Source organism: Glycine soja, chromosome 10, assembly GCF_004193775.1.
Source record: "Glycine soja cultivar W05 chromosome 10, ASM419377v2, whole genome shotgun sequence".
Classification (NCBI taxonomy): domain Eukaryota; kingdom Viridiplantae; phylum Streptophyta; class Magnoliopsida; order Fabales; family Fabaceae; genus Glycine; species Glycine soja.
In genome coordinates this window covers 5102233-5205447 of record NC_041011.1, presented here as the reverse complement: position 1 = coordinate 5205447, position 103215 = coordinate 5102233, and the positions used below count along the sequence as shown (strand labels likewise).

General features: G+C 32.3%; 6 protein-coding genes across 9 annotated transcripts; 3 read left to right on the top strand and 3 right to left on the bottom strand.

Annotated features, from left to right (window-relative positions):
* Positions 1 to 17499: 17499 nt before the first annotated feature.
* On the top strand, positions 17500 to 17883 carry LOC114370303. The gene has a single exon (XM_028327611.1). The coding sequence runs from the start codon at positions 17500 to 17502 to the stop codon at positions 17881 to 17883; it is 384 nt and encodes a 127-aa protein (XP_028183412.1).
* Positions 17884 to 33673: 15790 nt separating this feature from the next.
* Positions 33674 to 35593, bottom strand: LOC114371202 (heavy metal-associated isoprenylated plant protein 3-like). Its single transcript, XM_028328645.1, has 5 exons — positions 35435 to 35593; positions 35152 to 35308; positions 34814 to 35037; positions 34627 to 34705; positions 33674 to 34524 (listed from the first exon to the last, which is right to left on the bottom strand). Exons 1-5 carry the CDS (start codon positions 35441 to 35443, stop codon positions 34025 to 34027), a joined length of 969 nt encoding a protein of 322 aa, XP_028184446.1. The 5' UTR covers positions 35444 to 35593; the 3' UTR covers positions 33674 to 34024.
* An 8165-nt stretch (positions 35594 to 43758) lies between these two features.
* LOC114370028 (zinc finger protein 593-like) lies at positions 43759 to 45844 on the top strand. Its single transcript, XM_028327318.1, has 3 exons — positions 43759 to 44069; positions 44690 to 44752; positions 45569 to 45844. Exons 1-3 carry the CDS (start codon positions 43876 to 43878, stop codon positions 45669 to 45671), a joined length of 360 nt encoding a protein of 119 aa, XP_028183119.1. The 5' UTR covers positions 43759 to 43875; the 3' UTR covers positions 45672 to 45844.
* A 1246-nt stretch (positions 45845 to 47090) lies between these two features.
* On the bottom strand, positions 47091 to 64742 carry LOC114370424 (nuclear pore complex protein NUP160-like). Of its 3 annotated transcripts, none has more exons than XM_028327773.1 (28): positions 64449 to 64742; positions 64240 to 64372; positions 63707 to 63977; positions 63345 to 63405; positions 63053 to 63213; positions 60922 to 61007; positions 59852 to 59956; positions 59671 to 59765; positions 58856 to 58976; positions 58030 to 58212; positions 57739 to 57928; positions 56986 to 57560; positions 56227 to 56389; positions 55028 to 55302; positions 54726 to 54913; positions 54016 to 54092; positions 53577 to 53923; positions 52790 to 52858; positions 52390 to 52708; positions 51837 to 51965; positions 51602 to 51710; positions 51432 to 51503; positions 51090 to 51213; positions 49609 to 49716; positions 49175 to 49315; positions 48055 to 48228; positions 47847 to 47966; positions 47091 to 47743 (listed from the first exon to the last, which is right to left on the bottom strand). In XM_028327773.1, the coding sequence occupies exons 1-27, from the start codon at positions 64634 to 64636 to the stop codon at positions 47925 to 47927; spliced, it is 4506 nt and encodes a 1501-aa protein (XP_028183574.1). In that variant the 5' UTR covers positions 64637 to 64742; the 3' UTR covers positions 47091 to 47743; positions 47847 to 47924. The 3 variants fall into 3 exon arrangements, with proteins under 3 accessions (XP_028183574.1, XP_028183573.1, XP_028183572.1); XM_028327772.1 differs by having other exon boundaries at positions 51837 to 51968; positions 56986 to 57557; XM_028327771.1 differs by having other exon boundaries at positions 51837 to 51968; positions 64449 to 64741.
* A 2433-nt stretch (positions 64743 to 67175) lies between these two features.
* Positions 67176 to 74337, bottom strand: LOC114371952 (ABC transporter B family member 1-like). The gene is made up of 10 exons (XM_028329292.1): positions 73332 to 74337; positions 73176 to 73230; positions 72885 to 73060; positions 72498 to 72698; positions 72149 to 72408; positions 71665 to 71981; positions 71288 to 71511; positions 69561 to 69934; positions 68761 to 69475; positions 67176 to 68675 (listed from the first exon to the last, which is right to left on the bottom strand). Exons 1-10 carry the CDS (start codon positions 73755 to 73757, stop codon positions 67392 to 67394), a joined length of 4032 nt encoding a protein of 1343 aa, XP_028185093.1. The 5' UTR covers positions 73758 to 74337; the 3' UTR covers positions 67176 to 67391.
* Positions 74338 to 97936: 23599 nt separating this feature from the next.
* On the top strand, positions 97937 to 101183 carry LOC114370072. Of its 2 annotated transcripts, none has more exons than XM_028327358.1 (5): positions 97937 to 98286; positions 99125 to 99225; positions 99913 to 100026; positions 100104 to 100205; positions 100823 to 101183. In XM_028327358.1, the coding sequence occupies exons 1-5, from the start codon at positions 98067 to 98069 to the stop codon at positions 100991 to 100993; spliced, it is 708 nt and encodes a 235-aa protein (XP_028183159.1). In that variant the 5' UTR covers positions 97937 to 98066; the 3' UTR covers positions 100994 to 101183. The 2 variants fall into 2 exon arrangements, with proteins under 2 accessions (XP_028183159.1, XP_028183158.1); XM_028327357.1 differs by having other exon boundaries at positions 97938 to 98286; positions 99910 to 100026.
* Positions 101184 to 103215: the final 2032 nt, after the last annotated feature.

The window sequence follows — 103215 nt, the reverse complement described above, 5'->3', positions numbered from 1 at the left end:
ATCAGTAATCCGTATGAAGCATACGGATTAGCAATTTGTATGGTTCATACAGATTACTGATCTGTATGAACCATACGGATTGTCAATCCGTATGCTTCATACGGATTGTCAATCCGTAGGTTCATAAAAAATTTCCGCGTAACTCTTCTTCTCCGGCAATGCAAATCGACCAAACTTCACTGTATACTCCTTAACAACGCACTTACACCATCGGAGACCAAATACGTTTTGAAACCGACCTTAACGGAAGCAACTTACACTAAGTGATCGAGATTTTGCGAAAAAAATATGGCACTGCAGAAATGAAAAACTACTCCTGCTATTTATAACCGAAAATACCCATAAGGGTATTTCCGGTATTTATGAAAATTGTTGGGTGTCGCAGCAAAAATGTTGGGTGCCCCAAGCAATTCCATAAACCATATTATGTTATGTTGGTTAGTTTTACTATTTTACTATTTTTATGTTTATTCTATAAATGGCTTAACATCATTTCTCAATTGATGTCTCCTTTTTTATTTAAATTAAAATATTTCATGTTATTATAAAATAGTACGTACTACTTATAAAGGTATAAACAAAGTATATTATTGATTACTTTCTTGTTAATTAGTGTTTTTATATGATGTATTACATTTATAAATTCATATTAAATAAATTTCTAACTTAATGTGACTTATCAACATATAATAAAACTATGATAATGCGCAGACTTAAAGATGTCTTTATTTATGAAAAGATGCAAGTATGAAAGGTTGTATTCTCTAATGAAAGTGTATATTCTTTCATTAAAAGATGTGGCTCTTCACAAAAAGTCATAAAATCTCACTCTTCACCAAGAGTTATGATATTTGTCTCTTTAAAATGTTATATATTTTCACCAATAGATCTATGTAAGAGGATTTATAAATTGAACTAATTTATATGCAAAAAAAATAATAATTCTTGATGGATTGTCAAGTGCACTAATTCGTCTCAAGTAGTAAAGTTAAAACGGAAGTTAAGTGTCGAATCCATAGGAACTTTGTTTATACTTAGGTAGATGAATATTTTATTAATAAAAGAGGTTAAAGAAAATTAAATTTAAAAGGTTATGAGAAAACAGTAGTTTAAATTGGCAGAAAATTAAATCAAACAAAAGGAGAAATTAAACAAGAATTTAAATTAATTAATTAAACACATAAAGGAAAGGAAAAGTCAATTATTATAGAAATTAAATTTAGAAGATGAGAATGTTGGAAACTTAACCTATCAAAGTTACTTCTTGATGTAATGTTAATAATTTTTCTATTTATAATTATTCCAAATTTACACTTGCATATATTAATATACTCTAACTTTGGTCCCTCGCATTAAAGAGCATAATTTATCTATTTTCTCTCACAAATCGCTTTGCAGAACTAAAAATAGTAAATTGCATTAAGAATAAAGATGTATAACAGGTTAAACAAAAATTAATCTATCCCTAATGATGACTTTATTTAGATACTATTTCCCAAGTCTATTAGAAAATAATGTTTCTTAACACTACCTCTAAAACTTACCATGCAAATTGATGATCATGCCACAAGCAATAATATTAAGCACAAGTAAAGATAATGCAAATGTAATATTCATACACAGATAGGGAGAAAAATTACAACAAGGGTAGTTGGCTATCAAGTTTCCAACAAAGGGGGTTTAGTCTCTCATTGTCATAGAGGTTTTACAATTACAAGAGAAAAATATTTAGTAAAGAGAAAGAAGATAAGAAAGGGAATAGAGGGAAAGAATGACTTTCAATGTTTGTTTATCCTTTTTTTTACGTTTGTCTTCTATAAGGAATTGTATTCTCTTGAAATTTTTATGTATTTTTTCTTCTTCTCTCTTCTTTTCTTTTATAGGTGCAGCTTAGCTTAGCTAAGCGGGCTTCTCGCGCTAAGCCTACCTTTACTTTTCTGAATTCATCTGTTTTCCTTAATTAGTCCTGTTTTCCTTAATTATCCCTACTTTACTTAATTATCATGTTTTTTGGGCTTTGTTTTATTCACTAAGCATCATAAATTCATCACTTTTAATATTTTCTGTACAAAAATTTAAATGATGTTAATTTAACAATTATTCTCTTATTTGAAAGAACAGGAACATTGGAGATGCAAAAGTAACAAGTAATTAGAAGATAAGTAGTATCCCTTCCTTCATCTTTGATTCCCAACTCTATGCTTTTGGAGCATCTAGAATCTTCTGTAACTCTTGAGGGAGACAAGGGAGTGCAAGAGTTCCTTGTTGTTTGGAACCATACTCTTCTTGAGCTTGGTCCATAGTCCTAAGAATGCAGGATCATTCAAGTAGTCTAACCCAACAATGAACCTTTTGGTTTCCTCACCCTTGATTGCAAGAACAGCAAAATATCCTTCCATAACATCATCTGGCGCCGCGGTTGCGACATGATCTTCACTGAAGTAGTTGAATGAAAGCCTTCTTGGTACAAACACTGAGAGACCCTTTTGTATCCTCCCAAATAAAGATCTAAGCATCTCAAACTTTTTGTTGTAAGTTTAAAAGAAGAACAAAATCACAATTAAACATAAGATTATCTCATATTACTTTGTACAGCTGTAGAGCCTGTTGTCTTTTTCTCTATTTTGTTTCTATTCATAAATGCATTCTGTTACTAGGTTTCAGAATCTGTTGAGGTGTATATTTTTTGTTATTCCCTTTTTTATCTTTTCTTTTCACAGGCTGTATATATGTACGTTTCCCTCTTCAATATGAGATAAGGAAAACCAATTTCATTCTTCTGTCTCTTAGCATTTCCATCATAGCCTTGCATTTTCTTTTATGGTATTAGAGCTTCTCCTTGGAGCTCTGCTAATAATCCTTCCTCTATCAAAATGTCATACACTTCCCACACAAGCAATCCTGATGTTGTCACGCCACCCTATAATCCTTGTCTTGACCCATCTAGCCCTTATTATATTCATCCTAGTGACAACCCATCCTCTGTTTCCATCACCCCAGCTTTGATTGGCAGAAACTACCACTCTTGGTCTCGCTCTATCAAAATGGCCCTAACATCTAAAAACAAGATGGGTTTTTTAAATGGCACAATACATGTCCCAGCTACCACTGATCCCATTTATCTGTCGTGGGAACGCTGTAACACCCTTATCATATCTTGGTTGTTAAACTCTTTGTCACCATCAATTGCGTAGAGTATTATTTTTCTTGACCGTGCCATAGACATATACACGAACCTTCAAGAACGATTTTCCCAAAGTGATCTACTCCGCATAGCAGAACTCTAAGAGGAGATTTACGGTATCCGACAAGGCTCCCGATCGGTCTCTGATTACTATACAACGCTAAAGTCATTGTGGGAAGAGCTCAACAATTTTCGTCCCTTCCCTGTTTGCACATCCTCTGCAAAACTTTATCATCAACAAGACTTCATAATACGTTTTTTGAAAGGCTTAGATGATTATTTCTCTGTTGTTTGCTCTCAAATACCTCTGATGGACCCATTACCGTCTATTAACCGTGTTTTCTCCATGGTAGCTCAATAGGAGCATCAATATTCTTCATCATCCACCATTGATGAACCAAATGCCTTCATCAATGCTGGACAATCAACGTATGGAAAGGGACACGGCAGAGGAAGACCTAGCGGACCAGCAGGAGTCAATGCCTAAACCAATGGTTCTAACAAAAAGTGTATCTACTGCGGCCGTACCGGACACACAGTGGACGTCTGTTACTCTAAGCATGGGTATACTCTTGGTGACTCGCGTTACCCCAGACGACCAAGGTTTCACAACCGGGACAACTCTCCCTCCTTTGCTGTCGTCAATAGTGTTACACAAGAAGTAGATTCACGCATTCCTTCCTTGGTTAGTAAAGACAATGATTCCAACGGATTGGGCTTTAGCCTAACTAGAGCCCAATATCAAGGACTTCTAGGTCTCCTTCAGCAACAAAAACCAAATGCAAATGCTAGTCCATCCACGGCTTCTCCTCAGCCTAAACATGTCAATATTTCTCAAGTGTCCAAATCCAATTCTAGTGACTCTCCTTAAATGTTTTTTGGTACCCATTTTTCTTTTTGCACCACTACTAACCCAAGCTCTTTGTCTAATGCACACACTGCACGTTCTTTGTCTAATTGCACCCCTTAGATTATTGACTATGGGGCCACAAACCACATTACATGTTCTTTTGATAATTTTTTAAGCTTTTCAAAAATACAACCTGTGCGTACCCACTTACCCAATGGTTTCATTGTTTTTGCTCATATTTAAGGAATTTTGCAGTTATCGCCACATTCATTATACATGATGTTCTTTATGTTCAAAACTTCAAATTCAATCTTATTTCAATCTCCAAGCTTTTGTCTTCACTAAAATACACTCTCACATTTTCCAATTCTCATTGTCAAATACAGGAAATGAAGTCCTTGAAAATGATTGGTTTGGCTAAATTGAAGCATGGATTATACCACTTGCAGATCAACAAGGATATGAACCAAGCCATTCCTAAAGTTTCCTTCATCAATAACTTCTCCACCCCACCCATTACCAACACTAACCTTTGGCACTTTAGACTAGGTCACCTTTCCGGTAAACGTCTCAATGTTCTTCATTCCACTTTTCCTTTTATTTCTAAACATATTGAAGAAAATTGTGATGTTTGTCACTTAGCTAAACAAAAGAAATTGTCATATTCTCCTAGTATTAATAGAGCTTCCAAGCCTTTTGATTTAGTTCATATGGATATTTGGGGTCCTTTCTCTCAACCTTCCATTCATGGTCACAAATATTTTTTAACTATCGTGGATGATTTTAGTCGTTATACATGGATAGTGCTTCTAAGATCAAAAGGAGAAGTTAGAACACAAATTCAAAACTTCATCGTTTTAATTGAAAATCAATTTCAAATCACAATTAAATGTGTTAGATCCGATAACAGTCCTGAATTTTTTCAACAAGATTTTTTTTTCATCCAAAGGAATAATTCATCAAACAAGTTATGTCCATACACCTCAACAAAATGGTTGTGTTGAAAGAAAACAGCAACATATTCTTAATGTTGCCAGAGCTCTTATGGTTCAATCTCAAATTCCAAAATATTTTTGGTCATATGCTATTAAACATGTTGTTTATATTATTAATTGAATCCCATCACCCATAATTAAAAACCAAACCCCTTATAAATTATTACATAAAAAGAACCCAGATTTTTCCATGTTAAAAGTTTTCGGTTGTTTATGTTATGCATCCACACATCCTCCTCGTCAAAAATTTGATGCTCGAGCTAGACGAGGTATTTTTTTGGGTTTTCAAATTGGAACCAAGGGGTATGTCATCTCATATTTAAATTCCAGAGAAATTTTCATGTCACGTAATGTTTTGTTTAATGAGATGGTTCTTCCATTTACTAAAATTCCTTCCAATGAACTATTTCATAAACAAAGCCCATTACCAGCCACAAATTTTTCTGACTACACCACCCCACCTCAGCCCAACTCCACATCATCCCCACCTTCAGACAATGACCCATATATCCCACAACCCTTCATCCAATCACCTCTTACCTCTCCTATACCTCCCTCTCCATGTAGCAGTTCCAAATCCACACCAACATCACCTCCACTGTCGAAATTCCCACCAGAACCCCAGCACACCCGCCACTCTATTCGACCTCACCATTGTCCCCATTACCTTGTTGACTACGAGTGCAACGCGTGTCCTCGTGTTCCCATCCATGGCTCAACGCAATCAAACCAATCTTCTCCAAAGACATCATATCTTGTCTAATTTGTTGTTAATTACCCATGTATATCTCCTTCTCACAATCATTTTTTATAGTCTCTCTTCTGAGCAAGAATCCACAACTTTTCGCGAAGCCACAAAGCACCGTTGTTGGCAGGAGGCCATGAAATTTGAGATTCAAGCTCTGGTTTGTAATCAGACATGGGACATTGTTCAGACGCCGCTGCATGTGAGACCTATTGGTTGTAAGTGGGTGTATAAAATCAAGCGTGGTTCGGATGGGTCAGTTGAATACTATAAGGCGTGTTTGGTAGCTAAAGGCTATTCCCAGATTGATGGCATTGACTACCTCGATATCTTCTCTCCCGTAGTCAAGATGAGAACAATTCGGGTTTTTCTAGCCATAGCTTCCATTTCTCATTGGCACTTGCACAACTTGATGTTAGTAACGCTTTTCTATATGGGGATCTCAACGAGGAGGTGTATATGACTATCCCTCAGGGTTTCTCTGGATATCAACCATCTCAATGTTGCAAACTGAAGCGGTCTCTTTATGGCTTAAAGTAGGCCAGCCACCAATGGTTTGCCAAGCTATCCAGTCTACTACAACATTATGGTTTCACGAAGGCTCACGCTGATCACAACCTTTTCACAAAGGTAACATGTCATACCATCACTGTCTTGCTCATTTATGTTGATGATATTGTTCTAGTTGGTAACTCAATTGCTGAAATTGATAAAGCCAAACACCTCTTGAGCTCTAATTTTCATATACCGGATCTGGGCAAACTAAAATATTTCTTAGGGATTGAGGTTGCTCATTCCTCCTCTGGTATCTCTTTGTGCCAAAGAAGGTATTGCTTGGACTTGATTTCAGATGCAGGCCTTTTAAACTCCAAACCATGTTCCACACCAATGGAAACCTCTCTTCGCCTCCACCATGATTCCAGTGAAGCTCTTGTTGATCCATTATCCTACAGGAGGTTGGTTGGACGTTTGATATACCTAACTAGTACCCGTCCGAACATTGTTTTTGCAACCCAACAGCTCAGTCAATTCATGATTGCTCCTACTCATTTTCAAGCTGCCTTGAGAGTTGTTCGTTATTTAAAGGCTACTCCTGGGAAGGGATTATTCTTCCGAAGAAATAATTCTTTCCAATTATCTGATTTTAGTGATGCAGATTGGGCCACCTGTGTTGACACTCATCGATCAGTCACTGGATATTGTTTCTTCATTGATAATAATTTGGTTTCATGGAAAACAAAGAAACAATCTACAGTCTCTAGATCATCTGTAGAGGCTGAATATAGAGCCCTCGCCTCAGTCACTTGTGAACTGCAATGACTATTTTACTTACTTAGAGACTTACGGGTTCCCCATTCCAAACGTCCTGTGCTATATTGTGATAGCCAAAACGCCCTCTACATTGCTGCAAATCCAATGCTTCATGAACGGACTAGACATATGAAAATTGACTGCCATCTAGTTCGAGGAAAACTTCTTTCTGGACTCATGAACCTCCTTCCGATTTCCTCTTCCCACCAACTCGCAGATATGTTCACTAAAGCGCTTTTCCCAAAACTGTTTCAGTCAAATCTTTCCAAGCTTGAACTTCACCATATCTTTGGACCTCCAGCTTGTGGGGGCTAAAAGAAGAAGAAAATCACAATTAAACAAAAGATTATCTCAGATTACTTTGTACAGCTGTAGAGCCTATTGTTTTTTTCTCTATTTTGTTTCTATTCATAACTGCATTCTGTTACTAGGTTCCAGAATCTGCTGAGGTATATGTTTTGTTATTCCCTTTTTTATCTTTTCTTTTCACAGGCTGTATATATGTATGTTCCCCTCTTCAATATGAGATAAGGAAAACCAATTTCATTCTTCTGTCTCATAGCATTTCCATCATAGCCTTGCGTTTTCTTTTAAAGTTTTCTTCTGATAGAATAGAGAATTACAAGTGATAAGAATTTTTAGAGCTTGGAGTCCTCGTGTGCAGAGTTAGGCTATTTGTACTAAGAACACACGCGGAATTTCTTGACTCTGGGTGCATATTAATTGCCAAACAGTGTATAACACTATAACGTGTTACAGTTCATTGCATTTATCGCCAATTTGCCATTATCTGACGGGTCCTCTTATCTTTGAGGGAGGGCCTAGAATTTGTTGTCCCAGCCAAGGCAAATTTACTGTAGGGGTCCCCTTTACAAACTATTTACGTAAAGGGGTCCCTTCTTTAACATTTTACGAAGGGGGTCTCTTCTTGGGGTGGTGCCGCCAGCGGAATTAGCAGCATAGGCGTGCCGCCACTAACAGAAGCGGGAACCGTAGGGGGTGCCGCTATTGGCAGCAGCGGGACAGGGGTGAGCGAGGGTACCGCCATTGGTACTGGCGGGACATGCCTACATGGGCAGTCCCGCCATTGGAGCTGGCGGGATAAGCTTTGGGAAAGAGAAAGAGGGAGTGTGGAGAATTGAAAGCGCAAAACAAAGAATAATAAAAAACAGAGGAGAGGAGACCAGTTTATTGCAACCGGAAGGAGCTTGAAGTTCAACCGACAAAACCTCGTAGTTTTGCTGCATCATCTCCTCCGCATTCTCCATTTCTCTCTCACTCTTGCCTTTCAGGAGTTGAGTTTCAATTTGTTTGGAATAAGAAAAGATAAGATTAACAAACAGTCAATCTCTCTCTCTCTTCTCTTATCAACGGCATATGATAAACTCACCCGGAGCACCTCACTCCTCATGCCATTTCAAATTGAAACCCACGTGATTATTTTATTTGTCCCTTCACACACCAAACAAAACAAACAACACTTTTCTTCCTTTTTTTAAATTAATTCATTTTCATCCTATAATTTAAATTGAACTAAAGATATAAAAAAAACTTCACTTTACACCAATTTAAAATTATATAATTTTAAACCAAAGCCTATCCCGCCAGCTCAAATGGCGAGACTGCCCACGTAGGCATGTCCCGCCAGTACCAATGGCGGTACCCTCGCTCACCCTTGTCCCGCTGCTGTCAATAGCGGCACCCCCTGCGGTTCCCGCTTCTGTTAGTGGCGGCACGCCTATGCCGCTAATTCCGCTGGCGGCACCACCCCAAGAAGAGACCCACTTCGTAAAATGTTAAAGAAGGGACCCCTTTACGTAAATAGTTTGTAAAGGGGACCCCCTACAATAAATTTGCCTCCCAGCCAATCCCTCTTATATAGTACTGTATGCGTTCAACTACTATTCTACAATCCAAGGATTTTTTGGTTTTTCATTTTGGCTAAGTTTCGAACAACCAGCAGATATTTTGGCATAAGCTAATATTAATTTTTACTAATGCATATGGGTCATGATGAAGGTTTTTAATTAGTTGCTACTGTGGGTTTCGAGACCTTAAAAACTTCGGTATTATGAGAAATTGAGGAACGACTAAGGTTAGTGCAATTGTTATCGCACTGTGCAATGGCCGGTCTAGAAACTTTGATATTGTAATTTGTAACTATAATTATGATCGCAGACTGTATTTTAAAACCATGATAAGTCCTCTTTCAATGCAATGTTTGATTAATTTGTTCTTGAAATAAATCAAAAAAAAAAAACCCACCAATCCTGTACATTAATTGCCCCAAGGTTATTCAAGCTTAAGCAATGGTCCCAGTTCCAAACCTAAATATGCAGCTTCAGAAGAAAAACTTTGTCACCCTAGTAATATCCAACTTGAACAGGAGGGTACCTGTAATCACTACCAATAAATATCAAAACCAATTATAAAGACTTTTATTACAATCACTATGGTAAATTCACAAAGCTCTAGCTAGTACACTTGAGTTATTATCTTTTTCTTAAGCTTCTTAATTTCCTCTTCCCCTTTCTGGTAGTGGCTGGGTTTGAGTAGGCTTATGGCGGACAGCTGAGATTGGGAAGTTAATTATATGGTTTCGGGTTGGAGATAAGTGATTTCATTGATATGCTAATGATAAAGTTTTTTCTGGGATGCAACTTTAAGTTACGAAGTTATTTCTAGAGTCTAGACTAAGGATATATAACTTTCACAAGACTTGAACCATGCCGACAAGATGAAAATGGCTATGGGAGGCAAATTTGCTGATAGAATTTTAAGTGTCTTGATTTGTTGGCCTTTGCTATCTGCTTGGAGCCACCTATGTAATTGGATTTTTGTATGCTATTATTCATTAATTAGTTACTGTGGTCTGAAACGTCAATGGGGTCAACAAAAGCACTTTTTTCTGTTTAGAGTTGGGGCGTGCTGACAAGCATGTCAGTATGACTATTAGTAATTGACTCAACTGATTTTTCTTTCTCACTCACGCAACTCTCTCTCTCCAACTTCAGTCTAAATCTCCTCATAATTTATGGTGTACTTGATTTCAATATCAATTTTGATTTATATTTCAATTTTGGTAACTTGTTGTGCTTGATTTGGCTATAATTCTATGCACTGCCATGGTGTGCTTGATTTTGTCAATTTTCTTTGTAGGAACCAATGTCGATTTCATCAGGGTCTAATTGGATGCACAGTTCAATGTGACTTGGTTTTGTACTAAAATTTGTCGATGATTTTACCATTGGTATGAACTTAATATCTTAATCCATTCTGATTTGATATAATTCATTATATTTTGATTCTTAAACTTACACCTTGTAACTTTCTAATTATTAAACTCGAGAATTTACATATACGAGAATTCTATAAACTCAACTCGTAAAAATCTACTTTATATGAAAATAATAATAAAATATTTATAAATAATATACCAATTAAAAATTTCAACAATATAAAAAAATAAAATATTATAAACTTTACAATACTTAAATAATCAAGTCTAGTAATACATCACTACTAAATAATAACTTACAGATATGTTATAGTAGTGGTAGATTATTCTCATCGAGGGTTTTATGTTATTAGAGAACAAGGATTTGATGTTATTAAAGGTAGGTGAGAATTTTTTATTCGGAAACAACACACTAAATAAATGTATGTTGAACATTAAACATGTAAAAAATAACCCAAAATGACTTATATTTTAGTCTAATTTTTTTTAACTTGGTGGTAAACTCAAAAGTCTACCAATTTAGAATTTATAAAGTCTACTCAAAGTCTATTAAAAAGAGAGTTTACATACGAGTAAACTCACAGAATGTAAATAGACTCGTAAACTCGTAAGAGTTAACGAATTAACTTAAGAATTTGATAATCATGCTTTTAATCTCTTAGATATAATTCGAAGATTTGGAACATTCTTTTACATTCTTGTTCAGCCTTTTCTCATCACTATTCTAATTTCTATCTTACGTCGTAGAGTATAGGATATGCTAATTTAGCAAAGCTTGATCCTCAATATGGCTTATGCAGGTATCTGACTTCAATTTATATTTATTATATTCTATATTGATGCATCACATTTACTGAATTTGAGTCTTGACTTGAGAAGTTCTAATGACTGAATGAAGTATTAATCACTGCCTTATGTTATATTCTTGTCATATTATATTCTTTTAGTTATTAGAACTTTTCTATGAGTAATTCTGTGATGATATTAGATAAAAGACGTCCTGTACAATTCTGTGATCGTGCTAGAAGTATTATTTTTCATTTTTTTATAATGCAATGATCAATTGAAAGAATTTTTTTATTTGTATAAATTTTTGTTGTATTTTATTTTTGAAGAGGATATGGTGGTATGCTTTGAAGATCAAGAAACAGGGAGATGCTTGAAAGAGATTCCAACTAAAGTTAGTAATTTTCTACCAAAATGTATAGTGAAGTCTCGTAGTTGTATTTTAGTCCCCTGCTTTTGTTTTTAAATTGTTATTTAGAATAAAAAATTGATTGGAATCACTTTAACCTTTTGTATTATATATTTGAATCATAGATATGGTTAGTTACTTCGATTTATAATGTGATTAGTCCAATTGGGGTTTAATCCATATTTTGCTTAAGCAGTCTATATTTACTTCTAATACAATCTGATAGTGTATAGATTGGTCAAAATCTCATGCCCATACCTAAAAGGCTTTTGCCTAAAGAACTTCCCTTCTTAAATTTTGACATCCCCACACCATTAAAAAAAAAAAACAGAAATAATAACCCTTTGGCCTTCCCAGCGCATGATTTGCACATAGTTGAACAGAGGTGGTAAATAACACTTGAACAGATTTTGAGAACTTTCAATTCTACATATCTACTTAGATATTTAAAAAGCTACCTGAAGATATTTAAAAAACCAGGAGTCTACCGTCAGAGCAATGGATATTTTTTTTCTTTTGCCTATTTTAGCTTCTGGTGATAGATGTTGTGCATTGTAAGGCAGTGAATCCAGTGATAACATTATCTGTGTGTGATCATTGCATGTTGTTAATTAATACTTATTCATCTGGATTTGTTTATCGGTATGTATCATTAATTATAGCTTACATGTACTTACTTTTTCTTCTCAATAGGGATGATAAAAATGGTTTCTTACTGTAGCTTCGCGAATCAACTGGCAAACATATGAGAGTGTTCTTCTTTAATTGATCTGAATCCTTTAGTTTTTTATTTGATAGATATTTCAAGATACAATTGTTGTTGAGGTTGATGATCAACTCTACTAATGTATTTTGGCTCTCCTCAATTCAGCTATGACTAGATATGCTTTCTCTTTGAATATTCTTACATGTATGCATATTCACTAATGTTTCCATGTGGTTTAGTTTTATGCAAATATTTATTTTCTAATTATTAGACCTTTTATTTTACAAGTTTTAGAAAAATATAATATAATTTTTTTCTCATTATACAATTTAGTTTATGGTGTTAAATTTTTTTACCTAATATCTGATAATAAAAAAAATATATGGACCATGTATTTAAAATTATAAAATTTTAAAATAATACAAAAATGACATTTTATTGTATTTTAAAATACACAAATTAGTAAGTAATGTTACAAAACATTTATATTAGCAACATTTTTATAATGTTGCCTATGTAATAAAAAAAATGTTGAAATAATGTTATTAAAAGTCTTTAATAACATGATATATATATATATATATATATATATATATATATATATATATATATATAATATTTGATAAAATGTTACAAAAATATATTAATAGTATTTATTTATGTTTTCGTACCATTTTTTGAATGTTACAAAAGACATATTGTGTCTAAATAATTTGAGGATATAGGAGGAAACAGAGAAAAAGCAAAACTCTAAAAAATTGGAGCCCTATGGCATCAGCCAAAAGGGCTGTAAAAACAGCATGTGTGGGGATCATCCGGAGGGGAAAATTATGTATCAATGACACATAGATACAAATTTATAACTTGTGAATATAACGATAAAACTTAAAATCAAAGACAAATCTGAATTTTCACTCATCTATATGAGCGTCCATGTGACCCAATAAGAGGTCTATTCATCACCCATCTTGGCTAAAATATCATCACATCCATTACCTTAACTTCTCGCAGTGTATGACTCAGCTTAACCTCCATGTTAACCAATATGATTCCTTGAAACTGAAAATGCTGGCACCTTTTGTTGATCAAAGAAATGCATGGCATAAGCGGAATCTGAATAAAGGCACTCTCTAAATGATAGTGTTGTTCTTCTTTCTTTGATAGTGATAATGGTAGAGGACGTAGATACTTGTTACAAAATAAGTACTGTGGTACCCCAGTCAAGGGAAATCCGGTAAAGTAACAGTAGTAACATTGTGCATATCTGATTAAGTGGAGTCCTTATTTTATACGGTTAGGGAGGCGTGTTAAGTCCACACGTCTCCCCCAACATTTTCACATCAAAGAACCAAAGTAACTAAAAGCAACAAATAAATACTTCCTAGAATATCTACTCTTTTTCCTTTAAAGTAAGACCTGTATCATGTATGGTTATTAGTATTAGAGTAAATTATTCTAACCATCTATGAACTTGTGAAATTATACAATTTTTCTTATTTTTTATATCTATACAAATTTTCTTAATTGTTTGAAAACTATTACATGACTGCTGCAAATCTAGGCTGGTTTGGAACAGTACTATCTGCTGCAACTTGTGCCCGATACTCATTTTATATATTTGAAGTTTTGAACCGACCTTTTAGATCGACGTACAGTTGAACATACAATCAGTGCGTTTCTCAGCATGTAACTAAAAATGAACTATATAAAGTCTACATAGGCTAAGGTTAGTTAATTTTGGATAGTTTTTAATTTAAGTTTTTTCAAACGATTGCCTTTTTCATATATATTATACTAAACTCCAGGAAGTATGTAGGAGTTAAGGGCCTCACAGGCAAACTTTCAAATCCTCCATGATTAAAATGCTTGCCATTGCGACAAAGAATAGAATAAATTACATGGGTTTTTCAGGGATTGAAACTTTAAATAAGACGCAATAAAATTTCTTTTATGCAGATTGTCACAAGCTTACAGCTTCAGATTTTAATGGATTACGTTATCTAGATTAATAACGACTGAGCCATATTGCGATGCATTAAATTATCCGCTTAGTGTCTCTTTATTATAGAATTTAAAAAAAAAAAGTAGAACTAAACTTTGATAAATTGATTAATAAGTTTAATTTGTTTACTTTTATGATAACTTCTTTAAAAATTATATCAAGTATTATATATAATTGGATAATAATATAAAACTTTTTTTACAATCAGTACATTACCATTAAAATCTTAAACAATTATATTGATTGAAATGTGTACTTAAATTAATTAATATAAACCACCTGTTCGCATGAAAACATCCATTTCTAAGTGAAATATATATTTTTTCTTCCTAAAAAAAAGTGAAATATTTCCTAACCATAAAACACAACGCCATAGATGCCACAAAAAAATAGATATTATAGCATCCTTCACCAATACTTTTATAATTATTAAAGAAAGGTGTGAATGAGATTTGATTTTTGTTCCTACTGAAGCGGAAATTAGTTTTGCTAAAATAAAAAGTACCAGCTCATTTTCTCCTATCAGTCCCATGTAAATTTCAAAAAAAAAAATTCTTATCATTCTTTCCCTACATATGTGACCCCTAGTTAATCACCATCATATCATAATTTATTGTCCTACTTCTTTATCATTTTTTATATAAACATTATATTTAAAGTCTCAAAGTTATCATATGTATGTTATTATTGTTGATGTTGTGAAATCTTAACATAAAAATATTTGTTTTTTTGGCTTCACCTTTTGATTCATTAAGAAAAAAATGATATTGACTAATTCAAAATTCGATCAAGAAATAAATAAAATTTAATCTAAAATTATTTTCGTTAAAGATTGAATTCAAATACTATCTCAAGAATTTAATCTTAATTTTATTATATTAACTACTTAGGTCCAATCAATTTTTTTTTCTTTACACTTAAAGTGAATTAATTCAACATGCAAACTTATTTCAGCATATGTAAGGTTAAGTCTTGTACTTGTTAAAATATGATATAATGGGTTCAAATCTGAACACCTTTTACTGATAAAAATAAATAAACTAATAAATCATAGGTAGTAGTTGATCAAATGGAGTAGGATCTCCAATGTGTCAAATTAATAAATTTTATAAGGCATATGTAAGGTTAAGTCTAGTGATGAAAGAAGACAAAACATAGGTTTAAATACTTTTGCTAATAAAAATTAATAATATTAATAACTAGTATTTACCGATAAAAAATGAAAATAAAAACATGTATTTTTTATACTTAATACGTTTATATGACTTCTTTTAATTACGATTTTATAAAATGTAGACATTTATTTAAAATTAAATTAATTTTCTTATTTCTCAACAAGTATAAACTATTAATGACTCAATATTGTTTTCTCACTAACATGTTACTCCGGTTGTTAATTACCTGAAATAAACAATAGAGTTCAAATTTCTTTCACATATTCATGTCGAAACAATTTCCTCCTTTCCCCATTCCCATCACTTTAAAGCCAAGCCAGCTACATGTGAGATATAGGGAGGATAGGAAACAAATAACACGTTTGGGTCATTATTTTCCATACTTCAAATTCAAATTTTGAGTGTATGTGAAGTGATTTTCTTTCACAAACAACATGATTAATTAGGTTATATATATACTTTAATATATATTACAATATATATAATAAAATATTATATAAAGTATATATTATTATATGTGTATATAATACAATAATAATACGAATCACATTAAGATAATTAAAAATAAAAGGACATTTTGATTACTTGTACATTTTTTTCTTGTTTTGTCCATTGTTCACCAAACAATGCAAGATAAAAAATTCTCCAATAACTAAAATTTGTATTGTGTTGTTCTCCATGTGTGGTATCTCCTGTGCATCAAACAAATCCTAAAAGAGTATATATTCAAATTTGTGGCTTTGAGGAAAAAAAAATGTGGTACTAACCGTCTAACACCCAAGTCCCTAACCCTTTTACACTTTGTCATTTTTAAATGGTCAACATGAATAGTTTAATTTGGATGAAAAAAAAACATTTTTCTCTCTAATACTTTAAATGTGTTATTTCATACATAAGTTAAAATAATATGACTCGTTTCTCATGAAGCGATTAACATTTTAAATAAAGTTACTTTACTTCACCAATCACCGGTTCACCATTGTTTAACTTATGTATGAAATAACACAGATTATTTATAAGTTCTATGTTACCCCCAATCTACATATAAGAAATCCGGTTATGAACTCGATATATGCCTGTATAAGATAAAAATAAATGTAACAATAACATCACAGTTTTACTTCCAATCCAATAACAAGCTTAAAATAATGATGAAGCTGGAGTTTTGTAGCTTCCGCTTGACTTCATGCAGAACTGACAGGTAAAAACCAGACAAACTATAGCAGCTAAAAAACTAGAGCCATTACTAAGCATGATCAATAACAAACGATGATAAGAAGGTATATTGCTACATGCTTGCTTAATAGTTTAATTATAATTACTAGGCTATTTTGAATATTGCATTGAAAATCAAGCCCTCAGAGATATTGTACGTGCACATTATAAATCCATTTAGTGTTAAAATTTTGTTCCCATTCTGGTCTTTCTATTTGGAAGCTATTCATCATTTCACAAATCAATCCCAGCATTGCTATAAGACCACAATTTTATGTAATTCTTGGGTTTCTTTTCAATTAACTTGCCTTATCTGTGTGAAAAAAATTATCAATAATACAGAACTAAGAATCAAATTCGAAGTTAGTTTTGGAGAATGAGATAACGGTGAGTTTGTTCTAGCTGCTGTTGTACAGCTATAAATTTCACAGAAAATTAGAAGTGAAAAAAAAAAGGGAGCCCAAACCCAATGCACAACAGTCCCACCACACCACTATAGTATCTAGAGAGGTTCAAATAAATATAAGTTTGATTTCAAACCTCAGGTGGATCGAGAAAAGTATGATATCTTAATATGCATTTTAAATTTTTAATAATTCTCCTTACATAATCAATATACTACTACTACTACTACAAGAGTATAAAAAAAAGATGCGTACACAGAACTTTACTACTTACAAGTTACAAATGAAAAGATGAAGCAGCTGAATAACAATTATGTTATTCATAACCAACCGAGTGAAGCAAAGGCAAGATTCCATTGCAAATGCCATGCTCGTCTGATACTATAAAAATGGATTTCCGTTCTTTTTTGTAATTTGTATTGGGCCTGGGCCTGGGCCCAGAAAGCCCCAAGTTATATTGGTTGAACCCATGGGTTGGAATGGGGATGATGATGAGGAGGTATGTTTTGAGGGTGTTTGTGTCGGGGAAGCACATGACGGCGAACGTGGTGGAGGGGAACCGCGAGAGGGTGGTGGCGGGTGCGTCGACTGTGGAACACGCGCTGAGGGGCGCGTTCGAGTGGGGGAAGGGGTGTGACGCGAGGGCGGCGGCGTGCGTCGGGGAGGTGTTGGCGATGCGGCTGAAGACGGAGGCGCCGGAGCTCGGAGTGGGAGGTGGAGGTGGGGTCCACTTTGACGCGGAGAGGGAGATCGAGAAGAAGAGTGTCGACAACGGAGATGCGGTCTGGGCCGTGGTTCGCGCTTTGAGGAACAGAGGCGTCAAGGTGTTCGTCGCCGGTGATCGCAATTCAGGTTCGCCTTGACCCCAAAAATAAAATAAACTAGTAAACTTCTCTTGCATTTTTCTGTATTATGATATTTTCTATTGCATTTATGATATCCCAAATTTCAGAACTTGGAATTTCTATGTTTGGCTTCACAGTTGACACTGTTTTATTTACTTGTCTTAGCACCAGTACTTAAAAATAAAACTGCAATATACTTTTAATCATTTATATGTTCAATAATATTCAATTTAATCTTATCAGATTCCTAATTGTGAATGTTTTTCAAGTTTTTTAAAATTTAGTTATACTCACTGTAAATCCAAAGGTGAAGCCAAAATAGATAATATCATGAGTAAATAACTAAATATTCTTTCGGTAACTGTGAATAAGTGAGACGATAAAAAAATTACTACTTAAAATATGGGAACTTTAAATTTATTTTTTTAATATACAAAAAGTGCGATGGTGCGATAGTTTATAATTTAATGTTAAATTAATTTTTAAATTTTGTAATTTAATGTTAAATTGATTTTTAAAAAATATAATTTATTGTTAAATTAATTTTTGAATATTACAATTTAATAATAAAATAATTTCAGAAATTTAATGATAAGATTAATTTATTATTTTTTTAGGTTTAGAGACTAAAATTAAATTTTTAAAAGAACAAATTCCTCATTGTCTTACATTTTTAGGTATGAAAATCTCTATTTAGCCTAATATCAACGTGATAAGCAAACAAGTTGTATTTTTTAAAAAAATTAAACCAACTTTTTTTTTGGTGAATTATTTAAACTAATTAAAAATACTTTATATCATTATATATAAGACCAAATGTTGGGCCTACAAGTCGGCCTAACCCATTACCCACTAGCAAAATTTCGGGATGGGCTCAGTTTGTTTCCCATAGTGAGTACCTGTTGAGGTCTCCCACCCTAGAAGTTGTCTTGTTTTAATAGTCTTACTTTAACAACATTTTCGGTATGTTATGGTGTAACTAAAAACAACATTTTTAATCCAATGGCTGTAGTTTTATTGGATCAACATACTAAGTTTTGTAGGAGGAAATCTGGATTTGATTTTTACAAAATATACTTTTGGGAAAGAATAAAAAGTTTTAAGTGTGATTAAATTTCAGACTGAATCTCATAGTTAGTTCAATGAATCAAAATTTGTAAAAATATTTTGAAATTTCTCTGAAGAACCAAAGGTCCTAACTACGATGATTTAAAAAAATAACATTTTATCACATATTAAATAGCTCTAATGTTATGATAGATAGCAAATAAGAAACAATCTACTATTACTTAGGAATGTCTGACAAATAGTCTTCTACTATACAACTCTCACATACTTGTTTAAATATTTAGAGCAAGGTCAATGCTATTCTTTCTCAACAACTTCAATAATGCTTATTTAAACCAATTCTTCATCTTATAATGCTTCTTAGCAACTTTAGTAACTCCTCCCAAGTGTCTTGGGTTTACATTTTACTACCTCTAACCGTGCTTTAACTTTTGGGGGGCTATAGACGTTCTTGGTCTAGCTCCATTGACCATATGTTTTCATCATTTATATGGCTGACTACTTGGTTATAGTATCTCTCTTATACTTTCTTATATCACATATATATGTTGAATCTTGTAACAGCTCCTTGCATCCATCAAAACTGTATGTACATTTCTTCAAAAGATATTGTAAACTTCTATGAGGTCTTTCCATTTGAAAGTTATAACAATAGCTCTCCTAATCCCCATAGTATACCTATGGAAGGCTTTAGAAGACTAATGAACTTTTCTTTCCAATCCCCGTGTTATCATTAACATTATGTTTAGGAGGGTTTGGAAGGGAATAATGAAGTATGAATAGGACAGGAGTGAAAGAAAATGAAAATAGATTTTTTTGTTGGTTTGATTGGGATGGAAATGGAAAGAAGATGGAACAAATTATATAGGACCAGGAAAGAAAAATGCTTCCCCCACAAGACCCGTGAAATGGAAAGAAATTGTTTATTGATGATAAACAAGTGCAACACCCGTGTAATACTTTTTTTACAATATAAAAAATTAAAACTATTAAATAATTTTATATTAAAAATGAGTTTTTAAATTGTATTAAAACATTTTTCATAACATATTCACTTCTTTTCATTCTATTTTGCACTCATTTCCTTCTTTTATTCATCTAAATAATACATCTTTTTCACCTCATTTTTTGCTTATTTCTATCATTCCTCTTTCTTTCCTTAGGAAACTAACCCAAACACATTTTTGAATCCTATTTCCTTTCCAATGCAAGCTAACAAAGAAAAGAAAAAAAAAAGGTTCAAATTCATGTTCAATCGACAAATAAGGGTGCTATTTTTTTCTTGGAAATTGTTTAATGAAATAAAACGCTTCCATTTTAAAGTATATTATAAATCAATTTATGACATCATTCTTGAATAATAATAATAATAATAATAATAATAATATGTTTTAGTCACTGTTTTTAACAGGTTTCTAATTTAATAAAACATATCCAGAAATAAAACTATATATTGAAACAAATAAAAAATGTTGTTAGTAGTATTTATCTTCTTCGAATAGTACCTACTACAAGTCTACAACTACTAGAATAGGTATACAACGGTGACGATCGTCAAACCATTGAACTTGAACTTTTACCCTGGGAAAAGAAAAATTGAGTATCTGATATCCTTATTCCAATCCTTATCCAAACTACATATAAGATATAACAAGTCAAAAATGAAACAACACATCGTCGTGATTTTTTAAATCGAACAAAATTTTGACTACCGATGAACTTTAGCTCATAAAAATAGACAAAACTTTAGCATGTGTATCAAATGATGGAAATTCAAAGATTGAATTGTGGTCGAACGAAGAATTTTGAGTGGAGTGCACGTGGGTTTTGAACCGACACAGTATTAGGCTATATATTTTAATAGTATTCCACGCCTTGACTATGGGCTTCAGCAGGAATTTTAACAGAAAAGGAAGAACATGGTGTCCTAAAGATGTTTTTTTTTTTGCTTAAAAAGGTGAAAGGGGAACCCTTAAATCAAGTCGTGAAATGTAAGAGACGTGTTCAAGAGAAGGCAAAACACAAACACACATACACACTCTTGGCGTACAAATTCAAACTCCAACACAACGCCATGTGTTGTTGACGTGGAATGGACCCACTCTTGAATGATGGCTAACCACATTGTTATGACTTATGAGTCAAAGAAGAACCAAGAATTGAGCCCGAACCTAAACCTTTTTCAAACCCAAACATGACCAACATTAATGCTCCAAAACCGGTGGTGTTAGCAGTAATCAGTGTTATTAATTGCACACTAAAAGTTTTAAAATAGGTTAAAGAATATAACCCAGTTGATTTAATGAGATATGTAGATTATTGTAAATTGATACTATCTTTAATTTTCATGAATAATTTTTTTAAAAAAAAATAGTACATTTTAATGTGTGTAAAGAATTTAATTAAAACAATATATGGTAATGTAATTTTTTTATAAAATAATTTAATTATACATTGTTATGTATAGCAAGAATAAGTAAAATCGTTATTTTGTAATAGTTAATTTAAAAGAATATTTAATAAATTCCTAGTTAATTAATAGTATAAAAAATTTTAAATCGACAATACATATAAATTAATTAAACAGCGTTAACACAAAATTATAATTACAAGTTGTCAATATCAAACTACAATTAAACTATTATAGTTTATGATACAAATTGCAAATACTAGTTTGCAATACATAATTTAACGAGACAAATTTTGTCAAATTCACTGTTTAACATCAAATAATTCTGAAACTTGTTATTTTATTTTGTCAATAGATTTTTTTACCTGCCACTGTCTTTTTAAGACTTTTTATTTTTTTTTTCTTTTATTATAGGTATAATAGCACCATTTAAAAATTGTTAATTACATGACCGAATAGCTTTTAGATGAAGCAACCTACAACTACAGAATCGAATTTTACGATATCAAATTACAGATACACGTTTACAATTCATAATTTAATTATTGGAATTGTGTCAAACTTACTCCCTTTTTCATCAAATAACTTTAAAGCTTATCATTTTTTTATCATTTAATTGTTTTTTTGCTTTTATCTACGTATTATAGACTTTTATTTTCTTATCTTTTAAATATAGGTAAAACAGTTTCACTATCTAAATATTAAAAATCGATATTATTTGAAATATAGAATAAAATTTTTATTCCTTCTTTATATTTTATACATACATTTTAAATAAATAAAAAGCTCTAAAATTAATTAAATTTTTTTATCATCTAGATTTTCACAGAATATTTTCTAGATCAAAATAACGTCATTTCAAGTTTTCATTTCTGAAGTGCATGGCAGACTAGTTTTTTTTTGCTGTTTTTAATAAACTTCGGTTGAGTGACATCATATCTATCGATTCTTGAACATAATCAGTTCACATGTTACTAAACAGTTAAACCGGTTACACCGGCCTAACTGACAAGTTTAATTAATTTAATATAAGTTTTGTTTATGATTATTATTAATTAATATGAGTTTATTAACTATGGTTATGACCGAAGTGTATCCACATGATCTATGATGGATGATGCATTTTCATGTTATGCATGTCATTGGAGTATCATGTCATACCAGTGGATGGCCCATGATCCTCAAGTAGCCGCCACAGTTTAGTGCGAATCATAGTCACGGCTGAGTCAGAAATGGGAAGTGGGGCCCACATTAGTGACTCGCCTTCCTCTCTGGATTTTTATAACTCAACAACAGCCAGCAAGGTCCTCAAATTTCTATTTTGGAATTTTGACAAGCAATGGTGTTTGGCAAAATTTCCTTTTCAACAAATATCGTTTTTTTCTTCATTATATTGCTAACTAGTTAACTACCAAAATCAGACATTTTATAATATAATAGTATGCATTTCAACCAAAACAAAGAAAACTATTTTACAAAGGACGACAAAACTTGTAAGTATATTTTTTTTTATGTGTTTCTATATATTATTAAAGGACAAAAGCTTATAAGTAATTTTTTTATGTGTTTTTAGTATTATTTTCTAGTTAAAATTAAAATTTCCTTCAATAACTTGTGTTTTTATTTAACGCAAATGTAGAGAACTTCTAAATCTAATTTGAGAACGTACATATAATACAATAAATCTAAAAAGTACATCTAAATCTTTTTCTATTTACAAAATTGTGCCTATGGTTTTGTGGGGAGTATAGCACCAAAAATGATTCTTGTACTTTACTGTACAGTGAATTTGAATGTAGTACAACTTGAAGTAAAACTGATATGCAGTACAAGGTTATGCTACAAGAAAATGATAGTAATATTTCTTGACGCGAAAATGATAGTAATATTCTTTGATGCATTTGTAATCTCTGCCAAACTTTTTTTCTATTTTATTTAAATTTAATTTTTGAAATAAAAATCATAAGTTAAAGGATGCATTTGGTGCATTTCACGAGCCAGGACTTCATAACATATAGCAGCTCTGTAAAACAAAAGTATTAACATGGAAAATCAAGAGTACGTCCTGATTTTTGAAAACGGGTTTGGATATCTGTTCCACTCATGGAGTATTATATTCATATGATGTACCATTTTCTCGATGATTAATTAGCACGATGGCAAACTCTGCAACATGAATTGATCAGTTCAACCATGGAAAAGTTTATTACTACAATTATATAATAGAATTGTATTAACGATTTTGAATTTGTAATATTCAAATGTCAAACGTCAAAACCATGGTAACTGGCCGCGCGTGGGTTTTGAAATGTATGCTTACAATTATATTAAACGATAAGATAAGGAAAAGTATTCACAGAAGATCGTACAAATATGGAAATAAACTATATATACCTAAAAGAAATAAATTATATCTCTTGAGAGTACTAGCCATTAAAAACACCAATATGTTGAAAAACTCCTACGGGATGATAACATAGATATATGTACAGTGGTTATTTAAAATTACTCTCTTATTCTGTCGCTTTTAAATTTGTTATTCTTCAAACCAGATATAAATGTCTTCATTATAATCCAGATCTTACGTACTTTTCAAATGATCATTCTCTCTACGTACGGGTAGATACATAGAATTACAAACGCAATAATAAAATTATGTAACATGCAATAATGCTCTACTTCTTCTGCCTTCGACAATTGTGATAACTGATAACCCTCTCTGCTTCGTTCATTGCACGCATATTTTTATAATTAATTTGAGCATTAATAATACGTAGTTGGTGCATAATATGCATGCAATTTGCGTATAACTTTACACGTTTTATAATTTTGAGGTGATCTACAAGTAAGTGGTGAGCGCAATTTGAAAAGGGGAGTAGTACAACGTGAATGTGATGAAGCCAGAAATATGGTAGCTGCGATGTTAACAAAACTACAATTCTTTGTTTTGTAGCTGCGATGTTAACAAAACTTATTAAATACCAATTTATAACTTTATCCATCTCAAATCTTTATGTTCAATTATTCACCTAATTAAATTATTAGGCCAACGACGAAAAGGGTCCAGCTTTGTGACACCCCGCAAAAAGCCTCAGTCGTTGTGATCATGGACGATAATTAAGAAGATAATCTTGGACGAAGCTTCCAATTAAAAAATAATAATACTAATAATAATGAATCGATCCTTAATTTAAAAATTAGAGAAAGTGGGTTGGGTTGGGTGAGCTTGGACCGTAGCATTGACCATATCATAAAATCCAAATACCCAAATACGAATCATGCCTATGGCTTCTAGAGCATTCTGATTCATCCCCATTTACTCCTTGAGCTCTTCTTAAAAAATGACATTTGAGCTGACGTGGTAGGCAACGGCATCAATAGTTAGCATGACTCAACCAAGCCAACAAAGCCAGATGACAAAGAAAACACCAAAACGTTGTCACTAACACAATTAAAATGGTATTTGTGGTATTTTAATTTATGCGACTGAACTGTGTTTGCGCGTATGAGATTTTCAGTTATTTCACAATGTTTGAATTTAGGGTAGTAAACCATCTTTTTTTTTTCTAAATGTGTAAATTAGAGATAATTTACTTTTTGAAAGGATAAAAATTTTGATTTATCTTTGAAAATGTTTAAAATTTTGATTTTATCATACCATTAAGTTTATAGGATCATTTGGTCATTAAGTTATATTATTGAATGATTAATTTGACATTAGGCTGTATTTCTTTAGGACTAATTCAATGTTAAATTAAAAAATGTAAAGACCACTCATCTTCATTAAGTTGTATGCATGATGAATAGTGTGTTTGGATTAGATTTATGATGAGAAATAATCAATTATTTTTTTATGATGAAGGAAAAACGATAAATATTTGCTTTTTTCATGGTACCACCATGATTTTGAGGAATTGAGTTAATTCTTAAATTTTATCTAAACATACTAGAAATTGTTGGGCATTTACATATTCATCAATTAAATCATAATTTATGTTCTTTCAGAAACTTAATTATTGTCAATTTACTCATTTAAAAACAATTAATTATTTATCCTAAAATTTAATAGAAAGATGTTATAATCACATGTATACTAATGGTTACCATGGTAGTATTAAAGTTATAATATTGATGCATCTCACTTATTTAAAACTCACTTTTAGTCATTTTATCTCTATGTTTTTCATGACATATCATATTCATTATTTTTCTCTTTTTTTTCCTTTGCGTCTCTCTTCCGACGTTACCTTCTGTTTGGAATGAGGAAAATTGAAAAAGAGAGGAAAGAAGAAAAAATAAAATAAAAATTAAATGGAAAAGAAAAAAAACTTTGAATTTTTATTTTTCATTTTTTTCTCCAATCAAATAAAAAATACATTGTTATTTATATTTTACTTTTTCTCTATTTTTCTTCTTCTCTAGCACGTATACCATTAACATTTTCTTTTCTCCCTACTTTCTTTCTTCTACCACATACCATTAACATTTTCCGTAATGTTATGGTAATTCTTATGGGGTTGAAGGGCCTGTATCTTGAACTGTAGTATACCATTAACATTTTCCGTGATGTTATGGTAATTCTTTTGGGGTTGATGAGTCTGTGGCTTGAACTGTGTTTGTGGGACCGACGAGGGAATAAGATGAGAGTACAACATTGTATTGTATCGTATGGGTTTGGAAGTGAGGCCCTAGCAGTCAGTGAAATGTGCTTCGTGGAACTTAAACGGTGACGGCTTTATGTGAAAGAAAGCGTTTTGCACGTAAAGACTAGGTAATCATGAGATGCAGGGAAATACTCCTTTGCCTTTTTTAGAGGTGTCAAATTTTGTCATAAAAATGGTTACAAAGTTGTCATGGGCTTCTTTTCAATGTGGATCATTAATTAATGTTATGCTTTTACACGAAGGTTAAGTTCAAATATGTCACGTAAGTGCATCGATTATGGATGAATAATTGATCTTTCTAGATCAATCACCGATTAAAACTTGTACTGCAAGAGACTAAGTGACGAAAAATCAGAGGATTTTAAAGGCTTAATATTAATGCGATTGAAACTAGACACTTTTTAACCAATTTTAATTAATTAGCGTTGATGTTTTGCCATTTTGCCTCCATTGATGTTGCGATATCAACTTATTGTTGTTGAAATATAAAGGAGAAAGATTATATTACTTCTGTCCTTATATATAAAATATTTTTTTTTAACTAATTTACAGAAGAAAAACAACAGTTAGTAAAGTGTCAAAATATGATTAATAAAAATCTCCTTCAAAAAAATCAGAATTGTCCTAGATGTTTTTTTTTTTCATTTTCTTCGGCCATAATTAAGTGGTTTCAGTCATTTAGTTGCATGATTTTCCTTTCCAAGACAGACATTTTGAGAATGGTTTAGGGGTTCAGATTCAAGGATTTAGGTTGGGACCAAGATTTGAGTTAAGTGAGTGGTTTGAGTGGTGGTACATATAAAGTTGGCCATGACCAATTATCAGACGCAATTAGTGTTGATTATTGTCGATGTTATTTGTGTCGACTAAAAAGATGTCAATCAAACACTATACATAATGTTGGTTATGATTTTAAAAATTTAATTTCAAAGGTAATGTCGGTTTTTGGCCAATGCAATTTAATATTGACCAAGATGCGAACGCAATTTTTTTACTTGTAACTTTGAAATTTGAAGTGTATTCGCCTCAAAACCAATGCAAAGTCGATGCTAAATGGTCAATTCCTTGTGGTGATTACACCATTACAGTATTGTCCATGACTACCTAAGCTTTCCAAAACCTTGAAATTACATTGGTGAATATTGAAATCCGATTATAAGATCCCTTCTTGCACTTGAGCTGACTCCTTTTCTATTAAAAAACACGCACATGTCACAATGATGAAACACACAATAAAATAAAATAAAATAAAAATAGCACCATAAGAAAATAGGAAAAGATCACATAAATTTAGTTAACAGATTCACTTCTCATGCCTATATTCATAACACAAATTTATTTAAAGTATTTTGGCCTTTCACGCCTACCTTCACAGTATCAATTTATTTAACATTGTTCAATCCTTTATTTAACATATAATAAGGTTTTTGGAAAAATTTGATAAACTCTTATAAACTTAACATTCTAAAGAGAAAATAGTTTTATAATTTATAGATGATATCTTTAAATTTAAATAATATTTTTAGAGATAACATAATATTATTTTAAATCTAAATAATATGCTTGATATTTGAAATTGAAAATTTGAATGGATTAGGGTGTGTTTGGTTTGCATTTTCGTTTTTATTTTTTATTTTCATTTTTTATTTTTATTTTCTGAAAACTGTTTTTATTTTTAAAATATTAGAATTCTAAACATATGTTTGATTTGACTTCTTGTTTTTTGTTTTCAGGAAATAAAAATACTGAAAATTTATGATATATTGACTTTTTTGTATTTTTAGATTTGTTTAAAATTGCATTATTTGTCATCGCATTTTTATTTTACCGAAAATGAAATTCTTATTTTCAACTGAAAACGAGATTTTATTGTTTTCATTCTCTGATTGTTTTCTATTTTCATTTTCACTGAAAATGTTTTAAAAAATTCAATCAAACACATTTTCATCACCATTTTCTACTTTTAGTAAAAATGAAAACAGAAAACCAAACACTCCCTTGACTTCTTCTGATTTGGCCTTTTCATCTTCCTCGTGAGCAACACTCTTGTTTGCATCTAATATTGTTGGGTAATTTTGAGAGAAGAATAGAGGATCACATCCGCTGGTGGGTTCAGTGACCATTGACTAGCTCATATTGGGACTAAAAAGGATACAATAGGCACTGGCTAAATCTCTCATTCTAAAAACTTAGGCTGAAAGTTTTGGAGTTTAGTTTCACGTAGCAATCATAAAGAAAATTCAAATCTAATATTAATATATATCACAAACTACCATCCTATATTTTTAAAGTCAACTCTATTAACTCAGGAACACAAACCTCAAAATAAAAAAATCAAAAACATATTTAACATATTTGTATCAAATACGAATAGTTGAGCTGTTTGAGCACCATTCTCCACACACACTCAAGGCTCAAAACAAAATCCTTCAATAATATCGTTACATCATTTCAATATATAGACTCTTGCCGTGATTTGAAATTGGCCCCAAGCATATTTGAAAAGTTACATAGCATTAATTAGAGTGATGAATTTATTCTTTTATTGGTTATTTGATTCACTAATTCAAAATATAAAGTAGTTTTTATTGAAAGAGACTCGTAATTAAATTAATTACGGGCATCAGGCTCAAATTTTGTTTGGTACATATTTACGTTTCAATATATATATATATATATATATATATATATATATATATATATATATATATGTTTTTATATTAAATTTTAAAAATAAGAAAGAAATTGAAATGAAAAATAAAAATAGAAAATATATTTTTTTCAAACTAAACGTCTCTTAACCTTTCCATTTTCAAATGATTTTATATTTTTTTCTAGTGACTTTTATCCTAACCCACCTACAAGAAAAATGCCATAATTTACAATTAAGTTTATTGAAAAATATAGAATTCTACCAACTATAATGAAGCTAGAACAAAAAATTAAATGAAAAGTTAGGTACAAATTTGTAACTTAAACGCAATATGTCTGTTCAATATCCTCATAAGCTTATGAGTGTCTATAATAGACAGCTAAGTTGGTTTTCAAAATGATTTTTAAAATATTAGTTTGTTCTTTAAAATATTAACAACATTAAATTAACCTCTTTAATTTTTTATGAGAAATCTATTTTAAAAAATAGCCATGTCATTGCTTATATGGCATCAACTTAATCTTAAAATGAATATTTATTTTTAGTATTTTAGTATTAGAAAATATTAAAATAATGATTTAATTAAAAACCTTAATATTTCAAAAATTAATTGTTTTCGATCGAGAAACAAAACATGAAAATAAATTTAATAATTATGCAGTCAGTAATAATATAAATAAATATAAGATTCCTTTGGGTCTTTATCATCGATCGTTATCTTTTTTCTTTCTTTCTAATCACTAATTCACCATAAATGGAGCAGAAAAGCACTATATCTTGATCATGCGTATAATGACACAAGTTATTTCTATTTCCCTATTATTAAAATGAATATTTGGTACCATAAAAAAAATGATTTGCTGGTGCATTTTTGTCAAAAATTAAGACGATTTTTTATTTAATATTTTTTAAATTAAAATATTGATTAGAAATTTATATTTAATGTTATTGATACATATTTATCGTTTTTAATAATTTTTTAATTTATTTATCTTTCAACTATTATCTCTAAATTAACAGTTAACAAGAAGATGGAGACTAAAATAATTAGCATACTCTTTTGTCTTCCCCTATAAAAGCATAATTAAGTCTATGTCATCACGTGTCTTTATTCGTTGTCTATATTATTAGAATGTATATGAATGTTTAGACGTTTTGCTAAATGGAATCTTTTTTAAATTCCAACGTCTTCCTGTTGCCAATAGACCCAAGAAACCTAATTTGGATTTTTCAATAATTATCCTTATCTTCTTATCACTACCGAAAAAAATCCTTATGTTCTTATTTTAGGTAATCCTTATCATATATAAAATCGTCCTTTAAAAAATAATTAAGTAACAATAAAATATATAATACCCGAAAGAATAACATAAAAAAGAAAAGAAAAAGGCCTTGGTACGTAATGATAACTATAAAAACTTATGTCATTTTGCTATTGTTTTGTGTCACATCTGATGCTCTTAATTTTCAAGTAAACACCTCGCTCCAAGTAAGATGAATAAATAATAGAAAAATATTAATGATACAATTTTAAAATTTAATCATTATCAATTACATATTGGTTGAAATTTATTAAAAATCACAAAATTTTTAAGTGAATTTCTCTTCTCATTTAATAATGATTAATATTTTATAATTTTGAATAAATTTCAATAGATAATGAAATATGTGTTATAAACAATGTATTACTATTAAAGATTATGTTGCTAGCTAGCCAACCCTGTTCTATATATAAGCTGTGTGCCTATGTCCAACTGCAATGCACAAGATCCAGCACAACATGAAAAATGTGATACACTTGCAATGTCTTGGATACAATTCAAGAAAATATCTCTCAAAAACTATATTTGAGGATCTCAAGCTAGGACTGATGCAGGTTTATGGTCCATGTACACACGAGAAAGAGACATCACCTATAAAAGTGATTAAAGACCATGCAATGATATGATTGACCACTGGTATAAAAGACACAAGATACACATATACTCCAATTTCTACGTACTCTTCTTTCTCCTCTCTTCTTTAATTACGGTTTTGATTTAAGTGTCAGAAATAAATTCCTTGCATGAAAAAATTCTTGAAGACCTCTTTCAAAATTACATATATCCTCCGTCAAATTAATATTGCTCCCATTTAGACTGATGCAAAACAGCTCCATGTAGTTCAACTATCATAAACATATATACGTTCACGCTTATCTATATGTTTTTTATTTTTGTATCCGCCTAGGGTCATTATACAAACCTAACTGCACGTACACTCCAATAGTCAACGCTTAACCAAGAACACAAACTTGCTTTCCCTGTCAATCCTCGATTAATTAATAATCTATAATTGAAAATAATTAAGAAAAGAGTCGTTTAGGCGTGCATATTGTATGCTAATGAGTCTTTGCACGCTTGATCAATTGCATGCGCCGTATATGACGAATAGCTATACAAGTTACAAACTCAATGCAGTGACATGATAATAATATATCATTTCAGAAAAAGAAAATAAAAACAAGATAATATATGCCCCGGAGCCCTTCATTTTCTATTCGGGTATGTTAGGGATGGAATTCTTAAACTATATGAGACTATAATATTATGGATATAGTGGGTTGTGTGTATACTAATATTTTATTGATTTTCTATGAAAATAATAATAATTTTACCACCATCCAACCAATTTTTTTTTTATAAGATGACAATAGGCAAAGTCTCATTAATTAATTTGACACCCTTGTGTTGCCTTCTGTCGTTTTCATTTTCTGGCTCACTTTATTTACCTGTTTTGCATGTCTTTCTGCTGACACAAGGAAGTAATTCACCGAATTTAATATTTTGCCAAGAATAATTTTCTTCCATATTCTTGTTTTTTCCTTGGGGAGGGTGGTGACTAAAGTATCGTATCATATCCAAAATTTGAAAAGAATAATATGCATTCATATAAGTTATGTTTAACAATTAAAGAAAAAGTATATATTCCTAGTTTAAAAAATTTATTATACTTGCGTAATCATGTAGTATTGTTAAATCATTAAATCAGATTAACTTTCATTATAATTACCCGAAAGTCTAATTTTAACAAAAGAAATCAATGATTTGTAAACGCATCAAAAGTAGAGATATATAAACTTTTTAACATACTTTTTATTATTGCTTTATTCTTTAATTTAAAATGGCAATATTTATTTTAAAAAGTGATCTTTTTTACAGACAACTAAACTACTTTTTTTAAAGAACAAAAACAAACCATTAATAAAGAATGCATGTGTTGCAAACTGAATTACTCTCTTAGAATATGGACAAAGGAAAAAAAAACTAAACAAAATTTATAGCAAATCATTTATTAAGTTACACTTCATTTTATTTTATTTTACAGAAACAAGTGATACTTCATTAGTAATTGAAAATAAATATAAAATGCTAAATAATTTTTACTCAACACTCTTTTCTGCGCTTGATAGAAAAACTCAAAACATCATACTCTCGTGACGAAACAATACTGCATATTTATTTTAGACTTTTAGTAATAGACGGTTCCTGTCAAACGTTAATGAATTGAAAGATTATAAATTAAAACGATAACAATTTGTATACATCATCCACTTGTTAAATGTGTGTGGCTGCACGCGATTTAGCAACTTAATTAATGCTTTAACAAGTCCTTCTTCAAGGCATTGTATCGCTGAAAGAAAAAAAGTGATGGACCTAGCGATGGACCTCTCACAAGCCTTGAAGCAATAGGAGTAGTTAATGAACATGTTCAATTATTCACAAGGACCACAAATGATCGATTTATGAATGTTTTTAGCTTTTTTGGCACATATCATTATTCATAAAGTTGAATTGTATACCAAATAAATTTTCAACTGTACGTTGTACCCACCAATTTAAGTTACATTTTAAAGTTAATTTAAGTCTTTATTTGATAAAGATATAGTTATCCTGATCATTTTCTTTGAAACCAATAAAATTCTCTCTCATAATATTTAATGCATACTCATACTTGTACACAAATTCACTCTGTCAAAAATGAAATAATCTCGTACCATTTTGTTGATCACACACTTGATAATACAATCTTTTTATAATGAAGAATATAAATATTAATATGTCTACATTTCACAAGGGCTCTAATGACCTCTCACCAACTAATGTCAGCCATTTGGTTGCTCGTGTATAAAGAAAACAAAATCGGATATTCAATATTCTCTCTTTTATTGTTCTTTAGTTTGTTCTTAATATAAATAGGTTAAAAAAACTGTGGTTAAAAACCAACTGCATTTGTATTGACTAAAAGAAAAAAATAAACTAAAAGGACGGCTTCAGAAAAAGAAACTAGTACAAATTTTGAAGGAAAGATAAGGGGAGGCTTTATCTTGGCATTATCTAGTGTGGGACTTAGTGCAAGTACTAGATCATTCAAAATCTCATCATAATACTTTCAACAGAAAATATTGATTTATATGTTTGGACTATGGATGCATTATTAGCCCTAGCGAAAAATTCTTACTTCCATTTCTAATAAGATTAGGAAATGGCCCCCCTACCCTCCCATCAAAGTCTCTTCAATGGCGCCATTGGTTGCTTGGAGTCGTTGAAATGTGTACTGCAATTTATGTAAAGGTCATAATGTCTCTGTACTTCGGAAGTAAATTTCTTCTAGTTAATTAATTCACTTTACTTTGAACTGCAGCAACCATATATATATATATATATCAGCGATTTCAATTTAATTTAATTTTCAACTATTAAAAAGTCGAAATTTTTTTGTTGGCAAGATGTTGTCAACGCTCCCCACCAAATCCAAATGCATGTGATTTTCAACGCGTAATGAATTATATTTGAAAAAAGAAAAAGAAAAACAATAACAGAATTGTTAGGTTAACAATCCACATATGAAAATTGCCAAAAGCAAAAACAGAAACGAGAAAGGAAAAAAAAATCTCAAATGAGACAAAAAAGTAACCAAACCAATCACTTTTCACACATAATGCCTCGGCAATTCAGAACCAGTTCCGAAACATTCATTGAAACAATAGTAACCATTTATTCTGATATTAAAAAAATAAACAAAACAAATAACAACTCATGTGATGTGAGTTCTGGACAGGATTCTCCAGCCAGCCGGCCATCCTCTATCTCTATTCTCTAAAACATTATATTATATCAAAATTCTACCATATCATAAAATTTCTCTATATTAATTTTCAATTACACGGAATATTGATATATTATCCACCCCTCAATTTTTACACGCAGGTCGATTTTTTTTCCAGTTTTTTTATTTACAAATTACAACGTGCGTGCATATTCCGTATCCCGTATTCCGTCCGTGTGTAAGAGTACACTGAAAACGAAAATTAATCACTGATTATCACATGATGGAACAAGCATTGGGGTTCTCATCGCTGAACATCTGTGGCGGAGGTGCGTGCGGGTGCATGTAGTACGGTAGAGGTGGCTGCAGAGGATAACCCTGGTTCACGTACCCTGGCTCCACGTAATGATTATTAGCACTAGCACCATATCCTGGGTGAACCTCCATAGCGTAATTTGTTTGACCTGGAAAGTGTCCTCCGTCGTACCAGAACGACGGAGGTGCCATCTGGTGCATATATTCCATTTTGTTAATAACCTCCGCCGCTGCAGCAACGTCTTTCTCTTTCTTCTCACCGCCACCGTCTTTCTCTTTCTCTTTCTTTTCGCCACCGTCACCTTCTTTCTCTTTCTTATCGTCGTCTTTCTTCGGAGGAGGCACCACTTCCACGTTTCGCTTCAGCTTCTCGTTCAGGTACGATACCATCTCCTTCACGTCCATTGTTCCCTTCACTGTCACCAAGTCCTTGCTTCCGTCAAGGCTCACCGATTGTACACCTGCATCAGATATTTAATTAATTACTTAAATTAGAATAATCAAATGTTTCATTAAAAAAAATGAATTAGGTGTGAATTAATGATTTAGGTCAACTCTCTCACCTTTGAATCTCATAATGATTCTTCGAATTTTCGCAATGCAACCGTCACAGTGCAGTTTGATCTTCAAAACCACCATACTCTGTAGAGAAGAAAAAATAAATAAATTAAAATAAAATCCGTTAGTGAAATTATGCCTAATAAATTCGTTCTATTAGGGGAAAATGAAGATTAATTACTAATTAATTACCTCTTTAGGTTTTTCTTCTGGTTTTTTCTCTTCAGGTTTCTTCTCTTCAACCTTCTTCTCCGGTGGATTTTCCGTGGCGGCGGCTTCTTTTTTGGGCGGAGCTGAGATGATGTCAACCTTCTTCTTGGTTCTCTCGGCGATCTTATCTCGCAGCTTCTCGGCATCCAATTTGCCAGTAACAGTCACTTTGTTCGACGATAGATCTGCCTTAACGGTTTCCACACCTACATCATGTTTTCGCCATTTTCTCAATTTAGAATCTTATGAACAAAAATGACTGCAATTTGAATATTAACGGGTAGAATGAGAGATTAATTATTATGATTTTATTAATTTACCTTGGAAGTGGCGACATGTGCGTTTGATCTTCTTGACGCATCCCTCGCAATGCAAGTCGAGTTTGTAAACGACAGGGATGGGTCCGTCGTCTTTCTTGGGGGCTGCGGCGGCCTCCTCGGGCTTCTTCTCGGTTTCATTCTTAGGCTGCTCTTTTTCCTGCCATAAACGTACCACACGAGTTTTAATTAATTAGAAACTGAGAGAGCAAAAAAAGGAATTTCAGGAATCTGAATATACTATGGTGAACAACATACATGATGAAACTAAAAACAAAAAACTAACCTCTCCCATTTGGTGTTTTTGCCTAATAGAGTATTGTTGTGATAGGGGTAGCTATTGCTAAGATAAGATTTTGCTGGTTTAATTTGAAGAGTGGAAAGAGAGCAAAGGAAGAGGGTTATATATAAAGAAAGAACGAAGGGAGAGAGTATAAGTCACTAACGGTGGGTGAGGCAATGCCGTAATGGGTTTGTTGGGTCAGACTATAGCAGCTGGATGGGTTGGAACATATGTTATGTATGTATGACATGATGAATAGTGGCATGTGTATGTATGTGAAGGTGGAGAAAATTATATTTATATTCATATGTAAATAAATATTTATGATTAATGGGAATTACCGATTTATTGAATGGAGATGACGTTAAAAAAGTTTTTAATGTTGCCGCCGAGTAGGACTCGATGTCATTGACAAAGGACTGCTTTTTTGTGACTATTGACTCATCAAATTTTGACTGGACTCTCACTAACCAAACAAAGTGACGCATTTAATTGAGAATTGCGGGAACTTGCGTAAATTCTAACTCATTATTGTCACCAATAGAATTCTAGCTCAATGTAAATTTCATACGTATTTGTTTTTATACGGCAAAGGAGTTAGATTATTTTAATTGGAATAACAAATAAAAATATTATTGAAAAGTAACTAAATTAAAAATATTGTTGAAAAAAATTAGTTTATATTGCTAACTTAAGTTTTAATTTTATTTATAGAGATTAAAAATATATTTAATCTATAAAATAATATAATAATAATATTGTATTAATTTTTTACTATAATATTTTGTAATTATATAATTTTCAATTTACTCAAAGGTTTAAACTTGCTGACCAACGTATAAATTTAGGCCCTTTAAAGAAGTTTAATTTGTTCTATAAAAAAGAAGATAGTTTTGTAACCTTTAAAGATAAGGATAACACTCGGTATACATATATATATATATATATATATATATATATATATATATATTCTCATATTTGTATTAGTATCCATCCCTACACCCTTTTAATACCTAAACACTCATACCTGGAACAGAATCTCACCTTTATTAATAAAAACTTTTATTTCACATTTATTTTTTTGTTAATTCAAAATGGTAGAATGGGTAAACACTTTCAATACTATCATACAAAATTGATCAAATGATAGAATAACTAAAGTCTATTTTTAGGCTCATCAACAAAAAATATTTGTTATTAATTTTTATAAAGTAATAAAATGGTAATATATGTTAATAAAAAGTCACAAATTGACAAAAAGGGCCTAATATACAACTATCTCTTTTAAAGTAAAAAAAAATATCATTAAAATTACTTTAGGTCTCTCTCATCATTGAATCATCCTACTATCAAATAAAACACCAATAACATGTTGGGGCTTGCAGTAAAGACCCATCCAATTGCAGTTATTCAACTAGCTCCTAGATGCATGCTAGGGGATCTTCTTGAGTAGGGAGATTGAAACCCACACTCATGAAGAAGGTAAAAATTTGTTTTGATTCCTTAACCACTACAACCTGTTTTCACAATTTCACATTCTAATTATAAATATGAAGTTGTTAAATAACTGACAACAATACAAAAATAGTCATTTACTAATTACTAATAATTTAACATAGGATTAACCTTTCTTAATATAACATTTCTCTAATGCAAAACTAAACTGTTAGTATAGACATTCAAAATTTAATTGATATAATAATGTGATTTATTCTACTAACATGCAATTCTATTATTATATAATAGTTATATATTATCAGTATATCAAATTTTAGCATAATTAGATTATACTGTTTGTATAGACCTTTAAACAAATCTTGACTTTTGGAAGAACTTTAGAAGTTTTAAATAATATTTTTAAGTTATCGTCTTAAACAATAATTATATTTATAAAAAAAACTCATTGAGATGATTAATTGTACCACATGCGCTTAGATTGCTTTAATCCATAGAGATATTTATTTATGGTGTTTGAGTAAGTTTTTCAAGATCTTGAATTGTATGCTTCAAATTAATAAATTTTAATAGATTAGAGAGAATATTTGAAATATTTTAGAAAGTATATTCTGAGTACTCCTCTTTCATATAACCGATTAGGTTTCAACTACTTTCATAAGATAAAAATTAAATCAAGTTCTTAACGTACTCATAAACCAATTAGGTATCAAAAAGTACTTAGTTTCCATTCAACTCTGAATATTTCTTCAAAATCAATGACGCCGGGTCATTGCAAAATCTTCAAAAACAAGTCATTATGCTTATTATTAATTTTTTAATAATTGGGTTTGATCCTGTTTAATTACTGTGTAAACACACGGTGCTAGAATAAACACCCTAGTTAGCTCACACACACACACATACATATATATATAAATGTGTGTGTGTGACCTTGTGAACAGAATGCAGCATTAATTACTTGATAATGGTTTAGTTGGACTAGATATTTTAGTTTGTCCTCGTCATTAACCCATGTTGTAAACTGACTTTATTACATTACATTAGATTCTTAAGCCAGCGTTGGAAATAAAAATGTAGCCTGCTTGTACCTTTAGGAGAAAAGAAACAAAAAAGTTGTGGAGATAGAGCACTGGCTTATCTTGAAGTCATCAATAGTGCACCTCAATTATGTGCACATACTTCTCTATTTCCTTTAGATATTCAATCAACAGTGATAACGAAAACCATTGACATTTTCAGAAATATTAGCCAGCTGCCTTCTTGGTCCCCCAATACGGTATTGAGCAAAGATAGCATTAATCCTTATTTTTGTCTGGATACTATGCGTGGTGTTGAAAAGTTTGAAGAGCATTTATTTATGTTTAATTTTGGTCTGCAATTTTTTTTCGAGGAGTGTGAGCTACGTAAACATTAAGGCAAGAGGACCACTTTGCCCAATTCCATAATTTGAAATCACCAACTTGCTTTGTACTCCTTATATAGGATCGTGTCCAAATTTGGATGTCATCTTCATAACGCATTTCGTTTTGGTTTATATGCATGGCTTTTGAAATTATTGATTGGCTCTATGTATAGGGAAGAAATTCCACCAATTTCTGATCAAAGAAGCAATTCCGGAGAAAACAACGTTTGGAAGGCGTTAGCGGAATGATAATGATAATTACGGTCCATGGCTTTCGTGCCGAAATTATACTCTGGAATTAATGTTCATATTCACGGACATGGAGAAGATTCACACCTAATGCCTATATAACTTCATTAACTAGTTTTGTGATAGGTTTTTTCAATGCAACCGCTAATGTAATACTCTACCCAGAATAACCAAATATTTTCTTACTATGAAGTGGTATTATCTACGTCACTAACCAATAGCGGTTAATAGTGATTTGTATCTTTTAACTAAGTGATTTAAGTTTAAATTATGATTAACTTGGAATATGAAATAAATGGTATTGAAAGGAAAATATCAACCTTCTGCGCATTCACAATCCTTTATAAAGATTAGTTATTATTTTTGATGGAATAAATTCATATCAATATGGTACTCAATAAAAAAAAACATCTACATAACTTTTTTTTTAAGCTCATCCGTTAACACATCATTAATTGGCATTACCTCCATCATCTTCATTGTCACTCAATTGGTTCAATCACCACCACTATCTATATCATTGTTATCACGATCTAGAATCACAACTGTTATTGTCATTATCATGATTTTGTTTCTATCACCACCTTATGATCATCATCACTACTATTGTTTATCATCATTATGTCACCTCCACCACCATCATAATACTACTATTGTCACAACTAATAATTATTGTTACGATCGTCATTACTATTACTATCATTAGTACTTTGACAATAATAATGATGGAAGTAACAACAATAATAATAATTTATGAGTTCTTTTTTTAAAAAAAATGAGGATAATTGAGAGATAATTAATGAAGGAATTTTTTAAATTATAAAAATCAAATTAGATTTCAAAGATTAAGACAAAAATAATAAAATTCTTAGACTAATGTATATAATAAACCCAAGCATCTTTTAGATAAACCCGATTTCTATTTTATGGAAACTCAAATTCATTTTTAAAAAAGTTTTAACAATACGTAAGTTAGTTGAATAGGCTTTAACATCGTGGTGGTAGAGTAGAAGAGGCTGCGAGACAACGTTCACATGCAAAAACGAGGTTTAGATTTAACCTTATCAATTCAATAGGCTTACGACATTGGTGACGTTGCCATCTCAGTCCCAATTTTATTTAGCCACTAATGATTATGAGTCCAACTCTACTTTTAAGACCTTTTGCCTACTACAATAAAATAAATTCTTTTTTCAATAATTCAAGCACACAATTATAAGTTGAACTATGTTTCTAGTGAGTTAAGAGAAGAAACTGTTTATAAATTATTTATAATTTCGACTCCTAAGGTGAGATTCTATATTTATCAGAACAATAATAATTTTAAAACATAATAAAATATTAATAAACTAAACATCATGTTATTGTTTAAATGGCCCAATTTATCGTTGGAGACTGAATATTTAAAAAAATGAAAGTTTAAGAAACTAAATCAATTAACATTTTGTTTAGACACTTTTAAACATATATTTATTGTATATTTTGTTAGAAAATTAAAATAAAATAAAAGAAATAAATAAGAAGAAAATGTAAAATCTTGAATTAAATAACAAAATAACAGTAGTAAAATAATTTTAATTGACAGAACATGAATCAATAATGTATTATATCATATTATAAGTACAAAGAAAAAATAAATTAAAGAAATACAATGGATTAGTAATCTGACGCTTCAATCCACTCGGCCATCTCTCCCCAATTGAGAAATATAATTATTTTGTTTATGTTATATCACATAAACAAGAAGAGCAAAAAATGGAGCTTGAAAAAAAAGACTTCTTTTTATCTTATCTTTTTTTTTTCTATTTGATTTCGATTTATTATTATATTCTATATCCGTTGGTTCCAATCTGTGCAGTAAAAAGGATCCTCAAACCTTCTAAACACTAATACTTTTGCTCTCAAAGATAAGTTTTATAAGAGAAAGAAGAAAAAATTATAGGAAGAAAGAAATCAAATTATTGTTCTATGTTTATATGTTTTCTAGAAGAAAGAAATATATATAGTATAGATTCCTTATGAAACAACAAAAAAATTTGACCCTTTAAAATCAAATTCTTTACAAACTCTTAGTAAAATCTAATTTTACGTAATAAATTTTAAAATAAATATTCTATTTTATAAAATAAAATTAATATAAATAATATATATTTATAAATTTTAAATTATAAAATAAATATTTACTAACATATTTGAATTTGAATTGCAGTTTGAAGCTTGCCAAACAAAATAATCACACTTTCTATTGTAAAAAACCGAGAAACAAGTCTTTTGTATGATTAAGATAAACGAAACACCCTTGGTAGTTTATAGTATAACACTTAAAATGACACGAAACTGTGGCGTAGTGATATAGTGACTGGCGAGTAGCGAGGGAAGTTCGTGCGATAAAAACAGAGGGGACAATCCGAGAAGATTACGAGAACTTGGACACATGAGTTTTGAACACAGACAATGATGTGGTCACGAACCAAACGATACTTCGAGGAACCCGTCTTGCCGCCAACATTTATCATATGATTGTGATGTGATGCATACATTCATGCATATAAACGAAGTCTCGAACCCTTTTCCTTTTCTTATCAGCATGCAACAAAAATGTGGACACATGAGTAAATTTCTTTGGTGTTTAATAATTTGCACTGCACATTTATTTTACTCCAGACAACTTGTACTTACAGTTTTTATAGTTTCTGGCAACACGTTCATAATTAATACCCTTATAGAGGGGGGGATTAATTAAAATCATAAAAACATATAGAAGCACCTTTAATTTTAATAGCTTGTGACACAGTATCAAATAGTTTGAGTCCTTTAAACCAATACATGTGAAAAATAAGTTTTCTCTTAACTGATGTTCTTCTTTTTCAAGGAAATAGCATAACTTCCCGATATAGTAATATCTTGTATGTAAAAAAGAAACCCTTTAATTTTTAATTGCAAGATTTGGTTTTCAAACTTCTTATAAGTAGACTAAAGTGTAACTTACATTACTTGTTTATCATGCATTGGAATTAAACTAACGAGAAATCTCTCACTTGGAAGCAGACAGCATATAGCTGCCGCACATGCTAATGTGTGAAATTCATGCTTAATTTAACTTACCTTTATAGTTATATTAGTTTATAAACACGTTACATAGTACTGTTTATACCAATTTTTGTCTCATGCATGTGACAGTCAATGCTGATTGTGTGGTGTGAGCAGAGTAGGAAGGTTCCTCCTTGGCAAATTATACAAATGGGTTTTTATCGTTATATGCAATCTTTTTCTGCACAGACATACTTCTTGTTAACTGTGACATTTAGTATAGAGCAAAACAACCATATGGAACATATATGACAAATTAGCTAAGAAAAAAATTTAAGCAGGACAAAAGACGAATGCTTTTAGTAACAGATGATCCTGATGAGATGAAAAATATTCTTCTATGTATATAAGTTATGTTGATTAAAGGTAATAAAGAAAGGATTTTTTTTAATTAATAAAGTTAAGAGCAATATGTTAGTTGCATATAACTCGCACAGGAAATTGCGCACCCTTTACGTTAGTGGATATCCGATTGCAACGGGCGTGAAATGAGTTGTGTAAAAAAAATTATGTGCAAGAAACATATGATTGACAAAAAATATTATTTTAAATAAATTGCTAGGTATAGAAATTTATGCGTTCATTATATTTTTTGTAAAGTTAACATAAATAGGAAAATATGATTAATATTTACTCATATTTCCTTTGAGTCTTATAACTATAGTAATCTACAAAATCATTTAGTTAATAATTATTAGTATGAAGTAATGCATGTATCATTTTAAAAGCATAAAAAACTTCTCCCTAAAGTAAAAAGGATAAAACTTAGATTCAGTTCTTTAAATATTTTTTTGAGTTTTTTTTAATTAAAATTAGAATTTCATCTCGTAATTTATTTGAACATTTAATGCAAGTAAGTTATGAAGTGAAATTTTAATTCTAATTAGATAAAAATATAAAAAATACCTAAATAAATATATGTAAATTTTTTCAAAATAAAAATATTTTAGAAAAATGAAGAAAGGCAAGAAGGGAAAATATATTATTGTTGATAAAAAAATTACATTAAAAAAAGGTTGAGTAGAGTAATCTCCATCACCTTCTAACCCATTTTAAATGGATAGAGCCAGAAATAGTCCAAGGCTTATCAATACAAGATAGAAATGATAATCACCAAAAAAAAAAAAAAAGAAATGATAATGATGTATCGAGAATCTTGATGAATGACAAGAGGCAACTGACACGACACAAGTAAATATCAAACACACCAGTAAAAAGCTGTGCAAAAAAAAAAAAACACTAGTAAAAATCTATTGCCAATACATGTGCATTGCAATTTTTTTTTGTTACTATTTGATGTTGAGACTAATTGATATGAGTAATGAGAATGACATTTATTTTTTAGAAAAAAATATATTCATTTATAAATTTTATTTCTGTTTAAGCTACTATGGTCATTTGGGCTTTGATACACCCATCGATAGATAGGCGGATTGTGACAAAGTTATTCGGCCCAGTTCTCTTGCATCCATTGCATCAGTAAACCCATCCAATCCATAGCAAATTAGCAATTGATTCATCCGTGTTCTAGCTAAACACTACCTACACTATGTGGAATTCCAATGTCATCCGGAGCCTACTACTGGTACCTACATTACTATTAAACCCCCACAACCTCTCTCTCTCTCTCTCTAATGAAAACTTGTTTTTTATCCTATTTATAAGAGGTGTTAAATGTCAATTTATTTTTTGTAATAAAAATGAATTTTTAAAATAGAAAATTACATAAATCTATCTTGAGGTTTAAAGAAGTTACACATGTCTTCTCTCCTTTTTTAAAACCTATATAAATCTCTGCTAATGTTTAAGAAAATTGCATACGTCTCTCCTTAATTTTAGCACTCTCAAATAGTATTTTCCCGAAATTTGATAAAATTTCAAAACATTCCAAAAATAATTTTCTAAAATATTAAAATTTTAACATTCTAGACATTTATTTCTGAAAAATAATATTTTTGGAAAATAGATATCACATACGGTGCATTACTAAAACAAATAGGTGTAAATAATAATTGCCATCCATATATCAGACTAATCACTAATGAGGCCTATCCAATAAGCAGGCCCATTACTTTAGAGCAACAGCCCAGTGCCATAGGAATAGACGCGGCTGCTGCCTGTTGTTTCAGCAAAAGACATTTGAAGCGCCGTCGTTTCAATCTCCATCGTCGCCTTGAAAAGAAAAACCCTAATTACAAGAAGTTGCAAAAGTAAGTGGAATAAGAGCTGAAAAACCCTAATAACAATGGGAGGAAAATGTCCGCACAGGAACGTGAAGAAGAGAAGATATTCTCACAAGACCGCGCGGCGAACCAAATTTGAGCTGAAAGGGGACGACATGGTTTATGCGCAGCTCAACAAACCCGATCAAGAGAGACCCCCTTTACCCGTCGACGAAGATTTGCCTGGGATGGGCCAGTACTATTGCCTTCACTGCGAGTAATTTTCTTTTCTTCCTCATTTTTTTGTGCCCTTTTTGTCAATATATGAAAAGTTTGTAAATTTGATTATTCTATAACATGGGGTTGAAAATTTTGGGGTATTAGGGTGTTACTCGAACACTGCCATGTCAAGTGTAGGTTATAGGAGCAGAAGAGAAACACGGTAGAAGGGGAAGAACATAGAAAACGAGAGAATAGTGGAAGAGAGGAGACAGGTTATAAAATAGAGATTTTAGGGTGTGTTTGATTCAATTTCCAGTTTTTGGTTTTAAAAACTGATTTCATGAACAGTTTTTATTATGCAATAGCCTGATAAGATGAGTTCCTTGATGAGAAGAGTGGAGCCACACTTTAACACGAGTTTCCTGATATGCTGCACTTTAGGAACCATTACCTTATTTTGAGTTTGCATCACTACCTTTTCTACTTGCTGTTTCAATTGGAGTTGTTTTTCGTATGACTCTCGTAGGCCTTTTGAATCTCGTCCCACTTCTCCGTTTGGAGCAACATGGGAGAAAAATAATTTATTTATTGTTACTAAATTCTCATTTTGCTAGTTTCATTTTGTTGTCATTGTTGAGAAGGCAGAAGTATGAGTAATTGTTTTGATTTGTGCAGTCGGTACTTTGCCAATATAACTGTGAGGGATGAGCACTTTAAGACCAAACGACACAAGAAGCGGTATGCTGCTTTTGATTTTGTTTGTTTTTTAACCCCCTTTGTTTTGAATCCTATCCTACATTCTCCCCATGTTTATATTTGAAGATTGATTAGATTTATAGAAATTCTTTTTGAGTTTTGAGGCTACTCATGTTTTTATTTATGGGCTTTCAGATGTTTAAACACATAAAGCAGTTGGCCACTGTGAAAGGAACATATCTTGCTTTTAATTGGGATATGATAATTGAGTGAAATTGAACAGAATACTAGTAAACTCGAGCTTGTTTAGATAAATTATATTATATTGAGCTTGAGATTTAATCATTATGAAATTTATCCTTCATCTAGGCTCTGTAACAAAAAGGGAAATAACCACGATGGAAGATCGGTATAGATCAAGGATGGGAAGTGGTTAATGAAGTCATGCATTTGATTAGCTCGTATTCAGTTCAATGACTTGTGTATAGTCAGAATTGCTTATATCAAGTTAAAAAAGACAACTTCTGAAGTAATTGTAGCTCAATAATAATGTCTTCATTGAAAATAGGGTGTTTGTGGGATTTCTCTTTTTGCTAGAATCTTTAGATGAAAAATGCATACAGTTACGAATAGTTTAGCAACTTTTCACCCCCTATATATTGGTGTTGGGTTGTTTAGAAATTGAGTTACAATAAGATTGGAGACCAAGGTAACGTGTTAAAAGATCAATCCTATAATGCCACCATCACACACTATATTAAACGGACTTGAATCCATTCCAATTGAACTACTTCAACTTGGCATCTTTCTCACATTATATATTGGAGTGGAATGATTTTGGTTAGTTTCTTTGTGCAGTATAAAACAAATGATGGGTCCTGCACCACATACTCAACTTGATGCCGATTTAGCTTCTGGGATGGGTATGCCAGACAATGGACCAAAGCTAATGTCTATGTAACTTCTTTTTTGGTAGTGGGTGGGACGATTGTCTTGGGAGCTGGTGTTATAAAGATATATAGTATTTGTTATTTTTCTTCTTTTTTGTTACTAGTGCTTGTTATTCTATTCTAATATAAGCAATATTATATTTTGAATGCTATATTTTTTGTTTAATTCCTCTATTTTGTTTAAGATGAATCTTGGCATGTTAGTGTGTTTGAATTAGATCTATAGATAATTCTAATAATCAGTTTTGTACTTAAATCGATGTTACACATAAAATATGGAATAAAATATTAACTAAAAAGCAATCAGTTAACTTTTAATCAATAATCTTCAAAATTGTGTTTTACCTCCTATCATAAAAGAGTTATTCTTTTATTCAGGTTATAATCTTTTTTTTTTATTACATTTCAAGATATTAAACATATTTAAGCAACACTAACATTTTTTGTCAATTGAATTCTAATGTCCAACTGTTGTGAAAATGCTACCCAAAACTTGCTAGCGAATAGTGGATTTGTAAATGGTGCACCGTGCAACTTGTAGATATCAGGAAAACCTGAGCCAATTGTGCAGGACTTTATAATCCGATGCTATAAAATGAGCATATTTTCTCAATCAATCTACCACAATCCTGATTGTGTCCTTACAATTACACTGGTAATTTTTTGAACGATTGTAAACAAAATTTAGTTATTCAATTACAACTTTTTATTTATATAGTAAATTGACATTTATGATAATTATTTTTAAAGTCAAACCATGATTTATACTTAATTTGACTGTAAATTTGATTTCATCAACAATGCTTAGAAGTTAACTGAAAATATGAGATTATAATTTTAATTATGTAGTATTTATATTATCAACCAATAAAATTTATTGGTATAATTATTACAAAAGTCAAAACCATAAATGGCAATTTGTAATTGAATTGGTATTTTTTTTAGAGGTAATTGAATTAATATAAAAATACCTTGTATTGTTCGTACATACACAATCTACTTATCTTATTCTTTTAAGAATAGCTCCAACAACTTTTATATTAATTTCTAATTATCATTTAAACATTAAAAAAATGACTAATATTAATATAGCATCTTTTAGTTGGATTTAATAACGATGCTTTAATAGCAGTAAAAAAATTAACTATGCTTTAATACATGATTTATCATTTCATTTCAATTAAAATTTTGAATATTACTTTTTCAATACTCGTAACTTCTCTTTTTATTGCTATTTATTCATTGCCAAATAGAACAGTACATATCTGGTCTACATTTTGTTGCCTCTGACATTAATTATTACCTTTCATATTTCTCTCTCATAGAGTACTTAATTGTATAAGTTGTATAACTACCCTTTATCTTTCTTGATATTTGGTATTGAGATATTCAAAATTTATACTCAATAAAAAAAAAAAAAACAAAATCTATTTTTGGAAGTTCATGAAATCGCTGTGCTTGTAATTACGGCTCAGTAAAATGTCAATCACTATCAATACAACACATACACGTAGGATTTAAGGGATATCATTACAACCTAGACACGTCAAAATCCAGGACTACAAAACCAAAGGGATCTTTTGAACTGGCAGTTTAGTAAGCAAGTAGGGTTTTGTATCCCTGGTTAAGTTGCACATTAAACAATTTTCAAACTATAGATTACAAACTATGGGCATCAAATGAGATCATGTTCTCTAACTGGATTTATGCCAGAATACTGTTCGTCAACCTTCAGTAGAGAAAAAACGAGTGTAACATATTCATCCCCTAGTCATTCTATATCTCCCTGCAATCAATTGAACTGCTATTGTGTGCCAATCTAGCCATAGCACCCATATCAAACAGAGTCAGTCAACCGTTGCCCGAAATTTCCTGTGGATAAATCATATACAAATTTTATATGGTTATTCATGGACATGGATTATAAGGACTGCATCTCCAATTCTTGACAGATCTATCATTAGGTTATTTTGTCCAGTTCCTGTTGTAAGAGAAGGGGAAATATCCTCCTATGCCATGGCTTTTGTTCTAAAATTTCAACATTCCGTACCAACTTGTCAAGGCCTTTTTACCGGATAGTATGCTGTTCAACAAAGAAACGATCACTCAAAGGAACAAGCCATGAACCACAATTGAGGAACTAAAAGTAAAAGGAAATAAAGGAAGACATAATAAAAAAGACAAACCAGTTAACACAGTGAGTAATTAAGAGCACTGTGAACATGCTACTATCTACAACCTCCAGTGGTCAGTTTAAGTAGCAATCAAGAAGATACAGAAACAGCATCATCTGAGTCCACCTTCAACTGAAAGGCAGAAACAAATAGACTGGTATGAACACCCGTGCCAAGCAACAGAAAAAAATAAAACAAATGAGGAAGACATTATGCCTACCATCTTCAGATGATTCTGTAAAGAATCATGTAACATTTTTTTGAGCTTGTCACAGTGATCTACCATGCGACCCATTCTGATTAATTCATCGAGTTGGTATAGTAACCGCTCAATAGTTGTGTACGGGAACCAAACAGCTAATGGTCTTTTCCTTCTAATTATATCTGCTGGTCTCTGCAAAACAATATTAGCAACACTATTAAATACATAATGGACAAGTATCACTGCTGCTGCATAACGCACAGTTGCCAGCATACTGTCATAAATATCAACATAACAGGAGAAGAAATTGCAACCCATTTTAATAGGAAGCTATCACCATAAGAGAAACTCAGCACTCCATAGAGAAGAACAGAGTCTGTACCAACTAATGACAAAGAAGAAAAACTGGGACAACTGCTCCCAAACCTGTGACATCCTTGGTTGCACCTAAGTCTGGCAATGGCCAGAAAGACTGTCCAAGGCACTCTCACTCTTAGCCTCACAGGATATTATATCCTGCAACACACCTGTTGCAAGCTGATGGCACCCTTGGTCGTTCATAGGATAACAAAGGGAAGAATAGCTGGAATTTCAACATTGATAGACACAAACTTGACAATGGTCAGGAAATGCATGGGGGAAGAACAACCACAGACTCACCCTTCCTGAAACACAACCTTTCCTTGTGTCCCATTAACACAAAATAGAACCCAAAAACTTTCCTCATACATCTTGAACCCCTTAACAAACCAAAAACTTTAACAAGCTAAGCCACATCAAATTTTCAGCACTACAGTTTACTCAGAGAACTGTTACTAATTATCCATTAAGTAACATTTAAACTGTAAAACATTCTTCAGCCTATACCATTAAGTCTATTAACAAGAACAATTTTCCAGAATAAAGGTAACAAATATCAGACATGGGTGTTACAAAACTCTTCAAAATAAATTACAATTTACATGGCAAAACAAAAAACAAAAACATTGTGAGTAAAATATATTACGAAGTGGCAGACAGACAACTCATGTTATGTTGAAAAGTCTGGTGATAAAAGTAAATAATTGTCTAGATATCATATATCAGCTTAACATACAAAACATCAAATTGATTATTCGTAAGAGTAAAAATAATTTACCATCGAAGCAAATGAGTCTATGCAGTCAAGCAAAAGATAAGTAGCTTCTGCATATCGATCATAACTAACATAAAGCTGAAATAAAGATGCAGGATTTGATTCCCTGCCAGCCATCCCCCACAACCTTTCTTTTTGACCCTCCTGTCACAAGCCACACAAACAATATTAGTAACTGTACAAGATCCAACATTATAGAAGCCAAGGCTGGCTGAATGATAACGGAAAAAATACCCCATCTATTTTGTATAGCAGATGCAACTAGTCTAGCATTTATATAGTTTCATGGGAAATTGGAAATTTTAGATAGATTTGGAAATAGGAATCATATAATGTTTTATAGAAATGCTACAAAGACCAAATTTTAAAATAAGCAGGCACTCTCTTGCATCAATGAACCCCAACCAGCGACTACAGTTTTCAGTGGAGAAAATTACCTTGAACAATTGTACAAGCCAAAGAGGCAATTCAATCTTAGGATCTGTGCGTAGAAGAGTTTCAGCAACAATGATAGGTAATCTACCATGAAATTCCTTATACTTTTCCTGCAATTTAGGATCAATTTTAAATAAAGGCCAGGGACTCAAAAATGCAAATAACTACATGTTGACTTAAACAACCACACACAATAAAATAACAGGATTTTACCCCAATTAGGAAAAGCTGTAAAGAGACTTGTACAAGACTAAAAATGTCTTGCTAAATTTTAACAAGGGAAAATTTTCATCTGTAACCATCTGCACAGCTGAATGAAATATGAATGTCTTCTTGCTGACATGGAGCATGGAACACTAATTCCAATACCACAAGTTTTTAGGGGTTCAAATTCCTCCAACACCCTTTAAATGTAGGCAGGGACGGATCCACGTTCTCGATTATGGGGGCAATTGTCCCCGCTAAGTAATTTTTTTTACTCAGAATATTTTTAATAATTATTGTTTTTGTCCCCATAAAAAAATAGGTATTGTTTCCATAAGATAATTTTTTAAATAAAAGAATGTAAAAAATAAAAGAAAAAATAAATTGATACTAATTTTATCAACTTTATCCTTTTAAACTTGTAGAAACTTGGATATTTTGATTTTTTATCATGAATTTGTGTATTTTGTAAAAGCCTATAATATTTTGTCAGAAAAATATTATGGACTACCTATTTGCCCCCACTTTTTTTATTTTTTGGATACGTCACTGAATGTAGGGGTAAAACGTAGTAAAATCTCAAGACCTGACTCCAACTAAAGAGACAAGACATTCATTATATTATAGGTACCAGATACAAATCAAACGAAGGTCAAAGAAAATGACACTATCCTAGCTCCTACCAAAATACTAATGATTATGAAAATAAAAAATAAAAATCTTCTTCCTTGATAAGTTTCTTTCTCAATAATAATAACAATAATGCTTACTGAAAAAAATTAACATTCTTCTCAACTTGATACATCAAATCACATAATCTACACTTGCATGAAAGTTTCCCCTCTTCTTTCCCAACTCATCACACAACATATACAATAAATGCCCAAATGTTTAGGTGGTCTTAGAATGAGGGTTTTTGGGCCTAACTCAATCCCAAAAGCTAGCTCATAGGGTGAGGGTTGTCCCCCCACTTATATACTCTATCTTGGCACCACCACTAGCCAATGTAGAACTTAGGTTTTTCCCAATACACCTCCTCATGCCCAATCCTTTTGGGCTTGGTGCGTGGATAACATGGTGGGTGATCCTTTGAATGGATCTAGAATAGGCTGATAGCATCTTAGAATGTGGGTTTTTGAGTCTAACTCAATCCCAAAAGCTAACTCATAGGATGAGGGGGAATGCCCTTTATTATTCATTGAATGACATTAAAAAACCAGTTATGAATAGATGAAGCATAAAAATGTAAAATCATCTAATGGTAGCAGAAGATACGAACAAGGTAAAGCTTGAGTGTTGCCCAACAACTGTTTCTGTCAGTTTGTGGAGTTGTGGAAACTGTAGCAGGTGAACCATGGGCAACCATCTCATGCTTTGATGAGGTCAATAAATGACTGTGTTCCCTGAAATCACAAAAGCATACATTATACAATTCAAACTGACAGGAACAGTGTAGAGAAAAAAATTCAAAATATGGTAGGTGCCAAATTACTAAAACAAAATGAAAGCAAAAATTTTAAAGCCATCCGAATGACTGGTAAAGTCAGGTATCTTTTTTCAATAATTTACAAATAAAAAAAAAAGTTCTTTGAAAAGAATGGTAAGGAATAGGTCAACATACTCAACCCAAGAGGATTCCACTTTGTCAAGACAGCATTTCAATGAGATAGCAGACAACACTCTTTCCAGTTCCCTAAAGAGAAAGACCGAGTAATATCTATAAGCAAAACAATACACATACATATGTGTCGGTGTGTGTGGGTGCACACAACTTAAGTTCAGGATGTACACCTCTTCAGTCCTGAACCCTTGAAAAATCTGAGAAGGATTGTAAAAGCCATATCATATAAATTGTTTTGGACAAGAAGATCAGCCAAGTCTGATAGAGCTCCATGTTTTCCTTTTTTCAAAACAAAGTCAAAATTCTATCAAATGAAAAATACTAAGTACATTGAAACTTAATATCATCAGTCACCCAGGAAGCAGCCATATGCTTTACAGACAATTGAAAAGAAAAGGCACTTACCAGAAAATGTCCACTTGAAATTTACCAGTGACAGCATATACTCTGCTGAAGTTAGCACAAACTCATTCTCAAGTTTTTCAATATCAATAGAGGACTGCCAACCTTGAGGCTCAGCATCATTATCAGCTGCTGCTGTAAAGTTGAAGATAATGTGTCACCGCCACTCCAAAAAACAAATTAGTAAAATATTTTTAATGATAAAACAAGAAATTCATCAAGACAAAGATGACTATAAAGAGTAAGCACGGTAAGATCCTCCTTAAAAAAAAAGAGAACAAAGAAAACATTAATGAAACAAAGCTACACAATCCCTCAACATATCTGAGGGACTTGCTTTTAAGAAAACTATATTAGCACAATTATGAAGAACGCATATTATGAAGAACAGAATATCCAATATACAGAAATATTATAAATAAATCTTTCTTTTTTGCCCCTGCATATTTCATTCTGTTTTAAAATTGGAGAAGTAAAAATGTTGATATAACATCAGAAATCCATAATGAAATGATAACTCAACTACTAGCATGACTTTCATTGTTGAATTACTTACAATGTTCATCTGGGGTTCTTTTAGCTTTCTTACTTGGATAATATTCATTCACAAGATAACTTCCCTCAGCCAATGAATCAATCCAGGCATATGCAGGATGAACAAGATGCAGTGCATTGACTGCAGAAGAGAGTGCATTCAGCCTCTCTTGCAACATCAAGGAACTGCCTACACTATCTTTCAAAGCTGCTTCAGTTCTCAAACGAGCTGAATACAAGTACATGTAACTTGCTGCTCGTCGCCAATTATGCCGGTGCAATTGAAATGCATAAAGCAACTTATACAAGTTCGGCTTCGCAGAAATATCTGATCGTTCAGCCTACATATTACACAGAGAAATTATGCACATCATAGAAAACTTCAAAATTAACAGCATTCAATTTGTTCAGCAAGGATATACCTTCCACGCAAGCTCTTGCTCCACTTTCTCCACTAAACCAATAAGGGGAAGTTTATTACTGCAAAGAATCTGTAAAGAATAAAAAAAAATAAAGATGAGGAGGGAAGGGTACTAATTAAAATAAGTGAATGGAAATTTTACCAAAAGAATGTGAAAGAAAAGTATAAAATATCTGGAAGAAATCATGTTAAGTGAGGAATAACATCACATTATTTTTAACTAGAAAAGTATAGGAATCATAGCAAATACAATACAATAATTGGAAATATATACATATATTATATTTGCTGATCAAAAAAAAAATTGGAAATACATAAAAAAATGTCATTAGCATAAAATGGCAACCCATATGCAGAGACTTACATTTACAAATTACACCTCTGCAAAATGATGTACGAGGGTTAAACTTGTGTACGTTAATTTAAATACCCACTTTAATCATCACTAATTATTGTCATTACTTTAATCTAATTCTAGTCATCACTAATTAATATTCTTGTAATCAGCCTTTGAAGACAGTAGCATGAAGGTATTATTGCAAAATGGATAGGATAGTTTGATATCTATTTCATCCACACACCAAGCCCAAAAGTGTTGGGCATAAGGGGGTGTATTGGGAATAACACAAGTCCCACATCGGCTAGAGATAGTGCCAAGACAGAGTATATAAGTGGGGGGCAATCCACATTCTAATACATTCTATTTTAAACATCAAGCAACAGAAATCATTTAAGTAGAGATCAATCAACCAAGAAAAGTCAGAAGGGTTTATCATAGTTTGCCCAACCTTTATAGCTCCTTGTTCATAAAGAACAATTATGAAACGTCTCAAGCAGATGTATTTGCTCTCCTCATCTGGATTTGAAATTATTGCACAATACGCATCATAATAACGACCAAGGTCTAACACAAATATAAAAACATTTGCCCATAGTCGTCCTTTGATAGTTGTCACTGATTCATTAACTGAGTTGTTTGTGCACTTGTCATCTTTCATATATAGAGCCTCATCAACTTGCTCAAGTGCAGCAAGAGCAAACTGGCAAGCACCTTCACTAATGCTATAACGTTCAAATAACTGCATTGCCCATTGATAGTATTGAAGCTTCCATGCAGCAATTGATGTACAACCATCTGCATAAAAACCATAAAAAGTAATAAGCAATTAAAACTTAAGATTATCCATTTGCTTAAAATAATTAGAATTCAGCTACAGCAATACTCACTAAAACCAAGATATGGAATTCCTAAGTCATCAGATAAACTCTGCAGAGCCTCAGATGCACCATTTCCAGATGAAGACCTGAATTAAACACCACCAGTGATGGGTCATACTTTTAGGCAACTACAAGCAAATATGCATAGAGCTTAAAACACATGTAATACAAAATTTGAAAGTGGACTATTCTGTTTTGCAACAATGTAAATGTCTTCAAGTGGAGCTTGTGCTAATGTAGGTACAGCTGTTGCAGTTGGCAAGTCTGGCACCAGTACACTTGTGACATGTGAGTTGTGTGCAAGTGCACGTCCTCCTTATGCATTTTCAATTAAATTTTAGCTGTGATTCTAAGGTTATTTTTCTTAAATATGCTATTTTATATGCATATATGTGCATGTGTTTAAATATAATTTTGTACTTTAGGTAAGATTATATGATCTGTGGAATGATCACACAATTTACAGACACAGCCTTCTCCAATCTAGGTAGGACCTTGATTTTGAGTACCTTGATTAAAATGGCTTCCATTTAGACCTTTTTATTCTCAATTACACTCAAGTTAAAAACCTCAGTAAAATGGAAATTAAACAATACAACTTAACTCAGTAATCAACTTACAGGATAAAAATGTAAAATAAAAGTTGCATCCTTGAATTTTGTATGACCACATGATGCAAATAATAAAAAGAGAAATATTTCAAAGGTGAGTTGTCATACCTAAAAAAGCAGCGAATGGCCTCAGAAACTTTTTTATCCTTCTGGGTTGCATGTAATCCACATTGCACCTGGGCAAGTAGGCAACATCCTAGAAGATGATGACGTATGCACCATCCACCATCATCATCTTGAATACTTTGGGATGTCTTCTCCTTTAGTAAATGTGCTTCCGCAATCATAAGCAATTGCTTTTGAAACATTTGGAAATTGAAATAAACAATATTTTCAGTAAAGTTAACTACAGAATAAGAGAAGGGATCAATATCCCATTCAGGATAAAAAAAAAAGGACAAGTAAACAACCTCAGCAGCACCATACTGGTCATGCTTGAAAAGTATAAATGCAAGATCAATAGAACGGGTCAAGAAAGTAGAAGATCCTCCAGTCTGGCCCCAAATAATCCAACTGATGAAGTCTCTTGTCTTATTAATAAAGCTCTGCACATTTGAAAAATGTTCTGAAGAATAGTGGCTATGATCTAAGGATGAACTTCCAACGTTGAGCAAGAATGTATAAGCCAATGTAAAGTCATATCTGCCAAGCTTCTCATTCCATAATCGTTTCCCCATGTTGTTATCTGTACCATGCCCAAAAAGGTTAACACAACATCAGAAGTATATGCATTCAATTCAGTAAGCCATAACTGTAAATGTTACAAACTCAATGAAAATGTTGAAAAGAAAAAAATGATTTTATTGCTTGAATGAAAATGAACAGAACAGGGAAAAAGATCTCCCCTCCAAAGGTCTTCCTTTACAACCAAGCCACTACACCCTTTTCTAACAAAGCTGAATCCCACTCCCTACTCAACCTCCTATTTAAGCTATACCCGTCTTTCCATACTCTCTAACTAGTAACTAACTGCTAATATTTGGGAATCTCTAGGAGCCAACAAATGTAATATTTTGCCATTGAGCATAAGCTGTACTGTGCTGAATAATTTTACAGTTTACAATATATAATTGCGACACAAATCTCACTCATTTTAACCATATTTCCAACTAAGATATCAAGAAATAAAAATATGGGTACAATGAAAGCATTTTATTGGAGAGCTTATTAAAACAAATCCCAATCTCTATCCACCCCTTCATTATAAAATATAAATCTACGTAGTCATTCTTGGGTGAGATGAATTCTAGGACCTACTGTCTTTCTCAATAAGCCCCAAGTGGCTTCTCCTACATTATGTATTTCACATTTTATTTCTTTCATATATTATTGCTTAAATTTAGTCAAATCGAAATTTGACTCAGTTTAGATTTTGGCATCAAATTAGAAGACGTTGAGACGGTATTTCTTGATTCAAACAATTTACTTCCAAATTTTCGTCTTTAATTTTAAAAATGTTATGTCTTTAATTTGTTAGTTGTTTCTTTCAAATTTGAGAAAGGGAATAATCTTGTGAGCCTCTATCCCCTTATAATGATAATTCGATGTCAACTTAGGTAAATTATCATCTGCGGTGATGCAATATATATAAAAACATCATAAAACCTACCTATTTGTAATGATGAAAGTTTAGAATTGAAGTCTTCAGTTACAGCTGGTGCAGACGGTGTGATGGTAAAGAAGATGATGATTAGCCATTCAAAAATAATTTCTTGAAGCATTGGAACTAAATCAAGCTGTATTTTGTTTATATCATCATGTAACAAGTGGACCTGCATGAAAAAAATTCCACAGCATCTGTGTCATACATACAAGATATTAATCTACATCTACAAAAAGGTAATAACATTTTGCTAACAAATACAACTGCCTATATGCTTTGAGAACTTGATCTACAGGAAAGGTCAACATGGTATCAAATCATGGCTGACCAAGTACTTATAGAATACAATCCTTGAACTCAATCTTGACACTTCATAAAATAGATAATGTGAATGATCATAGCCATGCACAAACAAAAAAACTTGCTATCAACATGGGCTAAAAAACACAGTGCAAAGGCAGCAAAGTTAAAATAATAAATAAATAAACCAAAGCGACCATGATTGTATTCAATTACTTTAGCAAATCAGTTTGCTGGCAGCTCAAGAATTGACAAAGCACTAATCCAACTTCAAGTACACCAAGCATTTACTATTGTCTATTGAATAAACTTTTGCATTTTCAGAACAAATGCAAACATACAAGAGACAATTTGTAATTTCTATCTGATTTAATTAGACAATAATTTCAATTAAATGATGCTTACAATAAGAAAACCATTACACTTATGTCTGTAAACATGCATACAATATTATTACAAACTCACCTGACCACTGATGTCCACCAAATAGCTTAAAAATAGAAGAAAGTCCCAGGCAGATTCAAACATCACCTTTGCAATCTGAAAAGTAGTATGTACTATAACAGAAGAATTTATGTTTGATGACACTTCAGTATTAAAATTTTGTATTACTTTCTGTGGAACCAAAAATTTCAGGAAACCCTCAATTACTTTTAAAATCCTGCCCCATGCAGAAGCCTTTTTGTGCAAGCCTTGAAGCGATAAAAACATATCAATGGAAAGTTTCCTCAAACTTTTATGATCTGCTAGCTCCTTCTCCAGAACAACTATATGATCCCCAGAAGTAGAAGTTTGAAGCACTGGGCCTGACATACAATATCCAGTTTCCAGAATCTTAACAATATAGCGAACAATATCTTCAGAAGAGATCACTGATGTAGTTAAAAGAGATTCATAAAATATAGAAGAAGCAGTTTTGCCCAACTGTTGGCTGAAACTTATAACACATCTGAGCAATTCAATTAGAATATCACAATCCAGATCATCGTTAAATATATCCACAAGGCCTGTGAGCTCACTAACTTCTTCTGAAGAGCCTACTGCATATGAAGAGAAGTCCACATTAAGGAAAGTATAAGAAAAAAAAAAAAGAGCACTGATTATAATGAGCATGTTAATTAAAACCATTTAAGAAAAAGCCAGAATATTTTAAAAATAATAATAATATAAGAATTCATTGAGAGAAAAGAGATAGAGGTATCCATAATTATTAATTACCCTCCACAATCCGTTCAATATCTTCCAAAGACCGAAAAAGTGAAATGGAATTTTTTCTGATTAAACCAATGGCGTCAGAAGAGGAATCAACAAGCAAGCCATATAATGCATTGTTCTTGCACCAATTATGGAAATAGCGGGTGAAAAAACATTTCCAGCAGTGCAATAAAGACACTTTTTCAGATCCAACCTACCACATTATCAATCTCATCAGTTTACCACAATTTACCCTTCCCAAAATTGAAGTGGGAAAAATTAAGGAGATATGAGATAGATTATGACAATGATAACCTCATGTTCTATGAGTGAAAGTATCTCCTTTTTTAGCCCATCAGCAGTTAATGTTTGCAACTCAGATTCACCCAAATGCCTGCTATACTCAAGTAGAGTTGCATACAAAGTAGCATTATGATGAACACCAGGAAGAAGAAGCCTTCTTAAGAAAATAGAAGATACAAAAGGAAAAATATCATCCTGCAGAAAAGAAATAACTGAGTCATACTCTTCTTGATGAATTTCTTCTTTCATTAAAAAAATAATAATAAGTCATTTATTTAAACATATGAGAACTCCCAGCTCAGTAACAATTTACATGCTACTTGATACAAAAGCTTTTTAGTCCAGCAGTGGTAATTCAAAACTTCAAATATTTTAACTTCCATTATTTTTCAAACCTTTAGAAGCAATGAAGGGTAAGTTGCTTCTGGCAACCATTAAGAAACCCATTTGACCTTTTCAGTGTAAATGTTGCACAAGCTATGGAACTAATTGATACATAGATATCCCAAACCATGAAAACTAGGAATATGCAATTATTCCTTCAAAAAAATAAAAGAGTATGGAATTATAATTTCTTTTAAAACATATTAACATACTCCTGGAGAGTTTGTATGCAAACCACCACCTTGTTTTTGGAGCGGGAGAAATCATCTTTATGTAAAATCATCGTTAGCAATAAGCAAACCCAGTACAATGTATTTGAGTGTATACACAAATGCAGTGGAACCAATGTGTATAGATGCATTCAATGAACTGTGAAGTACACCTCTTTTCCACTAATAGAAAAGGAATAAGCCTCCAAGACCTTTCAAGATGAAAATTATACATGGCCTAATACCTTCGAAGATTTAAATATTGAATGTGTGATCCGCAAAATTTCATCTGCAAGATGCTCTGAACTTTGAAATAGTTGATCAGCAACAAATTCTTCCTGTAAAGCATAAGAAAATGCTTCTACCCTGACAACACAAGATAACAATTAAGCAAGAACAATCACTGGATGTCTGAATTTGCATATAGTAGGGTTAGGACCTTTAATCTTCTTTTGTCTGGTAAAATTTCTTTTTCATATCTCAATGTATAGAGTTAGGAACCTTACCAGTATAAAATGAAATTAATACTTAGACCATTGAATAACTTTTCATGCAACGGTTTTTTTCCTATAGTCACAATTGACTGGATTAAAAGCTCCCATCATTGTATACTTGCAAGTGAGTTTCATATTAGCCCAAAATTGTTTTGTACTGCATTGAATGTAATATAATTTATGCATAACATTTATTCCAAATATAAGAAGTTAGCAACTATTTGATTATAATGTGTAAATTTTCAGAAATTTAACTTAAAATAGTAACATGATGGCTACTGGTAAATCAATCGGAGATGAAAACCATTTTCGAAAGCAAATTATATGGTGAGTATAAAATTTTATAACAGCATCAACACGGACCCTCACCCTGCCCATGGAATTATGGATGACTATTGTATTGGCAAAGGTCTAGCTATATAAGAGTTCTAAACAACTGGCCTCTTTCCAATTGAGTGGTAGAATGCTAAAACCATTGGAGATATAATTTCAGGTTTTTTATACTACAACTTTGAAAGATAATCTAATGAACAGCCTGGTATTAAAGAACTGAAATTGTTGCATACTCATCAATATTTGTAGAGAACGTGTGTGAGACTAATTCATCATCCTTCAGTATCCATATCTTATCCAATGTTAATTTAACATCAAGGCATCGTCCCTGGACAAAATAAAAGCAGTCTCACATCTGGAGCAAGGGGGAAAATCACATCCAATTCAAGCTCAATGAAAAAACCAACAGATTACCTCCTCCAGGGGAATGCTTTGCACTGAAGGGTCCATAGAGAAAACAATTCTGTCCCCAAAATTATATAGGATACTATATAAAGAGATCATCTCCAAGTTTTCATCCTTCACAATTAAGCCTAAAAACTCAGATACAAAAAGAAAGCAATACAAACAAAACAAGCCAAAGGGTAATATCAATGTTTACATCAACTAAACAGCCAATCATTAGCTGGCATTTAGCATATAAAAGGCTAAAGGAATAAACAGGTATGCATACACATTGAATGTCGAATTTGAATATCATTAAAGGAGAGGACTAGGGACATCTATCACCCTCTATCAAATACATTAACATTTTATTGCAAAAAAACAAGGGGGAAAACTGTTAGCTAATTAAATATTTCATATTAATTCATCATCAAATTTTATTCCTTTTTCACAAGTTAGAGGCTTAAACATAACATCTTAATCTTAATTGGTTACAAAATGCAGTCCTTTCCAAGTAAAATATAAATAATAATTATCAGTATGAAGTTATTATTACCAGACCTATCTTCAAACTACTATTTTACAGATTCATCTGACTTCGTTAATTTCCAACTTATGGTATAGATCACAAGAAACCAAATTGGATTCTTTCATAGTTAAATGTTAGAATAGGACTGTAAAGTTATTAGTTCAAACTGTTATGAGAAGTATAATCAAAACAGGAAATCTTTAATCCATGTATGCCTTTTTTTAATTTTATAACCCCTAAAGTAAGATATATGTCCTCTTTTAACAATTCAAATGAAACACAGTCTACATGAAATTCCTGCTATCATCAAACTTCAGAAACTATTGAAGTTTACTTCAAGTGTACATGCAACGTAAAAAGAATATAACTAAACATAATCAACATTGTTGGAAAAAACCCAAGCCCCACATCAGCTAGAGATAAGACCAAGATAGAGTATATAAATGGGAGACAACCCTCACCTTATGAGCTAGTTTTTGGGGTTGAGTTAGGCCCAAACCCACATTCTAAGAAACATTGTATACTTGTATTAAAAAATGAGTAAGAAATCAGAATGTCTTTATTTGCATACCGATGTGTCTCTGTACAAAACTGCCAAAGGAATTATATTAGAATCTGGGTAAGGTTGACCCACCCATAACTTTACAAAGGTAGCACCTGAAGAACAAACAGTGAAGTGTGAGAGCAGATCTGTGTTTGTGAGTACAAGTAAACTAAAGAACTGAGAGGACATAATCTATATCAATAGGCAAAGAAAAGGAGAGATAATACGCAATTCACTTTCAATTGTATTTGATCAGGCAGCAGAAAACAGACAATGTTTAACATCCTGAATTCCTGATAGACTCGACAAAATTACAGACAAACTAGGTAGTTTTATTTAGGCTTAAATATGTTTGGTCCTTCCATATATAGAGGTTTTTCTTTTTAATTCCAGCAAACGTTGTCACCTGTTTTGGTACCTGGCATGCTAGGAAGCCCAAATACATAGTACGATACACGTACGAAGAAAAAATTTAAAAACCATGATACAACACAACCAAGATACTCTAACAAATATGTGTGTAAAATATTATAAATGCACAACATTTTTAAAGAGACATTCACATTACTAATTGCTCATTATTACATAAACATATCAATAGTCAATTAAAGATAATCACAATTTAATTGAGATCCTTATTACAAGTAAGCATAGTTGCATATATTCTCCCTCACTCATTATAATGTTTTTTTTTACTATGAACAAATCACAAAATATACAATTTCCTGTCCAAGTTCGAATATCACAAAAACATACTTTTTAACAATAAATATAACAAATAAAAACTACAGTAAGTATGAAATCATATCACAAGTTTCTTAGCAGTGCCTTGGTCGTATTGGAGGTCATATCGGACAATTTACTTTATAAAAGTCAATGGATACATTTTGGATATGCAACGGAATGTATCACTGTCAGATGTATCAGACATAGATACTTTTGCATTTTTGGAGTATTTAGAAAAAACATGTTTTATGACCCTATAAATACAGCTATTCCGTGTTGTTAGTCCTCATAAAATATGACAATTTTTGTTTTTAGTCCCTATAAATATTATGACTTTTGCTTTTAGATGGTGTGACCTAACTACTGCATAAGCTAGTTTCGACCTGCCATTATAATGAGGAGCAAAACAGGTGATGACAAACAATGTTGGGATTAAAAAAGTAAAAAGAAAAAATACAAGGAAAACAATAAAAAAAAACCTCTTTATTTACAGGAACTTAAAACATATTTAAGCCTTTTATTTTCTGGATTAGACCAGAAAACGGATACAACAGAGATCAAATGGCAAAGGAAGAACACAGGACAAAGTCCCTCACAGAGAGCAACTCTCTCAAACTCAATAATCTTCTAATTAACACATCCCATTCCCCTAAACTTCTGACACATCATACATATAACCTACTCACTTAACTCCCTATCTAAATGCATAACTAACTCCCAGAATCTCTTCTTTCTTCTGATATAAACTTTGCAAGGCTTTGGGTATTCAACCCACACAGGCCCAGTCCCATCCTGTTGGACAAACCTAGTAGCACATTCCCAATCCCCATAAATAAGACAAAAAAGGAGTGGGCTTTGCTTCCTTTATTAGTTCATTTCACCATTTCTTTCAGATACACACAACAGAAACCTTTTACACTCATCAAAGATGCAAACATGATTACAAGAAACCCAATTCAACTTCTAGACACTAAAATAAAAGGTCTCCCAGAACACTGGAATAACATCAAAGCCAGCCAGTGCTTGGCCCTGAACACTCCAAAATGCCAATAACCTAATACATTGCAGTGCATACAGTTTCCATAAATTTCATAAACCTTTGAGTCAAATCATGGAATCCTGAAACCTCCATGCAATATCCACAGTTAAGTTTCTTTATTTATCCCATTCATATAAACAAGAACACTGCAGAAATCAAAACAAACAGTCCTTTTCAATGTTTATGGTGGCCTGCATAGTAATGGAGCAAGCATAACATAATATAAAAGAATATAAAAATCCACTGGCAAGTTTCCTTATTTATCACCATTCACATAAACATGAACATTGCAAAAATAAAGATTCACAGTCCACTTTAATGTTTGTGAAGGCCAGCGTGGTAAATGATGAATATAAAAAAATATAGGAATTAAATCTGAGAGGTAGACAATACCTGCTGCCATTGTCACAGTCCCCATGTTATTACTAAAAACCCTGCTACGAGATGCAAGATCCCAAATCCGTAACGTCCCGTCCAAATGAAGCACAAACACAAACTTTTTCTCGTGCAACTCCAAAATTACCAACTCTTGTACAGTACCCACCATTTTCCCCCTATAATTCAATGGAATGTCTTATAACTCATATCAGAGGGAGGTTCAATCCGAGAAAGAGACAATAAATTTGAAAATTGGAGAAGATGTCAACAAATGCTTATCAGGAATGAGAATTTAAAAAGAAAATACCGTGATATTAAACCCCACAAGCGACTGATTCCGGCTTCATCTCTCAGCTCATGCATGAAAACTTAGATAAAAAACCAAATTCATAACAAACCATTGAAAAATGATGAAATATACATAATGAAACAAGAGGAGAAATTCAACACAGTCATAGGCAAACTTGTGTTGCTTTACACCTGAACTCATCCCTATTTTCTAGTCCACCATCAAAACAACCCAAAAACCCAGCCTACATCAACCTATAGGTGCAGTTTGAATACAATCTTAAGTACCCGTTGAACATACAAATAATACAACTAAAATTTACTCAACAATAGGAAACATGGGCAAGACGAAACACGTGACAAGACAGAAAATGGCCATACCGGGAGCACTAGGGTCAACTACACCCAGCTGGAAACAGAAAACAGAACCATCACTCGTGCCAACAACAAGACCTCCAACGGTTGCCATCACGGTGGTTATCGCCGTGGCGTGATTGGGAATGTAATCACGCACATTAACCTCCAAAAGTTCATCCACGGGGAAAACAGAAACGGACGTATACGCAGAAACATTTCGAATTTTCAATAGGTAAGCCACGCCAGACACAGTCAACACGTAAAGCAAGTAAGGGAATCTAGAAGCACCAGAAATCTGCATCAACCAAAAAAAAAAAAAAAAAACCAAATGAATTGCGAATGCGAAAAAAAAATCCGTAATCAACACTAGTGAAGAAGAAAGAAACCTCATTTACAACTAACAACTAACATTGCGAAGGAGTTACAAGGTTGGTTTGGTGGTAAGAGGAGAAAGGAGTGAGGGAGGGAAGGGTCGTGGGTTCGATTCCCCCGCTAACAATTAACAGCTATCATTTACATTTGCCGATATAAAAAACAGTGGTGAAGAAGAAAGTAACCTCATTTTTGCCGATGAAAGCGAAGGGGCAGAGCGCGTCGGGGAACGTGAATCTGAGTCCCACGCGTGGAAACTCTTTCGAAGCGGCGAGTTCGAGCAACTCGAGAGACTGAGGTTGAGCTTTGTGAATTCTCCTGCAGTTAGCAAAACGGTGAGTTTTTGGAACGCGAAAATTGAAATTGGAGAAAGGAAGAGAGAGAGGAAGTGAACCAGATTAGATAAGTAGGAGGATCTCCGATGACGAAGCAGGAGGCGCGGTCGTCGGTGGTGGGAAGGGCGGCGACGCCGTCGACGGCGGCAATGTTGGACGAAGATGGAACGGAGAGATCGATCCAGCGAACGGCGTCGCTTCCGACGATTGGAACTTCTTTCCCGGCCAAGGTCGAACCGGTTCCCATTTTCTTCCGACGGAATCACAGCAGCGAAGAAGCAAAACCCTAGTGTGAGTGAAGCAGAGTTCGGGGTTTTGAGACTTGGCGCTAAAAAAAAAGTGAAAATAAAGAATAATGTTGAAGGGTTTTATTTTTTAGGATTTGAGTCCTGTATATTTATTTTTACGTTGATTTTTTTTATCGTTTTTTACATTTAAAATTATATTATTCAATTCCTCTCTCTTTTTTTTTGTTTTAATTCACCCGAACATTAGTAATGACTGGAGATTTTTGAAGCTGGGAACTCCTTCAATCGTGAAGTATTACTGTATGAGAGAAAAAAAACTATTATTTTACCCAAAAAATTTAATGAAATAATCAGTTTTTATGATTGTGATGTTAAAATTATTATATTTTACCCAAAAAATTTAATGAAATAATCATAGTCTTTTTTTTATTATGCATAATGTTATTCAATAATTATGGTGGTTGATGTTGGTATTTAATTTTGTTTATTTAATTTTTTATCAAACAAAACAAGGCAATTGCTTATTCTTAATTTCTTATCGTCACAAAGGCCCAAACATACCGTTGTGTATGAATTCATAATACAAAATAAAAATAAATCTTTGTATATTGATCATAACATAAATGTGTTTCTAACAATTATATTTGTTAATTATAAAAATAGTTGGGATGTGAGAATAGCGAAAACTAGTGTGAGAATAACATAGACGGTTGGTGATGCGTTTGAAGAATGAACGTCTTGTTTAACCTTGGGCTATTGCTTCCTGCACTTCTCAGTTGCTTCTTGCAGTCCATTTTTGCCTTCCGGGATGATCAATCCAAAATGTAAAATTGCATTCCAAAATGCACTCACTTTTTTTACTTCTGAAACGAACAATCCAAAAGATTAAAAAAAATTCGGAAAAAAGGACAGGAAGCAACAACCTTAACCTTGAAAGGCCTATACATCACACACTAAGACATACATAAGCCTACAAAAAACTCTAGGCATGTAAACTCCACGTCTTCACCTAATGGCATGGAACAAAAAACCATAAATCACCTTAATGGATTATAAAGAAGTTTGTGCTCCACTTATGCTAGATAGCGTTGAGGTTTGTATCTAACATCAGGATCAGTTCCTAAATAACATTCAAATTAATGCAATCTCAATTAACATTTATGCTCCCTTTGTTTCTTCACACAACAGCAAGGGCAACACAAGTATTTTCTTTGCTCCCATCCATCAAGGCATTGTGGGTAAGGAAAGAGACTTTTGTGAACCTTGTTTGCCACTCTATTCAATTGTTGAATCATTCTTTTTCTTCTGTTTGGTCCCCATAACGGATAGCACCTACTTAAGCATCAAAGAACAGTCCTTTTTTCTTGTGTCATTTTCTCATCATCCTCTCCTTCTTTTATGTCCCATGCTTGTCCACAAACTCGTCACACATTAGATCCTTTGTCCGATTTCCAGTTGTTATATACCTTCAAGTCATGCACACAATCATATGATTTTGAACTCAATAATGCTCGTTTCCCTATAAGCCACAAGCTGCATATGCACAAGCACTCGGTTGAGATCTTAGGACCAGAAGAGTTATAACTGCCTTATATGATAGGATAAGTATTTGATTGCAACATGTTATGAAAGAGTCTCTAGGGGCAAAAATGCCAGCTCCATATATGGTTTTAATTCACGGCCACCACCATCATTAGTGTAGGAAAGTGACAAATTAATAGGATTTTTCACTTCCTCACCCAACATCCAGTTGCAGTCATTGTTGGTTTAATGTGAAAAATTCTAAATTCGCGTAGAGAAATGTATATTTATATTGTACTTGACATTAATGTTTATTGCCCTAACAAACTTATTAATTAGTCACCCACTTTGTAACATCCACGTTCATATTTTCCATGATAGTAAACGGAAAAGGAAAAACTTGTGTCATTGATGTTGAACGGAAAAGGAACTATTAATGACAGATTTATTTTGTAACTATAAAGTCTTTTAAGAATACAGGATTTTGATATATTGAGCTTATATATAACATTTATTTTTAGAATAACCCCTGTATATTTTTTTTTTATTCAATTCATTTTCAAATTTGTCTGATTGTAGCATTTCAAATGGATTCCGAAACACAGCCTTAGAAGCCTCTTACCAAGAGATAGTTTATATTTGCCACACTAGCGTAATTCAATATTTTTCTGCTCCAGTACTAACATATTCTCTCTAGTTGAAATACCTTCAACAATAACTATTATTTAAAAAGCTAACACTTAGTGACATAATTTTTAATTATATGAGGTTTTTCAATATATATATATATATATATATATATATATATACATACATACATATTGAAATTAAATCATATAAAAGCCTCTTTTGTAAAGAGCTTCAATTTCATTGATAGCGTTCTTCAATAATTCGAACCCTTTTGATGAGAGCCTAGCTACAGACAATGATCTATGCGTAACGGGCCTAATGACAGTGTTTATTGCAGTTGCATATGCTTTAAAACAAAGGGAACAAAGATGCAAAACGGAGGCCATGTAAATTCATAAATATGGACTTCTATTTATCTGTTTCAATCTCATTGATGTATTCTTCCTTAGTAAGATTCATGAAGACAAGAAGATACATTCTTAAATGGGAGGAGTTGAAGGAAGATACACAAACCATACTATGGTCAAAACAAAAATGCCAACAATTATAATTGGTATATGGCATATTACTCCTTTTTTTTTTTTCATTTTGAGTAGCTAGCTGTTAGCCTTCTCTTTCATCATCTTTTGGCCTTGCAGAAGAACTTGAACCTGAGGCCATCCCAATGACTTGGTTATTTGTGAACCTTTGTAATTGAATCATGCGTGCATAGATCCCATCAGGGTAATTTTTTAACAACAGTGAATGGGAGCCTTGCTCTGCCACCTTCCCATCATCAATCACTGCAATGAGATTAGCATTCCTAATAGTTGATAGCCTGTGTGCAACAATGATAGTAGTTTTTCCCGAGCAGGCACGGTCTAACGCCTCCTGAACAGACCTCTCAGATTCAGCATCAAGTGCACTTGTTGCCTCATCAAGAAGCATAAGTTCTGCCTTCCTCACAAAAGCTCTAGCAATTGCTATTCTTTGCTTTTGTCCTCCAGATAGTTGAACTCCCCTCTCACCAACAAATGTCTTGTATCCATCAGGCAGAGAAGATATGAACTTGTGAGCATTGGCAAGAGTTGCAGCCTCTATGATCTCAGCTTCAGAAGCTGAGTCATGTCCATAAGCAATGTTCTCATAAATAGAAGTAGCAAATAGGCATGGCTCCTGAGGTACCACAGCAATGTGCCTTCTAAGAGACTTGAGATTGTATTTCCTTATGTCCTTTCCATCAATCATGACCCGGCCGGATGTTGGATCATAGAACCTTTGTATAAGTGCAATGACTGAGCTCTTACCACAGCCACTAGGCCCTACAAGGGCAAGAGTTTTGCCTGCCCTAGCACGAAGACTAAGGTCGCGAAAAACTGACATATCTGGTCTAGTTGGATAAGAGAAATCAACATGCTTAAGTTCTACTTCACCGCGAAGGCGATCAGGGACAGGGGTAGCATCTGGATCATCTGGCTCAATCTCAGTTATTCGGTCAAGAAGATCAAAGACTGATCTCATGGCGCGACCACCCTTGATGAAGTCAGGAGCCAGGGTTAAAGTTTCAGCAGCACCATTAGCTGAGACCATGAGTACCATAAAAACTCGGATTGTGTTAGAGAAATCAGATATACCATGCTTCACAAGCCAAGAAGCATACCAAAGACCAAGTGCATAGGAAGCATAGAGTGCAAACTGAGCTATCCCATATCCACTTCCAGAAATTTGTCCCTTCCAAAAGCAGCGCCGCAGTGGAGTTTCAAGGTTGGAAGTGAAAAGGCCAACAATTTTCTTTTCTGAATTGAAAGCAGCAACTGTCCTTACATTGGCTATAGCCTCTCCTGCTAGTTGTGTGGCCTTGGCATGAGCAGCTTCCAAGTCACCAGAGAAACCAGTCATGAACATTTTCTGTAAAAAGTTTAGTGGAAATAATAAGTTGCTAATACATAATTGGATCACTAAGCATGCTAGAAACAAATGTGAGAAAGAAAACCTGCAAAACTGTGGCTGCAACAACAACAGGGAAGACGGCTACTAGTACAAGGGCAAGGCGCCATTGTAGTACAAACCCTGCAGTACAGGCAACTAGCATAAGTGCAGTGTTCTGCACAATTACTGAAATCCTATCTCCAATGGCTGATCTGACATTGTTGGCATCAAGAGATAGCCTTGCTGCAATCCTAGCACTCTCATTTTCCTCCTGATCAAACCATGCCATTTCATTTTTAAGCACTGCAGCCAACATTTTCTCCCTCACTCGTTTTGTAAGATTTTCACCGACAATATCCCAGAAGGAGTGCTGCAATGTGTTGAAGAGGAGTGCAGCTGAAGATAGTCCAATCAACAAGTAGCAGTACTTTTCAATTTCTCGGATCATGTGTCTGTGGTTTGGATTGTAATAGACACTGAGGACAGCACTAAGAACATAAGCAAAGAATGCACTAAGGGATCCACAAACAACAGATCCTATAGAACCAATTAAGGCATAAAGCCATTCAGGAGAGTTCATTTTTGCGAGTCGCCAGAAGGAACTAGCTTGGTCTTTGAAGGCAAGCTTTTCAAGCCTGTAATTTGGATGTGATGCATCAAGGGACAGGCTAAAATCAGATGTAGAGAAGTCAGATAGTCTCCTCGAGTACGGTGATCGGCCATAAGAAGAATTCCGTGTAATTATGGGTGAGCTTACAGAGTTTCTGGCACTTGAAGGCCTGTAAATGAACACATCCTCATCTTAAAACATATAATATATGAGTATTTAAAAGAATGCCAATGTTCAATATTGGTGAAAGCTACCTTGCACTACTCTTTCTTGCATTATTCATAGAAGTTTCATGTGCCATCTCCTGCATCCGGATAAGCTTAGCATAGACTCCATTTTCTCCTTTAGCAAAGAGCTCATCATGAGTTCCAATTTCAGTAACACTTCCTTGCTGAAGCACAGCCACAAGGTCAGCTTTGCGAATCGTGGAGAGTCGATGAGCAATTACAAGAGTTGTTCTACCAATCATGAACCGATCAAGGGCCTCCTGAACCAGCTTTTCTGACTCGGAGTCCAATGCACTTGTTGCCTCATCTAGGAGAAGAATTGCTGGGTTTTTCAGCATTGCCCTTGCAATTGCTATTCTCTGCTTTTGTCCTCCTGAAAGTTGCAGCCCTCTCTCCCCTACCTATAATTTCAAATAATTTGCATTGTTTTACCACATACTAGTTCAACAGCAGTTATTTTCTAAGAGTCTTATAGACATTCCGGTACTAGATTTTGTTTTAAATCTATCAGCAGTTTCTGTCAGTAATATATGAATTATCATATTATAATATGGTTCCTTCTGTAAGTTTTAGCACCCATGTAACGTACTGGGATGTAAAGAATCTATTGGTGAGTAAGAATTGTATTAATAATATATTCCTGTTTTTTTATATGTAAGAATCAAAGTGTGGGAGTTTACAATAACTCACACGTGTTCAAGTAATATATTTCTGTTTACAATAATAAGAGAGTAAATTGAAATTCTCATTAAAAATAATTCGTTGACAAATTGGAGAGCTTCTCATTGTGTATGCAGTAGATAATGCAAACGTCAACACAAAGTATTTATTTGTTTAATTTATACAATGAGTTTAGTGTCAGTCTTCATATTTTGTTTCCATGTTCTGGGCATCTCCAGTTTTGGTAGTTATTCTCTTTAATTAATAAGTAATAATAGATATCCAATTCCTCTGTATTCCCGCGCATGCATTGTTGACCAAACCATGTTACCTTCTGGATCTTTTTAAAATGCATTGTATGACCAATCACTTCATAGGCTTTGACTTTTAGAAACTCCATTTAAAAATAATTGGGTTTGCTTGTTGACCAAATAAATCTGTCCTAACTAAAATAATAGAGGTTGCAATTATAGACTCCCAAATTGTCCAACCAAACAAGAAACCTGGTCAAGATCCGTATACTTGTGGGTTTCACATTTTACTATGATAAGCTACTTTACTCTTGTACCTTAAACAACTGCAATAAAGTCTAGAGACATTATCCTCTTTCTAAATAAATGTTTAGTTACCTACTACAATAATTACGTGATACATCGTGTCTATTTCAGCATTTCAACTTACCATTTTTTTTTTATTTAGCATATATTTTAATTTAAACGTTGATTTATGCTAAAGTCAAGATCCGTATACTATGATAAGGCTTTGCTCCTCTCTTGTACGTAGCTTAACTGTCATAAATTCATTATTATCTTCTTTCTATGAAAAGTTAGTTACCTGCTGTAATAATTATAATAATTACGTGACACATCTTTATATTTCCGCTTTCCTATTTTACCATCTAACCTATATAATATTATATTATTTTATACAAAGTGGCTTGCAAATTGCAATGATGGAAACAAGACATGCTTGATGTGAATGATGTGATTGATTTTACAGGACCATTAGGGTGGTTGATGATCAACCACCATCACAAAATATGCATTTTTCACTGGACCAATTTCACAAAGCAATATTAGCTTAAGTTGACTAACCTGAGTTTCATAGCCTTCGGGAAGTTTGATGATGAAAGAGTGAGCATTAGCCACTCTTGCAGCTTCTTCAATCTCAACCTGGTTTGCATCAGGCCTACCCAAGAGTATGTTTTCTCGGATTGTGGTAGCAAACAAAGCGGGCTCTTGACTCACTAGTCCTATTTGCTGTCTCAACCATCTAAGCTTAAATGACTTAACATCATTCCCATCTAGCAACACTTGTCCTGCAAAACAGTTAAGTTAGTAACACTAATCACATGATCAGATCACTAACTAGTAACTAGCACATTTTCAATTTCAAACTCTCAATAAACAAGTTGAATGTCTAATTAATCTAGTTGGTTTTCAAAGACAGCTGAATGAGTTCACAGTTTTACCAGAAGAAGGATCATAGAATCTCTCAATGAGGGAAACAACTGTGCTTTTGCCTGAGCCACTGCTTCCAACCAAAGCAATGGTCTTGCCAGCAGGCACATTCAAGGAGAAATTGTTGAGGATCAGAACCTCTGGCCTTGAGGGGTATGAAAAGTCCACATTTCTCAGCTCTACTAGTCCTGTAACACTCTCTAACTCCAAACCTGATTCACTCCTTCTGTCTATAACCGGCTTGTGATCAATCACGCGAAAAATCTTTGCAGCAGCAACTCTTGCCTTTGTAAATGCTGCCATGCTGGGTGCAGACTGGCCTAAAGCCCTACAATAACAAGCAAAAACAAAGTCTTACCCACTAGTTGAGGTGGGCTTCTGGCCTGAAGCCACGTGTGGATGAAAGTCTCAATCACAATTCACAAAGGCTAAGCACTTTAACCACTAAGGTTTCCTAAAACATGAAAATGAAGATGCAGCAGAAACAGTACTTACAATCCACCAATCATAACAGAAAACATGGTGGCAATGGCAAGTCCTCCATTGGTGTAGTGGTGCCGAACCAAATAACCTCCATACCAAAGCAAAAGAGCATAGCAACAGAAAACAACAAAGTAAGTGGCCCCTAATCCCATTCCCTTTGCAAATCCAGTCCTGTACCCAATCTTCTGTGCAATCCTCAATGCAGATGAATAGCCCTGTAGTGCTCTTGTCTCCCCAACAAACGCCAACACCACTCGAATTTGAACAACAGTCTGCAAATTTAGCCCAAAATCAGAACCACCCAGAAGCAAAAAACACAGAAACCAACATAATGGTCACAAAGGGGTCCCTTTAGTCTCACCTGTTCCACAATGTTACCAGCTTGAGAAAGAGCTTCTTGGCTTTTACTAGATAGCTTGGCCAAGGTGGTGGTGTGAATGCCTCCAATTACTGCTATTATAGGAACCACGGCAAGGGTAACCAGTGCCAATTGCCAAACCGCAGTGAAACCCACAACAAAGCCAGAAACAAATGTAGCCATGTAGTGAATGAAATTACCCAACTGCAAACAGAGAAACCAGAATCAGTAATCATATTAAACACTAACAATACCAAGTACCAACATAGCACAGTATGGCTGACTGATAAGCATGTCTCTTGGGAGAGCTCAGTCTCTTGAATGAAACTACATAAATTCGAGAAATTATTCTAATGCAAAAAACAACAAAGGCTCGTGTTTTGAGATCACCTTCTCGCTAATGGCATCTTGTACCATAACAGCATCAGTGTTGATGGCAAAAACAACATCGGATGTTCGAACCTCGGTGTCAAAGAATTGAATGTCCTGGTCCAACGCTGCTTCCAGATACCTGATCCTCATCCTCGTTGATTGCCGTTCACCTGTCCACATCCAACACGAAATCTCTGCAACAACAACAAAAATCAGATTAACATCTTTCCACATTCACACCCTCCAAAAATTTCCAAAAACAAAATTCCAAATTTAGAATGAAGTTTTGAAATTTAGAGTGAAATTTACCTGCCCATGAGGATGCCCATATGGCAGCCCCCACCACCAAGAAGTAAAACGCATACTGCAAACACAGAAACCACAAGCAATTCAAATTCTCAAGACCAATATCAAACTCTGAACTGTGGTGTGAGTATGTTATTGTAATGATAATAACATCATTACCTTCACCACTTCCTGAGTCATCTTGTCCAAGTCATTCGCATTGGAACCAAAGGAATTCACAAGATCAGCAAAGAAACGAAGAAAGAGTGGCAGGGAACAGCCATGTACAAATGCTCCAACCGTTCCAATTGCCATTAGAATGTAATCCAACCCATCAGAAAATCTGAAAAGCTCACCAAACCCAACAGAAGCAACACTCCCATCCTTCTTCTTCTCCCCACCAACACCATTAGGAACACCCTCCTCTTTCTTTGCCACTGAAGAAACCTCCTCCATTATTACCCTTTCTTCTCTTTTCTTTTCCAATGCTGGGTTGGATTCATGTGAGTTAGAAACAGTAGCAGAAGAAGACACAAGCTCAATGCCCTGCATTTCAGACCATCTCCACTGCTCAAGTGTCTTTATCTCCTCAGAATTCTGTGACATTGCAAAAACTCAAAAACTAAAATTCCTTAGCTTTATTATGAGTTACAAAACCTTCCCACCACCCTTCCTTTATTATAATCTCTACCTGGCTTTTATTGAGCTCACGCTTATGCTGTCAACCTTTTTTCTATTCTTTCTCTCAAATTATTTAATCTGAATTGTAACTCTCTCTCTCTCTCTCTCTCTCTCTCTCTCTCTCTCTCTCTGTTGTTATTCTTCATTCATTGTCCTTGTTGTTTGTGATGGGTGAGGGAATAGGAAATGGTATGTGAGCAAGTGGCGGTGTGCATGTTGTTGAATGAATACTATTAACGTTGTTGGTGTTGGTATTTAGTTGTAGCAGTGTTGTGTTAGTCTTATCTTGTAAGAGTGAGAACAGGTGGTGTTTCAGTGGGTTAATGTTCAGTTTGCTTCTTCTGTAAAGAAAAGAAAACTCGGAAAGTGACATGTGGTGAGAACTAGACGGGCAAATTTTGGAGACATGGAGAGAGAAACAGGAGAAGAGAGAGAGAGTTTGGTTTTCTGCCCGACAGAAAACACTGTGTGAAAACTTGAAGATGGGTTTTTGACTGGGAACATATTCAAACCAGGGGAAGAAAAACTACTATTTTTTAACTGTTTGGTTTTTAAATAAGTGATGATTGTAGATTTCCATTTCTTAAGGTCTTCCACTCAATTTGCTTGTCCTAATCCAGAAATTCTAGTCTCTTTGGGAATGTATTCTTTTTGAATAAAATTTATGAACAGTCTTTCTTCGGTCTAGAATATATGTATCACGAGTAACTTGTTTGAGTTTTATAAGATTTAGTATATGTTTAAATGTAGTTGAAATTATTATGACACGTGTTTTAATGTAATTAAATGAATAAAAATAAAATGAACAGAAAAGTCAGGATTCTAATCTTTTTGCAAAAATATTTTTGTCTCAAAGGATACTTTTTTATCTTATTTCTAAATATGCACTTATTATGAAGGTTTAAATTCTTCTTCAAGGTGCTTAATGTAATGTAACCTGGACTCGAAGTTAAGAGCCCTGATTAAACTAAAACAGCACTTATCAATGCTTAAAGATTTTATACTAATGATTTATTTTTAAAAAAAAATACATTCCTCAAAGAGCTTTTATTTTATTTTAAAGCAAGAAAAGTAATTTTCATGTAATGCAGGTCAAGATTTTATACGCCTAGAGAAATCATTTTAAGTAAAATTTTCCAAGTAATTAATATTTAAGAAGCTAAGTATAACTTGTAAAAAAAATCCTTCTGTATACTGAGAAGTAATTGATGAAAGAAGTATTAAAAATTTGAGTTCACCTGCTAAAATGTGATCCAAAATCTGAAATGTCATTCGCTGCAATTATCATTAATACAAGGTTTTAACCTTGTAAAACAGTCCTTTTTTTAATCTCTTTATTAAATAAAGTGTACGATTTAACAAAATTGTCATGCAATCGTCGACATATCTGGGGATTCCTCCGAAATTTGATTCTTTATTGAAAATAACGGCAAATTTAATGATTTGTTTAGGGGATAACTGACTATGTAAAGTCAGTCTAATTAAAAATGTTCAAAACATTAATCATAATTAAGCTTCACAAATTAAATTAACTTCTGTTTCAGAGACTGTCTTACATTACATCACGCTTTGGCTTTAATTAGGTTAAAAAATAATATGAGCTCTGAGACTTCTGACACTGTTAAATACTTAAATCCTTAAAGTTGAATTAAAGAAGAATTATACAGTCAGTAGCATCATATCAATAATTAGATCAATGTACTAGGATAACTAAATAAAGCAGCTTTTGAGAAAATATTTAGGAAAAGATACGAATTAGTGAAAAAATTAATGGAAATTACAACAAAAAAAATAGTAATACCACTGAGAAAAAAGGTAAGAGTTGGATTTCTTTCTCCCATTTCACGTTTGCCGTACAGACTTGGGTTTAAGGATCTGTTCTGCTCGGTGCCCTCCACCCTAGGGCATATGTCCAACTCAATAAAGTGCTGGACTCCAAAATAATTGTATTTATCCTTAGAATCTGAAAGTGGAAATGCATTTTATTTTATTTAGCTATAAGTACATTCCACTCTTAATTTATTATAACTCAAAAGTAGATATATTAACATTTATGTACTTTAAAATAAATTTATTTCAGATTATTTTTTTCTTTGTCGGATAATAAGCAATAAACTTTTTATTTTTATTTTTTCTCTAAATAAAACAATATTAGAGATGCCTGAAATCATATTGAAGTTAGGAATGGGAAGTTAGATGGCCTAATTGCCCTGCTGAGTGATTTAACAGCAGGTGGGTAGAATAGAAAATATTTTGTGTTAGGAGAAGAAAACGTCTGAGACTCATACGATCACAAAGTCACGTGGACGTGATATTGATATGACACAGTGAATGTAGAGAGTTGAAAAACTGAATCAATGTGATGAATTGGACTTGAATCCAATGAAAGGGGCTGACAAACACAACTACTACAGACTATACTGTTTTAATATGGGAATTATGTACATGTGAATATGATAGGTAAGCCACAGATATTATGGGAATTGAATATGGTAAACTCAAATGGAGAAAGTCACTCCTGGTTATTTATTAATCTGTGTTTGTTTCAGTAGAAAGTTAAGAGATGAAAATAAGAGAAGTGAATGCCGATGAAAGTAGATTTTTAATGTTGCTTGTTTGAGCTGAATTATAGATGAAAATTTTAATAATTAAGTGATGTCAGTGACTATACCTTCATCACAAAAATGAGGAAAAAACTTATGTAATGCACAGTAAAGATCAGTGAATATAGTTTCTTCTTTTAATGATCCCTCCTATATATTGGTTGGGGCATATAATTGATTATGCATGTCAAACAAAATCAAGTGTATATTGGGTAGGTATTTTGGATAGGTATTCAGACAGGATAATGAAATACCTCCTACCCGCTTCTATATAAGACAAAAATAACCTTAATCAAAGGTAACAAGGAATTAGGTCCCTTAATCATGTTTAGAAACAAATCACTTAAACGGTAATACGTTCATGAAGGTCAAAGGTCCAATGCCTAAAAAAAAAATTTATGTAGAGAGTTAAGATCTTCTAATAAGGATCATGATTCATTTGTATTTGTTATCTTATTTATTGTTTAAAATTAAGATTTTATTTAAGTGTGAAAGTATTTTTTATAGGTATTTTTCCCTTCAAACAAACATCATACGGAGCATTAAAATTGAGTGAAGAGAGGTAAGAAGCATAACTAAAGGAGAAAAGTATCTCACCATCATTTAACAAAAATAAATTATTTTAAAAAGGCACATAAATGCATAATCGATTATGTGTCTTCTATTAAAAATAAATCTTCCACATGCATACAGTTGGTCTTCAATTATATGGCTATTCATTTTAAAAAAAATTCTTACAAAAAAAAATAGTTGGGGTTAAAATGGGAATCCATCAGTGCTTAATTTTTGTTTTTTACTTTTCTTATCCATCTAACAACTTTAATTTAAACAGTTCATTTTTTACGCTCTCTGTCACCCAGATTGTTTATTAAGCCATCTGTTAAATTAACTAATTAAGTTTTTCCCCTAAAAGTGATTGAATCTTTTATATTATTATTATGTTTATTTTTTATTTTAAATATATGTTTTATTTATATTTTTACATTTTATTTAAATTATTTGTGAATATTTTGAACAAAGTTATGAAATTCGGTCCAGTCATTGATCCAATTGAAATAATGGATCAGTGGTCCAATCAATAGATCATTGATTCAATTTAACCGATATTTATTAAAAAATTTAAAATTATATATGTATTTATTATATATAAATATATAATCGACATTATTTAATTAAGAAAAATTCATTTATACTCAAAAATTTAAAATAATAATTAAAGTATTAAAATCGATAACACAAGTTCATAAATAATAATTTAATAACACAATTACACAAGTTTTATTTTTTTATTTTAACGATTTTTACGCAAAATAGATTTTAAAGATCAGACCGAGTGTCAAATTTATCCTAAATCGACCGAGTTTGATCGGGTCTTTTGAGTATATATTTTAAATTTTTTATTTTTATTTTTATTTCCTTAAAACACACTCACAAACAAAGCGTGTATGTCCTGATTTCTTGTGATTGTATATATTTAATCTGTTCAATAGCTAGGGAGAATAGACTGATTTTGCGGGTTGACTTTGTGGCCCCTTCGGTTTTATTTGAATTTTTTTATTCGAGTCTCTTTAATGCATTTTATCGTCATTTAACATTTCTTTATATAAATTATAATTATCTTTTATGGGAGAAAATTCGATTTAAGTTGAATATATTTACAATATGATAAGATTAATTCTTCTAATATTTTTTATATGTAAAATTTGATTTTTTTTTATCTATGAGAATCAAAGACTATTTACAACAACTCATATATCATATTCAACTGATTAAACTAAATTTCTTAGTTATAAGACTCGATTTAAGACTTGTTGGATTAATGTTTGAAGTCCTAAATTGTTTAGTTTAGCGTGATATTGACCATAAATGAGAATAGACTTCCTGTAACATTTGCTTGCCAACAACTCTTAAAACTTAATTGATGATTATTGCATGATTTGGCCCACTAATAGATAGAATGAAAATCCCCGACATTAATTGGATTTTAGAACACTTGAAAACAGGGTAAAATATATAAGTTGCAGTAAAAGATTTGATATAGCTTAGCGTGACATAACGAAAGTAAGATATTTTTTTGTGTGGAGAGAAAGTAAAATATGGCTTTGATGATATAATTTAATTGAAATATATTCGCAGTGTAAAGATTTATTATTATATCGTCATTTAGTTATAGATTGATAAATAATTAAAAGTTATTATTTTCATAATAATTGCTTTAAAAAGCTTATTTAATTAGAGTATTTTTTTATAGTGATAAATTAGACTTAATTCTAATTGATTAGAGTAATTTCTAACTGATTGGAAGTACGTATTAATAAGTAGGAGTATAATTTATACTAATATATCGTATTGAAATCAATTGCTTGATATTGTGAATCAAAGTAAAGAGGAAGAATTTTGTTGTCTTTAATAATTTTATTCGACATAAACATAATTATTTTAGGTGAAGAATTTTTTGGTCTAAACAAAAACACGCAGGAGTAATTGAGACTGCTAGGATGTCAAACATTCAATGAAAGAGAATAAATTAATGGGTGAAATATTCAAATAAATGTTCATATTTAATAAGTAAAAAATTGAGTGCAAAGTAAAAGCGGTCGGTGATCAAACTTCCATGAAAATACACAATTAAATTTGGCATCACAATGATATCATATTCGCTTTATATATATATATATATATATATATATATATATATATATATATATATATATATATATATATATATATAAAAGAAGCAATAGTAATACTATCATATTTGCTTATAATCAGCGAATTTTGGGGATAAAGAAGTAATGACATTGAGAAGTCAAAAAGAGGGAGGACAAATTATCGTGGTTGTTTATTTCTGATTGGTGATGTGTCCATAATGGGTTTTCCATTCTCGTGCCAATAGGAAATAGGGTTAAAGTTAGTTAACACAAATATCAAATACAACAAATACTCAAGTATCCACTCAAATACTTTTCTCTCAAAAGTGATCCTTCAGTGATGCTAATCATGCAATTCTCTTGTCTTTAACTCTTTATTGCGATTACTTGTGCATACTTCTATTTGTATTTTTAAACATAAAATGAGATGAAATGATGTTACTTAGAATGTTGTTTGAATTTATGCGCTGTGAATACTTTTATGCTAACATTATCATCTTTTTATATTTTAATTGCACGTACTTCATATTATTTTTCCATGTTTGTCTTATTTCCTTGTCATAATCAATCACAATTACATTATTATTATTTTGTAACCAAATATATACGATTGAAGAATAATGTGATGCAAATTCATTTTATTATCACTATATAGTAAAGGATTATTCCAGCTTGTGGTAAAGCAATGTAAAGTAGGATATAGTACATAGATTTGGATTAACCAAGATATATAATTGAAGCTTCCATGTTTGGCCATATCCTAGCTAGGTAGCTGCCACATATAAATTAAAGCTAAGCAAAGAAATTCTATTTGCAAAAAGTGCTTCACATTATTACCAAGCCATTTCCTTCCATTTGTCACGATATGCATGTGCTTCGTGTCATATACGAATCATTCTTAGGTAGTTAATTAGCTCAGCAATTCCCTTTAATTAGTGGGTGTAGCAATATATTTTCCAGCGAGGTTAATTATGATAAGAGTGATATATACTAATGCAATAGTACATAAAATTGTTCTGTACTCTAGCACTTGTTTCCATTGAAAATATTAATTGCCCACTTCCTTGTGATTAGGCTTTTGATTTGTATTTTCAGATACTCTAGTGGAGTCCTACTGAGAAGAATCAAAGAGAGGCCTTCCTTTTATATAACAGGTATCCTTAAAGGCAGCAAACCTCACACAGATTGAAATATATTATTTTAAAACCCCCCAAAGAAGATATTTAATTATATTCCCTAACTTTAAGTGATATGGTGTCCACTATATATCTTCCCATTTTCTTTTCATAAGCTAGATTAAGAGATAATGTAACGTTGAAGCCACATGGTTTAGGCATCTTAAGCCCTGTTTAGTACAGTTGTTTCATTTTAATTGAGTGTTTAAATTGTTTAATATTGGATTGTATGCAAATGATCTGTTTAATTAATGGATATTTGCTCTAAAGATTGAAAGGGAAGTGCTGATAACTAATATATGGATATCTGTTTCCACTTCCTTATTTTTAATAATTTATTTATATAGGCCTTAATTACACCCTTTTTAGAAGGTGTTTGACAATGACAACTATATTGTGATCGATAAGTACATTAGACAAGGTAAATATGTCATTAATTAACTTTCATTGATCAAATTTAAAATAGTATATGATTTTAATTGATTTTTAAGACGTCAACTTACTGACTTAGGTCAGTTTTTAAAGAGTGGTTCCGATATAAAATAATTAGTAATTATTTTTTAAAAAAGATTTTTAAAAAAGTAAAAAGTTAGTTTATATAGGGGTAATTGTGTTTTTAATCTTTCAAATTAAGGGTCTATATTTTTAGTCTTTCAAACCAAAATTTCTAATTTTTAGTCATTCAAATTTAAAAAATTCTCTTTTTAGTCCTTTCATTAAAATTTAAGAGACTAAAAAATATAAATTTTTATTTAAAGAAATGAACTAAGAAGAATATATTTTGAATTTGAGGGACTGAATGCAAAATTTTATTTAGGAGAAAAAAAACAACCTCTATTTTTAATTTAAAGGATTAAAAATATAATTAAGTCATTCATATTTGTTTAAATCATAATGCAGCCAATTTTATACATAAATATTTAAAATATTTTCTGATTTTAATCAAATTTTAGATTATTTTTAGCTTCTGATTGTTTTGAAAAACCGAAATAAACACTTAAAAAACAAAAAAAAAATGTTATTATTATTATTATTAAAAGTAATTATTTTACGAAAAAAAGCTGAAACAAACAGCCTTTAATATTCTCAAACTTAGTTTATGTGACTGATTGTATTAATTAAACTACAAAATCCTGGATAAAATTCTAGTATCTAATTCTAATAAAATATGTTAATAGCATGATTACACTCACAAATGGCGTGAAAGGAGGGGCGGTGATTATCAATGCAAATAATGATCGTCACAGTTAATCTAATTTTGATAGTCCTCGGATCCTCTGTGAAATATTACTAAATGTGTTTGGAAGCAAAAAAAAAAAGGGCAATGCTTTAGTGGTTCTTTTCTTGGTTTAGGACTTTAGAGAGGGGAAGAAGGAGATTCTAAAAGTGAAGGGAATGAAAATGTTACAACAAAAAACAGTTCAATATAATGTTTTTTTTTCCTAAACCATGTGCATTAATTATTCGCTGAAGATAACTATGTTTCAGTTGAGTAGGATACCTAAATAATAAAATTCTCATTATTTAACGTAATTACCTATTCAGGAATTGAATCCGAAACTATATGCACTTGGTGGTGTTCTATATAACGTTTGACATAGCTTGTTGATGGAGATAGAGACACCAGAGGTCCAGCAACAGTGAGACAAAATAATTTGAAGTTGACCAAAGGTTAGGAAACCCCATGGAACGGTTCTTGTGTGTTAATCCAAAAATGGTAGTGGAGTAATAACCATGCCATGGGGGGTTATTGCATGTTTGACCTTTAGTGACTAATTACAACATGACAAAAAAACGGTGCTGGTGTTGTGCATTTTAATGATGAAAAATTATTTGCTCCAATGGGGCATGCATTTGGTGTTCATGGCTAAAAAAACAAAAATGGTGGCAGTTGGTTTTGGCATTCAGGTGTTCATGCTAGCCCTTGTATGCATGTGTGAGCCTCTATATAATTACTTAGCATCTTCCATAGCACGCTTAAGGGCCCATGCCCTTTTTGTCTGTTTCACTATTTCGTTTGTTCTTTTCTCTATGTTCACTTTCCTCCTTCTACTTTTAAATTCTTAATTTAACTTGAATTGTACTTTCTACCTTTTTCTTTGTTTTACTTATTTGTTTTGGCTTCATGCAGTTTCGCTGTATTTTTCTGGCTGTGAAGGCTTTTGTTTTTTTGCAAAATTTATAAGCTATAGAGATTAGAGATCAATCTAACACAATTGCAATAATTAAAATCAAATAGTCACTTAAAATAGTTATTTACTTCAATTCCACTCAAAAATTAAATTTGACTCCTAAAATAGTTGTTCCGTGAGAAGCCATTTACAATGTTTTTAAAAAGAAAATGTGGATTAGGAATTTTTCTCTCATGCCTACAGGTCTAGCATGACTATACGCAGAAATTAGAGAAAGTTTTTTCACTTTTCCATGATGTTAATCAGGCACATATTTGTTAGAGGACATACATCCAAATACTTAATTAGTATTCAGGGTGTGTTTGCAAACCAGTTGCATTCAATACAACTGACATTGAAAAAAGACTATTTTCACACTATTTTAGCTTGTGTCTCAGAATGGGTATTTTTCTGTTGAACGTGAGTTTAAACACTTACGTCTTAGAATGCGTGTTTTTCTGTTGAATGTGGATTTTAATGCTTAACCAAACACACTTACGTCTTAGAATGCGTGTTTTTCCGTTTCACGAGACTTGTTCACCTATGATCTATGGTGAATGGTGATTAAGTGATAGTATTTGATAAGTATTTATTTGAATTTTATTTTGTTAAGGCATCATCACACGCAACATAAATTTGATTTGTGGGGCCACTAGATGGAACCCAATTCTCAGAGTGGGCCAGGTTGTTCTGTTGGGTGCTCGGAACAAAGTTGTGTGATTCAGTTGCACGTACATATACTGATGCTTTTATTTTTAGTCCTTTTGAGAATTCCGTAGTCTTTTTTTACTTGTGCAAATCCTATGTTAATCTTTACCTTAATCCCCTTTTCCCTAAGTATAAACAAGATGCCTAGAAGTAGCCAATGAAATGTTTCCGTGGCATAAAATGCACGAATCACACTAGACAAAGGAATCTCTACGTGATGATTTTATGGCTCTTATTGTTACCCAAAAAAGAAGGGCTATCAAAAGAAGAAAAGAATATGTAACTGGTTTTTGCACGTAGAAGGCATACATGATAGTAATATCTTCTTGTGTGTTTCTATATGTATTTGTAGAATTGATTTTGAATTAATCTAGTGTGTTTGAAAATTCATTTAAGATGAAAGAATCACTTTTGGGATGTGGAAGCTATAACTATTAGTTTTTGAGAATTAGACCCCTAATATGAAAGGTTCAAAATGTGAAACTATATATACTATTGATTTAATAGAATTGATTCAAACCGCATGTTTGGATCTATGACGAATCCATGACATGTGGATCATCAAAAGTAATTTTTAGTTATTTTTAGGTTTCCTTTGACATATTCTAGCATGCTACCAATATCTTCTTGTGTGTTTATGTAGATTTGGTTTTGAATTAATTTAGTGTGTTTGAAAAGTCATTGAGGACGAAGGAATCACGTTTGAGATGTATAAGCTATAACTTAACTATTAGCTTCTAAAAATTACATCTAAAACATGAAAGATTCAAAATGTGAAACTATACATACTACTAATTTTATAGAATTGATTCAAACTGCATGTTTGGGTCCACAACAAATTCATGAGATGTGGATCATCAAAAACAGTTTTTAGGTCTTTTGAGGTATTTTAACATGCTGTAAGCAAACATGAATTTGTACATGTTTATATTTTAGTTGGAAGAGCTAAAAATTAATTTACCCAAAGCAACATTTCTTCCTTTTTCATTTTGTGAATTAGAATTCAAAATTTTGCATTTCATTTCGCAAAAGTATTTTTCTAACTTTTATCTAAACATAGTCAAAGTAGCAACATGATTTTTGTTTGATAACAAATATTAGAAAATTGATTTTGACGCACAATATTATTTAAAAACTTGCAATCAAAATTGATTTTGTATGTGTGTTCACCCAAATGACTTGTCTAATTAAAGTTCTATATACATGAAACAAGTAACATGACTAGGAACATATATGAAATAAATAACATGACTCAAGTTTGTGTTGATGTAAAAACTTCTAGTAGCTTCAAAAAACTTGAGTCTAAAATTTAGAATTATGTTTTCAATACAATATATCAGACATTATAATGTGTGTTTGAATTGCTGATGGAACAACTACAAACGGAGGTTGGAGAAACAAGCTCTTTATTACTTCTTGGGGGGATATGTGCCTCATACTTTATGCTATCACACTTTCACCGCCAAAACAAACACACCTACAGTCAATAAAAAAAAAATATGTTTGACACTTCCTTGATCTTCATTCATGTTAATAACGTTTTGTACCGCATGCAGTACCATTGAATTGATAACGATAAAATATGGTTTTATTTCCTTCGTCAATTCATTTCATGTAATCAAGAGTCTACATGGCCCTATAGAAGTTGTTTTGACATTTTTAGATAGCTATCAAAATCATTTAATGAGATAAACAAGGCTAGCCCTTAATTTGGTAAAAATTCGTGTGGGTAAAGAAGAATGGGGGGGGGGGGGGGGGGGGGGGGTTGACGAATTAAATGTGGGAGATATTTGATCAGTGGCCTATGTGAAGCGAGGTTTTGATATGAAAATGATGTGTGAGAACACAAAAAGATAATTGATAACATAAATGGACAAGTAGAGTACTTAATTTGTGTTGGTTATGATCACCAGAGAATCACGATAAGGTTGCTACCTTGCAGGATGGTTATTTTATAATATAAAGCCTCCACATTTGTTTTTCGAAGTCACTTTCAGATAGCAACTGAAACTATCCAAATTTAAGAATACCATAAGATCAATTTAATTACCGTTGGGTAAAGGGGAAAGATCTGGTGTAGCTATTCATATTTCATATATATTCATTAAAATGAAAAGGGTGTTGCACGAAACCAGGATTTGATTGAAAAGGTTTACTCCTCCCTACCAAATGTATATCTTGCGTTACGTAAAAGGCTAAAAAATCTTAACTTGTTAGGTTTATCCAACAATTCAGATTGTCATGTATAGCAGAAGTGAGTAGTACCTTTTCAATCTTTTTTCTTTTATCATAAACAGTGTTTTGTCATTCAATCAATGTATCTTTGGTTTGGGGTGAGGTTTATAATTTTGATTTAAATAATCCTAATTTTAAAAAATCAACTTTCATTAAAAGTAAATTTGAAGCCATTTCCAAAATTTATAGCAAAAGTTTATATAAATTATTTAAAATTAAATTCATATATTTTTTAAGAAAAAATTGTTAAAAATTGTTTTAAGAAGCAAAAATTGATTTAAAATAATCAAATATTTTTCTTTTTCCCTTAGAAATCACAGATTTCCCACTCCGACATGATACCCAAGACCTCAATCGTTTTCCCAAGAAATGCTATAAAAAAAAATAGTCGGTAGTTTTCTTACGATCGTAAAATAGGAAAGGTTGTCACATAGCAAGCAGTTAAAAGTTAACAAGTGTATTGAATTAGGATTTTTAATGATTTAAAAAAAATTATATGAATCAGGATTTTTAAATGGAATAAATAAGTTTTGTGGTATTTCATTAAGATTTTTAAGTTTTTTTTAAAGAGTACAATAAAATTTGATTATATTTGATTAGAATTTTTTATAACTTTTAAAAAATTGATATTAAAAATATATGAATTCAGATAAACTTTTTTAAGATAAATTTATATATCTTTTTAATATAAAATATCTATCAAACAATTTCACTCAAATTCATGAAATTTTGTTAAACTTTTATTTATGAGATTTTTTTTTCATCACACATACATTCTTTCTTCAATAGCCAACCCAACAAAAAAGTGAAATGTATTTGATTGGGCCAAAAGATAGTATTCTTCAATATCCGAGTCACATATATTTCTTCTATTCTTTTGAAATTAAAAAATATCAAATATATTTTTTTCCTTTGCTTTTTAAATTAAATTAATATTTATCTTATATGTCAAGATTAACCATGTTTTTCTTATACTAATTATATTCATTGCTTGCTCAACGTAATGATTTTATAATTATCATCTTTAATTTTGTACTCCACGCACAAATTTTTCATTCTCGTCACTTCCTTCTAGTATATACTTATTATCGCATTTCAAACATATCATTAGATTTATCATAAAATAATTATAGTAATTAAAAAAAATAAAAAATTTAATATATTATTTTAAATCTACTATTTATATTCAAACGTGAGAATAACAAGATCTTATTACAAAAATGATTAGTACAGGAGTAGCTAAAGTTAAAATCAATTTAGATATTAAAATATTTAAAAATTATATTGATTTTAATTTATTTTATTCAAACCTCATCATTTCTTATTATTATTTTTTATTAACTCTTGTAATTTTGAATGTGTTTTTAAAAAATCACAAAGTTCTTTTAAATCTTATAAATTTATAAAATTCTTTCAAACCATTTAAATTTTTATGATATAAATTCATTAAAATTCAAAACTATCATAAAATTTTTGTAAAAAACTTGATAAATCATAATATTTCCTACATGATCTTTAAGATTTACGAGACTTTTTTATGTTAAAATAATTTTTGAAAATCCTAATTCAATATACTCCCTAAAGAGTTACAAGAAAAAGTTAATTTTAGTACATAGTCAAATATATCTCTCTTATAACATGTTTGATTATACGTCTTGAATATATTTTTTATATTTTGAATGTAATTTTAAAAAATTAATAGTTAAAGGACGTGCTTAAATTTGTTTAATAATCTGTTTTCACACAAATTCACATCAAATTGTCAAAAATAAAGTAAAAGCAAGTATGATCTGCCTCAACTCAATGCATGCTGATTGTGGAGAGACGTGAATCAGACACACATTAGCTTCCACATTTTTTTAACGAGTTTCCAAAAACACTATTAATCGTTAGAATGAATTTTGTCCTTTCAATAAAATATTTTCCAAGCCCACAACTGAGATTTGAACATTTATAATATATATTTACTATTTTTTTTTCGTTTAGCACAAGTTAATTTTTTATTTACATTAACAGAAGTTAGTTTTACTTTGAGGGAAAGTGTTGAAGTTTCAGAATTTTGGTGTACGTTATTGTGGGTGGCAAACAAACAAGTCAAAGTGAAGTAGAATTGAAGGGTGAACAGAAGTAGTTAGTTATACAGTGGGGTTGACAATTAATTGGCGGGGCCGTGAGTTGAAAAGCTGAAAAGAAACAAAGGGTCCTGGCGTGGACAAAAAAGTGGTGCGGCTAAACTAGACATGGCAAACTGAACAGGGGACGGGTATTATTTCCTTAGTTTTTTATTATGACTTTCTAACATATATATTCGTATTCATCTTCGATATCCCTGATGAATTAAAATTTGTTACTCATCCCAGTATCCATCGGATATTTGATATTCCAGTCCCCGTCCTGTCCCTAATTCAGATTTATAAAAAAAGTTTTTTTTTTATAAAAAAAGATTATATTGAAAATCTGATTTTTTTTAAAAAAAATTGATTGTTATACATTTATTTTTAACTACTTGTATTTACAACACATTTGTCTACACAAATCATCAAGAAAAAAATCTTAAATTATGTAAAAATTATAAAAAAAAATTAACAAGTAATTAATAAAATTTTAATAATTTCATCAATGGAGCGGGTACAGGAATGAGTATGGGACGGGTAGTGACATCCCTGTCCCCGACCCTGACCTCGATTAAAAAAATCGAATAATCCCCGAATTTAAACTTGTACCCGATCAACTCGGATATTTCCCGTCAAAATCGAGACAGATTTGGATGGATACCCACGGATACAAGTTTCATTGTCATGCCTACACTAAACTGAATTATTGAACCATTTTACAGGCTAATGTGCAAACCGAATCTTATGTCAAAATCTCAACACGCATGGATTGCACCATGATTTACCAGTTGGAGTTTGTTTTGTATGCTAGCCATAGGAATCAACTTGTAACATTATGAGTAATGAGAGACATATTGAACCCTAAATACATGGCTTACTTGCACAAAAGAAAGAGGGCTTGGTGGACAAAATGAAAAAGTTTAAGGGTAGACATTTTGTGCATGTTTGGTTGTCCATCTAACTTGTTATCGCATGAATTAATTCTAAGATGAATCTAATGGTCCAACAAAGACTGAACGTAAAAAGAAGGATCTAGATGTTTTTGTCAATAATGTCCTCTCTCTCTCTTATAGTTCTATACAACTTAAATTGCAAGTTGGTTGTAAGAATTTCTATGTAGTATGTAACAAGATTTGATTTTAATTAATTAGTAGTGCGGGTAAAACATTATTGTTATTGTATCATTAATAATAATAATAATAATTAGTTTTTAAAAATTATAGTGGCAAAACTAGTAGTTTCCTTGCCCAAATCAATTAGTTCCCAACTCTAATCCTGAAGCAAAAGCAATTTAACTTTTTTTTAAAATATTGAATAAATAATTTGCCAATTGTCATGCACTTCTGGTGGCAGCCCACTAACACGGTAACATATATCTCTGATACGGGCTAGAACAAAGAGAGGGATTTCACTTAAGCACAATGGGTGTTGCTAGGTGCACCCAGCACTATTGCTGGTGCACCCAACACTTTATTTGAATGGGCAAAAATGCCCCTGAGTTAAATTTAAAAACAAAAAACGCACCCATACACTTCTTCTTCTACGCTGCTACTCTCCTCCACGCTTCTTCTTCTCCTGCTTTCGGTGCCATTGACGACCAGCATTCGTGCTGCTCCACCATCGAGGTAAGTTTGTTCTTTCTCCACGCATTTGCTTTGCTGGTTTTGTTTATTTATGGATGTAGGGTAAAGAATTTAGGTTTTAGTTCATACGGATGTACTTCATTCGTATTAGGATTTAGTTCATACGAATGTACTTCATCCGTATTTTGTATTGAGTCTATAACGTTCATACAGATGAAGTTCATCCGTATGATTGATACGAATGAACTTCATTCGTATGAGTCTTATGGATGTACTTCATCCATATGACTCTACATCTGTATGAAGATTTTAATTTTTTTTGGGCAATTTTTTTTTTTGAAAATTGATTTATATTTGTTTGTTTTGTATTAAAAATAGGTATGCTTTGTGTTTATTAAAAAAATATGTATGATTGCATGGTGATATGAAATAAATTTTAAACTTTAATAGTAAATAATAGGTATGTTTTTTGTTTATTATGTTTAATATATTTGAATGAAAATAGTGATTAGGGTTAGTAGCTAGGGTTTAGTTTAGGGCTTAGGGTTTAGTGTAGGGCTTAGGGTTTAATATATATGGTGGTATGTTATTGGTAGTTTTATAAATTGTAGATATGTAGTGGTTAGGATTTAGTTTAGTGCTTAGGGTTGAGCTTAGGGTTTAGTTTAGGGCTTAGGGTTTAATATATATGGTGGTATGTTATTGGTAGTTTTACAAATTGTAGATATGTAGTGGTTAGGGTTTAGTGGCTAGGATTTAGTTTAGTGCTTAGGGTTTAGCTTAGGGCTTAGGGCAAAAGTGTTATGTTTTAGGGTGGTTGGATTAGGGTTTATCTGCTAGTGTTAAGGATTTAGGGTTATGTAGGTTTATTGTTATTTGAATAGTAAATATTAAATTTGACAAAAAAAATACATGTGTGTCATGATTTGCAGATTATGGTTAGAACCAGAGGTTTAGATCGTGTCCTAGGTAGGGTTATAGGCAGAGCCCTGGGGAGAGAGGATCATCATGATTCAGATGATGTTTCCTAGCAACGAAGGCCTACAACATATGCACGTAGGCAACGGGAAGCTGCCCCTGTTGCTGAGGATGCTCCTGATGTGATTGAGGACGTACCTGCACCCGGTGTAGAAGCTGCTAATGGTGGTGAGGGATTTCATGTTGATGATGCTAAGGGATTCCCAGGTGGACCACGTGACCCATCAGTGCTGACTGAGTTTGGTGACCATGCTACACTTAGCATATGGAATGGATAGGTATTTTAAATTTTTGAGTAAAGTTTTTTGTTAAGTATTTGTTATTACTGAAATTTTTGTGTTAGTTTAATTTATTATTTTATGTTATTTCGAATCATTTATACTTCAATTTAGGAACGCCCTGAATTGAAGTTAGCCTCCCACGGAAGGAAAATTGAGAAATTTGGGAACCCTGCTTTAGAAATTGAAGGGTTAGTCGCTGCCACAAGATTAACTCCTTGATCGCATGTTCAGTAGACACTGGCGATTGGGGAGTTATATCCGCTTTTGTCGAGAGGTGACACAAGGAGACTAGCAGTTTCCATTTTCCTATAGGAGAGCTGACCATCACGCTTGATGATGTGGCATCACTGCTTCATCTTCTGATCATAGGCACCTTCCATAGCTTTGAGCCTCTACATGTGGACGAATCGGTGTTGATGTTGGTGGAGTTGCTAGAAGTCTTGGGTAAGGAAGCTAGAGCTAAGACTATACAATGTCATGGGGCATACGTATGCCTATCATGGCTATGGGATATTTATCAGAGGAGATGTGAGGCCCGACATTGGACTGTTGCAGCTCGTGCGTATCTCCTACACTTGCTAGGTTGCACTCTTTTTGCTAACAAGAGTGCAACACATGTTCATGTAGTATATTTAGACACTTTCCGAGACTTGACTCAGAGTGGAAGCTATGCATGGGGAGCTGTCGTCCTAGTGCATATGTATGATCATTTAAATGATGCTTGTAAGAGGAGTGGCCGACAACTTGCTAGTTATATCACTTTATTACAGGTAACTTTTATGTTTTAAATATGTTAAATTGGATTATGATTTAAATATGTTTTTAATATGTTTATTTGACATTTCTTTTATGTTGATGTAATGTGTGTAGTGTTGGATATATGAGCACTTTTTCAGTGTTTGTGAGAGCGTGATTGATGCAGAGTATGATGAGACGTCACCACATGCCTGTCGGTGGCTTACTATGAAGGCTTATTTGAAAGGATTCCCAACATCGACGTATCGGACACATATAGATGCACTGATGATCCTTGACGTATGCTAGATGCCTTATGGTGATCACCGAGGAGTTAGGGCGTTTGACCTTATTTCATGCTTTCAAGGTGAGCTTAGATGGGGTCCCGTTGTGGTCACACATCGATCAGAGAGGGTGGTGCGACAATTTGGATACATTCAGACCATTCCTCCACTACCTATGGGTGTCAACTTGTCATTTGAGGATATCGATGACGGGTGGATGCATTACTTGGACCATCTAGCCGCAGGGGGGACAAATTTGTCTTGTGCCTGGCCAGTGTGCACCAGATTACATGGACTAGTTCTTCGGGATCTCTCATCTGTTCATCACACCCAAACATCCACCTGTCCCACAGCATGACACATACGTGTAGCCAGATATCCCTGAGGTCCCAGTGGCACCAGAAGTTGGAGCTTCACATGCACCTTCTGATGTGGAGCAGCCTAGACATGCAGTGGTAAGATGACTTGCTTTAATGTTTTATTAAATGTTATTTATTTCAGTTACTGTAATTGTATATGTGTTTTTTTAATATCATAGGATGCGTGCCAAGCGATTGCAGAAAGGTTGAAGCATCTGCTCAACCTAAGGATATTAACTGCAGGCATAGAGGTACATGAGATCATGGAAGACTGCATCAGGATCGCTAGGGGGGTCACATCAAATGGAAATGTTTATGTTAGGGCGCGACGAAGGCAGCACACGAATCAGTCACAGATGATGTTTATATCTTGTATTTGACAACATTTTTGTTTTTCCTAACATTTTGTATTTGTTACATTATTTTGGTTATAACTTTTATTTTATGTTTATTCTAGTCGTGTGTGTCTTCTATTAGCCCAAATTGTTGTGTTCACATGAGCGAGAATAACCTATTTAGTTGAAGAACTCATGTTTGATTCTCATTGTGCACCGCGAACATAATTAGTCTCTGACTTATGACAAAAAAAAATTAAAATTGTGAAATGGATCACTTCATTCAGCCAATCTAACCTGATTGGATCAAGTTGATCCACTTCTTATACAGGCTACGGATTTGTTAGTTCAACTTAACTTGATTAGTTAACCTAAATTTTTCTAGTTATTTTTAAGTCTCAAAATAAATGGCTTATTTGATTCGTAGTTAAGCCAATTTTAACTTCTTTATCCCTTGATAATTGAATGGCTACAAAATGTTCATCCTTTTTATTTCTACTATAAAACTCAAATTGATTAAAATAAAGGTTTGAAAAAACTTATAAATTAAGTAAAAAAAAAAAGGTCAACAATAAAAGTTAGGTTTGAAATAAAGGTTTTATTATATGACACATACCAACAAGTACATTATGTACATAACCTTTCTTTAATTCACGAACGCGTCGATTTGTTAAGTTAAACTAGTCAATATCACTTCCTCTAATGGAAGAACGATATGCACCTCTTACATTGTATATGTGTTTGATTGTTGTACAACTATTGATATTGTGCTCCTTCAACGTTAGCAGAATGTTTCTTGGTTTCACCATTGACTTGGTCATATAAGCAATAATAGTTTTCCCATCCATAGCCAATCGCACAGCGTATGAATATCTAACTAATGACTTGGCCAATTCATGATTATGAATCTCACACACCAACTTCACCATCCAACCTTGCCCTCCAATCACTGATTTCCCATGAAGCTTGAAGGGACACCCACATTTTCTGCTCCTAGTATCTCTTCTAACAAATTTTTTCTTCCTACACCTATACTGATCACTTTTTTCACAACCAATTAACACAAATGAACTTCTTCCTCTACTACCAGTCTGTGTGTTAGACCTCTTAATGACGGCAAGAAATTCGTTTTCATGAGCAACCATTCGAGCCCACTACAAAACATCATCTCAGGTACCAAAGACCTACAACGCAACCCAGGCAATTTAAGTTTTCTACAACACATACATTTTATCAAATCACTCACAATAATGAACATTATTACCTGAGAAGTATTAAAAGCTTCCGAACAATCAACATGTGGTTCATTCACACCACATTCTTGTTCATTTTAATAATTCATATCAACTTCTTCAGACATTATACTGTCATACATCCATTGATCTTCGTCCATCTTAACAACAAATAAAAAAATTTATACATCATACACAAGTCTACATAATCTTTTAGTGCACACCATATTATCAAAACTAAAATTCATAGTCATATATATCAATAAACAAAAACCCTATATTAGTCCCTCCATATACTTTATATTTTAATTCCATTTTAGTTCTTACCATTAAAATTTGATAAATATCATCAAAATAAATTAACTACATATATATTAGCAAGTAATACAAATAAATTTATAATTTATACCTAATTTGAACCTATATAATTAAATTATATACTTTTACTATATATAATTTGTAATAACTAAATAATTCATAATTTTCACAAAAAATTACACTATAGGGACTAAAAAAAACTATCAAACTATAGGAAACAAATCACTAATTTAACATATTAATAATTAAAATAAATAAATTTTCTGAAAACTTAAAAAAAAACAACAACAAAAAAACCTATACGGATGAACTACATTCGTATGGCTTATACGGATAAACTTCATCCATAAGTACAAACTAAAGCTTATGGATGTAGTTCATCCGTATAAACCATACGGATGAACTACATCCGTAAGAATCATATGGGTGAACTACATCTGTATGTTGTACTTCGTACTTACGGATCTACTTCATTCGTATACAACTTACAGATGCACTTCATCCGTATGTAAAAAAAAAAACCAAATCTAATAGAACACCAGTTACCCAAAAAAGCTAGAAAAATGTGTACTTCTGACGAAATCAAACCAATAACTACAACAATCACCCACCGGTAACACTTTCACCTCCACCGAACCACTACCTCTCTCAACAATGGAAAACAACCATGAACGGGAGAAACCGGAGCACAATGATAAAAGCATAAAACAAAAAAAAGCCACCAGCAATAGTGCCATTTAAAAGAAAAACCAACAGGAACATTTTTACCATTTATAAAATATGTTGGGTGCACCTAGCAAGTCCCAAGCACAATTTGTTAACAGCCCAAAACTACTTGAATTAATCAAGCTTAAGAGAAAATAGTGCAATATTAAATTATGTGATCGTAATATTGAAATCATGGCTTCATAAAAAAAATGTCCAGGCCCAAAATTTGTATTTTCTCGATAGAAAGGACAATATATATATATATATATATATATATATTAACATGCATAGAAGTCAAGAGTTACAAATATAGTTTCTTAATGTGTCTCTATAGGCTGACTGAGAAGATATGATGATATATTCCTGAACCTGCCGAAGCAATGGAGAGAAAAAAAGGACCAAAAAGAAAGCAAAGGGGCATTAAATTTAGAAGCATGTGGCCTTGTCTACATGCATTGGACAGGTAGCGTAAACAAAGAAACAGCCAGCTAAAAGACAAGGGTTATTCAGCTTTTTCCTGATGGCTTCTAAGACATATCTGTATGTTCTCGTATGTTGTTATTTTTGTGTTCTTATTCTGCCATGCGCACACACACACATATATAAATCAATGAGATAGACTATTTCAATTTAATCATCAGTAGTTTTGAGTTCGAATTTTGTAATTGACATAAATTGTTTCAATTTAATCAATAATTTTGAGTTCGAATTATGTCATGTCCATGTGTGTGCATGCGGTGAATGCTTGAATATAATAGAAACAAAGTATGTGGATGGACTGACATAGATTACTATAACTTAATTAGCAATTTCAAGTTTAAATTCTAATATATGTAATTAGATTAAACACTTAAAAAAATAATTTTATAATGATTATATCCGTCTCAAACAAGATTTTCATTTCATAAAAGATACAAATGATCCATAAAAAAAATGTTGAATCATGAATGCAACATAATGGTGAGAGAGTTCATGATCAGCACATTTGTCCGGAATGATAGCGTGCTTGCTAAAGAAGAGGGTACTTCCAAACGCAAGTCAGAATTGCAAAGGGCATGTTATATGTGCCTTCTCTATCACTTTTGCTTTCAATGCATATATGGGTCTCCGACATTGCACCAGCTTTTTTTTGTTTTGGAGATCATAATTATTCGCCTCATGACTGCACATCAGAACGTACAATTCCTCCTCTCTCTCTCTTTTTTTTCACTCAATCTTTGTTGCATGATGGAATATTATTTCCTTTTGATTCATGAAACCAGCTCATAGACCCTGAAGCCACCACCACCTTAACGCATAGAATTTGTGCTCTTTTTCCTTTTTGTCTAAAGGCGTTTGCATATGAAGCGGAGGAAATAAGTTAAGTCCCATGGTTGGAATCTTTCAAATAATGGAATTGACAATTGAATTTAGTGTACAAAAGTTTAGTAACATTTGGATAGCTCAGTTCACACACACATATATATATGACATGAGGTAAAGCAAGTTCAAACTTTTTTATCTCCTCTCTCTTTATAGGCTTAAGTCCATTTTAATGATGAGTCTTCCATTTAATTAAAAGAGAAATTTGAATTTTCATATATATAATCTTTAATAAATTTTATTTAAATGGAAAATTTCAAGAATTATTTTATATGTGACATTTTATTTTAAATAATTTTAGTTAATTCTAAAACGTTTCTTTTTGGGTAAGGAGTTAACTCAAAAACTTAAACGATCCAAGTTCCAAAAGGTAAGGGACAATGGATCACCAAATTGGGCCTTTGCCTTCTACACTTCCCATTTTGCTTCTTGCACTTTCCAATGGAAGCTTAATAGACACAAATGTCCCACTCACTTTCTTTTGTCTTCTTCCTCTAGTAACGCCTATCCTCTCTCTCTTCTTTCTCCAACATCTCCAACATGCAAACAGAGACACCGCCACCATGACATCCACCATCGCACCACACGTCACCCACCAATGCACCACACACACCATTGCATCACATAACCACCAAACGCCAAAGCCCAATCACAAATATGTTCTAGACCTCCTTGTCATAGGTGATGAGTTGGGTCTCGACAATGGCGTTCGATTTCCCAGATGGTGCAAGTAGGGTCAATGTTGAAGGTGTCGATGTAGAAGTGTGATGGTGTGTGTGGTGCGGTGATGAAGGAGAGGTTGGGGTGGTGCGGTGCATATGATAAGGTTTCAAGTTAGGATAATGGGCAAAGGGGAACAAAGGGTAGTGTCCTATTATGGAATGTCATTTATCACATTCCATAATAGGTTTTGGATCACTTGTCTTTATTTCAAAATGTAATTTTTACATTTAGGAATAGGGATAAGCAATCCAAAAATCTATTATGAAATTAAAAATCGCATTCTAGAATGGAGAATTTCAAGTGAAAGGGGGTATTTCTGTTCATCAAAATCTTTTGGGAATTGCAGGAAGCAAAGGTCACCAACTTGTTCTTATTAAAAGTCCATGAAAACCATTAATAAGTCGATAATCTAAGTGGTTCTGGACTCAATCCCTTTAAGCAAGGTCTTGAGTTTGAGTCTTGTGAATGAAAAAAAACGTGATTGAAAGAAGAAATCTCATTAAAAATAACTAGTCAGATTCTCTGATAAAGATGAATCATTAGTCAAATTAGTGGATATTCCACACCGATATCATGGTATAAAAAAAAAACCATGAAAAACAAAGTATACCTTCTACATAGCCCTAAATGTCTTTAATAAAATTATTTGATAGTATTAATATAATTTTGGTTGACTATTTTTATTTTTAAAGTGCATAAAAGTTTTTAATCATTCATAGCACAAGAACCGGGATGTTTTGGAAATTATTTTGAATTTTCTCAAGTCATCAGGGATGTAAAATATTTATTTTGGTGTTGTAAATGGTTGAAAATCGTTGAGTTTTCATTTAGATTCATAGGCCTTAAATCAGGTCAAAATGATCCAATTGGAGGTAGAAGATGATGAACAATAGAAGATAATAAGGGTTTTGTTGCGTCTATTTGAAGCAGGGATGATGTTTTTTTTTTTTCAGTAAAAAAAATTAAAAAGAGTCTATCTTTATCATGTTATATATATGAGATATGTTTTTTTGGTACGTATCACATTCCTGATTGTATATTGTAAATTGTGGAGTTACACAAGATTCATATTCAAGTTTGTACGAGAATCACGTAATGGTTAACTATGATCACATGCAATATAGTAAATTTTCCTAAGGAAACTCAATGTAATTTTTCATAATCCATCATGGTGAAATGATTAAATTTGTCTATTATGCAGTTTCAATTTTTTAGCAATAACTTAATTTTGTCAATTTTTTTCTAAAATAATTCCAATTATTTAGTATATTCATTACTTTTTTTTCACATGTCTTTTATTTATCTACTTCATTTCACCCAATTTTGAAGTTTACTATTATGTTGGCTCCTGAGGAAAATCGAGGAGGTCTGGTAGACTGGTATTTTCTTCCCTGGTCATGGAGTGATAGAATCAATCGTAAAGACAATAAATAATAATAATAAAAAAAAAAAAATAGGAACGTGTGTGCGGTATCCATGTGAAGTTCTCAGCCAGAAAAAAAAAAAAAACACTACACTCTAAGCAATAATAAACAAATAAATAAAAAAATAATCCAGAAATGCGCGACAAAGAGGGAGGAGGGTGTCCGAACGAACGCGCGGTGAGTAGTTGAATGAATAATCGAAAGCGGTTTTGATAACGTAACGTAACGTTTTGTGGTTAACTCCGTACCGTTCCAATGGCGGAAACCTCTGCTGCTGCAATATGCTTCTCCACATTCAGATTCTCTTTCGCTCCGTCCCGTTCTCCTTCCAAGACCTTCTTCTTCAACAACTCGTTCCCTTTCTCTCCTTCTTCCGCACCGCGTCTTCTCCATTTCGCTCCCAAAGCCTCCCCCTCCGGTAACATCTCCGGCGACGATTCCTTCGGTTTTTTCCCTTGGTCCGATCCCGACAATGGTACGCTCTTCCTTTTTCCCTGAATTTCTAACGCTGCTGATTGATTGTGGAATTAGAAAATTGGAGTTCCTTTTCAATTTTTTCGACTTTAAGCACTGCAATTGGAATTTGATTCTCTGCTTGTTGTCTTCAAATAGAGTAGAGTGGAGATTCACATTACTTGATCCACAATCATGTCGAAATAACAGTTAACGTGGTTTTAGCTAAATGCTCACATGTTTGCTTCCAGGTTGAGGCAATTTTCAGGTTGATTAAAATTTTTATAACCTAACTTGCTTTTAGAATAAAAATATTAGAACCTAAATCATGTCACTTTAAAATCAATTTTAACCATACATGTTGTGGCATTGTTGACTGATAACCTTATCCTTTAATCATGTGGTCAGATTAGAGTGTGTATGGAAATACATCTACCTGGGGAGTTCAGCCTCTTAATGAATTTCAGTACCTTGATACTAGTCTTGGATTAGTCTTGGATTTCGGTCAATTGATACCCTGGGTTCACCCAAAAAGGAGAATCACGTCACTTTAAAATCAATTTTTGCAAATACTCCATGTAACTCACCCAAACAAACACTTAATGTTTAAAGTAAAAATCTGTAGCCTTTTTTCGTTGTTTCAATTAGATATTTTTTGTGAGTGTGGATTTGATGCTTTTAGGATTTGAAGCATATTCTGTCCTACTTGCTCGTTAGTTGAGATGATTTTTGTCCGAATGTCTGCATTTTTAAGGCAAATCTTTGCTTGAATAATGTCAAGGTTCAGAAATTATTTAAGCCTTCGTGCTGTCACTTGTTTATATTCTGAGTTGCCTCCCTTTATGCTTGTGACTTCTCAGAAATTCAATGGATTCCTGAGGAGAGAATTACATTGTTCACTGCTGATGGATTGATCCAGATTGGAGGCTCCATGATTCCTCGCCGTGTCAGCTCTTCAGATGTATGATTTTATCATGATTGTTTTCATATTGCTTTCAGTTTACAAGTTAACATCTAAAATGTAGAGGGTGTTTAAATGTGCCGCTGGTTATGTTTAGTCCATATGCGTTTGGCTCTAAAATCTTGATTTATTTGAAGAAGATCATACAAATTCTTTTTTTGGTAAGTGATAACTGATAACTTTAACTCATGTTTCAGAATTTCACACAAAAACTTTTTGGAGTTTAAACAAACAAAGCACATGTCCACCTGAAACTTATGTTGAAAATTTAGTTCCATTAAAAGAGGGGGAGGACTGCATTATTTAAGGGGCTTTGATACTATGTCAAGAAATCAACTAGCTTAAAAGCTTAAACTGTTATATGTGAAAGTCTAACATGCTTCTTATCGTGATTTTAAGGTTTTCATTTGGTGCTTGCTACTTGTGGTATGTTTTTGCATAATATAACAGAGTTAGACTCTTTGCCCTGTCACTTCTCATGTTAAGAAGTATCTTGGTCTTTTATGTGGAATACTTGGCATCATAGAATCAGCTTCTAAGCCAAAGAAGCAAAGAGTCAAAGACACACTATGCCCTTTTTTGAACCTTTCTCATCTTTGATCCATGCTTCATCTGGTTTATAGTCCATGTCCATGTTATGTGATGTTTTTTTATATTGGCTAATCATATCGTTATGCTTTCCAGAAGAAGCTAGCGAAATCCAAAACTGCTCAAAAGTTTCAACGATTTCAAGAGAGTAATTACATGGATCCCAATCAAGGCCTTTGTCTGGGTGCACTCTTTGATATCGCAGCTACTAATGTAAGTAGTCAGTCTTTTAACTAAATCTCCTTAGTTATCCTTGTCCATTTCATAAATATGACTTACCCTCTTTTTAGGGACTTGATATGGGCAGAAGACTTTGTATTTTTGGATTCTGCCGTTCCATTGAGATGCTTAGTGATGTGGTGGAAGACACTGTTTTAGAGCATGGTGGAGAGGTAGGCTATACTTTTTTTTTCTTTCTATAAAGCTATTGTCCTCTGGTTCTTACTATATATGAAGAAAGTTCAATCGAAATTGGAAACCAATGTTAAAATTTCATGAGATGTTCTGCTTATGAAACTGCCTTGTCAGAGGATAATCTCCACAGAATAATCATTAACTTCCAATATACTGATTGTCTTTAAATATACCAATTCTTTTCAGATCAACTTTCAATCCTTAGCATCTTGTTGAAGTGAAAGAATAAGTTACACAAATATAGAAATTTGAATTGGAAGACCATTCTCCTTCCAATAACAATCATTAACTGGATCTAGACTTGGGCTTGTCATTGAAAGTTGTATTTGCCCATTTTCTCTTGGTTTTATTAACTAACATATTAACGGGTAACTGGAATTTTTATGGCTAATTTCATTCATGTCTGGAAGATGCCGCAACTTAGTTAGGTTGGTTGATAGTACCACCTATTGAGGGGTCATGTTTGGTGAAATGCATAGACGTAGAAGCATTTACTTAATAACTTTCCCATTGATGTGTCACATTATCCAGATTTTTTCTTCTAATATCATGTGAACCCAAATTTCTGAATACTAGAACCAATCTTATATGGCAGATTATTGCGGCGGAGAAGGCAAGCAAAGGTGATTTACACGAAAAGCTAACGATGACTGTTGCAGTGCCATTATTATGGGGGGTTCCTCCAGCTTCTGAGACACTTCACCTAGCTGTTAAAAGTGGTGGAGGGATTGTAGAGAAGGTCTATTGGCAATGGGACTTTCTGTAAATACACATTTTAGTCCCCCGCCCCCCTAACCATTATTTCTGCACTCTGTACATAAAATTGTATCTCTGTATATGCACATAAAAAATTAATGTCATTGTATCTCTATACTTGTACAATAAACTAATGTCATAACAGTATAAAATTGTACGTTCATTTGGTCACAATGAACAGCTAGTTCTTGCATTCTCAACATTGAACTTGAAATTTGACTCTAAAAAATTATTTGAATACATCTGCCCATAAGTGAAAAGTCCAATGGGTTTGTAGAGTAGGCGAAAACCAGGGCAATCAACAACCAATTCAAATGGAATTTGGAATTATAGAACTAGATGCTTAAGCTGTTGGAAAGGAGTGAAGTGCTTTAATTCATCTCTTAATGTGAGTTTTTCTTTTTCTCTCCTGATATTATTAGGCCTGTCAAACGGATTAATTGAATAATCTTCCCAAATTTTAAAAAATGGATTAAAAATCCATTAATCTATTTATGATTCATTAAAAAATCATTACAAAAAATTATTCCGTTTATGATTCATTTAATAAAAATCATCTAATCCATTTATTAATATTTTATTTTATGAATAAATATTCAATTCATCTATAAAATTATTTTTTTAAAAGTTAAATACTTTTTATAATTATTTCAAATTACTTTCATCCATTCACAAACTTTTTTTGGATCCGTTCAAGTCAAGTTTGACTAAACCTATTATTGGAACACCAAGAAGATCTAGCTCTATTGCTGGTATCAGGTGGTACTGTGTTTAATTTCTATGAATATAAAAGAAAATCACTTTGGAACCAACCAAAATACTAATTTATAATGTCAAATTAAGTAGTCTATTGAATTTGAAAATAAGACAAGATGGATTGTTATCCTTTCATTTAATAATGTTCATCCAATCTAATTCATGTCTTTTTTTTTTAACAGAAAAAATTAGATTAAATTTTTCATAGATAGACTTAATGGATCATAGACAAACGGAATTTTTTCCCATTTCTAGTTTTTATTACTTTGTGGGGGATGTGATTATGCTATTGATCACGAGCCAATTGCTTTGCGCAACTAGCAAATTGATAATACACCCAACATTTTTTTTATTTTTTCCAAAATTGTCCCTAGTAAACTTATGGATTCGTAATCTATAAACTTGTGATTCGTAATTTGCAAGCTTACTGATCGGCAATCCATATGTTCATATGAATTGCATATTTTTTTAAAAATAAATTAATAACTCATCCAAGATTCAAACTTGTGGTTTTCATATTATTAACACAATGCTTTCACCAACTGAACTAATAAGATAATTATATTATAAAATAATTAATGTTGTTATATATAACACTAAATTTTTTAATATATATTTAATATACATGTAAATTTACATAATTAATTTTGTAACAAATAATTTTGTTCTAATATATTTAATACACCAAAATTAATTGTCACAAAATTTATTATGTAAATTTACATGTGCATTAAATATACATTATAAATTTTAATGTTATAGATATCAAAATTAATTATTTTATAACATAATTGGTCTATTAGTTTAATTGGTTAGAATGTTGTGTTAATAACCAGTTGTGTTAGTAACCTAAAAGTTATATGTTTGAATCATGCATGAATCTTTAATTTTAAATTAATTCATAAAATATTTTTTAAAAAAAAATAAGATAAATCTATATGGGTCCATATGGATTATGGATCCGTAAATTTGCTAGAGATAATTTTGGAAATAATAGAAAATGTTAGGTGCACAAAAAAAAAAGCGTTTGGTGCGCAAAGCAATTACCTTATCAGAGGGTTCGTTTCGGCCTCATTTATTCAACCCATAAACTTTGTTGGTCATTTATTATTATAGACGATTTGCATGCAGGAAAACGACTTTCTTGCGGCAGTAATAGCATATATAGCCACATTTTAAGAAAAACAAATTATTCTATCTATTTTAAAATTATAGACGAAGTATGCTGATATTTGTATGACTTATGCTTGAAAAGCTTTAAAAAAAATATTTCTTCTCATTTTTATATAAGCTACAATTTTTTATTTTTTTTATTTTTGGATCAGATACGCTGTAAGTGTCTTCTAACTTACTGAATTAAAAATTAATTTTATCCGTGGTGTATAGTCATTTTTGGGCCAATAAAACTTTACATACGATAATAATTAAATACATATTTTTCTATTAAATAAACTGACTCATGTGTAAACGCACCAA

What these genes read in the sequence shown, in the direction of transcription:
- LOC114371952 (XM_028329292.1), bottom strand. Translation starts at nt 73,757, where the DNA reads ATGTCACAGAATTCTGAGGAGATAAAGACACTTGAGCAGTGGAGATGG. An exon ending in ATGGGCATCCTCATGGGCAG is followed by an intron (nt 73,061 to 73,175) that starts GTAAATTTCACT and finishes TTGTTGTTGCAG; the next exon opens with AGATTTCGTGTTGGATGTGG. An exon ending in CTGGTAACATTGTGGAACAG is followed by an intron (nt 72,409 to 72,497) that starts GTGAGACTAAAG and finishes CTAAATTTGCAG; the next exon opens with ACTGTTGTTCAAATTCGAGT.
- LOC114370028 (XM_028327318.1), top strand. Translation starts at nt 43,876, where the DNA reads ATGGGAGGAAAATGTCCGCACAGGAACGTGAAGAAGAGAAGATATTCT. An exon ending in TACTATTGCCTTCACTGCGA is followed by an intron (nt 44,070 to 44,689) that starts GTAATTTTCTTT and finishes TGATTTGTGCAG; the next exon opens with TCGGTACTTTGCCAATATAA. An exon ending in ACCAAACGACACAAGAAGCG is followed by an intron (nt 44,753 to 45,568) that starts GTATGCTGCTTT and finishes TTCTTTGTGCAG; the next exon opens with TATAAAACAAATGATGGGTC.
- LOC114370424 (XM_028327771.1), bottom strand. Translation starts at nt 64,636, where the DNA reads ATGGGAACCGGTTCGACCTTGGCCGGGAAAGAAGTTCCAATCGTCGGA. An exon ending in TTTTGTACAGAGACACATCG is followed by an intron (nt 59,957 to 60,921) that starts GTATGCAAATAA and finishes TTAATTGTGAAG; the next exon opens with GATGAAAACTTGGAGATGAT. An exon ending in TAGACTCATTTGCTTCGATG is followed by an intron (nt 48,229 to 49,174) that starts GTAAATTATTTT and finishes ATTGTTTTGCAG; the next exon opens with AGACCAGCAGATATAATTAG.
- LOC114370303 (XM_028327611.1), top strand. Translation starts at nt 17,500, where the DNA reads ATGGGGATGATGATGAGGAGGTATGTTTTGAGGGTGTTTGTGTCGGGG.
- LOC114370072 (XM_028327357.1), top strand. Translation starts at nt 98,067, where the DNA reads ATGGCGGAAACCTCTGCTGCTGCAATATGCTTCTCCACATTCAGATTC. An exon ending in GCCGTGTCAGCTCTTCAGAT is followed by an intron (nt 99,226 to 99,909) that starts GTATGATTTTAT and finishes TATGCTTTCCAG; the next exon opens with AAGAAGCTAGCGAAATCCAA. An exon ending in TTGATATCGCAGCTACTAAT is followed by an intron (nt 100,027 to 100,103) that starts GTAAGTAGTCAG and finishes CCCTCTTTTTAG; the next exon opens with GGACTTGATATGGGCAGAAG.
- LOC114371202 (XM_028328645.1), bottom strand. An exon ending in CACATGTCGCCACTTCCAAG is followed by an intron (nt 35,038 to 35,151) that starts GTAAATTAATAA and finishes AACATGATGTAG; the next exon opens with GTGTGGAAACCGTTAAGGCA. An exon ending in AATCATTATGAGATTCAAAG is followed by an intron (nt 34,525 to 34,626) that starts GTGAGAGAGTTG and finishes TATCTGATGCAG; the next exon opens with GTGTACAATCGGTGAGCCTT.